Source organism: Rhea americana, unplaced genomic scaffold, assembly GCF_003343005.1.
Source record: "Rhea americana isolate MKP2758 unplaced genomic scaffold, rheAme1 scaffold_118, whole genome shotgun sequence".
In the NCBI taxonomy this organism is placed as follows: Eukaryota; Metazoa; Chordata; class Aves; order Rheiformes; family Rheidae; genus Rhea; species Rhea americana.
In genome coordinates, this window is record NW_028185239.1 from 2,567,012 (window position 1) to 2,669,736 (window position 102,725).

The 102,725-nt window shown below is 39.3% G+C and overlaps 2 protein-coding genes across 6 annotated transcripts in view; both read left to right on the forward strand.

The window, feature by feature from the left end:
- The window catches only part of SENP7 (SUMO specific peptidase 7), a 47,056-nt gene extending 30,615 nt beyond the window's left edge, over positions 1-16,441 (forward strand). For all 5 annotated transcript variants that reach the window (XM_085319326.1, XM_085319336.1, XM_085319352.1 and 2 more), the window contains 12 exons: positions 210-383; positions 1,516-1,778; positions 2,923-3,056; positions 4,282-4,398; positions 6,111-6,230; positions 8,449-8,541; positions 9,437-9,651; positions 9,977-10,020; positions 10,360-10,397; positions 10,651-10,719; positions 12,345-12,495; positions 14,107-16,441. In XM_085319326.1, coding sequence (XP_085175452.1) covers positions 210-383; positions 1,516-1,778; positions 2,923-3,056; positions 4,282-4,398; positions 6,111-6,230; positions 8,449-8,541; positions 9,437-9,651; positions 9,977-10,020; positions 10,360-10,397; positions 10,651-10,719; positions 12,345-12,495; positions 14,107-14,244 — 1,556 coding nt within the window. In that variant the 3' untranslated portion in view covers positions 14,245-16,441. The remainder of the gene's footprint in view (positions 1-209; positions 384-1,515; positions 1,779-2,922; positions 3,057-4,281; positions 4,399-6,110; positions 6,231-8,448; positions 8,542-9,436; positions 9,652-9,976; positions 10,021-10,359; positions 10,398-10,650; positions 10,720-12,344; positions 12,496-14,106) is intronic.
- Positions 16,442-19,920: 3,479 nt separating this feature from the next.
- IMPG2 (interphotoreceptor matrix proteoglycan 2) lies at positions 19,921-72,849 on the forward strand. Its single transcript, XM_085318950.1, has 21 exons — positions 19,921-19,999; positions 21,267-21,524; positions 31,018-31,184; positions 42,697-42,728; positions 42,856-42,879; positions 44,536-44,538; positions 49,161-49,210; positions 49,689-49,780; positions 52,632-52,793; positions 55,731-55,789; positions 56,874-56,891; positions 58,488-58,732; positions 59,181-59,263; positions 63,034-63,343; positions 63,906-65,629; positions 66,871-67,090; positions 68,332-68,542; positions 70,196-70,384; positions 70,569-70,767; positions 71,551-71,630; positions 72,478-72,849. The coding sequence occupies exons 1-21, from the start codon at positions 19,921-19,923 to the stop codon at positions 72,488-72,490; spliced, it is 4,218 nt and encodes a 1,405-aa protein (XP_085175076.1). The 3' UTR covers positions 72,491-72,849.
- Positions 72,850-102,725: the final 29,876 nt, after the last annotated feature.

Below are 102,725 nucleotides of genomic sequence, written 5' to 3' on the forward strand. Positions count from 1 at the left end.
TTACAATTTGGTAACTTTGTGTTATATAGTTTGGAAAGAGTGATTTAAATGCTAAATTCTAAATCTATTTGGTGTAGTGGCAGGAATAAAATCTGCAAGAATAGTTTTAATATACTTTGATCATATACACTGTAGTAATTATGTAGTATGCCTTTATAATTATCTATGGCTGTGTAAGTTGTGGTTATTTTAAATCTTGTTTTCTACAGTGGCTCTTAATAAGAATATTAAGCTGACAGTTGATACTCTGGATCTGAGGAGGTTTGGTCTGTGGAGAAGTGACGGTGACTGTTCTTCAAGGACAATCATTTTCCTTTGGTTGTCTGCAGATTATGTAGAAAATATTGAAACCCAATTAGGAAAGTCTATTTTCAGCAAGCCATGTGAGTAATCACTCTTCTAAAGCATGAATAAAAGGTGTAGTATATGGGGTTATTTTATGAGTATTTTATACTCACACTTCTGAATATTGAGGAAGACTATACCTTTTTAAAGATAAAAGTTGATCAGTTTTGCTTTTCCAAAATGCCTCTCTTTACTTGTGTTTGGAAGACAAGTGGTTCAAAACCACTGCTACTTAGTAAGAAAGACTTTTGAACTGTGTTACATTGTGATCTGTATGTGGAGGTCTTTTTAAACTAGGCTTGTATGTAAAGTTGCACTCTCTTAAAAATAAACAGGATGTTTTAAGTTTCCTTACTTTTGAGGTAGTGTTTGTGCTAGAAGAATGGCTTGGAAGATAATTGCTGATTTTTAATCTTTGACAAGACTGTACCAGACCAATGCAATATTATTAGAGAAAATTTCCCCTAGCAGCTAAATGGGATAYTTAGTCTGTAGGGTCTTGTGGACTGGATTTACTTGTTTTTCTGGAGTGAAGCTCTGTAAGAACTGAGTGTAACTTTTACTCAAGTTCAAGTATTCAAAGATTGGCACAATCCCACAATATTTTTACATTAGCAAAATGATTATAAAATGATATCTACTGCAGTTACGATATCAGAGTTGCCTTTGTGAAATTTAACAGTTCTTTTACTCTATACAGTCACCACCTCTGGGGAAAAAATACAGTTAATGTTAACTTTGCCTAAGGAGCTTGAGTTGTTTAAAGAATTGACTGAATTCAGAAAGACTGAATTACATGTTAGCAGTGAGTTACCTGTACATTTCTAGATCTGGGTTTATCAAAATTACCAGTGGCATTTGTAGACAAATCTCCCAGTGAAAAGAGTGGAAGCTGAGTCTGCAGCTGCAGCACTCTCTTTTATCTTAGGTTTATTTACCTTGATTACATTCCTGTTCTAATAGAAACCTTCAGAAGTTACTATTAAATTTCTGTGGTTGAATGTTTTATATCTTTTGAATATGCATAGTAATGTAAATCTTTTCACCTCTATGTAGAGACTTGTTGAAACAAATCAGAATGGTAGTTTTACAGTTTGATATGGAAACTGTTGACGCAGTTCTGCTTTGCCTTTTTAATGTGCTAATATTTTCCTTTCTTTCATTTTCCAGCCAAATCTAGTGAATTTATTTTTCTTGAACTGTCCCAACCACTCACAGAGTGGGAAGAAGTTAGACTGACTGAATTAATTACAAATGTGAGCAAGAAGAATAGAGCACCAGATCTCTCTGAGTTTTTGTCTTTGAGGCAAGCTGTACCTTTGTTTAAGGATCTTTCTGCTGAAGAGAGCTCTTTTATGAGTTACAGTCAGGATCTACTAAAGCAATGTATGCCGAAAGAGAATACCTCAAGTGCGCATGAGCCTGCATTTCAGGTTAGTGAGTAGTTGTTGCTTGACTTACTACCATCTGTTGGCATTCACAAATTCCAGTAAATTTTAGATCAGCCAGTTGCCAAGAATAAATTCTTTCTTTATCCACAGCTTTAAAAAAATCAATAACATTTGTGATTTATCCCTCATAATGGGGCAAGACTTACCAGTAAAGTGCTAGATTGTGCCCACAGAAAGATAGTACAGACGTCATCAGCACCGGTAATTGGCAAATAATGAAGCTTTTGGTTGACTCATAGTTGCGTATGCCTAAAGATACAGGAATTCACATTCCTCGTGGTGTCTCCAGGATGGCAAGTTGAGAGTTAATGAATGTAGGAGTGATGGCAGTGATGGGCCCATTTTTCACCTGAGCTATAAGTGAACTGGGTGCAGCAGAGTGGAGGCAGTAGTGTGTATAGGGGGAGCAGTGCACCTTACTCATTCCAAATACTTCTAGATTTTTCTAGTGAGGGCTCTGCAGCTTGAAATACCTAAATGATTTCCAAGGATGCTAAGTTGATGAGGCTGTGCATGTTAATGTGCTAGTACATGTCCATTTGAGGAATAAATGTCTGAACACAACCTCATGCTGTTGTCATTTCAAAGCATATATKTTTGTTCCAGTCAGTAGCAAGCACAGAAACAACAGATCAGTCTGGGTATGAAACTGGGAACTTAAAAGTTGAGTTGCTTTCTTCCAATTCAAATCTGTATTATWTTTAGAGAAATTCTTGAGAGCTAGATTTTCAAACCTACCATGCGCACCCACTCCTAGTAAGACAGTCTCATACCTGTCTCCATGCTTTCAGGTCCTGTTTCTCGGCCAAAAGTAATTCTGCCTCACTTGGTTGAATAATGCTTCTAAACTGTTTTAGAGAGAGGCTATGAACAAATGAAGACCTACAAGTATTTTAAAAGGACTATATATATTTCTTTTTTTTTTTTCTGAGCAGTGGCACATAAGTCTAAATGCTGTTACTTTAACGTTTACACTTCTGCTCTCCAGCAAGATTCTTCAGTGATGCAGTGTAGTCATGCGGGCTTCGGGCTTGTGGGATTTTGTTTGKTTGGTTGGTTGGTTTTGTGATTTGTTTTATATATCTGATTGTGTGGTCGTTTTTATTATTTGTTTTTTCATTGGTAGGAATCAAAACCAAAAGTGGCCAGGCCTAGTTATGCCCTTGCAAATAGGCAGAACAGTGGTTGCTATTCCATTTCTCTGTCCTCTCCACTGAACGAAGAATGGAAAGAAGTAAGAGAAACTGAAGCAGTTAAAAAGTATGTATCTTTCACTTAATGAGAAGATGAAAATAAAGCAAACTGAATAAACAAATTGCTGGAGTAAAAGTCCTGTCTTAATTACCATTTTCTAGTTGAAAGTGTTGGGTGAAAGATGCTATATAAATATAAAAGATCACTGAATATGTATGTGGTCATTCCTGTTTCAGTCCTACCAGGTGAGAGAGGATCAGTGTGTCACAGGATGACAATTTCACAGAAATTAGTGAATACCTGAACTTTGACTACAGATGCGCTCATATCATGGACACATCAATGGGAGGGCAGAGCCTCTGTGAATGTCTGCCTAAGTGCCTATCGAAGCAAAACTAGTGCTAACTTAGGCTGAGCCATTGTTTTTTCCTCTAAACAATATTTTTTTCACCATTTTGTCACATTTGATCTATTTATAACTGCAGTTACAAATACACTGTAGTTAACACCTTGATTAAGAAATATTTTAGAAAAAGAAAAAACACATGAATGCGTAATGCAGCAAGAAACTAGAGTACCGCTAGTATTGTGCCTTGATTCTGTCTGTACAAATATGTTATTCCTCATACTTTTCAGTGTGACAAACAGTAGTGAAATGCCTTGCTCTTAAGAACTATTGCAGTATGCTGTCACTGTTTTTACTGGCAGTGTTAACAGTTGTTTTTGGTTCTGCTTAAGAGATTTTCTACAACAGCAAAAGTGCTCGGTTCATGGTTCCGATTAAGTATTATGGATGGATGTTAGTCTAGACTTTTTCTAGTATGTTGTAAGTGCTAGTGTTAGGTGTAACTTGGGCATTTACAAAACACTTTGGCCCTGTGCTGCATGGTGCATAAACCCAGATTTCTTGCTTGGAAATGTGGGAGCCCTCATTGGAGTCTTAATTGATAGGACATCACTACTCATTCATTGAGAATCTGTCCTGTAGTATTTCTTTCTGTTTTATATGGCCATTTATCATTTTTTTTAATCAAAAGAAGATGAAGGTAAAAAAAATAATTTCCTTTCCGAAAGTTTTTGCAAAATTTCAGGGAGGCGGGAGGTCATATTTCTTATGTAAACACTCTTACTATTGGAAAAAGAAATGATAACAGACTTCTGAGTTACTCAACAGTTTTGAGAACTACCTCTTCAATAGGTTTTCTGGAAAATCTTTTAGTTGTGGAACAGATATACTAAGAATATATAAAATACAGTTTGCCATTGTTATAACATGATCTGTGTTTCCTAGTTTGATTGTTTATCCACCTCCACCTGCTAAAGGAGGCCTGGGAGTCACAAGAGAAGATCTAGAGTGCTTAGAGTATGGAGAATTTCTCAATGATGTCATCATAGATTTCTATCTTAAGTAAGTATTTGGAGATTTAATTGTCCTCTTCTTTCAGAGGCTTGATGTGATCTTGAGTGTAACTGTAGACGTTGGTCATTAAATGTGATACAACAGTTTTAAAAATAATGATATAATGAAGTTGTAAGTTTGAATTTTTTAAGCTTTTGATTATTTCTAGTAGTTTCASTTATTCCAATTTCATTTTCTTGTTGCCCCTCTAATAGGCTGCAATGTACTCCAGACAAAGTAGAATAATTACTGTTCCTGCCTAAGAAGTAAATGTACTTTWATTGCAACCATTACAGTCCTTGCACTAAATGTGAACTCCTTAGTGTCATACAAATAATATAGCTAGGACAGTGAGAGATTTTTTTTTTTTTGAAGGCATAAGGCAATAAGAGTCCAAATTATATGGCTTTTCAGTAGTTGTTAGATGCCTGATTCCTCTTTGAGGATCACTACAGCTGAGGGAGGAAAAAATAACTCTTGGGACCTCAGAATGGAAAGTGCAAAGCAGTTTTAAGGAGGCAGCTGAACAAAGTAGAGCTCTGTACGGAGTAGATCATTACTAGATTTGCATGAAACAGAGCATCCTCAGCTATTCTGTGCAAGAGTTCAGGAATCCTTCTAATGTACAGCTGCTACAGAGAAGAACACAGCTAATGTTTCTTGAGGAAGTTGTGTTTGCTTTACCTACTTCACACTAGCCTACTAGAGTTGCTTGTAAAGTAAGTTTTGCAAAACCAGCATTGTGGGGCTACTATTCTCTAAGGTCAAGATTTATTTTCTGTGTGCTAACTTAGGAAGAATTCTGGCACTGTGGAAAGTTGGCTACAAGAATTCCATTTCATTTGGTATCGAATTCCATTTCATTTGGTATCAAGCATGCAGTAACTGTGAGCAATAACAAGCCAGTTAAAACAGCTTATCTAGAGGAGTGGAAAATGGTATGGCTTTACAGCAAAGCCCTTTTTATTCTGCTGTAAACTAGAAATAAATTATGCAGTGCAGTTCCCACTCTAGCTATAGCTTCATCTTAACAAGAAGATTTGAATAAAGGAATTTAATGTAATCATTGCAGAACCTCTCTGCCTTTTAAATGTTAGACTGCTTCCCACATTCTCAGTGTCCATCATGTTGCAAGCTGTGTTGCGTGAGTTCCCAGGTGAAGCTGAAGGCACCTTGAGTAGGGTGATTAAAACTTTGAGAACTTTGGCAGTCTGGGATTGTTGAACAGACACATAAGCTGATGTTTATGGTAAAATGATCAAAAGTAAAATCATAAATCTCTAGAGTGTCTCTTCTAGCTTTCATATGCATTACCTAAAGAAGGGGCAATTTATACTACTGACCTGTTCCATGCTTTTTGTATACTCAATATTATAACACTGCATGAGCTTATACTTGGCCAGATTTTCAAATTTATCTTAATTGCGAGGGCTAGAAACGTATCTGTAAAAATAAATGAAAGCATTAATAGTGAAGCACAAATCTGAGATAAAGGGTAAGGTGACTGTGTTCTTAGTATTTATTTGGTATTTACATACTGTGGTGATGTCCATCCAGCAGTACATTTAAAATACTGTAGATAGAAAAGCTTGACATGGTCAGCGGCTGTGAAGGCAACTGATCGTAAACATAACCTGTGGATGATGAATCAGAAAATAATTATGTTTCTTTTGTATTAGGAATGGTAGTTTCTAGAACAGAATTTTTTTTTCCTTTGGTAGATACCTCTTGTTGGAGAAAGCTCCAAAACATCTTGCTGACCGTACACACATTTTTAGCAGTTTCTTCTATAAGTGCCTGACCAGAACAGAAAAAAACTCTGAGGGAGATCCCAAAGTTACGTAAGTTTGCTTCAGATGCCATAACGACCAGAACTAAAGAATCTGTTACTGCTATTTAGAAGTTCTGTAGATTGTATCCTAATCAGCACATAAAATAACCAATTGGTATTTTCCAAAAGGGTGGTTAAATGTTGTAACTCACAATTTAAGTATAATGGTATTTTTTTCATTAAAGCTTACGTGTAATTGATCCTGACTGTTAATAAAAGGATCATCACCTTTCTTCAGCTTTATCTGAATCTTTACTTCAAACTTTTATTTATGTATTTTGATCTCTCTCTCTTTCTCTTTCCTTTTTCCCCAAATTCAAGTGTTGTCTAAAGCATGCTTTATTTAAAGTCTTTCAAAAAGTGTTTTTAGATTTACCACATCTTTCATGTTACATATCAATAAGTTATTGTTCAGGTTTTTAGCAAGAAAATTTGCCTACGCATCAAGTTTACATATATGAGTTTTTTTATACTCTATTACACAGAAATTGAAAAGTTTCACAGACAATATTATTAGGAGCTTATGATCCTAGTATTACTTCATGCTTGCAGCCAAGACAGTATAAAAGGTAGGATTATCCCTAGCTCATACTTGGTTCCTTCTAAATACTGATGTTTGAGTGGAACTTTCTTACCACTTTAGTTACCTGCCAGCTGCTTTCAATCTATTATCATTGCTCAGCTTAGTGAAGTTTTTCCTGTTTGTCAGAAGTGATTTTTTCTTTTATTCATGAAATCTCCAGGTTTTGCATTCTTTCAGGGCCGCCTGCACATGTGCTATCTCATTTCTGTGTTACAGTTGAACATTTTTGGGCAAAAGTTAAAGAAAAATGCAACTTCTGTGATATTTTTAAAGAAGCCTCAAAAATCAAGGAGCTAAGCTTAAGAGAAAGTGTCTTCCATCAGTTTTTGTGTCTGTCTTCTGACCATGAATGTTCTGAGGTGGAGGCACCATTATCCTTAAGAATGCTGTTGTGCCTTAATCTGATTCCTCTTGCAAGGTTGGACTGTACTTAATCTCTTCATGGAAGAAGAATGTCACTCTTTATGCATCATATTTCAAGGACTGTAGCTGCTGCAGATCAGGAGATAGCTTTGGAAATTCTAGTTTTGTTTAGGGTTAGATACTTACCTGGTGAATAGAGTTTTTTGAAGTGTGGATCGTGGAAATACAGGCTTTGTATTGTCATAAATGAAATTAATCTCTACTGATGTAGGCTACTTAACTTGAAGTCCCTTTACTTGCTTTTCTCTACACAGCTAAGCTAGTGAATTAAGTTTTGTTGTGCTCATTTCATAGATGCTTTTCTAGGTTGTAACAGTGTCTTCTACTGTTATGTTTTCTGTACTTCTAGAATCACACAATAGAAGAAATTTACAGCAAGTCTCTTCACACTGCCACTGAAGAGCCCTGCAGCAGTTTGCTTTTCCATTCTCTACCCCTTTTCTCCCATTCCTCCCATATTCAAGTTACATGTCTTRGTTAGAGATCAGGTTTTAATTAGAATGGCAAAAGAGAGTGTTTCCTGATTAGAGTGAATTTTGCTGTTGGTTGACATTGGAGCAAACTTTGTAAACCATTGGTTTCCATTTAATCTTGTGCAAAATAAGAAAGCTAGGAAATCTAAATTTTTCCTCCGATTTTTTAGTCTCCTATAATCCTGTCCTCATGCTTWATGTCTATGGGACTGGAAAGGGAATGTGATCCAGCAGTTAAAACTCCCAAACTGGAGAAAATCTATCTTTTAGTTTTGACTTTGCTATAGGTGTGTTGCCTGACTATGCAAGGCATTTGGCTTTTTCTTACAAAAAAGTAAGTTTGCTTAGGCAGGCATTCAAAAGTGGTGTCTGAAAGTTGGATATTTGGAAGTTGATATAGATCCATGTTTACACTGACAGATATTTTGGTGGGTTTTTCTGCCTTTACTGTAGTCTGATATCCTGGCTAAATAATTTCAACAAATCCTTCCTGACTTTGAAATCTATGGATAATTTATCCAAAAGAGCTCAAGGTGGTTCAGATAATGCAAACATTTACRTCAGTCCACTTGGCTTGCAAGCCACTTGGGCTTAATGTGCTGCTGGCTTATTTTCTCTCTGTTGGGAAATTTCATGAATAAATGAAAAATGCATTGAGGGATTGGGAAAATACAGGATTACTAATCCATTTACCTTAGTTTAACCAAAAAGAACAAATCCAACCAGTAATTATCATTTGATTTCTACAGAGCAGCTCAGAGAAGACACAAAAGAGTAAGAACATGGACTCGTCATATAAATATCTTCAGTAAAGATTATATCTTTGTGCCTGTGAATGAGGAGTAAGTCTATGTAATTTTAGACAGATTTTCTGATATTTAATTTTTAAATATTCTGGCTGAATGTTCTGATAATTTAAAGATTTATAAATCTGTACACATGAATCAATAAATAAACATATTAGAAATAAACATATTGGATATGGAAGAAGAAGCAGTAATGAGGAGGAGAATGAGTAATTTTTAAACCTCTTCAAAAATTGCATTTTGTAAGTATAGTTGCCTCCAATAAGCTTTATATTTCTTTTCCTTAGTTGTACTGAAAATTGTTTTTATATATTTCAAAACAATTTATATGTGTCAGTATGATGGTTTTTGTGCACTTAAGTAATGTTTCTGTGAAGAAATACCAGCAATGCATAGTGTTAGTGTTTTTTTTTTTTTTTTTAAAAAAAAAAAGGCTGGAGTAGTACTTCCCCTGTCTATGCCTAATCCTAGCTGAATAACTGCCGTGCACGTGGAAGCTCCAGCAAAACTGAATAGTTATTGAGAGTTACGTATGCAAAGGAGCTGCAGACAGAGATTGGGTGTGAGACATGGTATACCCTCAGCTATACTCAAAACTGGGATCATTGTCATAGTTTGTTTTTTTTTATTTACTTTATTTTTTACTTTAATTTTTTAATTGTGGGGTAGRTGGTGAGACAGTGATAAATTGCTGTAGTGGGTTTGTTTTGTTTCTTTAAAAAACCTGATACTTACCTTTGCAATTACACCAAGTAAAATGCAAAGTACAAATGAGTGTATGAGTTGCTATGAAGGAACATGGTAATGACCACAGTGGTTACATACCACAAAACAGTTGTCCATGAGCTCTCAGTGCTATAAAACTTTTCATATGCTTTTTGGAACCGAATGTTACAGTTTTGATATTTCCCCCTCCCCCACTGCTGGGCAGGTCTCATTGGTACATTGCAGTTATCTGTTTTCCGTGGCTAGAAGAGGCTGTGTATGAGGAATGTCTCCATCAGACTTCATTATATCACCAGCTTCAAGAATCTCCACTTCAGTCAGAGAAGGACAGTCAGAGCACTAGAACCAGTTCAGTGTTGGCCTTTCCTAGTAACTGCAAGGATGAAGAAATGGATGCAAACAGGAGTTTATTCTCAAAAGGTAGATAATTTATAAGAAATTACATCAGGTCATATACAGTTCTGATAGTGCCTTAATCCTTTAAGGAGAAATGTGATGTCTTAGAAAATATCCTGAAATGAAAGATTAGCGTAACATGTTTTTGTCTTTCCATGCATAGTAAAGACTGCATTCTTGCTTTCTGCAGCTCTTTGGAAATTAATGGAAAGATATGTAAAATCAGTGGCTCAGATCCTATCACAATGTATGGACTATCTTATTTTGAGTACTAATAATCATGAACTTGAAAATAGTTAGAAAATTCTTAAATTCTTAAGACTTTCTATATTTTTTTCTTTTGTTATAGGTGGCAACCATGTTGCTGAGGTTCTGCACTCAGATATTTCTGAAGTAAGTACTTTTTCTGAACTAATGGAGGAGACCTGTATTACTCTCCTTTCTAAGGCTTCAAGACTTGAACAAATTACTTTGCATTATCTTTTCTGCAGCAGCTGTTGATGTTTGTGCAGCTTGCAGCACGTGCAAGGCAATTTCAGTTAGGCTGAAGTCTTTCTTTGTTTRCCTATGTTGCCTATGCTATGGTTTCACTTTTTTCTTTAATTTCATATCAATTTCTCCATTTCTGAAATAGGAGCATGACTTTCTTTACCTTTAAATCTGTGAAGACATTTGGATTTTTACTTGTTGTAGTTTTTTTAAAAAGGTTATTTTTAATTTCTCTCTTCCTAGAACTCTCCTAGTAACTCCAGAAAGCAAATTTGTAAAAGGTAAGTTTCAGTTTTCATACTAACATTGTATTATTAAAGTGTTTATACTAAGAAATCCTGCAGTAATTGAGCTGGTTATTTGTCATATCTGGCTTGTTATAAAGTCACAACTGTAGGGGCTTGTCCATTTTTTTTCACATATATTCAGCTATTAATGCTCTTGTGAAGCTGGATTCAAACAAAATCTTCTCTTAAGTAGTACTAACAATGAAAGATTCAAGGGCAATTCTTTGTTTTTTTTTGTTGTTTACAGGCCTTGTATACTCATCTTAGATTCCTTGAAAGCTGGCTCTGTGCAGAATACAGTTCAGGTTTTGAGAGAGTAAGTAACTGCCGTTCYCCTTTATTAGAAAGGGTTGCTGTTTGTCAGATTTTAATGTTCAAATTAATTTTCTGTATAAAGGTGTGCATTTCTATTCCTAAAAGAAAACCTACAAACAGCTACAAAAAAACCCAACAGTATGGAGGTTTGGATGACAACATTGTTTTTCTTCTGCAGCTTAAATGTAATGTAAAAATTGAAAAGTAGATGTCTTTTTAAAATTGAAAAAACGTTGAAAAGTAGATTGCGAGTTTTCTAGAGTCTTTTGTTTGTTTTTTTTATCCTCTCCAGTTCAGTAATGAAGGTGTTTTTAGGAGCATATCATAGAATCATAGAATGGTAAGGTTGGAAGGGACCTCTGGAGATCATCTAGTCCAACCCTCAGCGTAGCCTGTATGGGGATTGAACCCACAACCTTGGCATTAGCAACACCACACAATCAAATGAGTCTTTAAAAAGAATAATTTGAAATTTAAATGATTATTTTTCCAAAGTGTTGACTTCAGTATCCTGATGTAGCTGATAGAATTTCTGCATTGAATCTGTTCCTACATACGTGCAAAAGCATAGTATCTAAACAGAAGCCATCTAAAAGTTTGATGTGTCAATATAGTTATATGGAAGTGTTACGATGTGTTTAGAAAAGTGAGAATAAGAATGTATTTACAGTTTTTATGTGGTAAGTATTTAAGTATTGGGAGAATGTCTTCAAACTTTCAGTACTTGAACACACTGCTAATGACTTCTATCAAAAACTTTGTAAAAAGTTGATAGTACTAAACATTGAAGCTAAAATTAGCTATTCCTTTTGTCTCTTGTCATGTTCACTTCACTGAAAGGAACAAAAATCCAGATTGTGCAAAAGTAAATTCATTGTAATACTGTGTTATGAGTGGATGATAACTGGTGAATTTTTTGATACCATCTTTTCCCTAGACAGAGAAGTCTCCAAGCTTTTGCTTTAGAAAAGCTGACCCTTATCCCTTCAATCATATGTTCAAAATCAGTGGCCACTTTAGAAAGCTGGATCAGTGAGGTTTATTGAAGCAAGAAAACAGTAGAAAAGCCTGATACCAGATAAGTCATATGATCGAAGTCATCTCTAAGGTTGTAAGTTGTTACCTACCTTTTACACTAGTAGGCTGCAAAGGCTATGCTATRTGATCATAACTGAAATTGCTCATAAGATGAATTCTAATAGTTGCTTTACAGTTCATTCAGGGTAAAAAGCACTGCTGGCTTTCTCAAGATGAACCCGGGAAAAAAACTGTGATAGTCATGAAGGATTGCTTCAGTTCCTCCTTTAGCTCAGTTTCAGAGTGTCCTAACAGCTTGAAGAAACTCAGTGCCATGACTTTTTAATTTTTTTAATGAAAACATATATCTTTCCTGTGTACATTATATGTTAGAGGTGCATCTTGATGTAATAAAAATTTGGAATTTTGGATATTGGAAATTGTGTAATTTCCTTATATGAATTTCTTTGACAGTTTCTGTGAAGAAAGTTGGTTAAGGCTGTTACAGCATTGTGACCAGTTCCAGAACGATATTGAGTAATACCGCCAAAATGCACTGAGCTTGGGAGTTATTTCTGAAGTATTTAATCTATTTGCTTTCCTTTATAGGTACCTGGAAGCAGAATGGGAAGCTAAACGAAAAACACACCGGGAATTCAGTAAATCAACAATGATTGACTTCTGTCCCAGAGTGCCTAAACAAGATAACAGCAGTGATTGTGGTGTATATTTGCTGCAATATGTGGAAAGCTTCTTCCAGGTACAAATGGAAATTTCCCCCTCCACCTCCCACAAAAAAACCCACCCAAAACAACCCCAAACCAGACAGAAAAGCCTTTGATGCTCAGCCTCTGTAAGTATCAAAGCCATTTGAGAAAGAGCAGATAAAATCCATTCTTCGTGTAGTGGCAGGGGTCTTTGTGCCTGGAACACAGGCAGTTTCTGCTCTGCATTCCCTAGGCAGACATTTCTGGCCTTGTGGTTTAATGATGCTTTACAGTGATGTATTGAAGGCTCTTAACTGTATAGGTGTATTTGAAACCCATGTAGTTTATACATTTCTGGCCTAYAGTTGGTACAAAGGGACCTTTTCCATGCAGGCCATCTCTTCTTGTAGCTACTAAAAGTGTGCTTAGCTTGTCCATTGGCCTTTGTATGGTTTTGTCTGTGCAAGCAGCAGCCTCTGCAAGGAGAGGGAGGGGGAGATCCTTCAAAGGGAATGCACAGGGCTGAGGGAATCTGTTTCCTTCCTGTCCAGCACATCAGCACATTGCCTTAAACATCTGTAGCTSCTGGGTTTCAGACATTTAGTGTCTTCCCCAATTCTCCTTCATCCTGATTAGTGCTCTTGCACTGCCCTTGGCTTTTTGCCTGATGCTCATACATGTCCACACTCTGAGTCCTTTGCATGGAAAGGCTTGTGTGGGGCCTTGGCCAATTGACAGATTTTTCTTCTATAGTAGGGAAAAAGGATTGAGCTCTTGTGTAGGTGAAAGATGGAATTATTTACCAATGCTTCTGAAATGAACATGGTCATTTTGTTTCCTAACATGGTCATATTGTTTGCAGAAGCAAGGCCTGAATGTGGTAGATGTAGTTTGTTCTAAGCATACGCAGTGCTCATAGACTACAGATCATGGTGTGATTTCTCATTTTGCTTTTTCCACATGCCATATACTCCTTCATTTGTGGAAAGGAGAAGGTGGAATGTAAGCATTGCAAAAGAATGAAGAGARAAAGAGGGGGAAAAATGGACTTAGGCAACTGAGATGTTGTATAGTCTTATTGACAGAATTGGCAAGGTGTCTTGGCCATTTCGTCTGYTGTCCTGTATTGTCCTGAATTGCCCCCCTCTCGTTTCCTGATGAACTTTGTGGGAATGTTCTTGCTTCTTTGCTCTCTTCTTTCAGACAGACCAACTCATAACATAAAAAAAAGCAGTTCCTGAGGCCACAAAACCTCTTATGCTCAATTGCTATAAGCCCAGTCCTTCCTTATATTATCAGCATACCTTTGTGCTTCGTGTCCAAAGTGTATCTGTCCCATTATGTARCAGGATTGTGTCTAACTGTGCTTTGAACGTATCCTTATCCTGATGTGTCTCTCAGGGAAATGACAGCTTCTCTTGTGTTTACCATGAGTAGTTCATGGTAAGTGTGTATATATATCTATATATACATGTGATTACCATGAAGGAAGTGGATTTGACTTTGCAGCCTGTCACTGTTGTCTCATAGTGACTTGGTGCATCTGTGGTCTCAGCAATAATTGGGGAAGTGGGGGGGGCTGACCTTTGTGCGGGGGCTGACATTTTTTTGGAAGATTGCTTTAGGAAATGCATACTGTAAATGTTCTTTTTTTCTGTCACCAGAATCCCATAAATAACTTCGAACAGCCAATGCATCTGGAGAAGTGGTTTCCTCGTCAGGTGATCAGAAGCAAACGAGAAGAAATTCGAGATCTGATCTTGCAATTGTACTTTCAACAGCATAGTGGCAGCAGCAGCTAATAAATCTGCTCAGCCAGACCTGGCAAAGACATTGCTGTTTATAGTAACTGGAACTCTACTTAGCAGCATTTGGGCTCTTTCTGCCTTATAAAGGTTAAAAAAAAAAAAAAAAAAAAAAAAAGAAGTATTTTGTTCGTTTATTGTACTTTTTATTTAAAGATTTTTTTTCATTTGGATTTTGTAGTCCTAGAATGCAGTGATGGGGAAAAAGGAAAAGACTGTAGATAAAAGTGTAAATATGTAAGTTAAAGCTAGTTCATGTTCGTTGTCTGTTGAACTTTTACTTGGAATATGGAAGCTACATTCAGATGTGTGCCACAAAGATGTAAAAATATTTTGATCTTATGGAGCCTGTTCCTTACAATTCTGTATAAACATAACTTAGAGTTGAATGAGCATGTAGAAGTCAGGCCTGAAGAAAGGATTTTGACCCTATGCTATGACTTTTTCTACTTTACAGTTCACATAAAATGAATACTATGTATTGTTTTAATTTAAGGATATAATATTGACTCTCTTCAGAGATTTTTTTTGTTTGTTTCTGTTTATATACAGAAATAGTCTGCATTTGTCAGAATATTCTGCTGAGATTTGAGGCTGCTAGATTTTGTGGGGGTTTTTTTGTTTTTTGTTTTTTTTTTCCTCCTCCCTAGCATTTTCATCTTAATTTATTTTCCTGGGAATTGAAACCATTTGCTTCAGAGTGAATTTTGAAACCTTTTAAGCTCAAAAGTGGTCTCTTTCCTATATTTTCAATGTTTTTTTTTTCTTAAACAGATTTTAGAAAAAAACTTGCTCTCAAAGTGTGTGCCAATATAATACATATAGGCAGTAGATTTTTAATCCTAGATACATTATTTTGAGGAGCTGTACCTCTGAGCCTTATGGCATCCTTTGCATTTAAAAAGCAAGCAGGCTGTGGTTTAGCAAATTTATTTGAGATATTTTACTGAAAAGTAAGCACTTATTTTCATTCAAAAAGGTCATTGTTATATGTAATATGTCTTTATGTAATTTACATACAAGATGAACAGGTTTTTATACTTTGCTCAGGCGAATTGAGCAAAGAATCCCGTATGTGTGAGTATATGAACTTAAGACTTGATTTGACAAACTAGCACAAGTTGGCTAAATAAGCATTGATACAGTTTTTCTCAGACATTAATCACAGAAAACTTTAATAGCCTTTTCATATGTGCACATTTTTTGCTATGGTCATTCCATAATGTAGCGTGGCTGTGTTTAGAAGGAGGCTTTCTCCTGTTCCTGGAGTAAGTCATGTGTCATTAGCAGCTTTCGGAAGGACCATGTGTCAGCTAACCACCAAAAACCACGTGTATCATAAATCTGTCTACAAAAACTACAGCTCTTAAAGCTGCAAGTAGGCTAGAGAGTTAAAATGAAAATAGAGGGCAACCCAAAGATGTGATATCGATTTTCTGGCGTGTGAGGATTCTCAGGGCCCCTTCCCTCAAGGCAGCTCTGAAACTTTGCATTGCAAAATCCAGCCATTTCTTCAGGTTCTCTGCGGTCATCCAAAAAAAAAAAAAAAAAAAAAAAAAAAAAAAAAAAAAAAAAAAAAAAAAAAAAAAGCATTGTTTCTCAAACTAGGGAGAATTCTTTCTGGAGAAGAGAGACAATTTTAAAACAATTACTTGCTGGTCACGGTTACTTTTTGTATAACTGTGGGCAGCCTGGTGCAAATAATGCATGTGTTTGACTTCATTTCCATGTCAATTCTGTAGTTTGCCACTACCACCATCACCTTCCCCCCAGCTGCTGTCCCCACCATTGTCTCAGTGTTTTGTGGCTTTCACCACGTAAACCACATCATCAGCACTACTGCAGGGATAATCTGTGCATTTATTATAAAATAGATAAAAGAATGAATTCAGAAATGTGTGCTCTTTCTCTATACCTTTTCCATTGATGAATATTTTTGATGTTCCCTCAAATTTGTATTATAAATAGATTTTGAGTTTTGTTACTGTAAAAATTGGTTTCCATCATAAAGTAATACTTATTTTCTTTTAGATTGATTGGTCTGTAGATATTTAAAAGGAAAAGTCATGTGTTAACTTCCCTAAATTGGTTTTATAACRTTATTTTAAAGGATTGCCTTCATAGATTAAGGCTAGATATGTACTATGAGAATGCTAATACATTTGATATTAAAAAATCTCATGACATTGCTGAACTTGATTGTTACCATTCCTCTTCCTGCTGTCACAAATCACCGGAGAGTTTAGCATAAGATAGACTGTCTAGCTGCTTTTAGTAACATACACAAGTATGGGTCTGTTAACCAAGGTTTGTATCAAAGTGATTATTTGTTAAAAAGGCATTCAGCTAGTTTACAGCTTCTTGTGGCAAGCAGGGCTGCTCTTGGGTGTAACACAATGTTACAGTTGCTTTCTGTAGTTAGGCTAACAGTCTAACAGCCTGAATGACCAGCTTGGAAGAGTCTACCAGCTGCTCCTCGCTCCAGCCATTTGCATTTAGCATCAGTTACTGTTTAGGGACAGGTGTAAATTAGAGCTCCCCTACAATAACTGTTAGCATCTATCAGGCACCTTTTTGCATGTGTCCTGCATCTCAGTTTCCTGTATCAGTCCCCATTTAACTGAAATGGTGGAATGACATGATCCTTCAGAGTATTCTTTGTAAGCTCTTTACTCCATGTACGTGCAATTTTAGTTTCAAGATATCTTATTGGAATTATAAATGTATTGAGCCATGCTGGGCTGAATTTGCTCAGTTTCTTTCCATTTTGGAAGGCTAAATGGCCTCTGGCCTTGCTTTTTCTTGGGAGATCACCAGAGAACTGCTGCTGGGAGCACAAGCAAAAAACAATCATGGCAAAATGTTTGGCACCAGCAGCCACAAAAGCCAAACAAGTGAAAAGATTTCACCTAATCTAATCGTCTCAACTAAACTGTTCTGGAATTTTTTTGATGGATCGTGCCATATACCATGAAGTCAGTTGGTGTACTCCATTCACAGGAGACAGTTTATAATCTTGATATCAAGTCATACAAGTCTGAAAGTAAGGAGCACCTGCAGTCGTGTGACTGTTTGTTAGAAGCACTTTTATTGAGGCATGCRTTTGTGTTGCATTGCTTATCTACAGACGTGAGTAGATTTAGCTTTTTAAATAAATTGTTGAAAGGCAAAATTATTTTAAAACAGTATTTGCACTACAGCAGAATTTCAGTGGCTGTTATCTTATAGAAAACTAATTTACTTATTTACATTTGCTCTATGAAAGTGCATATGCTTTCTCTTTAGAAATATAAAATACCAGAAAATGATCTTTTTATTATGAAAGGTGCTTATATGGCCTTAGCCTGTCCCTTCACTAGGATTGTATTTGCCTTTTTCATCAGGAAAAAAAAAAAATCCTAAGCACTTTTGAACAGAAATCACACCTGTCCATGTCTTAGAAATCAAGAAGCATATATATGCTGGTGCAAAACATTATTGTAAAGGCTTTAGCTAAATCAAGGGAGAAATCAGTTTTCAAAGGTTATTTTGAAAATTACTAGACTATTACTAGACTTGTTCTGCTTATTTTAAAACACTTCAAATGATACTTGTGCTTTCTCAGTTATACATTTTGCTATYGTAAATGCTTAGAGCTGTTGCAAGTCTAAACTTCAGTGCTGAAACCACTGTTGAATTTAAAATTTATAGGTTGAACTGATATTATTAAAACTACATTTAAATATTTAGAATAATTTATCACCTGGAAACTGATAGAGCCATAGAAACCAAATTGTCAGATAAAACCCATATTTTTTTAATACTAGCCAAATTTTCTGTGCAACTGAGTACTACTTTGTTGTTGTGTGGGGTTTTTTTTGTTTGTTTTCTATTTTTTTTTAATCACCACGCTAAATTTGAGAACTGTTCAGGAAAACATTTAATTGGTATTCAAGCTCTTATTCAAGTTTGCGCATTCTGAGAATTTTCTCTAAATGGATTTGTTGTCATAGGTTCTTGAGATAAATGAGCCTTTGTCTTTATTAGTGTGGATGGTAATTCTAATCTTGCTTTAGTTGCGTTTTTGGTGGGTAATAGAAGCAAAGTCACTCATGACATTGAAAGCATCCATCTCTGCAGAGGATTTAAAAAAAAAAAAGATAAAGATACCCAAGCTAGGCTCAGATTCTGTTCCGTTGACCCAGAGGTACTCAATGGGACTAGGAAGCAATACATGGATATGAGTGCAGCATCGTTCCTGTGCCTTGCCGCATCAGGACCGTTCAACTGGCAGCTTTGCGGTGGGACACTGCAACTTGTGCTGCTGTCGGTTGTGTGACAGAGCTAGCCTAGATGCATCTGAGCTGTGCACATCAGAGAGACTGAAAATGTCTAAGAAACTTGTTTAGTTTGGGAAGCAATGGCTGAAATTATGATTCAGTAATTCTGTGGAAAAAAGGGAGGAAAATTTGTCATTGTTTTGACTAGCCAGAGTCTGTTAGATGGCAGAAGACAGAGCCTAAAAGCAAGGGTGATTTTCTTTGGTTCCTGTGACTCTCCTGTTTGTGAAACCAGCGAGCCCTGGGCAAGTCCCTCAGCACRCACTCTGCAGACCTTCATCTGGAAAGCCTTGGGAACCCATCTTGGGGCTCCAYGCAAAACCACTACACCAGAGCCAGTCACCTCGGACAAGCTGGCGGTTTGCTCCAATCCATCTGTATGTAGTCACCGGCAAGTCCTGAATAGTGCTGAGTAGCCCTGACAGGCTTGCCCTGGCAGGTTCAATGCCATCTGCCATTGCAGGAGGGCTTCCACGCACGTTTCCCCAGTGAGCCAACCTCGGGCAGGAGGAGAGCTGAGGTTGCTGCTGCTTTTCTGGACTCAGTGCAGAAAACCTACTGCAGTTCTTGTTAATCGATCCTCGGTTCAGGTATTGGGACAAATCTGTTCTTAATGCTTGTGTCAGATTTGAACAGAGATGAAAAAAAATAGATTTGCCCTTATTTATCTTTGGGGAGACAGCTGTTCTGGGATGTGAAGCACAGTGGTGTACCGACTCAAGGTTTTCTGCCTTAGCACAGGCTCAGGCAGCAGGACCTCATTAGCTGTGTTGCGAGAAGAAACAGGATACCAAAGAAGATTCCTTCAGTGCTACCTACATCAGTGCTTAAGCCAGTTGGTGCATTTTTAGATACGTATATCTGTGCAAGCAGAAGACAGCAAAGCGCAGAGACCTTTYGACAGGGGAATTGCGTGCTCCCTCTGTTCAGTGGGCAGCATTTTTTTTTTTAAGGGCAGAAATTGAAGGGCCAATGAAAAAACATGGTTAATTAAGTGTGAAAGGTGCTGTCCTTGTTTGGACTGTTAATGGTATGACAAGCTCTGGTAAAGAGCTTAGCTGGCCAGCTTAAAATTAAAAAATTGTCTCAGTCCATCTGCTAACTCCAAGAGCTTGCTTTCATCACCTTTCCTTGTTTTTATCACTGAAGCGGAATACTCTCTTGGAAGAGAAGATCGTCCTAGGATACACACCTACTGAATGTTTTTTCTTTTCTTTTTTTGAAGATAATATGTGATATCAAGACACTTTCAAAAAGGGCAATGCTCTTGGTTGGATCAAGGATATGTTAAAGCCCTCTTGCTAAAAGGGATTCTCTTTTTTTCTTTATATATTGGTGTTTGGACACAGTAAGTATGTTCAACGTCCCTTGGAAAATCTATCTCTGCATTTTGGTTTTGAGAATGATTGAAGGAGATCGACAGATTGTTGCAGGTAAAACAGAACTCTTCCTTCTTCGTATTCTTGTTTTAAAGGTTTTACCCATGACAGTGTGTAGAAATAAAAATATGCCTTGGCATTAGTTAGAACAAAGAGAAGTAGAACAATACAGAAAAATGTTGTGCCAAATCTGTGCTGTGGTATGAGTGTTAACATGGAGAGCTTGCAGTGATTTCCAGGAAACATTACTGTATGTTTGTGCCGTGTTAACGGAGTGGAATGAAGCTACAGGATGCTAGTTTTTCCAGCTTTTATGTATGGGCACTGAAGATGTGTCAGTTTTGGTAGAGACTGGCATTTTGAAGTAGTGACCTTGTTCAACGTTCCCTTCTCCCTCTGACATACCATCTGACAGTGGTCTTCTGTTCTGGAGCTGACTGGCAGCATACCRTCAAAATAACCATGTTCCTCGTGTTTCAGTCATCAAAGTCAAAGGTGCTACTGATTYGGATGATGCAGAATGAGGTTGTAACCTATAAAATGAAAAATGCTATAGATGTATTACTGTTCTTTCTGTAATGAATGAATTCATTGTGATTCTTTAGTTATGTTTTGGGGAAGGGGAGAAAAAAGTGGAATTAGCTAACTTCAAATCATATACCTGTGGAGGACAGAAAATTACACTGTCAGGCTAAACCTGAATAGACACGTTCTTTCTTCTGCTGTGAGGTTTCATTTGCAGTGATGTGGACAAAATATTGTAAGAGGAAGTTAAAAAGCTATAAGCTAAAGYTGATAAGCTTTTTCTTTTTCCCCTTCCCTCGCTCCCTTCAAGAGGGGACCCATCTGGTGGTGATAGAAGGGGTACTTGCTAGGTGTTGATTCAGGCAGCTTACTGAAAGCAAGAGATATGAAAATCAAACATTTTTGGCAGAAAGGTTGTATGGACTAAGAGGAATTGTTAGTTGATTATTTTTGTGGTCCTGCAAGCTGWCAACCACATCTGTTTATTTGCCTATGTAGTCCCATTGGTGTAAAGGAGCTAAATCGCAGCAGTTCAGCTTGAAACATTCAGCATTTACAGAGTTAGGGCTTTGGGTTATGTTAACATTTGATAGGATGCTGTGAAGAGCTTAAGGTTGTTTTAAATATTACTRTTTTCATACAGACAGGTTTTGGGGAAGAGCAAATGGATTGTTAACAGAAGAAAGCACAGYTGTGTCCTTCAGAGATCAAAACAAAGGCTTTAAGGCGCATTAAGATACATATAAATGTGTCATTATCTTATCTAAGAATTTTTTGCGTGGTTTTAATTTTACAGCAGAAGCTTATTCAACTGCAGAAGAAGCACAGGCTGAAGATGCTTTTCCAGCCCCTCAACTCGGTGGCACACAGTTAGCAAACYCTTCTCAGTCTCCTGAATTGAAAAAATCTGATGGCATCTTGGAGCCTGAAAAGGTCACCAGCCATGTGCTGCTTCGAAGGAAGCGATCCATTCTGTTTCCCGGAGTTAAGATCTGCCCTGATGAATCTGTTGAGCAGGCTATTGCCAACCATCTGAAATACTTCAGGCTCAGAGGTAAGTGAGCACGAAYGATGCAGTCAGTGTGCCTTTTGTGGGTAATTGATAAAGAATAGCTATTTAAAAAGAAATTAATACATAAAGCTTTTAAAGGCAGGAATAGCAATGGCACAATAGGAAATAGGTTGTTAGACAAGAAACTTTTCTGTGATAACCTTCCTCATGGCAAATTAATCTGAGCTAAAAAGTTGGTATTAACTGAGCTAGGCACATTCATCCTTTCTCATAGAACAWTTTGGTCAGAAAAATAGGCATTATGCACAGGTTTACTAAGCAGCAGATCTAGTTTTTATTTAGTATTCTTAAAGCTGTAGCAGAATTCACAGAGGGATCTTCCAGAAAAGAGCCAATCTCTTCATATTAGGCTGTGACACTACTGAAAGAGGTGAAGCCTTTCTTTTAAGAGGCATAAATCAGCATAGAAGAGTCTTCTCTGAAAATCTAAAAYAGTCTCAGTAGTAGCTTCTTTCTGTGATGAGATATTTTGGCAGCGTGTTGTATTTTAATACTTCTGTCTGTGAAACGGTTGGAATAGAAAGCTAAGGTTGTCCAGCAGCTTTTCTTTCTGGTATTTGTGCCTCTCCTTACTCTACCATCCAAACACTTCATGGCATCTTACTGCATTTCCACATAATCTATTAGAGAAACAAGAAAGAGCTGCTACCACCTACAGCTGCTATCAAGTAGAAGAAAACATGTTTAGAGACATGTTTAATGGGACTTTTGATTGCATACACAAGCAAGTCCCACTGGTAACTGCAGCAATACACTTAGGCCTTACCTTAAAATAATACAGTTAAGTCACTATAATTCCCTTTACAGCATGTTTGTCCAGAATAAGAATGCCTTTTTGTATTTCTATTTAAAGCTTATTAAAATGTAATCAAAAACCTTTACAATTAAAAATTTACATTTTTATTTAAAGTTTATGTGGCTTAGGAAAGTATTTTAGACTAAATTTACAAAAAGAAGCAAGAAGGCCATACTGGCTTCTGTCCACTTGGTAGTTATGCTTGTATCATTGCACTAATATAAGTGGTAAAACTGTCATGCATAAACTGAACAGCAGTCTCCTGCATCACTTTGACGAATAATTCTACCTTAAATAACTTACCTAAGGCCTTGCGAAGCTTGAGACAAGGTGGGTATTGAGCCTGTAATCCCTCAAGTCCCAGACATCCACCATGGATGCTGGATCAGCCTTTCTGTTTGCTCACTGGGTTAATACCTTTCTCTCAACAGTCACAAGATGAAGGCGTTTCTCTCACTGCTGGAGTGTGGGAGCCCCTTTTTCAGTCTCATCTTTTCCGCAATAGCTGCGGTAATGCTGCTGCCCCCTCAGCAGAAATCCCTCCTTCCTAATAAAGTTCTTGAGGACTGTATGTATCACAGAGTACCGGTGTACAGGGATGTAAAGAAATGGTTTTGAGCAAAAGGAGGCTGATTTCCACAGCTCAAATACATTTGCTCTCCAGCCRTATCAATGATGCTGTGCTCCTCTGATCGTGTAGAGGCCACTCTTAAAATTCAGCTTACAAAGTGACGGTTGGGCTAACTGGTCGCCTATCAGGGTAAGTCCATATGGAGACCTCTTTTGGAAACTATTTCTTTTTGCGCTGTACCATGACTACCTCCCTTCTATAGCCACTCTCTAGTGATTTGTTTTACCTTGGTCTAGTTAACTCTCACTCCAGCCACAATATGTGCATCTAGGAAACTTGCTACRTAAGTGTTACTTCAGGTACCCTTTCAGAAGTCTCCCTTGCTTCTCAAAGCCCCACAAGGGTATTTTAATGAGGATTCTGCTTTTTTTGGAGGGTCCATTTCCAAAGCCTGTTGGAGTTGGTGGGTTTGGCTTCACACGGATCATGTACTCTATGTTGCTGCTTTCTTCACAGCAGTGAAAAACAGGACCTGGAGTTGCTGAACGTATATGTAAAAGTAAATTTAAAGAATACATTTAGAGAAAAAAGTGTAATTATGTAGGATCAGAGCCTTATTCAAATATTAAATTGTGCCCACCTTCAGACAGGTATGTTAAAGATCACACAGACAGTTTGACAGGCTTTGCCAACTTTTTGTTTACATCCAACCAATAACATGCGACTGCTCTTTGTTCTGCTCCAAATGAATCCGTGTTATGTGCTTTTAACTGCAGTCACCCCTCTTATCTACAATAAGGGTAATGTGGGCCAATACAGCATAAGCAAAAATGTCAGYGATAATTTACAGATTTTTATTGTTTTTTATCTTGCAAAATCATATTCGTAACTAGAGGTCCGTCTACCCGAATCCATCTGCTTCCCTACTGGATTCTTCTAGTCTCTGCAGTCCACAAGGACTTCTTAAGCAGAGGTGGTATGTCCACCCTTAGCATGTTAAATTTTTTAAAAAGATTACTGGAAGAAGCAGAGATGACTTTAAATAACAGCAGGTAGAGCAAGGTCCAGTTCAAGCAGCCTACCTTCTTCATTCTGTTGGCAGCTCTGTGCTGCATCAAGAGTATTTGCTATGGTTCACTTAATTGCAGCCTGAGTAAATGCATCTGTGGTTAGCGAGAGTTGATAATGCAGTTACTTTCATTCACAGTAAAGCTCTTCCTCAAGCATTKTTGAATTGTGTACCTGCTTTTTCTTGAAACTGTTTTACTAGCTAACCAGAGCAGTGATAAAATAGTAAGATGAGCTCACTTATCTGTGCACTGTCAACAAAATATTTCTAAGAGTGTTGTCACTGTCTGGCTTTTAGAGGTCAACTAGTATCAGAGATTAGAAAAATAACTGACCCTGCAAGAGAATAAATATGGTAGTACACAAAAAATTTGGATTCATAAAATAGCTTTCATTTTTAGTATGGATTTTAAGAATCTTCTTCTGTATCTGTTAAAGGAAGGAATGACTTTGATAGCCTACACCTGGTTATCCAGGTTACATTTGTTCTATCTGTGTCTACCCTAGAAGGATCCAGACAGGACTATAATTATCTGTCTGTGGCTCCTAGCTTTATATTTACTTTTGCTAGCTTGCTAACGCCTCTGTTAGTGGTGGAGATTGACTGATACGCATTTCTAACATAGGCTTTGAGCCAAGTGCTCACATCCCAGAGTTCTACACTTTTTTTTTTTTTTTTTTTAAGGCAAAATTCTCCTGAAAACAGTCACATTCATGGCATGTACTGCTTGGCAGACCTGCAAATCCAGAGATCTGTTATTCAAATGGATAATCCTAAGAGATAGAAAAAAATTACAGTGAATCATAAACAATTTAAAAGGGCAGCAGAATACAAGGATACAGAGAAACATCAGTATTCTCTAAAGTAGCAGTAGCAACATTTGAAGTCTATTTAATGGTATGGCAGCTCATTGGTGACTGTGATTATTGTAGTAGATGGAAGTACCAGCCAAGAGTAGGGATGTTTTTGCAGTTGTTTCTCTTTTATCTGCTGTCTAGAAGACAGATTTCTTCAGTCCTGACTTATTCCTACAGTTGATCACTTTGCAGAACAGAGAGAATTTTATGTTAAGCAATAGGCATTATTTTCTGTCTCTTCTGGACCGAATCTGGGATTATGATTATCTCTAGTCTTCAGTACTCCTTGCATCTTTTGTAACTATATATGGAAATTAATTCTGTTGGCTGGTTTTGTATCTTACTACAGAGAGAGGGAACGAGCAAGAGAGGCAGCACATAAAGATGGAAATCAGTCACAGATAGTTGTAGATCGAATACTCAAAGCCTGTGGACTGGGTCTTATAGACTGTTTTAATATGTCCTTTTAAAATGGTAGCAATACTGCTGTTGTTGCTGGAGATTTCGTATGAATCTAGTGCTAGTTTGTAGCTGGACTTTTTTGATGAGCACAGAGTCGGTGTGTCTAGTGGGTAGCTGTAGGTTTCACAAAACAGAGTTTGTGAAATTTTAGTGAAAGTGTGAATTTCACATGGTGAGTGCATGGTATAAGGTAATGTTATTTTTGAATAATGTTTTGTACTACACACAGGGAGTTGATAGCCCAAGCTTCTGCTAAATAAAAATTATTTTGTGGATTGACCGGTCACCTTGGGTTGACAGGTCAATATATCTGTCCACTTCCTTTGGCATAAAATGCTGGTAGATGGCTGAAGATCGTGGAAATTGAGTTAGCCAGTAAAATGGAAACAAGGTAAGGCTTGCAAGGTAGCATGGAGAAAGGCACTGTTGTCCCTTTTCTGCTTCTGTTAACCAGGTAAACCAAAGGATGCTGGATTTTYACACTGTGAGGAAGGGACAAAGAGGACCTCTTCACTTTGGTCCTTTGAAAAGCACAGAAGGTGTTTCTCAGGAATGAGGTTTTACATGGGATAATAACTCCTAGATGTGGTAATCGCMGGCACAGGGCTGAGCTGTTCAAGCCGGAATCCAGATTTTCTCCCTATTTCTTGTGTTGGTTCACATCAGTTAAGTGAAGTGTTAGAAATAATGATGTTATTTATGTAGTATAGATGGACAAAGTTAAGAGTGAAGATTCAATTTGATGCTGAAACCCTGAATGCTACAAGTTTTTTTCGAATGCTGCTGAATAATGATGAAAGCAAACTGTCACAAATCACAGAAAGCACTTGGCTAAACAAACGTATAGTACCTAAATCAAAACRTCTGGCTGAGTGAGCCTCTTCTCCTTGTTTTCCCCTTCTCCCCTGGCACGGTTTGTCCGGTTCGTACACGGCCAACAAATTCTGAAGTTTATTGACAGAGACTCTAGCTCCGTCTTCCTCTACACCGCGACTACTAGATGTCAGCATATGCTTCCGAAAAGCTTGATTTTTCTCATTAAAAGCCCTCCTTCCTAGTCACCGAAGCACGACGAGAGGGAGCAGTTCGTGCGCTGGAGCCGAGCGGGTCGCCGTTGAAGGAGGCCTTTTCTCGCCGGCGTTAGCTAGCGCGAGTTGGGCTGCTGTGGTGGTGCTGGAAGGCCGCCGTGCCGCAGCCCACAGCCCGYGCRCAGCAGCAGCCTTGCAGCGGCGGTGGAGGCGATCCCYGATCCCCGCGGGCGCTGACCAAGTCCGTGGAGGGAGGATCCGTCCGGCGGGCGCCTCGCGCTCTCCCTGTTGCCTTTGCCAAAGCCCGGCGCGGTCGAGCCGTGCGGTGGGGGCGGGAAGGGCGGGGGGACTCGGCCCCGTGTCACCTCGGCGCGGGAGGTTCTGCCCGCCGCGGCGCTACCCGCGGGGTGAAGGAGCCCTAATGGGATTTGACGGAGGATTAAGCTGCGGCGCGGCCCGCTCGCGCACGTGGCCGGCCCGCTGCGAGGGGCGCCGGCYGTGCCCCCTCCCGCTCGCCGCCCAAGGCCCCGAGCGAGCAGGCGCTGGGCGGCGAGCAGCTGAGTGTTGCTCCTTTGAGAGACAGATGCGGTGAAGCCGGAGCCGGAGAAGCGCCGTGGACAGTCCAGCTGCACCAGAGGCAGCTGTAGGGTCACGTTTCTTGTGGATGAAACATTATCCTCCCCGCCTTTTTTCCCCCCCTCCTGTGCCCTGCTATTAAGAGCTGCAATGATCATATCCCCTCTCGCAGGGAGCTTTTTGTTTCTTTTAATATCTCTCTTTTTTTTTTTTGTTTTTTGTTTTTTGTTTTACCTCTTCAGAGGAAAGTTGCAAAGTAGCTGAGAGCTCATTTAACCCTAAAATAAGAGTTGTTATCCCAGCCGTAGGATGGAGGAAGTCGTTTTCTGGAGGAGCTTTACCTTTCCGCCCACGCGCGACTTGCAGGCTCTTAGCTCGCTGCCTTAAAAGGCTGATCTCGATTTTACGATGCTGCTAATCGGCGTTGTTTGCTGGGGATTAGAGGCCTGTACTGTGAGCAGCTTCCTCTGGTTTTGTTTAATAGTTTGGATACGTCAACACACCGTAGCGTATCGAATGGGCAGCTTCAGTCCTAATTCTGAATTGCTGGGCTCCCGTCAGTTTATTCTAAGCTCTGATAGTGTTTCCTCCCCCCCCCCCATTAAAATTTTCTTTTATTTTCTGTTCTGAAGGGGTTGCCATTTTAAATATTAGTTGAAAATTGCTCCAGTCAGAGAATATAGTAGTGTATGTGGCAGAGATACTGTGGAGCTGGGTTGGTCAGAAAGGAAGGATGGAGAATTATTTGTATACTATAAAATACAGCTATTTACTGAAGCTTCCCTTCAAGTCATGTTAAACTCTATTTACAATTTTATGGTTCCAAGTTTTGCCTACATGGGCTTAGCACGCCTGGAACCTATTTATGAAAAATACCTTTTTCTTCTGCGGGAGTTTTGAAGAATTTGTTGGCAAGAGCGCTTTGAAAACCCTCCCTAACCAGTAGGTGCTGCGACCYCCCGACAGCGATAGGCTCCACCTTGAAGTCAAGAGAAGGTTGCTCGCGTTTTTTACGAAACGGAGCGCAAGGCGAAGATGGTGCCCGCGCGTTGCCCTGCGCGGCCGCATGACCCGTGCCCTGCTCAGAACGGGGCTCCCTTTCGGACGTGCCCGAAGGAAGGGGGGAGCCCGAAGCGTGTTTCTTTCCGTGTGTCAGTTGTGCTTTGAGCCACGGTGGAAACCGTGCTGGTTTTGTGCTTGGAGTGGCGGCTCTTGTGTAAGTATAAAGTGCTGAGGTGGTGTATGGGGGAGACTGCGACAAAGTTATTCCTTTTCTTAGCCAGCCTGTGGGTTTGCGCCTAGAAACCATGTGATTGARCACATCTGGGGACAGCTGTTGGGTCGAGTCCCTGCAGTCTGGATTTGTGGTCCTGCAAAGCAATCTCCTGCTTTACCCGCTGGCCAGTTGGCCCAACCAGGACACCGGCAGGGCAAGCTGGGTATGAAGGTTGCAGGATGACTGCGTCCCCCAAGCAGCGGCTGGGGATGCAGTTTCCTGGGCCAGGCTAACAGCAGCGTTTACATGGCAGTCGTGGCATGTGTTTGGCCATGACCGTTCAGGAAGCAGAAATACTGGTCAACTTTTTGGGCCAATCTTTTGTTTCTGAATATGGAAGTGATTTGCATCATGTTTGCTAACTTGTGTAGAAACGGCCAGGTGTAACAGAGAGTAGGAAGGACCGAACGTGACTCCTTGTGCGCATCCCTTTTTCTTCTTCCACAGAAGATATGACCCTGTCCTGACAGCTTAGGTTTGATTAATGGGATCGGAGCCCACAGATGGTACAAAACCTTTGGGACTGTAGTTCAGTGGGGTGTCTAATCCCAAATGAATGGGTGCCCAGCAAATCCCTAATCTGTCGGCAGGTGACTGGGGCAACTGTTCATGCAGCAGCAGCTTGTATTCAGGCAAGACGCTGTCCCATCACATTCATTTTAAAAAGGAGATTAAACTTAATTAAGAGCATTAAGGAAAACTGCCTTGATTATTACTGCCAAATACTACTTGCAGCTGGAAAGCCAATCCTTTGTCTGTTGCCATTTGAAAACTATAGAGCTGCTGCTATCAATTTGCAAGCCCTTGCTGTAGCTTAGACTCTCACTTGTAGCCCCTGAGGACTCATCCCAGCCACAGACAGATTTCCAGATAGCTGCTGTACAATGTTGCACCTGGACTGAAGGGTCCATTAGTCATAACGCAGGATACAAATACTATCCAAAGAAATCAGAGAAAGTTATATTCTCTATTTTAGACTTCTAGACTTGAAATTAGACTTCAGTCCTTCCTCAGACACCTAGCTCTTACCAGTGGGATGGTAAAGGAGATGCTCATAGCAGCAAACTGGAAGACGTGGTCCCTGCCTCAGAGCCTGCTTCCTCAGTTGCTGAGGAAGGAATTACAGGTGGTCATGGGGGGAAGGTGAGAGAGTGCATGGATACTTGTAGATTTGCTGTATATTTCTAGTTGCTTTTAATAACTTATATTATTTTTAATTCTGGTGAAGGTGGATAAGCAAAACTGATCAGGAGCATCTCCAATACTCCTTACCAAGTTATTGTACTTTACAGATAAGTTTAGCCACCTGGAAGCTGAAGGAAATATATATAGTTAATTATGCAGATTTTGAGCACTGTATTCAACTTCAGGCACACACATCAAATGAGGCACAAGGCTAATTTCCTTGCAGAAAAGCTGTCAGGAGCGTGGTGTGAAAATAACAAATATCTATAGAGAACTCTACAGTGGAGAAATGGTTTCAGCTGCTCTGATAGACTGAAATGTGGGGTGGAGGAGAGAGCTCTTTCTTCGTGCTGCCAATCAGTATACCAGAATCAGAAGAGTGTTAAACGTGTACTTGAAATAGTTTCTTAAGGTTGTTACTTATAAAGTGTTTGCATTTAAGGAAAATGTCCATCTCCTGGTAGAAGGAAGAGACAATTTCATGCATCATCTATGTATTAAATTTCACACAAGTATATGAGATTTTGGAATTCAGAATACACGGCACAAAGAGAAATAGCACCAATAAGGTTGGTTTTGGCAATCTTGAGTATATTTTTAAGAAAACAGCTTTCTTAGAGATTCAAAGTCAGTCCCTTGTAGGTTTTGCTTACAATGTTAAGACTTTCTCTGAAAGCAAAGCCTTTCTCTGCCAAGCTGTCTATAGCTAGTGAAATCAGATTTGGCTGAAAAGGAGGTTTGTCTGCAACTACTCTAGGCTGGCACCTGCTGCCAGTGATTTTTAAAGTTGTTCTCATTTTAAAGTTGGTCTCTTCCAGGAGACAAGGAAAATCCCATAAATCTTCCTTTCTTTCAGTTATCCTGGGTCACAGAGGGGTTGTTGCATGGGCATTATGTGACCAACTGCTCTGATTGGCAAAGAGCATACGCAGGAGAAGGAGATTAGAGCAGCCGAAGTACAAGATAATTTAACCCTCAATTCACAGACCTTCTGTCCAGTCACAGATGTCTGGTCCTTTAACAGTCCAACTACACAATAGGGTTAGACATTGATTTATTTCTTAGCATGTTATGTTGTTGTGTCATTATCTTGCCTTGTTTTTTTTWAAAAATGATTAATAAAATTATAATTTCTGAAACATATTTAAATTCCATGTGAAGCTGAATCCCAAGAAATTGCATTACTGATTGAGGTTGTAAAAGTTTGTTCAGTGCAGCTATCGTTCTTACAAATTGAATGCTGGCTCTCCTTTCCCCAAAGACGTTTGTCCTACCATTTTGGTTTTCTGAATTTTCTAAAAATTGGACCCACTGATCAAGGACAGGTTCACTCAGTTAAAGTACTGCTGTTCTTTGTTATGAGGAAGCAAGTGCTCCTCTCTTGCTCTCTTTTTTTTTTTTTTTTTTTCTTTAATGAGGAAATTACTTACATCAATAAAAATTTCAGGGAAGTAGTATGAGTGGAGAAGATCCACCAGATTTTCTTTCTTAGTCCATTTAATGTCCTACACATTTGCATTTAGATACATATAGTCATTGTATTCTGTACATTAATGCATTGAAAAGCAAACAGTGTTTCGACTACACTATCCTGATTAACTCTGCCACAGCAGCACTGTTGCTGTACTAACACCAGGCCTCTCTTGTTCCTGCAGTGTGTCAGGAAACGGTCTGGGAAGTCTTCAAGACATTCTGGGATAGACTACCGGAGCGTGAAGAATATCAGACCTGGATGAGCCTGTGCGAGGAAGGAACAGTGAGTCCTCTTGAAATAGGCACCAACTTCAGTCAATCAGAAGAGCACCGGAGTCTGATCGTGAAGGTAGGTGCAGCACCCGGACAGTGTTTTCTCATGAACAAGGGCCCAACCTCCTKCAGCAATATTTAGTTTGTTGTGTGCAGGCAGTGATGTGTGAGAAWTTTTAAGTGTGCACATGGGATGAATTCCAGCTCATTTTGAGASCAGAGGCTCTCAAAGCAAAGTTGTAAGTAATCTTATGGAAGGAAACACAGTTATGATGAAGAGAGTGTTGTCTTTAATAGGTATGTTGGTCGCAAATAAAGGCAGCCTGACATGAGGCAGGCTGCGATGTGTTGCCCTCTGCCGTGTGTGACAGACTCCCTGTGGCAACCTGTGCATGGAGGGTTCTTCAGCTCAAATGACTCTTCGGAGCAGGAGCTTCTGTGCTGTGTTTCTGCCTCTGCCAAGGATGTATGGCAGAAGTACCTACTCGATGCTTTACACTGCCATATAGGTTTGCCGTGTCTGCACACTGTAGCCTTACTGAAATGAATGGAGCTTTAAATGTAAAAGACTCTGTCTTATCAAGACGATTGGTGACTTTCTCAGCACAAGGAGTTGTAGAGCTTAGAACTAGAGTGTGAATCTGAGGGGGAAAATGAAYTGCTGAAGACCTGGATATGATCTCTTATTTCAGTTGAAAAAATCTTGTTTTAACTTAATTTGGCACATTTAAAGTATARTAGATCTTTCTTCAGTGCAAAACAATTTTCTCTGGTAAAAGACTTTTAACATGTCTGGTGGCATATGCATCTTACTTAAAATTAGTTTCTGTATTTTTGCAAGCTGTGGCTGCAGTTTCATGAAACTTGTGAGAAATCTTAAATATATAATCCCATAGAACCAGTAAAGTTCTGCTAATATAGGACCTTATATCAATGTCTACAAGTACGTGAAGGGAGGGTGCCAAGGGGACAGGGCCAAACTCTTCTCAGTTGTCCCGTGTGACAGGACAAGAGGCAATGGGCAGAAATTGAAGTACAGGAAGTTCCGCCTGAACATGAGGACGAATTTCTTCCCTGTGAGAGTGATGGAGCACTGGCAGAGGTTGCCCAGAGAGGTTGTGGAGTCTCCTTCTGTGGAGATATTTAAGGCCTGCCTAGATGCAACCCTGTCTAACACGCTCTAGGTGACCCTGCTTGAACRGGGAGGTTGGACTAGATGATCTCCAGAGGTCCCTTCCAACCTTACTGATTCTGTGATTCTATAGTATGGATGTGCTGRTATTTTTCCTCTCTGCCTTTTTATGGATTCCTATGCTAGCAGTGTGCACTGAGGATGCTAGTATGAACTGTTGCAGATAATGGAGAGAGTTTTTTTTTTTTTTCTGAGCTGCATGTTAGTCTTCACAGGTGAATGCTAGCCAGAGTCTGCTTCTATGAYCTCATGGTACTGTTGCCAAAAGCCAGAGACAAACAAAATCCACAYGGACTTTTTATGTACACAGTGAATGTATCATTGACTTAGGTAAAATTTTGGTGGTGAGGTGGTATATAGTAGGAGTTCATTGTTTTGCAATTTATTAAACAAAATCTGGATGATTCTGAGATGTAGAATGGTACATGTAAGTTCCCACTCCTGCTTCACATTTTGAGTATATTCCTTTAACATTACAGTGGAATCAGATAAAGTGCTCTATATTTGATGATTTATTCAGATGAACTATATATAATTTAGGTTTCCTTTCTTTTCTTTTCTTTTTTTTTTTTCTCTGTAGCTAGATATTTTCTCTTCAGCTCTGTAATATTCCAGGAGAAGACTGTTAATCCTGTTTACTTTCAGCACAACTGGTAAAAGATGACAACTGTATCAGCTCATTTGATGGCAGACCAGTCTGCTTTTAGAGTGCTTTTGACTGATATCACCAATGTGTGAATGTCAGATGTCTGTCAAATGCCTTTTATAAACTTGGATTTGATTTAAATTTGAACCAAAAAATGATGGTGAGAACACCCTATCCCTTCTGTGGTCAGCCAGCTTCAAAAGGTCTAGTGGTGTATTTTTTAATACGTAGCATGGATTCAATTGCTCTTTCTCACGTGTTCACATGTACAAGATGGTCTTCAAATTGCGGAACCTCTTTAAAGCAGCTCTGCGAGTTAAGTCCGACCAGATGCAGGTATCATGATTCTGCTTTTAGGCACATTGTGAGTTGCTTGCTAATGTCTAATTTGATGGTGTGCGTTGAGGCCCAGCTAGGTCTGCGGGACTGAGCATGTTTTCTAAAGCAGCATGTACTAATCTATTGCTCTTGCTGCTTTCACCAGCTACATTGACCAAGTTGCATGGCTCAGCATTTGTTTTACTTGTGTTTTTTTTTTTTTTTCCTCTCTTATTACAACATGTCCATTCATTTCCTCAGGGTCAGCCGCTATCATTTATTTTTCAGTTCCTTAGGCTTGATTCCACAAAGTGCCTAGCATTTCTCACCTAACAGTGAAGACGGCCATCATTTCACAGCATGCGCAGTACCTTGAAGGAGGACACATGCAAATAATCCACATTCTCAGTTGTTTGAAAGAATCACTTCCATTTTGCACTGTAGAAAAGCAGCATGCATGGTTGGTAGTTGTTCAGCCTGTAAATTCCTGGTCTGGCCGTTTTATGCCTCATTAAATAACACTTGTTTCTAGTCTTGCTCTGCTGTCCAGACTCTGTGAATCATCTGTGGTTACTTCTGACAGCTTGGTTTAGAGCCTGCAACTGATGAAAGTATTTCTGCTTCTTTCTGTTATATGCTGGCTAGTAATGCTGTAGCACTGATTTGCCACCTCTTCTCTGTTGTGCATGTTGGCCATTTCTGGCAGCCTTAATTTAGAGTCTCTCTCTGTAATACTTTTCAGTGGGTGACAACATGGAATTCTATCTTCAGAAGTGCTGTATGGCATGGGTTTTTCCTCTCCCTCAAAATGAGTTCAGTGTATATGAAAAGTAGGTAAGATTATTCAGTGGAGTTTGCTCTCAATAAATAACAGTTCAGCAAAATGATTGCTGTTCATGCTGATTTTGTTGAAGTGCAGAGTTTTGAGCAGTGTAACTAAATGACAYGTTATTAGCCTGCCTTCCTGGTTTTATTTCTTGCCCTTTTCCCTAATCCCTGGTAATCACTGTTGGATGTTGCGATGCCTCCTCCAACATGGGTTAGTTTATATAAAGAACAATGCTATTTCTCTTGCTGCTGATGAACTTCCATACTGAATGTCAGCTGGAGCTCTGGTCCTTTAGTAATCAACTGTAATGTTTTTCTTCAGGAAAAATATTTCTTGAGCTCTATGAGTCTATCAGAGAGACCTGACTAATTTGGTGAAGGCATGCATAGATTGGCTCTTTACCCATCAGATGGTTCCTACTTGGAAGGGAAGGTAGGCCTCAGAAGGCAGTGTTTTGCTATTCTTTAGTTAAGTGTGGTACATGCCATGTTCTGTGTGATGAYGCTAAATAAAAATACTTTACATGCGATGAATACTAGCCTAATTTTATTTTCACTGGTGATTAAGTAGATTTATCAAGTATGGGATTCTGTTATCCCTCCACCTTTTCAAATCTTGGCAGAAATGCAAAGGGAGAAGATACTTCTAGTGCATAGGGAATTTTTGCTTGCAGTATATTTCTTCTTCTTAACTTTGTTTCATATAAATTAACTCAGCTTGTCTGCCTTGCTATGTAGTTGTATTTCATCTGGAATATAAGTCTATATAATAGAGCATTTTTGCTGTTCACACAGTCATTTTACGTTTTTGGATTCATGTCTAGAACTCTAATATTGCCAAAATTTGCCCCTGCTCTGCCGTGTGACTATGGCTGTGTTTAACATTCTTGATAGATAATCTTTGAAAGATGCAAAAGGGGAGAAACACAAAAGTAACTAAAGTTTTCCACAGGAGCATTGGACATCCTGTTACAGGATTGAAACACTGCTGCCAAACCAGCACAATCTGTCGGCTGTTCAAACAAACGTGCACAGCTGGCAGATGACAGGGTTTTTTATAAGGTACTGATATAGCTGCTAGAGATACTTCTTGGCTTTATAAATTGCTGAAATAATGCAATGTTTCTGGAATATGGAGTAGCTAGTTGGATTGTTTTGATTCCTTTGTTTTTCTCCTTTATTCTCCTCTAGAGAAGATTTTTTTTTTTTCCTTTTCTTCTGTGTGTTCTGGAATTCTTCAAAAAATGGGCTTTTTAGTTACCAAAAAAAAAAAAACAAACTCTCTTGCTTGTTTTTTCTTACAAATTTTCTTTAATTCTGTGCAACTTGTTAATCACAATGAAAAGAAACCGGAGGTTTGAGTAGCCGTTGGCGGTCTATTCCTGCAGTAAGAAGACTAAAGGAGAGTTAATTGCCAGTGCTTCCCTTGTTTCTTCTTTTGACTGCTAGGATCTGCTTGCTTGAGATGTGTGACGTTCAGAAGGTTGGTGGCGACAGGGGCTTTGTGGTATTCTCAGCAGAAATGTACGCACCTTGAGGCTCGCCTACCTCTGGTATATACAAAACAATTAATATAGGAAATTGATGGCAGCATTTTGTACTAATTGTATCAGAAAACGCTGTGCAGAATGTTTCAGGATGAAGGTACAAAATTAAAAGAACTGAAGGTGAAAGCCCTGGAGGGATGGCAGGAAGAAAGATATTTTTGAGAGGTTAAAAAAACCAGACGTGAAGTAAGCATAGTTTGCAGTTTTTATAAAGCAAGCACAATGTGCAGAATACACTGTAAACATGCAGCATCTGTTGAAAGATGTTGGTGAGTACCTATTACTTTATAGCAAATACTTTGCAGCTACCATGATTACTTAATTTTTTGATGGAACCGCAGATGATTTCACATTAGGAAAGTGATGAGTGACTTGTAGCATATGTAATCATAGATTAAGGCACAAGGTCAGGTCTTGCTATAAATATAATTGGTATATGTGCTGTGATTAGAAGTGGAGGGAAAAATAAGAAACAGCCTTTATCAAGTAATGTTTATAAACTTATTTGGTTTCATTAGCTTCATTAGCTTCATTAGCTTGACATTGTATCACAACAAGCAGGGGAACAGAACACATGTGCATGTCCAGTATAAGACTTTTTACTGTTGTTATAATAGAAGTCACATTGTAACATCCAGCTGACACTGATGTTTTGAAGGTTGCCTTTGGCTATGTTTAAAAAAATGTTGAAGATTTTGTTGTGTGATTACTTCAGGCATTTTTACGGCCTCTTACTTACTATCCCTTTGATTCCCAGTGTGATCTGAACCCAACCCACACTGATATGTCTATCAAATAAAATATATTTTATCCAGCAAAACAATAGACTGCTGCATATACGGGCCCAGGGGCAGGGTTGGAAAAAAAGTGAAGATCAAGATGCAGAATACATGGGAGACTGATTCTGTGTTAGTGACAGTATTGCTGTATAGCTGCCAAGCTGCTGCTGGCAGGCGAAGAAGCAAAGTCAAAGGAAAGAAATGCCTATCTCATTAGGACGTAGAGGATCTCCTAACCCCGTGACTTTGGCCTTTGGGCATTTAGTGTTTGTGGTGGTGTCAGTGTCCTTATTCTCAAAAGGCAGAGAAAGCAGTTAAGCCGATGCGGAAGAAGCACGTAACTGTGAAGAGAGCTTTCCTGCTGGAGCAAGAGACGTCTTACCTCTATGAAGCACGAAGGGCCGTGCCTGATGCTTAACCTTGCTTTGGTCTGCATAAACCTTTTTCCCGCATGGGTGACGACAGTTACAGGAAGTAACTGTGTGACTTACTAGTACAATGGACAGCTTGAAACATGGCTAAAAATATTTCTTGGRGGGTGGATAGGAGGTCAGATGCTGACAGTCGTAGACCATCTGTTCAACTCCCACACATCCAGGTCAGTCATGATGGGTTAAGGTAACTGTTGGGACCTTTCTGTTCAGCAAGGCACTCCAAGCAAGCAAAGAGGCTCACCGACTTGCGTGATTTTTGTAATTGTTTTGTTTCACYTATTAATTTTGTGACATTTTAAAAATTGATTGTAATTCTGAAACTTAGTATTTTACAAATCCTGGAAAGTTTAGGAAATTTAGGTTTTACCGAGAGACTCTAATGGAAATTTGGGGTGGATGCTTGTCTTTCCAAGAGAAGTAGAATCTCCTTCCTGAGTCCACAGTAAAATGCAGCCAATGCGTGGTGCTGCAATGGTCCCATCTTAATCTCCTGTCTGAATCCCATATTTTCAGCATGGTCATGTATAGGATGATGAGGCCTTTATGGTAGATGCATGCCTCAAACTCAATTTCTCCAAATTTCAATCACATTTCAGAAAGTAATGTTTTAATGTTCCCTGTAGATTTGATCTACAACAAGGCACGTGCAGAAAGGGTATCATGAGAAATGAAGAATCAAGGGAGCTCATGAAACTTAAAAGAGCAAATATTCAGCTATGCCTGCTGAGGACTCATATATAGCCTCATATTTAGCAAGGCATATCTGAATGGGGCTGGATGTGAGATATGTGATAACACAGGTTAGGTAATGAATCCCTTCCAAAGGGAGCAGAGCTATGTGATCTTTGGATGCTGCTAAGAGGGAGATCTGTGAGCTGTGCACACCTTTTAGTGGGGTGTGTGCTAAGTTAGTCATTGAAAGGTGTTTGTAATACAGCTTTATCTCAGAAATAAAATGCAGGCAAGAAATCAAGGAATCACCAGGACAGGAGCTACTTACTTACCAAAGGACAACCTTAAAAGCAGCGGGACCAAGGAACAAGAATTGCATTAACTCAGCAGTACGTTTGTTTAGTATTGGCTTTTCAATCCGTCAGAAGCTCTGCTTGTTTCAGTGGGTTCAGAGCACAGGCTAGCTGCTCAGTGAGGGAGACTAAGATAAAAGGAGTAGTAGGCAGCTCTGCCTTAGACTGCCTTAATGGATAACGTATCAAAGTACCACCTTCACCTGCCGAAGCAGGCACTTGGCAATGTAAAATAAGATGATTTTGCCTGAATTCTGAGCTGTGTTCAAAGGGAGGGTCTAGCTCCCCAGTGAAGGGAATTGTTTGTAACTGCTAGCTCCCAAATGAAGTAGTTTCTGACTGCCTCGTGCTGTAGCTGATCTTGTCTTTGTAAGGTTCCTTTGAGGCAGAAGGCAGCTGTCTTTCCTTCTCCTGTTCTGTGATCTTCCTTGCTAAGCATGTGTCTTCTCTGGTTTAATCAAATATCCTATTCACAGTCTCCAGTACCTTTTTGATTACTCTGACTTTAATTATTTTTTTCTTTGCACAGGACATCTCCAGCTTCTACTAAATCTGAAGAAATGTCTTCTCCTCTGCTCTCTTTCAAATCTCTCTCTCTCTCTTTCTCTTTCCCTGCCTGCTTACAGGAACAAAAAATTTYCCTCAGCTGTTCTCTTTTGAGCCATTCTTTCACATTTCCCTCACCTGTTTCTTATCTTTGCACTTACTGTTGTCCTATCGACTCTTGACTCTTTCTTTTTGTATTGGAAGTGTGTCTTAGTCTCTACACCACACAAATGCAAATGAATGAACCAAACTCTGTTGTTTCTCCAAATCTTGCCTTATCTCCCTTTCGTCTGTTAAGTTCTTTCTGTGTTAATTCTCCATCCGCTCACTCTCCTCCAGTTCCAGCCTAAATCTTCCTTTTCAGTCTCTCTTTGGCTCTTGGCACACCATGGAAACTTTTGTAGTGAGCTCAGAACCAATGCTTCATCCTCATCATCCTTGTCCGATCAGCTCCTTTTCTTTGCGGATCTTGTTCTTTGCTTTCCCTGTGGTGAACCTCACTTCTACATAGCATTGCCTATGRACACAGACTGAGGAATCATTTCTGTGCTGCTGTGGAGCTGATTCCTTTTGGACAGACTGGACCCTTAGCTYGTCTCTAATGCTTTTCCGTGGATCTCTAGCCTTCAGTTCAAAGTGAATGYGGCTAAAACAATCTCTTTTCCTCAAGCCTGTAGACCATACTGTCACCTTACTTGCCAGTCTGCCCCTCAGAGCACCATTCTCTACTCTAGCCTTTCCCTCCAGTTTTGGGTCCAGATATTGTCCTCTGCCTCTCAAATCCCCCCACCCCGGGCCTTGGCCCTGCCTCTCTAAGAACTGTGCTGCTGTATCATGCTAACATGGGGGATCAGGGCAGGCAAAGAGGGAATTATTTCTTGCTATGACTTTCCTTTGGAAATGATGTGTACAGCTGTGTTAAATGAAACATACTTGATACAGTTCTACACACGCGAGATTAAACTAATATGAGATTATTTACAATCTCCTTGACATTTTCTCCACCTTCTTCCTCCGTCTGGAATTATCTCCAGGAAAGATATTTTGTCTTCTATGCATAAAGATAATCTCRTAGGATCAGACGAGTATCCTACATGGTTGCTTTTCTGCAGGTTTGCAGAAGCTCGTGCATCCAGTCAGTACTATTTGTGGTTCGATGATTGTCATAGTCTCTTTTTAATGCTGTAGAGTTTTATAAATTTTCAGTAAGTTTGCATTATATAAAACAAAGAGCAGTCTGTTGAAAAGGGGAAAGACTAGTGCCAAGTGCCAGCTTTTGAAAAGTTGGTATAATAGTATTAGGAAAGTCTCACTTCAATGGATTAAACTAATTTTATACAAACCATCTGCAGAGGCAGCTTCACTAAGTGAAAGCCATCCCCTCTGGCTTTGGCGAGGTTACTATGCACAGCTATTTATAGATCCCTTCACATAGTCAAAGGGTAGAGATGTTAATTAATCCTTGCAGATCCTTGTGCGGTAGGTAGGAAAATGTTTATAACTCCATCTTGCAAATGAAGGCACTGAGTCAGAGGGGTGAGATGATTTGGCAAAGTACTGCGTACTAAATGAGGAACAGAGCCGAAATCAGAGTTCTAGAGCCCTTGGCTTTTAATTAGCACAAAAAGGTGCATGTTTGCTGTGAAATTCAGTATGCCAGTACTTGTCCTCACCCCAGACTAGAATTCAAAGAAGATGTTTAAGAGAAAGGAGAGCAGTCACACTACAAAACATTGCAGACTCTATCAGTTTAGCAATGGGAAGATGCTTCATTTTCACATCCTCAGCTGAAAGAAATGTTCAGCATTGTAAAACAAACCTTATTTCTCAAACAAAACTGCTATTGAATCTAGTGGGATATTATTTGTCTGAGAAAGAATGGTGAAATCAGGTCACTTAAACAGTCATTTAAAGCATGTATTCCTTTAAAATTACTTTAATTTGCAAAGAAAGTCTTGATTTTTGAGAAGAAAATATTCTGTCTTGAATTAGGTAAATGAAGGAATAATCCAGCTATCCCTTGGAGAGGTTGTCATTCAAAGCCTGTCGTGCAGTATTAGGCTTTGCTAGTTCACTACAAAATTGGATGAAAGCTGAGTAATTTGTTTGGCTTTTTCGAATGTAGACATGAAGACAGTGTGTGCCACGTCTGTATTTCTATGCGTTGGCCATTGAAATAATAATACGGCATCYCGGGTTTGGTCAGTCCTTAATCCTTACAGTTTGTGGAAGTACAAGATTTGGCCGTATTAAGACGTAGTGGGCAAGCCCTGGGCCTTGGGCTCAGAAAGCTGGGTGCYGTCAGCTCCCCAGCGCTGCCCCCACGACGCCACCTTGGCCGGAGCACCTCCGTCGCCTCGCTCTGTAAAGCAGGTGTAAATACGCTGGCCGCTGCTGCCAGTGAGTAAAGGTGCTGGGTACTGACTAGCAGCGGTGTTAAAAGGATATATGGAGCTGCTGATAAGCAGGTTTGTTTTTAACAGTACCTGGAAAGAGAGGCCTTCTTTGGTATTTAGGCATTGCAGTTCTCATAAGCCAGTACCAATTACCAAAAGGGTTATTTATTGAATATGAATTTCTGAACGGAGAGGGGGAGTCAGTCTCTGAATTAGTGCAGATCACAGTGCTTTAAAGCTGAGTACAGGCACTGTAAAGAGTAAGGTAACAACCCCTTATTGAATATCTGAATTTTCCAATACAGTTTTATGGACTCTGAGTTAGACATGCCAGTTAGACTACCTGATCCTGCTAGTTTCTTCGTTTGTCACTTAAAACTGGCCTCACTGTGCCTGGGTTCTTCACATTAAAGCATCTCCAACTGCTTCATCTGATGGACTCGTACATTTAAGATTGGCTGAAGAACACAGAAAAGTGAACTGACCAAAATCAGCATTTCACCAGCCTGGTGTCCAGGCTGCTGTTCTGGCCCTTCTTCTCCAGCTGCGGTCACACTTACTGCCCACTGATGTCCTAGGAAGAAGAGAAAGTTAAAGACATTGCTATGATTCCTAATCAGTAGAAGACTACCCATGCACCTCCTTAGGAAAACAGGCTAAAAGAATAAGAAGGCTAGCCTGCTTGGGAAGTCTTTTTTACCTTTTTCACTCCTGTTTTACAAAAAGAAAATTAGCGGGGGAGCTTGGAATGTCAGTCCTTAGGTCATTAAACACATGTGGATATTTTGCAGAGGAGTTTTCACAGTGGAAATACTGTGTGTTAAGTTTATTGTACTTTTGACTTCAGAGTAGGCGTTTAAGTTGACCCAGTTCGGGTTGTATTTTTACGGAAAAATATATCCACATTGACTGTGCAGAGAAAGTCAACCCAGTAAATGAACCCCCAAACTCTTTTCCAAAAAGAAAAAACCCAGAGGGAGAAAAACAGACTTTGTTTCTAGACAGTACTCTTCCATAAATTCTGCCTACATTGGTGTAGCACCAGGATATAGCACTATTCCTCAACAGCTATCTGTGTGCTACAAACTGTTCAGGATTTCCTCCACTTCAGAAACTCTTGCAGCTCCTCTCTACACTCAATTTCATTAATATTATGAAGATTTTCATTAAGAATCTGGACAATACTGATGTGGTTAGCCCTGTCTTAGCCTTGATACACCAATAAATGAAAAAATATCTTTCCTGGCACTTTTATAATCCAAACAAAGTCATCTAATTAATTCTACTAAGTGATTTAAGCTATAATTGTATTTTTWAAAAATGACTTAAATCTGCAGACATGTAGCCAGAAGAAGCGCTGCATTTCTTAAGACCTCTTACTGAAAAGGATTTTATTGCTAGCTTGCACTCAGATAAGAAAGTTTGAATCTGGTCACCATATTCTGGCTCTGTTTTTGACCTATCTGGTGTATTTCCTTTAGATCTGTACAAGAAAATTAAAAAGCTCTAAGCCTAAATTTTCAAAAACAGTATAGACTGGTATATAGTAATGTTGGGTATATAGTGATGCTGAGCACTCAACAGAGCATTTGCTGCCGATGCAGAAATGTAGAGTATCTTCTGACAAACCTACYGTTCCTTACAGTGTCTCTGACTGAGTTTCTAAAATCTCAAGTTGTATCTGGGAAATGCAAGGTCCGTTCTGTTTTCACTAGGGGCTTTGCTAATAGATTTTGAASTTAGCAAATATATGAACAAAGAAAAAAGAACTATTTTGGCAAATGGGAGGGAAGAAAGCGTTATAAAGTGCATTTCAGTTCCTTCCACCTTATGTTTCTCAAATATGTTTAGGATTTATTSATTTGTTTATTTTCCAGAAACTGTCCTATACAAAGGAGGCGATGGGTGGGTGAGTATCTGTATTTGCCTTGCATTTTATTCTGTCTGATGATAACAGCAAGGCTGAATTGTGACATTTTGTAATATTTCTCTCTCATTCTCTCTCTTTTTTTCTCCCTCTCCCCTCCTCTTGTCAGCTCCTGCACCGATTGGTCATGTGGGTAAGTCATTTTGCCTTTTTAAAGCCTCTTGATCAGTCCTTTCTCCAGCTCTTGCTGCTGCTAGAGCTGATTTTTGCACTGAAGATGTTGTTTTAATAACAGAAGTAAGAAACTTGGTGCAAAGGAGCCTCTAGAAAGGGATTTAGTGTGGTGAAGAAACCTTGTGTGTGATATGTGTGAACCTCTGGCCGGTTGTCCCAGCACCCTTGGCACGCTGGAAGTATCTCGGTGGATTGGTAAAGGGCTGCCTCTTTTACTCAAATCCATTATTTCCTTGTTTTCAGTCAAGCCTAGGTGTGGGCGATTTACCTGAAGAGGTTTAGTGGGGGGAAGCTGTTTGGGGAAAGAGATGTGTCTGCAGTGACTTGTRTGAGTATTCTGGCTGTTCTGTGAACCTTTCCCCAAGGTTTTCGGGTAGTCTTGGTCATCATCACCAAAAGCAGAAAAGTGGAATGTTTATAAAAATGCTTTTTTCAACAGACTTGAGAGATGTGCTCTGAAAACACTCTTAACAAGGGGGTCCTCACATTTTTGACAAGGGAATCAAACTGAAAACTAGTCTGAACTGTGATTCCTTTTACCAAAGCAGACCTGAAGTTGAATCAGTATTTTGATGTCTTTGCTAAACTAGAAGCAAAACCAGTTAACATCGTATTACTCCATTCCTAAGCAGAAATTAATCTAAACTGCTGTTTTAGAGCAAAACCCAAACAACTTAGTTTTGAACTCATCTGAGAAATTGCCTAATTCAATTCCCTGCTTTACAGACCATATAAAGCCATGATAAATATGAGTAATTCACTTAATGGGAAGAGGAGTCACTTAATAGACTTTTTTTTTTTAAGAATTTTAAGAAAAAGAAAAAAAAAAAGAAAAACCCTCAATCCACGAATTAATAATTCAGATATAACACAATATTATATGTTAAAATAAATAGCACGTGAAAGTAATGGCAGACCAGAGATTGGCAATTGGTTTACATTTCTAGTGCTTTTGTGACAGGTATTAAAGGGGCTCTAGTAGATAATTCATTGCATGACTATATTGTATCTATCTTAAAATACGCTTTTATCGCAGTATATGTTACTTGAAGTTGTTAATAGCTTTAAAATGGGATCTTTGTTATCACAGTCAGTTTAAACTTTAGCTTTATTACATCTTTTCTTTTACCTTATGTGTTGCTGTTTGATTTGTGGTTGGAAATGATTGTGTTTTACAGCATAGAGAGAGAGATACAGGACTAAAGCCATGAGATAGATAGATTTGCTGTGGATAATGGAGCATCAGAAGAAATACACATAATTTACTCCAGCAATATTAAGAAAACCTCTACTCTAAGGGCAGTTCTGCACCTCTGTGCACTACCAGGGGGACATGGTTTAAGATGTGAAGTTAGTAAGTCAAGCTTATATACAAATAAAGCTAAGATTGGCTGCCATGGGTGGAAACCACGTATTCTGGCTTGCTTTCTAGTTGCATAGATTCTGACTTCAATCTGCAGTTTTGTATGAGGAGAGAGACAAATATGCTGCGTGGCGTGAAGAGTATTTCCAGAGCTAGATGGAATGTGTTTTTGCTGCAGTAATATACTAGACCTGCCAACAGACACCAGAATAAAACGAAGACCTCTTTAAAGTTTTCTGTAATAAATCAGAGTAGGTACCTGACCCAGGATTGCCCTGTGCTTAAGGCACACCGCTGGGAAATCCAGCTGCCGGCCCCTCCAGTACAGGAGCAACGTGGCTCTGCTGTTGCAGCGCTCTGGTCGCCGGCCCGCTGGCTTTCCTGCAGCAGCTCTCGCTGGGGCAGGCGCTGACCCAGGTGTGCTGAGAGAGGGAGACCCGTCCTCCAGAAGGGCCCGTCAGGCAGCGCAGCGATGTGAACCAGGCCGTCTGCCGCTGAGCTCGGTGACGCTGAAGCTCGGCCCCAGCTTCGGCTGTCTAGAKGAGATGCCCTGCAGAAGAGCTCCTGCGCGGCTGGGGAGGGACAGGCTTCTCCGGAGGTGCCTCAGAGCAGGGGCCCAACAGGGATGCTCTGATGCCCTCTGGCGAACACCAGTTTCTCTGACTCCTGTACAGAAGCAGTTACTTCAGTTCTGAGGCCAGCACTAGCTATCTTTCCCAGTCCGTTTTCTCACTGCTAAGAGCATAGGAATTTTTGCAATTGGTTCCTCTTCTCTTCTAGAGCATAGCCCAGGTACAAGAAACTGAGAGTGTTTTCTTTTTATGAGCTTTGACTATTCTTTTTTTTCTCTGCTATGAAGCAATTGAGGTATCATCAGTTTTGTAATTCAGGGCTGATTTGGAAGTGAAGACAGACCTTTGATGTCTGTTGGTCGTTTTAACAACGGTATCTTTCTAGGAGAAAACAGTTCTGTGCTGAAAGCTATAAACAGCTGCAGAATTGAAACTGTGACCTARATCATTTAAGACACCTCTGATAATCCTACCTTGATGTCAGTACTGTGTCTCCACCTAGCTGGAAAAAGCTGGTTTCAACTAGTTAAACACTGGGACGGTTTTAGCGTAGCCTGCAAAGCGGTGGCTTGCACTTGTGTAATGTCCGTCCCAGAATAACTCGCAATCCGGCATTACTGACAATTACGTAACAGCAGGATGAAAGTTGTTCCAGTAAGACCAGTGCTTGCRTTCACGTAGGTGAAATGCTCAGCCTGCCTTTTATGGACTTGAGRGATTAAACAAGTAGCACTTAGGAGAGGAGCTCACCAAGAGGAAAAGTAATATATGGGATGTAATTCAGATGTCTATGCAGCAGCTTCGCAGAAGTTGTGTTTTGCCTGGGTCAGAAGTGTGTGAGCGTTATATCAGCTAAAGGCTTTTAGTCATTTCTTTATTCAGTAGGCCCTTTTTCATAATGAGGTTTGCTCTATTAACATTGGAGTATGTCCCATGGCAGTGGGGCAGTGTCCTTTCTAATTTCTGGCAGGGTCAAAGACCAGATCTTGAGAATCAGCTGAAGGAAAAGGAGCAGCGCAAAAACGCTGCAGGGGAAAACTGTAGCTTTTATGTCATAACCTTGCTTGAATGCTGTATGCGTGATAACATACTGAAGAAAACATAGGTGTGAGATTGTTGTGAAGGATGAGTATAATAACGCATTGCTTTTGCATTTCTTCTGAAGTTGCTCTCGGTGTCAAATACGATAAAGTAAGAAACAAAAGCAGTTGTCCTTTCTGAGTGATAGTTTCTGATTCTGGACTCACTGAAATTAGTTGCAGTAAACCATGTCTGGAGCTCCTCTGCTCTGCCTGTCTCTGTCCTCTGCTCTCAGATGTGCCGGCAAATTTAGGATCTGTATTTCATCAGTGGTGGCAGCAATGCTTGATGGTGTATCATCTCAAATTGCGTGCGCTTATCTAAATGCAGACAAGAGTCTGCATCCTCCACGGTGGGACCATCTCAACCCTTCAGTCACTTCTGCCTAGAGTGGAGTAGAAACATATCTGAGCTCCTTCATTATCTACGGTTGGACTTGGCAACAGCACTGCTCTGGCGTCAGATGTTTTTGAGCATCTGCACAGCTTTACCCCAAATGAAGAATTTAACACYGTTTCTTTTTAGCTGTGTGTTTACTTCTGTGTTGCCTTTTGTCAGGTTTGTCCTGCTCTGCTTTAATTAAAAATGAAACAAGTGAACATTCAAGAAGTGACTACATGAAAATTAAAATAAATGTAAGGACAATTTAAAAGGAAAAGCATTTGAATGCAAGGTTCAGTCCTGCATTTCTGTGCTTGGAGAAAAATGCTATTGAAATTGCATATTCACTTARTTCAAAAACCCATGATCAAAATGTTTAAAAAGAGCTATCAAAACTGGTAACAATAATGCATCTTTAGAGCTAAGTCAATTTAACTGGAAAATATGATGTCTGACCAATTAATAATTAAGAAAAAGCTTTGATTTCTATTTTAAGATGAGGACACCTAGGGAAAAGAAATCTCTACAAAATATAATCAGCATTCTCAACAAAAGATAAATCCTTGTACAGATGTTTTTAGCAGAAATAAATGGATAGTTTTGAATAAGTTATTTGTGACTCTTCTCTGCCATTGCCATCACAGGTATGTCTTGTCTGAATTATACTTGCTTGCTAGTAACTTGCTTTCCAGTTCTTGGAAATCTGGCCAACACTTACTGAGATTGTAAAAGATGGAGCAGAAAGACTAAAAATTTTTGACATTATGTTCTCTAAAATSCTTGGATTATGACAGATGAATTCGGGCCTCTGTCCACGTTAGGAACAGGAGCATTTGCTGTTTACTGTAATCGTTACTTTTGTTGCTTGCCAGCTGCTCCTAGTGACTCCTTTCCTTAAGGTCCAGGAGATGTCTGTAGTTTGTGTTTCCTCCTAACTCTTCCTCTCTGGAGATGAATTAAAATGACCAGCTTAACAGATGGCTGTCCTGACTGCCATCGTCCCTGGTGGATTTGGATTTCAGTGAATTTCATCTAATTTTCGGAGGACTGTTTTTGCTGATGCCTTAAAGCTGTGTGGCACCCCTCAACCCCAATGATAATCTCTTTAAACAGTTCATGATATTTCAGTAGTCATTAATTATCATGATAATATTTGCTGTGCTTATAGTAAGTGACAGTGGTTACCTTGCCCTGTGCTAGTTGAAAACAGGTAACAGTGTACACGAGATGGAAGCAGATACAARTAACTGTATGATTCAAGACTTGCACAGAGCTCAGAGTGCAAGTCTTTGAGAGACTGCACTCTTTAAACTGTTGAATCAGTATTTTCTGCTTTGTTCATATGTTATATATTTTATTTTTTATTAAAATTTTATAATACTTACATAGCTTTCCCTGTGACAATTTAACATTTCCTAAACTTAGTCCAATTTGGCTTAGTTAAACATTATGCACAGCACTAGCCTATGCCTCCTGGGGAAGATGGGTGAAGTGATTCTCACATTAAATGGAAAATTCAGCAGACTCATCCTCAAGTCCGTGTTTATTGACAAGTGCAAGCCTGTGAGAGGCACGGGTAGAAAGAGAGTTTGAGACACGTTAACTCACTGAAATTATCGTATGTCTTCTCTTAACCTTGCACCCACGTATCTTAGTATATACCTTTGGAAGTGCTTGTGTGCCTGGCATTGGAGCCTTTTGCTTTAGGAGTGACACAGAGTCTGATTATGCTTCCTGACGGAGTATCCGTTGCTTTGGTGGGAGCTTTGCTTGAGGGCAGCCTGCAGGGCCAGTAATTGAGTATGCCAAGCCAAACCTGGCAAGGCTAGGAAAGCATGGGCTAGGTGGTATGAGCTCTTGTTAATATTGTGGTGCAGGCTCCTTCCTGCTGTGTTTATTTTATGGTACGAGTATGACAACCAATAAAAAAGGAGTTTCTTTAGGAATGAGAGAAATATCTTAATGCAATGAACTTTAATGATTTTCTGAGGGTCAAATTTAGTGTTCTTATTCTCTGCAGCTCTTAAGTTTCCAGTTTTCCAGATTGGGTTGTGTGTATTAAAAATATGGTAAACCTGAAAAGTCAATTATTCTCAGAAAGGAGTTGGTTCTCTCAGAGCATGTCTCCCGCTCTTGGTAACTTAAAGTTGCTCAGGACTCACAGAATCGGTCCCAAGGATCTTGGGTTTACTGCTAAAACCTTGTCAAAGCCGTTGATTTCTCTTCAGATCGACAGTTTTCATCTAATTTTGTCTGCAATGTTTTTCTTCTTCACATTTGGCCTAGAGGTGTTTTGTGTGTGTGTGTGTATCTATGCGTGTGAATGCAATAACAGCGTTTTGAAATGGATGCTTTTTAAAGATCTCCAGATAAGCAGGGTAAAAGTTGTGGTAAAAAGGACTCACCTTGTATTGGTGATTTCGGTACACTTATGATTTTTAGTGCTCTGTAGAGTATTTTAAAATCTGAGCATTTTATAGAATATTACAGGAATCTTTGTGTTATATCTGTGGTCTTCATGCTTGCTTCATTTGCAGAACTGCTAGCAGGCCAAATGGAGTTACGGTTGTGACTCCATGCCCATTGGAATATGAGGAAATTAGCATCCCTGGAGAGGCACAGGATGTGCAGTGGCGATGCTGATGCCTAAACTGGATAACTGAAATACTGTGAAGCCTAGTTTTTATAAAGTTATCAGCAAAGTAGTACCATGACAAATTTATTCTGCAAATGCGCTTTTTGGTGTGGCAGTAGAACCGCATGTAAACCAAAAAGTGAAACATCTACATCACCACGTCCAACTTGAATTTCTGATTTATTTATTTATTTATTTTTATTTAACAGTACTGGGACTCCAACTCCAGCTTCAACTACTGATGTTACCACATTGAGAGGTCAGTTCCTATCCAACTACTGTGCAGGCTGATTCTGAATTAATAGCTAATTGAGCTAATTGAGAAATATGATAGCTTGTGGTTTTGCGATCTTTTTCTACCTCCAAGTAATCTTGATAGTGATTTGGAGGTCAGGTTTTGGGCTGACATTAGTAGATTATCAAGTGAATCACAAACATCCTACTAGAGAACTTAGCTCTACAAACTTTTTACTGATCTCTCTTTATATTCCCCAAAATACAACACCTGCTTAGACAGATCGCTAGCATTTGGTTCCGACTAGTGTATCTGATACTTTTCCTCAGACTCTTCAGGTGTTGTTTCTGTTTCAGTAGCTCTTCCTTTATTGTTTCTCTCTCGATGGTGGGACCAGGAATCAAGTGTCACTGTTAGTTAGCTTACGCCTGCCGAGCTACTCAYGTATCTAAATATGTGTGTACAGATTAAAAAAAAAAATACTGCTCTCTTTCAAACTCAGACGCCGCTGCTAATGTTCCTCCTGCTCATGGAGTCTCCATTGAGAGTCCTTCAGGCAGTACCATCCGTGATACCCAAGATGCAGACATTGCTGTGAGTAGCTTTTTCCTTTGGTTCAGCATTCTGTTGCCTTTCCTAAGTAATATCATTTATGGATGATTATATTTTCTTGTATTTAAGGGTGTTGCTAGCATAGTGTATTAATGCAGATTATTATTTTTTAAAATAACCTGGGCATGATGTTTAGAAAGTTTAAAATAATTTCCTGGGTAGATATTCTTTCATTTGCAATGGCTTTGCAGTACAGTCATCCCCACAGAAAGACAGACAGAGAGAGAGAGAATGGATCGGTTGAGCTACCAAGTGAAGATTTTGCTAGTGATTCARGACAAGACAGTGAATATCTAGGGCTTTTTGAAAGCTCGATGAAGAATGTGGAGCATTATTCCTGTGGAAACRCAGTATATACTTCAAATTGCTGCAGTAATGATGCAATGGTCCACATGGTACAATTGCTGAGGATGGCAGAAAGGTGGCYTGGATAGCTCTGGAAGTTCCTTCCAGTTCTCTGCTCCTTTTCCCCTGCCAACACATACGGATTTTTATTAATGGTCTCACAATCACCCATACCATGGTATCTAAAGCAAAACTCTTCGCACAGGGAGGCCTATAGCAAGTACTTAAGTGCTGCTGTAAAAGTGAGCTGGCTTTCAGAAGTGCTGACCACCACACAGGTCCCAGAGAAATATCTGGTTTCAGGAGACAGCTCCTTTGGATTAAAAATTAAGCCYAAACTCCAGTATATGTTGGCCTATGTGACCATTGAAGACGATTTTGCAAACCAGTGGTATGAAGCGACTGGCTTTTGTTTTCTTATAAACACAAACCTCTCACTGGATTTACGAGTGCTGTATGTGAGTAGAAGCTRATTTATGGTTCTGGGTTTAATTGTGCAGAGTTCTGTAACCTGGTAGGGCCATGAAACAAACCTGGGCCAARCTCTGTACTTTCTTCTAGAGCTTTCAGGGCTGACTGTGGAACTCTGGTGTTGTGCTTCCAGGAATAAACACTCAATATGAAACAGGCAGACAACTTCTGACTCAAGTCYAGGAGTTTGTCATGGCTCTGATTTTATATTATGGACCAAGAACACTTGTGGTTTGGTCCCATGTACACCATTATTCTTTTTCAAAGCAGAACTGCCTGGAGTATTTCTGTCTGAGCAGAGACCACTCAGTAAATCAGAAAAAAAACTAGAATTATATTGCCACTGCTGCTGCAACAGTATTTTCACCCTTTATACAGTTACATCACACCTCATCATGGCTCTGTACAGCCAAAATGAGTTGTGAATTACAGGACCAAGAGCCAGCAAAGTTCATCTTATGCACTCATGAGTTGACTATAACTTTATTTYGGGGGGACTGATACGTGATTCAAACGACACTGCGCTGCAAAGAGCTGTATAACAACTGCATATATTTTCCTGATAAGTATATAGCTCTCAAATGCCAACTAGCTTTAGGTGGTGTACCACTTATTCTGGACCTCAACAAAGTAATCTCATCAAAAAGGGGTGGGGGATGAGGAGAATTTAACTAAAAATACATAGAGGGGCCCTATACAGTATGTAAGTCACTCGCTGATGGCAGCTAAGCTATTTGGAGGAAGGTTTTTCTGCTTCCCACACCATACAAAATACAGGTTGTTGGGTTTTTTTCCCTATTAAAAAGAAGAAAAAAGAGCCAAAACCCCAGACCTTTCTGGCAAAACTGCGATCACATATAAATAGCAAAAGACTTGTTATTTAACTTAAGCCAACTGTCCTTCCTCAAATATCTCAAAATTTTATTCAAGAACAAAACCATGAAACTAGATCTTTTTTTCTTGTGCTTTTCAGTATACCAGAAGAAATAGTGAATTGATTGTAAATTAGTAAGGAGCTAAGCAGAAGGTGCTCTTCATGTCCTGCTCACTCAATTTAGATTAAAATTGGACTGGAATTCACTGCTGCCCAAGGCAGCCGTGGTTACAAACTCCTATGCAGGGTTCCTCGAGCAACTGCAGACCTGTTGATTGCAGTCCAGCAGCTTAGCTTTGCAGAGGTCTCCTGAGGACCCCAGTGCATCCCCAGGGATCCGTACTTACTCAAGCAGAACTGCACAGTGTGGTGTTGTGAATGCATTCCAAGTAGAATAATGAATAGGAGCCTTGTGGTAAATGTGTGCCTACACTGATGATGGGCTCATGTGAGCTGTTGGTGGTGCACTTCAAGCTTACCTTTTGAACACCCCACACAGCTGAATTTCTGTTTGTAGCTGAGGTCAGCTAGATGTGCCTTGCACTAGATGGAAGATTTGCAAATGGAAAATAGGTTCCAGTAACAATCAATAGACAGAAGTTTGCTGTCTTATTAAACTGCTTCATTAGTTGCTGCCTTTGGYCCTGAGGCTGTGTGAGCCCACCGTTACAGTGCAGGGCAAACAGGTATGCTGATGGCTCAGGGTCACGTACCGTGCTTTGAGCTGTAGTTTTCACGTCATCAGATATATCCATGACCATCTTTGTGGCCCACCAGTAGTGCCCTGATGTGTTCCTATCCATGCGGCATTTACTGAGAGGGCTTAGGCTTTCTGTCACATTGTGGGTGAGACAAACCTTCAGGTCTCCAGGGGCTGGAGAAGTTTCTAGCCCATGTAAGAATGTGTTTGGACCCATGCTGAAGAATGTAGCATGCTGACAGATCGCTGGTCATATGTACATGTAGACACCTGGGATGCTTTTTACATGCCTTTCACATGGAATAAACGTGGGATATGTAGGATTATGGTCTGTAAAGAGTAACAAATTATTTCCTGGAAAAAAAAGAAACAGTCAAAGGGCAAAACAAACTTAAAAGGAACTAAATCACCTCTTGTTTTCTCCCTTTCCACTTCCCATCCAGATCAACAATGAGATAAAGAAGGAGGATGAGCAGCTACTGAAACCTATAACAGAGCAGATTGTTGAGTTCAGCATTGTGATCGTTGGAGAGAAGTACAGTGAGGAGCTGAGCGACCCAGCCACCATGAAACATCAGCTGCTCTCAGAACAATTCGTTGCACAGGTGATTTGCCTTCCCTGTCTTCCTCTTTTTTTGCTGGCTCCACACAGCCTCTGTGTTAGTACTGATTTTTTTTTCTCAGGGGCTTTGCAGAACCAACTTAGGGTTTTTGTTGCCTAAGGCAGACTGGAAAATATTTATCTGCTATGAGAATATCCTGTTTTGTCTGACATGCTGCCTTTTTGAAGTAGTAGTGCTGTGTGCCTTTCATTGTGTGTAGTATACCAGTTGCCAAACAAGAGTTACTCTAGTTTCCTCCTTTTGTTTATTATGAAATAGTGTGCTATCCTTTTTGCAGGCAAAAGAGGTAGAAGCATGCTTTTGGAGAGAGAAAATTATGCCGAACCCCTGCATGGGGACCTACTTAGAATGGGGGACTTTGTTTCCTGTTCTGCTTTCATTCTTTTACTTTGCTGCATATTAGCAAAAGTATTAATAACATTTGGCTTAGTTAAATGAAAGACAACTACATTTCTTTTAGTCCTTTTAAATATTTATTTTTACGAGGGCTAACTTTGGCCTTACTATCCTTTCTGAATTTTTCAGTAGCTCTCCTTGACAGCATTACAGAGGCAAGGCTTAAAGATGTCACAGAGAAGTAAGTGACAGGAATCTTGGTTTCCTCTTGATGGAACTTCATAATCTCTTATATCAAAATCTCAAGTTTTGCATCTTAGAAATCTTATATATAAAGGTATATTTAACATCTCTCTAGTGGCCAGCCTGCCTAAAGATTTTTCAGAGCTTACTAACCTTGTTGGCGAGATTTGAATTCTTGCATATTGTAGTAGGTTTGAACCTGGGGAGTGAAAAAGATAATTTGAAGGTCTTATCTCTCAAATGACAGGATATGAGTCAGCTGTGCTTCAGCCACCAACCTGTGCTGGGGCAGTGGTGAGAGGCTGCTGTAGTAGCTGAGGTACAGTGCAGCACAGCACTAATGCGGAGCACAGGGACAAGGTGTACAGGTCCACCTAGGTCTGCCCATGTGGGCATGCTCTGGATCTCCTGCCAAAGCTGAGCACTGAAATGAAGTTTGAGAAGTCTTAATGAATACAAGAAGTGTCCTGATTTTGGATTGCACTAGAGACAATTGTAGTAGAGACTCTACAGAGAGTAGGTGATCAGTGGGGAAGTGAAAAGAAGTCATGAACAACAGAATTTGTTCATTACTTCTCTTCAGGAGTGGCATTTCTTTGAATGAATCACTGCCCACTCGAGTGAGATAGTCTTTGAAACCAAGGCTGCCAAGACAATACTTGCTCCTCATTTATGCCTGGAATCAGCAGTGCATATGAGCATGTATTAAAACACTCCAACCTCAGAGAAGTTCTTAAACGTATGGCTAAATCCCACTGGAGCCAGTGGGAATGAAGCACAGTTAGCTTGTTAGGCATCAACTTAAAAAAAAAATTAAAAAATCCCAAACACATGTGCATACCTAAATATGTATAAATATACATATATATAAAATACACGATTTATTAGAATTTATTGTAAAGTTAACTTTAATCAAAGTTTAATATTTTTTCATTTATATGCTACAAATAAAWTTATTGTCCCACTGGTATATAAATGCCTACTTAAAATACAAATTGCTGCCTCCCAAATTTTCTCTCCCTGTTGTTTCCCTGTGTTTTATTACCATAATCTTATTGGGGCAGAGAGCTTGTCATCTTCTTGGGAGAGGCATCTGTTACATCTCTGGGGGGCCATACAACAGCACATCTTTTCTTTAGCTTTCTTCCTTTCTTTGTCCCACTTACTTGGGGTTCTCCTTGGCAAACTCTGAATTCCTTTCACTGGGGCTAACCCTGTGCCAGATTCAGGACCAGATGGGAAATAGATGTACTCTTCACTGTAGCCAAAAAGCATCACTACAACTGTCACAAGTTGCTAGCATAGGCTAGACATCTTAATTTTCCTAGCTGTGTGGCCAAGTAGCAATGCCATAGTGTGTGTGTGTGGAAGAAATGTCAAATGGGACAGAGTCCACCTGGAACATGGACGTTCCACTCCTTTGATCCCTTGCCTGGTTCTCTCTGTGCTTGGATAAAGAAGCGCTTGGAGGAGAGAAAAAAAGAAAAGAAAAAAGAAAAAGAAAGAAACACTCAGATTGTTTAAGTCTCACCGGAGGCAGTTTAAAAATAGAGAGACTGTGRAGGGAAAGGAGAATTTGAGGAGTAAAAAGCAATCTTCAACTAGCAAGAATCTTTTGGGAGGAAAAAATACCAAAAAGCAGTGTGAGCCTGCAGTATTTATTTCTTATATGTCGTGTAACACAGTTGATTATTGAATTAGGCCTGGATGTGCTACCATGTTGCTGCCCCTAGATTTCCTCCTTGAGCAGCACTGCCAACCACTCCTGAGCCCTGTCTATGTTGCTGTGCAGGGAGCCCGGGTGAGCCGTGTTCTGCATGGTGCAACGCCGTAGCGCCTCTCTGGAGCCCTGGAGGCCGCTGCTCCTGAGTCAGCCRTCGCTGCTTCCTCTCGTTTAGGTTGTAAATTCCAAATAATTTCTCCAGAATTCGCTTTAATCCAAAGAGGTTTGGGGGAATAATGGAAACCTTTTGGGCAGAGAAGGGTTTGCACTGCGAGAAAGGTGCCTAGTGTGGGCAGTGCAGATCTCTGCAGAGTCCGTTTGAATTTCCCCCTCACTGAAGGTTTCTATAGAGTTCTTGGGGGATGTTGTACTTCATACTTTCTCTTTTACCTTTATAGTACTGAAAAGATGCCACCAAAGCTCTTCCTCCACAAAGAGACTATCCAAGCGTTTTTCCCTGTTAGAAATGACAGCTCAGATGCTTTTTTTAAATGTTGAAATGTTGAAAATACTTCCTGTTGTTTCACTACAGGGAATAAAGGAGGAAGCATCTAGACATCTATGTTAATTTTTCTTTTCTTTTTTTTTTTTTTTTTTCCTTTTTTAAATCAAAATAGATCCAAAAGGCTTTTGAAGGATTACCTGGTTACAAAAGTGTCCATGTGCTGGAATACAGGTAAAAAGAGATAATAAAAGATCCATTAATGCATCCATCCTTGCAATAATGCTCTCTGAATGGATGAATATGCAGTGATGGAAAATTATTTGTGATAGTGCTTTAGGGAGCACAAAGGTGTTTTAGGGAGAAAGGTAGGTTTTATAGTTGTAGCTCTAGATTAGGTTCAATTTCTAGCCATGAAATACTTGATTATTGCAGGCAAACTGTTTGTCGTCTTCATGCTTCAGTTCCTTGCAGGTGACAAGGATGAAATGTTCTACCTGGAGGGGTAAGACTGTGCAAATGATATTGTCAGAAGTACCAGAAAAGAATGCTATAGGAATGAAACTATTCAAAAGAACATGGCAGAAATGTTCCTGGTGCTGTTTGCCCAAATGTAGTGACAAACTCCATTTTGGGACTGCTAGTACAATATTATTATCTGATCTGGTAGTTTGGTTCACAGATGCATAATAGTTATAACAGCCTCAGCAAGGGAAACTTCAGTCCTTGCAGAAGCACAGAGGCAGGTTTGCCTTTTCAATTCCCACTTTCACTTGTGGCTGAAACCACAGCAAACTGGTGCAGTGACATGGAAAAGCCTGATGAAGCTCTGCCTGGGAGGTAGCAAACCCTTCCATCTCAATATTTGCAAGCTCTCAGCTTTGCTTCAACAGAAAAAATAAAAGGTTGATATTTCTGGCAAATACTGGAGCTCCTTGCTGTGCTCTGTTCTGTCTGGTGGAAGATGTGTTTATGAACTAATCTTTAGGTAGAATTAGTGAGCTTTGATTCTCTTGGCACTGACAGTAATTTAACTGCATTATTTGCAATAAGATGAGGTAGCTGTAGAAATCTGCTGATTTCTAGTGATCACTACTAAATATTTCACCTAGATCAGTGAAACTAGAACATAGTTTGTTATTAACAGAGTAACTATGCAATTTGTAAGCATTTTTCTCTATGCATCTTCAAATTTGTGTGTTCTGTAGAATACCACGGCCATTTTGCTAAGTTACAAGACTTAATAGAGAAGCTAAAATTGTTTTAATAAGTTCTGTTGTTGTTTTTTGTTTGTTTGTTTTTTTGTTTCTATATTTAGCTCTCCTGAGGAAGACAGGTAAAGAAAACTTCTTTCTACATGTTGCTGCAATACAGATAGAAAAATACAGATTAGCTGTAGGATACTGACTGTCTTGAGGACTTGTGGTGTTGGCTTCGATGTGAGATAGTTATCCAGCATAAATATGCTAAGTGGAGGTTCTACTAAAAACTGCAAATAGATGATCTCTTTTGATTACAGATAACCTGATTTGCTTATTTAAATGCTAATCATAAAGAACTGTTTGGAGAAAATCTTTCTAAACACAAGCCAGCTACTGAACTAGGTATTGTATAGGAGTCTCTTTGGTGAAGAAATCATGGCAGGATGCATCCAACTGTTCAAAGAGGTTCTGTTCCAGATGTTTTAGCCCCTTCCAGACAGATAATGGTGTCGTAGTTACGGGTTAGCAATTATTAACTGCAACTGACAGCACAGTTTTATTAAATCTAAATGCTATTTTTGACTAGCCCATCGAATTCCACGTTAGCTATGCCTTTTCACTATTGTTCTCCTCTTTTATTTCCGCTACTGACACTCAGTGCTCACGATGAACCTGTGGTGGGTTCACTTCCATGACAGAGTCAGCAGCAAAAGTCCAGCAGGCTCATGGTTTTAGTGCAGTTGTGTTTGCTGATTATGTCTCTGTTGTATTTGGTGCTGGGGCTTTGGAGGCTTCTCCGAACTGAGCTATTACTTTAGCAATGCAGTCCAGCTCTGTGGAATGAGGAAAACCTATCTTTGGAGCAGGTTTTCCTAACACTTCATAGATTACTTCATTTTTTTTTTGCTGTGCTTTGTGTACAGCCAAAGTATGTTATATTTTCTAAAGCCCCCTTGCGCTTATGCCCAGTGTATGGTAAATCTGATTGCTCCACTGTCATGTGGGAAAGGACATTCAGAAATACTAGGAGAGGAAAATAAAGAAAATAGAGGAGAGTTAATACTAAAAAAGATCAACTGTACACAGGTACAAAACAAACATGTTTTGCTAAAGAGTAAATGACCAAATGATACAGTAATTGCGAATATTTTTCCAGACTACAAGCTATATTAAGTATCATTTTAGTGCTATCAAAAGCATTATTTCAAGCAGATTGACACTGCACACTTAGAGTGATCAAGGTTCCCACTTGCTATTATATATTTATATCTGTTTTCCATGTTGTTTTCTTACCTCACAGCTATCCCCATCATTGCCATGATCCTAAAATCATTATTCACACTATTGTATCTTGGTAGCCCCATTAATAATACTGGCAGAAAGCCCACATTTTGCTCTCCTTGTGGTATTTCTACTACTCACAAGTAGAAATATAATATTATGACCAGACCAGATGCCATGTTCTGCTAGCCTTTTCTTGGAGAACTTTGTTACAAGGATCTTCGCAGTGGTGGAAAGCACAGGCAGAAAGCACAAGTGAAAAAAGAATTAAGTTGTTTTTGTCTTTGTTTTGAATTCATTTTTTTTTGTGTTTGAACATTTCAAAGTATTGTATTTTTATTTTAAGAAAGGATGCTGATGTAGGTTCTTAAATAAATAAGCTAGCTTTTGCTATACCTTGAGGACCTTGCATTCTAATCTGTGTTCTCTTTCCCTTYGTAAAACCAAAGTGGAGTGGAAGTCCACTATGCTGTTACATTTGATGGAAAAGCCATCAGCAATGTGACCTGGGACCTGATTAACCTTCATTTCAACAAGGTGGAGGACAACTCCTTTATGGGCATAGAGGATAATCCAACAGTTGTTTATACCATCAGTGATTTTCAAGATTATATTGCTGAAGTCCTCCAGAAAAATGCCTTGCTTGAAAATGCTTCCTTGACTTTGGATCCTAACTCTCTCCAACTTATTAATAGTGAGTATTATTTAAGACATATCAGTGGGCTATACAGCTGAGGCCTTGTAAGATAATTCTCAGGAACAGGTGAATTATTCAGCTGCCTTCTGAATAATTAAAAACAAAGGAAAACTAATGGGTTGTAGTTTGTTTTGCTTTGATGTAAACCAGGTCAAGTCATTAGCAGTAAGATTCCACYACTAATCCATTAAATTTAGCCTCTCTATTCAAGAGATCCTTGCACAGTTGGTGGAGGAGTGCTGTTTCCAGCTTGTTTCCAGCTTTCCTTTGCACTTCCTGTGAGTGATCTGGGGGAACTTCCAGAAACAAAATCTCTCTGGCAAACCTTCTGAGAAGATCCTACTAGCAAATCTGAGACAAGAAAGGATTTTTTTTTCAGTCAGTCTTCAACTTCCTCACACTGCTAGTGCAATCTTCAGATTTCTTGTATTTTTTATTTTTGCAGTGAAGGAAATTGCACAGCCTGCAGCAGAAGACCCATCCTGGATTACTGAGCATCCTATTGTGCTGGAGCGCCCGGAGTTTGATGTGAGTGTGCTTTGGAGCAGTMGTCTTTTAATTTGCTATGTGTCCTTCAAACGTATTAATGCAGCTTAATTCAGCAAGATGAATTACCCAGAGGTTCTCTATCATAGAGAATGAGTAGTCATGAAGACACATTATATAGTGGAGTAAAAGGTTGCTGGTGAAATCTTTTGATAATTTATGTATCTGATGCACAGCAGTTTTCTATGGTCATTTTATATTACATGGCAGTACGATGTTTCTCGTAATGTTTATGTCATAAATTGCTCTAAGGAGGCATGATTCTCCCCATAAGACCACCTTTCTTTGGAAACAGAGAAATAGATGTAAGGAGTAAAGCTGGCTGTTAGAAGAGATGACACAAAAGGGTAAGATTCCTGTGCTTCTTTTGTTACTGTATTGCTTTCACTAGAAGTTCTTAGTTCACTTCTTAAATGATATCCATCCCCTTAGTGTCAACAAAGGAAACACAGAAAAATATTAGCTAGTGGTTTCTTTTTTCTTTTCTTTTAAAATACATAGATTATCTCATCTGATTCCTTTGTGTCCTGAATCATTCCAAAGGTGAAGTTCCCCACTGGTCAGGAGACTTAGCACCTCTGAACATGCCTGTGCAATGTAGTGGAGCTGTCAGCAGAGATACCAATGCAGGGGCTACTGAGCCAGCGATGCTGAGACTGARTTAATTAGTTCTGCTGACAGCCAGAGTTTCTGTACAGTAGATCACTGTCTGGGCTTAAGGATTCATCCAGTAGATTTCTGCACTGCCTTCTGTTGTGTAACACAAGTGTGTGCCCTCCAAGAAGAAATGAGATCAGTTCATGCCACAAAACCCAGATGCACCTGGACATACGTTGTAATCACAGACACTAAATTTCAGACCAATTCCTAAAATCCTTATAGAAGCAAAGATTCTTGTTGTAACAGTCCCTTTATGCTCATGCCAGTGTCCCATGAGTTTTTAAAACTAACTAATAGAGTCTAAAATGCAAATTCACATGGTTTTGTCATAAATGGGTACACATTTTATGGATAAGCATGAACTTGAATTAGTTTTCAGGTAGGGCTTTCTATTTACTAGAGCTATATAACTAGATTCTAATGTTGCATAAAGTCATTTTAGTAAGACAAAGGATTCTGCCATCTTTACATTCTTTATGTGAATGCTTTAACAGATAGGCACGCAAAGAGATTTCATAAGTGAGGCAGTTTTGCCATGGTAGTTGATCTTAAACAAGTTTTAGGGGCTAGTTTGTAGAAGAAATATTACTGGAATTTACTTTTTTTCTAATCATGAACTATGAATAATATCATGTCATTTACATCTTCAATCAAAATATCTGGTTATATAAAAATTAAAGATACTAAATATATCCAAAAAGCAGCTATGTACAATCTACAATACACAGATAATTGGGGGGAATAATTTTGGATACATTTAAGAAAATCTTTGGTTAGAGACAAACAATACACAAGACTGAAATGATTAATCGTGATTGTTTGCATAGATGCACGGTCTATCCTTTATGATTCAAGTAGATACTATTAAGTAGAACTGTTGCCTATGAAAAGAGTTTTGTTGTTGTTTTTCTTAGCCTGATTCTATTCTAGAGGTTGGATTTGTATTATCTTACAGGGTCATGGCATAACATGGTACTCTTGTGACTTCACGATTTAATCACTAGGAGATGGCATCAACTAACCGTTAATTCTTCTCTTTGAGTTTTACAATTCTCTTAAAAAAAAGAGAGAAATAAAAGAAAAAGAAAGAAAAAAAATCAAGTATAATATTTGAAATCTGTACCTTTTTTCCTGTTGAGTTTTAGCAGGTAGAATGCATTGGATTATTGAATACAATGTCTTTCTGGCAGCAGAAACTGGAAAATCAGGGAGTTTGTGGGGTTTTGTGTTGCAGATGCAGTCATCTGTCATATTTGTAAGCCTTTCAAAAGACATTAGCAAGAACCAAACTTGCCAATACAATATTAAACTTGTTAATATAATATATTGAACTGTAACAAGAATCTTTGAATAACGTTAGTTGTCATAGGAACATCTATCCACATTAAAATAAATGATGAAGTGTAATTCCTGGCAACTAAATGCTCACGTAAAAAACTGTATTGAGAAGCTATTGCTGCTAGTCCTTATTCATTCTTTACAGAATTTATATGTGCCATTTCTTTCTAATCTTGCACAATAACTTTTTTCACAGGTTTATTTATAGTGGTCGATTTTGCCAAAAAGATAATTGCTGGAGCACATGTGTATATATGGTGTATGTACTTTTCAATTAATCATTACCACATAAATGCTATAATGTGAGAAGACTGTGATGGAATAATGACTGGCTATAAAAACATGAGCAATACAGGTGGACAGATAATTGAAGAAAAATACCTTAATTGACTTATTTCAAAGTAGTTCAAATGCAGCTTGAATGGAGTTGAAAATTTAACTCACTYGTATGTTTCAGGCAGAAGCAAAATTTAAATCTGAAAAATATTTAAACTTGTTCTGATTATTCATGCTAGTAAAGTCAAAGATAGTTTAGACAGGAACAGTGAGCCACAGGAGTGGTTAAATCAGTATTGATTTTTGAGCTGGAATAAGTATTTTTGGAACCTCAGCCAACTTAACTTTATGGTCACCATCAACAGTTGGTTAGTTTTTAGTAAAATGCTTCTCTAGGTTATATGGCAGGTTATATGGCAGTTTTTCATACCTCAAGGGCTTTTTGTCCACATCAGGTTACTGCAGAGCATAGGCATCTGGGCAGGTGTCTGTGCAAAGCGCTGGAACTCCTGAGTTTTAAGCAGTTAGCTTCCTTTTGCAGTCTTAGTCAAAGAACTTAATCTCTTCATTGATTTTTACCAATATACATACCTCTTCAGACACTGTGAATAGATTAATGTTAAGACATATACAATGTGCTAGTATTCTAATTGTACACCAAATAATGATTGGTGTATATGGTAGAAAGTAAATGGTATGCAAACTGGAGAGGGATTTAAAAACAAATTCATTTTTCACAGTTCAAGCAATTCACAGATTCATTATGTACGCTCTTTGTTATTCATCAATACTGATAGTTTTCTTTCTACACGTCTCTTAGAATTGAGATTGAAGTCATTCTATGTTCTAAGCTTCTTTATGTTATGGTTTTTGTTTYCTTCTTGATTTCTTATTCCCACGTACTGGAAGATAGAAATAAATCACAAGAGGGTACGCATACATTCATGTTCAGTTTCTAAGCGGTTTTACTTATCCTAGAAATTATAATAATATCATAATTATTGTATTAATTATGTAGCTGATAAATAATGGCAGGTAAGACCCCTTCAGGCCGTAGGAAGGTACTACTGTGTGCATAAAATATTTATTTAATTAGAAATTGAKAGATTCATTTTTCAGTAAAGAAAAGGAAAGGTGATGTGGTATACATGGTAAACCTCTCAAGACTGCAACTGAAGCTGCACTCCAAAGCATCTCTATAGCTGTTTTCCCTTTTTAATGGACATGGCTGGACTTGAAATGCGGGTCACCAGTGACATACATTTTACATGTACRTTTTACGTGATTGTACATTATTAGCACAGAGTATCTTTGCTAAAACTCCCRGTTTGGCATGTCTTGCCACTACGCATCACGTCCTCACAAAGGCAGCAGAACTCGATTTTGCTGCGGGCTGATGATTTACAGCCTTATATGTTCACCCCCATGCAGATGGCCAATGCTTCCCCTGTAATAGAAGTTACGATTTTATGTTTCAGGATAACGCCTTTGTGGCTGAATGGCCTTCAGCAGATGAATCAACTGCCACCAATACCTTGCCGTTCGACTTCACCAAACCAGATCTCACTTTAGGTAGTGAACAGTCCAATGATAATGAAATCCGACCAAAGCCTGAAGATCTGGACTCTGAGGTCAGTTTGACACCTGAAGCTCCACTCTCCCCAGAGGCTGATGTCACTTCTTTGCCCGATGGGCTGAATTTAGAGGAAGGGAATCAGACTCCATCAGTATTAGAGCATGATTCTGTGGACTCTCTGGAATGGCTTTCAGTCCCGGACTCTTTAGATGGTAAGTTAATGCCATTGACTAAAGCTTAATTCTGGATGCCAGTATTTCCTGATACTCACCAAAGGTATAATTCACTAAAATGATGACTTAGGTCTAAAAATGGGATACCTTTCTATAGGATTTTTTTTTTTTTTTTTTTTTTTTTTTTTTACCTTTCCTGTGTGCCATGTACCCAAGAACAAGATGTTACAATAAAATGTTTGTAACAGGTAATAATACCTGCTTATCCCCTGTTTAATTGCACAGAAATATTTTCACATAGTGATTTTCATATAGGCATGTCTGAGTGATGCTGTGTAGAGGTAACTGATCTCTGAAGTAGACTAATTAGCCTAAGGATGTACAACACAGCTAATGCTGTATTGCTTATTCTGCAGTCTTGACTTAGCCTGCAGAATATTAGAATCAAAAATAGAGAGATCAGCAGGGGTTCTTCTGACTGTGATATAAAATGGCCAGTATGTATCATGGGAAATATGCTGAAAATAGATCTGTGGACAATAAAATGAAATGATTTTGGCATTTTTTTTTGCATAAAAACTAACTGAAAACTGATTTTTAGGATTTGAAGATACTGGACTATCTGAAGATTCTTTTCTGCCTTCAAGTGTCCCTTCTCACCTTGTGCCAAAGAAACCTTCATCCACAGATGATCATGTAGTTCCTCTGCTTTCTGCACCAACAATGGCCTCTTCATCAGTCACAGAGACTAATACTGAAGGAACAGTATCTGCTGAGAAGGAAGAAGTAGCTAAGGGTGGTGCTACAGGCAATAATAATGCAGACTCTGAGTCTGTGAAAGAAGTTCCTTTTCCCTTAGAAGCAGAACCTATAGAAAGTAAAACGGATGTGTACCTTGGAGATAGAATTATAAATGATGATGGGTCTGGTTCAGCTTTTGATGGTTCAGGAAAAGAAATGGAATCAAATACTTTGCCCTGGGGAGTAGCAACACTGGAACCAGTTTTCTACCCTGGTCCTGACAGCTGGCTTGATGATGACAATGAGTCTCTGTTAATCAGAACTGAAGATATTCCTGAAGGCCTGATTTTAGATTATATTCTTAACTCCGGGAAGAAATTAGATGATGATCCTTCAGCAAATGAGAATGAAGGTATGACCAATACCAATATAGGGGAAGACTTCTTGGATGAGTCTGAAATGTTTGTCTTTCCAGAGACTACAACTCAGCCTGTACCTCTGTTACAGACAGGAGAGCCATCATCTATGGAATATTCTACACAAATGGGAAGAGAGGCCAAGTATGATTCTTCTTTTGTTAAACTGTCCTTTGATTTAGAGCCTTCAGTGAATTATTCCTCTGTAGACATGCCAGCAGGAGAGGCCTCTGTCTCACCACAGGGTACAGATATGTCTGTAGAAGAAAATCTTGTGTCTACAGGGACCCACAGTGTGGAACAGCCTGAAGAATTCATTGTGGGTCATAAGATTATTTCTGAAGCAACTGAACATCAAAATGAGGACAGGCCAGTGTTGGAAGAATTATCCACAGCAGGGCAGCTGGATGTAGCTGAGGCTGTTACAATACTCCAGTTGGACACAAGCTCTTCAGAAACTATTTTGACTGTAGATTCTTTCGCAGTAAATACTGATACTTCTACAAAAGAGCAACAAACCCTAGATTCACCCTTGACAGATCAAGAAGCTACTGGATCAGTGATAAAGAAACCAGCTGACATTTGGCCTACTGACAGAGCACTGGAGAAGACAGTAGATCACAAAGTGGAATCAGTAATACCAACTGTAGTTCCTTCTATTGATCAGACCACTATTTTAGAGGACTTCACTGGACAGGGTGATATGGACCATGGCACATATGTTTCCGGTAGCATTAGCACTGCTATGAACTTGTATGCAACAGTGAGAGTAACAACAGATAATGTTGAGCTTCCATCCCATTTCCCTCCTACAAGATCAGTGGTGTCACCATCTATGGCTACCTCAACAAATCTGGAAGATGAAAAAGCAACAATCTTGGATATTTCAGTGGAGCTGAATCATGTGAGCAGTGTCCACTCTTCTCCTGAGCTGAATGAGGGAAGGAGCATGACTGAGAGTCACGTAGAGCTCACAACAAATGTCCAATCCACAGAGATGGCCAGTGTGGCTTGGCCCACTCATGAAAATCACAATAGTACTCCAGTCCCGTCACGAGCTCTAGTGGTGTTCTTCAGTCTTCGGGTTACCAACATGATGTTTTCAGAGGACCTGTTTAATAAAAATTCTCCTGAATATAAAGCATTAGAGCAGCGATTCTTGGAACTGGTAAGAATTACTTCTATGCTAAATATCCATTACCAGACCATAACTTGTCTACTCTATTCTGAAGAGTGTAACTCAGATTGGTGTTACACTTATTGTTATTGTTGTTATGTTCCTCCATGGTAAAATTCTGTCAGAAAATAGTTTTACTTCAGTCAGTAGTCTCTCAATCTGAAGAAATGATTATCTTAACTTTTCAGCAATAGGGGCCAGATGCTCAGTGGGTGTCAACACATGTAGTGTAGCTGGAGTCACTGGGAAATTCCCTTCATTTGCTTCTTAAGTGCTCTTTATTTATTCTATGCAGAAAGAGAAGTGAGTGGACTGGAACTGTGGGGAGCCACCTCTCTGCACACATTCAGCCTTTTCTAAGAAAGAGGCAGTTTAGGGAATTAAACTGTCCCTAAACTAGGTGATCTCTTGAATAGCCAATGGCTTGCAAGGTCTCTTAAAAGTAATAAAGCACCAGTTTTGACCTAGAAATCCCAATTTCCTGGTTGCAATGAGTATTTTACTTTGGAAGAGACAGAGAGGGAAAGGCAACATGCTTGAAGGTAAATGCCCTGTGAGATGATGAGTATGCCTGGTGCTTAGATCACCATATATATCCTGTAAATTATACTTCCATATCATAGCTCAGCAGACTGGCTGCAAATTGATCTACTCCTAAGAGTTGTGTGGAGTACTCTGGCTTGTGGCATGATGCCGCTATGGGCCTCAGTTGCAGAATCGCAGAATGGGTAGGGTTGGAAGGGACCTCTGGAGATCATCTAGTCCAACCCCCTGCTCAAGCAGGGTCACCTATAGCATGTTAGACAGAGTTGCATCCAGGTGGGCTTTGAATATCTCCTGAGAAGGAGACTCCACAACCTCTCTGGGCAGCCTGTGCCAGTGCTCTGTCATTCTCTCCATGAAGAAATTCCTCCTCACGTTCAGGTGGAACTTCTTGTGGTTCAGTTTTTGCCTGTTGCCTCTAGTCCTTTCTGATGGGACAACTGAAAAGAGTTTGTCCCCATCCCCTTGGCACCCTCCCTTCAGATACTTACAGACATTGATAAGATCCCCCCTCAGTCTTCTCTTCCCCAGGCTAAACAGGCCCAGCTCTCATAGCCGATACAGGTTTGATATTCTTGCTGTGGGATTTAGATAAAATAATTCAGACTCCCTTGATTTTTGATGCAATAGCAGACTTGAGTAGAAGATTCAAAGATTCACCCTTTTTGTCATTGTTTCCTGTGTTGCAGCTGGTCCCCTACCTTCAGTCAAATCTAACAGGCTTCCAGAATCTGGAAATCCTGAATTTCAGAAATGGCAGCATTGTGGTGAACAGCCGAATGAAATTTGCCAAACCTGTGCCTCGGAACGTCACCAACGCCGTGTACATGATCCTGGAAGACTTCTGCAACACTGCATATCATACCATGAATCTGGCCATTGATAAGTACTCCCTGGACGTGGAATCGGGTACGGAGGCATAGAAGTGCAGTTGCTAGAGCAAGGGTTTTAGGACCAACTTTGTTTTAAGAACTTAGGATCTCAGCACCTCAGAGATTGCCCACTACACTTCAGAATGTAGGGTTTAGAAAGACAGTCTTTCAGAATTAAACAAAAACAAAAAAACTGTTTATGGAGTAAACAGATAATCCAGACTGAGCAGACTACATGGGGCCCCTAGAGAAACACAGGCACACAACTGGCTCATGTAATACTCTGTGTAATGCTATTGCACTTTCACTGAGAATGAAGGGAAAGGTTGGTCAGCAAGTAGAGTGGTGCCCATTTTTCTTTTGCATCTAAATACTTACAAAACCTACATAATAGTCATGCATGTTTTCAGCTTTTTCCATGTACTTATTCCCACCGGAGGCAGCCAACGTAGCTGCAAGGTAACAAGGTATCATCTGCACAGTTAACAGCTGTAGCCCCATTCTTGAGTTCAGGACTTGATAGCAGTAAAAAGTTTTATACCCTCTTAATTCACTCCTCAGATACAGGGGAAAGCTTTTGCCCCTAGATTAGTCAGCAGTTCACCATACAGGCAACCCAAAAATATCTCTTGTTACAGACAAGGGTAACAGTGCTGACTCATTGACAAACGGGAACTGTTCTTCTCAGAGACAGCTTGGTTATAAAGATGGTCTAAATAGTGTAGAAAAATCTTTTGATAGTAATCACTTAATTGTATGCTAGCACTCATAAGCCTGATACAAGAAAGAAGCGTCAAACGCTATAAGCGTCTCCTGATTTTTTGCAAAGACAAATCACTTCATAGTAGGCGTTGGCTGCCTGAAGTTACCTTGCCCTTCCTTATGTTGACGCCTAGTTTTTCAGTCAGGAGGAATGCTGTGTTTTACTCATTTGCAAAATAACATCTCAGGTGACAGAAGYGGCACTGCATGTTCCAGAAAGGAAAAGAATGTTTTTCACTTGTGTGTGTGTTTTTTCTTTTTTCTTTTTCTTTTTTTTTTTTTTTGTCTTGCTGGGTGGTCTTGGCCATACCACTTACACCCATCTTAAAGCCCCACAGATGAGCATGTCTTCAAATTCCTTTGCAACACATGAATGACACATGCTGGATTTTTTGCTGAATATTGTAACTAAGAGATCATTAGAGATGCCGCTTCCCAGGGTGAGAGCGTGACAGTGCTTTGCCTCTATTAAGGTTATTATACCTGATTAGTGTTTCCTACCTTGTCTGTTCTCAGGCGATCAAGCAGATCCTTGCAAATTCCAAGCCTGCAATGAGTTCTCCGAATGCTTAGTAAACCGCTGGAGTGGGGAAGCGGAGTGCGTCTGCTATCCTGGCTACCTAAGCATTGATGGGCTGCCGTGCAACAGCRTTTGTGATCTGCAACCCAACTTCTGCCTGAATGATGGGAAGTGTGACATAAGCCCTGGACAAGGGGCTATATGTAGGTAGGTCACCCTTGTGTTTGAAGTATGTGCTTCTTGAATTAAAAACCCCTTATTGTCTCCTTTACTGTATCCCCTAGGAAGTTCTATAGGATAATGTGTAATAGGAGAGATGTTAATGACCAATATYCACCTAATGCTGCTGACTGGAGGTCCCAGGGGTATTGCTACCACTTTTCCTGTTAGAATGGAAATGTTGGGAAGGAAAACTATTAAAGAAAGAAACTTGCTACTATCTCATTTCTGAGCTTTACATAAGAGAATGTGGTTCAGATCATTTCATTGATCTTTGGGGACAGAATTTATCTCCAGAAATTTTCTCAAGTAATAAAATGTTAGGTAATGTCATAAAACATCGATGAGTTTATTCCATCACAAAAATTCAGATTTGAAAAGCATAACAACACAGCATGAAATATTAAAAATTATGCTCTTGGTCAAGAAAAACTAGTAAAATAAATCCTTGGCCACTTGAGAAAAATCATGTATGGTTTACAAATATCAAGATGTAGACACTCTGAATCAATCTTTTGCTTTTAAAAAACTACAGATGTATTTGAACAAGATGTCTATGTTTTACAGATATTTGAAAAGGCATACTAAAAGTACAGCTAAATATACACTATTTCTAGCACTACACAATTCTTTTTTTTTTCTTTGTTTCTTAATGTAACAGTCTGTTGATAGGTATCCTTTGTTTTTAAACATAAAGTCAGGGAGAATTACTGCAAAAAAGTATGACACCACTAATTATTATTATGTTACTTCAGGTGATTTTTGTTAAAAGGCTTGCCTACATTTTTTTTTTCAAGGCAGTATTAAGTAAGTGTTCCAACAGCTAACAAAAAACAAGAAAATATTTTTAAAGCTATGAAATATCAGTACTATCACAGGTGTAATACAGATTTTATCATATTTGTATGAACAGGTAAGCATGTTCCAGGCACAGGTTCATTCCTGTGAATGGTACTAATACATTAGAGTTACTCAAGTTTTTATAGTAAAAAGCCTCAAACACACAAACAAAATGCAGATTAATTATTTTTATTGCTAAATCCGAAGTGAGCTTTAACATTACAAATTCTCATGCTCAAAACCACATCAAGGTAAAAATAATGAATGCTGTTTTGGGGAACAGTTGCAGTGATAGTCTTGGACACTCACTTTATTTCTAGTCATCTGTTCTATATATTTATTTAACTAACCATTACAGAGCTTGCTACACTCTAAAAACATTCTGCTCCTTTAACACACCTTCATTTGCATTTATATCACAATACCATTAAAGGTGGAATGCAGTTTTGTTAGTGTTTGATCCATCTTGTGCAAGGCAGAATCAAGGCATAACACCTTTTACTTAGTCTAAACACCTTCTGTTACAAGATTTATTACTGTAGCCACAAGCCTTTACCATCATAGATGTATTATTCATGTACTCCTCTACCAATATTCACTCAACTCAAGAATATTGATGAGGCTGTTCATAATAAAGAAACAAGAAAGAAGTTGGTTCTTGAAAATGCAGAGGTATTTATTGAGGTAACTTAACTGAGGGCATGTCATAACAGGAAGTCAAATAAGCTTACATTAACAAAAGGGACAGGTTTTGCTCATGTTTTATTTCCCAGTGTGKTTTTTTTTTTATTGTTGTTGCAGATGTCGTGTAGGAGAGAACTGGTGGTACAGAGGGGAGCACTGTGAAGAGTATGTGTCTGAACCACTCGTTGTGGGTATTGCAATTGCTTCGGTGGCAGGATTCCTTCTTGTGGCATCTGCTGTAATCTTCTTTCTAGCCAGGACCCTTCGAGACCAGTACTCGAAGAGTGACACTGAGGACTCACTGGGGTAAGAGATGCATCTAGTATTTTAAAGTACATTTGCTACAACAAGCACAATTCTGTCCTAAGTCTTACCCCACGCAGCGGACAAGCAAAAGGATGTACGCACTTCTAAATGGCAGGCTTCCTTAATACATTTGCTGCTGTTCCAGGCTGCAGAGAAACTCACTGTTTGTTTATTGCTCCCCCAGGCAGGGTGACAGCCTCTCATCCATTGAGAATGCAGTTAAATACAACCCCATGTATGAAAGCGATACCACTGGCTACAGCCACTATTATCGGAGATACCCCCAGCTGACATCCTACAGTTCAACCAGTGCAGAGACATCTGCTGAGTACAGCAGTGAAGAGATAAGGCATATTTATGAAAACAGCGAGCTTACTAAGGAGGTAAGTGACTTTTGGTTCTATAGTGGCATGCAAAATATTAAACAACAATCAGCTTATTCAGGAATTATCATCCTAGAGGCAGGCTAAATYGTTCCCTGAGCCTATGAAAAGTTGCAACCCTGGCTACAGCTATTTAAGAGGAGAGAGAAAGGATTTCCTTCTCTGCTTGCTACTGGGCAAATATAAAGGACTCTCATAAAGGAGTCGACYGCTTAAGTAACTTCCATCCCTGTATTGCTAGACCTAGCCTTTGTTTTTTAAGGCCAAAGGGCAGCTGCAAGCATAGTTATAGAGCCTCCAGGCTTTTATACAGGTTTTTGAAAGTTCAAATCTTATTACAACCTGCAAGTTAATCAYATTGTTCTCCTTCTCTGTTGCAAATAGTATCCAGGGTTTACTTTAAAAGGCTGAAGAGACAGAATTTATATCCAGAAACTAATGATAAAACCTTGAACAATTGCTAGAGTTGTTAATCCAGCCTGTAACTGGGGTTGTGAGCAAAGTATCTAAYAGAGATAAATGGTTCTGTTAGGTCCTGTTGAAATGCCACACTCTGGATCCAAACTCTGGTTTTGGTTTAGCAGTGAAGTATTACTAGACTCCAAAACTGAAGGGCTTCACTTGAAAAATGAGTGCAAATGCATATTTTTTTTTAATATTGGAGTGCCCAATTTCAAAGTCTTCCCTTTGAAATAGCAAAGAGAAAAGTTTCCTTTTCCAGTTGTTATCATAGTATAATTTCTGTTCTTTTATGTGCCTACAATTATGTTTCTTGCATTTTAGGAAATTCAAGACAGAATTCGAATTATAGAGCTGTATGCTAAAGACCGTCAGTTTGCAGAGTTTGTCAGGCAGCATCAAATGTGAGTAAARTATCTTGTCTGGATAATTCTTCTGATGTTTTCTCATGTGACCTTTGCTATATTACATACTCTTCATTTGTCTGGAAATGCTAGGACACCAAGAGGTTAAGATTTCATCATTATTTCTGAAGAGATTCAAGCCTTCTGAAGTAGTTAAAATAACTAGCGTTAAACTAGATGCCCACAAAAGATGATATGTTAAAAGCAGTGAAGAGGAATCCTAAACTCACTGGGTGTTAGAAAAGCACTGAAACCAATTTAGGTTCTTATAGCATAAATGGAACCTGCTGTTTGTTGTATTTAGAGTAGAAATTTTAAAAGCATGTTAGTCTATTTTAAGTCCTCAAGGCCTTCCAGCAAACTGAAAAYGAGCAGATCACTAGCACAATATTGTCTGGTATTGCGGGTGGCACATATCATAATTGAAAGCTTACACTTCCAAATAACTCACCAAGCTGAGCTGTGAGCTTTGATGAAAGCTAACCATGAAAAGGCTATAGAAGAATTAAATACATGCATTACACATCAGTGTAGCAATCACAAAGTTAGAGATAGCTATGTTGGCTTGAAAGATACTACAGTACARTTCCTTGGGAGCAGATTAAAAATAGCTACAGTAGCAAAAACCTCATAGTCCAAGATCATCAACTATACTTTTTAAAAAATTGAAAACAACTGCAGCTTGCATTTTTCAGTGTCAGTTGTTCATTTTCTTTATCCTGAAAAGGATCAGCTTCTAAATTTTCCACAGCTGGAAAGCAGTAAGGGCTGCCTAGTATAAGCCTCGAATCCAAAGTTTGAAAGAGACTAACTTAATTAATCATTGCTTTTCTGTTTTTCATTTCAGGAAGCTGCTTTAAGAAAAAAAAAAAGAAGTCAGTAGAAAGCATGTGGGAGATAAAGACTACCTTGTTGCCATAGCAATGGGCTCAGATGTAACTGCAAAGTTACTTATAGTCTTAACATTGCATGGATGGATACAGATGTTTTCTAAATGAATGGCTAAAATGTATGAATGTCTGTTTATCTCGATTACCTCTGGCTTTTCTGCATAAAGAGACATTCCTAAGAGGTGATCTGAAGTGACAGAGGTTATGAAAGTTAATTTTTCTTTAAATCTGAAATGGACAGTGAAAGTCTGTATACCAAGACAAAAAATCTCCTCAGGAAWGGAGAAGATATCTGCACAAACTAAAAATAAAATACACATTTAAAATTGCTGTCTGGCATTTTTCCCCTCAGTGGAGGTGACTGCAATGGTTTTGGAAGTATAAAGTTCTAGCTGAAAGAAATAAATGGTTGGCACATGAATGATTTGTAGGCTATAACTGTTCTGCTATAATGTTTTAGTATTTTAAAGCATTCCTATTATAAACAAGAACATAAACTCAATGAAAAAATGATCTTGCACAGCTGCCTGCTTTAACTTTTGTTTAACTTTTGTCAACTGACATTAGCAAAAYTTAGCTGTCCTAAATGCTGTCCCCCAACAATAAGCAGGACTGCTGACTTCTAGTGACCTCCTTTGTCACCTCAGCAAGGTGGAGTAGTACCTCTACAATACAGTGTTTTTAAAACCAAGATAGTTGGTTCTCCAGCTACTCCTGACACACACACAACCTAGGGCACAAAGGGCTTCTTCTAGCAATGTTCTGGAAAAATTAAATGACTAACATTGACTTTTTTTGTAGATAGATAATATGTTGAATTTTAATAAGTTGAGTTTATTTTTTGTCCACTTCCCTGTTTTTCATAATGGATTTAATTATTGAAATAGAAAGTTGCATAATTTAATGATGAGATACTACAGTAGCATTTGCACCCATCTTTTTAAAAACACATATATTTTTTATTCAATATTCAATTCAGGCAATTAATATCTGAATTTTCTTTATTGATCTGGGCCATAGCCTGCCATCAGCTCTGTTTCAAAAGTAGGCTCTGGTATTTAAGTGCAGCATATTTGGTAGATGGCAGCAGTTTTTAACAGGGAAGGGAAAGGTTCCTCTTGACTTAATGGAAGCCAGTGTAGAATTCTTCAAACAGGAGAAGCCAGCCTGAAGCATTTTAAAATAGCTGAACTGATACAGAGACCACCTGAGGTTCAAAACCTGAATTTTGTTTTGAAGTTATGCAGAGAGTAGAGGTTACATGTTAAGGTATGTGGGAGCTTTGGCTAGTCACCCAATCTTTCCTTTAAGGCATTAACACTGCTGCTACAGTTAGCGCGCTAACAGTTACACACTATCTCTACTAGCAAACAAGGCTTATTTATTTATTTTTACAAATATAATAGTCAACAGTTCTTGGCCTGCATGTGCCAACAGCCACCTGATACTTTTTAAAGTTAAGTGATAGTAAGAACTACTTACTGTCCACAGACTGCTGATCTAAACAGGTTAAGACTTCACTGAGTTCTTCTACAGGTTCTGGAGGACCTCAGAGGATCACCTGCATAGCATCCTCTCACTATGCAAGATCCCTCTTGCAGGAAATGGGGATCAGAGCCATCTGTCAAACAAATGCTTATATGAACCATATACCACAAGACTGCAGAAAGTAATCATAATTAATATCTGAATCATAATTATCTGCTTAATATTACCCTGACCAGATGTTGTGAGACAGTGTGTGCTATGTAATGCAAGGATTCCTACAGCAGTGCAAGCCCTCAGAGCACTCCASTCCCTCCCTGCTCCTGCAATAATAAGAAGGAGCTGTCCTGTTACACCAAGGCCTTGTGATCATAACTGTACAGTTTAGAAACGTATCTGAGACTTGTTTATGTGCAGCTTCGCTAGCTAGCTTCTGCTAAGAAATGGTGTATTTCTAATGTAGTGTGTGCGGAGGAAGGTTATCCCTTTCCACCCATATCTTCCCATTTGCTCCATTTACAACATGAAAAAAAGCTTGGTTAAAATTGGAAATTTCCAGGCTTGTATGTTATTAAGGTTTAGGTTTGGTGGAGAATTTGGAACTGTATCAGCCCTTTGTATGATGTAAATCAAAACAGTGTATTTTAGCTGAGATCTTGTGTATCTTAAATGTAATCGAGTATTTGCTGTGCACAAGCCTAGGAGAGTCTTGGTCACACTGCGTATGATGTACTTCAGTGTGTGTGTGTGTGTGTATAGTGAACTTTGTGTGTGGGTGTGTGAGGTATACACATAGGACTATAATGGTATCTTATTTTTACTGCAATAAAAAAATTCCAAAGTACCTTTTTTTGATAAAATTGATGTAGAGACTATGAGTTTGAAATGGAGAGAGAGAGAGGATATCAGCCATGAAGACTTCTGCATGTAGAATCAGAAAGTTCTATTAAACAGAACTGATTAAGCTGTTATAATGAAATAAATAGAAGTGCCAAGTGTAACAAATGAGTTTCAGTTACAAGGTTATATTCTGCAAATCCATGCTGGAAAGCACATAATTGTTTCAGTGCTGATCAAAGACCCAAAACATGTTATTACTTAAGTGAACTTGAATTCTTAAAAGCACAAGCAAACAAAAAAMCCCTTCAAACTTCTCATCTAAACTATTCAATGATGCATTTTACAATATGTCAGAAGGACTTACTGAGTTTGCTAGCTTTATTTGATACTTTCCCATTCAAAGSCAGAAGGAAAGAACTTTAAGAATCCTATAAATAAATAAAGTATCAGCTCTATATACAAATCTACCAGTGCTTGGTTATTAGTTARCATAGAAAAGGTTTTTCACTTGTTAAAAGTTAAAAAGCCCAGGTCTGAATGACTTGGGTTAATTTAAGAACAGGCACAAAAGCAGTTTGTTTACTTAACATTGACAGTTTCATCAAATTCTGCTGCTCCTTCTTAAGGGCTTGAAGCAATGAAAATCAAGCTCTGAACAGGAATACCTGCTGCAATTTTAACAGAGGATCTCAGACATCTGCCAACATATTCTGGACCAGAGGGCCACATACTGCAAAAACTACAAGGTAGAGGTTTGGCCAATTTACAAAAATGTCTATTTTAGGGGCTCTGGAGAGCCTCCCTTCTACATATCAGGGCACCTAGTCACATTGTAAAGACAGCCAGTGTTTCACAACTATGTGCTTGCCCTTCATTTGACAGCCATTCAGAAAGTGACTGAAGTCTTGCCTAGCAAAAAGATACTCTATTACTCCATCTCTTTTAAATATCCTCTTGAAAGTCTAAGCTATGGGAGGCTTCAGGAACCACTGCATGACAGTTTGGTCCTAGTCTTAATATCAGCAGATTTCTCCTGGTCCTCACAAGAAACTGCTATTCCTTCCCATCCTCTCCAAAACTAGGAAGCATAGATAAAAGTTTAGATTCGAAGAACTTATACATCAGTKGCTAAAATGGCAAAACAAACAAACAAAAACAACCCTCACAAACCTGTAACAATACATGGAAGCTCAAAAATTCTGCTCGCTYTTCTGGTCCAACCTGCTGCAATTGGTGCTTGTTATGAGAGGCAGTAAAAGGAGCATGAGATGACTCCAAGTATTTTTCCACACCGAATTCGGGGGCAGCAGGCAGGTCGAGGTGCTAAAGCTCCAGAGCAGGGACAGACACAGTCATATCCTATTAACAATCAAAGCAAAAATGGTCACCAATACCACCTTATCTTAGYTGTAAGTACACTCTAGGACAGATACAGACTGACTTTACATAGCATATGAAATCTGATGGGGCATGATTACCATTTAAGTATTAGTGGTGAGCATGCAGCAACTTTGTGGCACTTCCTATTTACTTGAAGTGCACTAAGACAGCAGCAGCATTTCTCTTATCTTTCCATTACTTGATCCAGTTTAGAAGCCTTATGTTCTACATAATATGAGTAACGCTGTAGGTCAAGACCCACTCATACATTTGCTGTGGCTTCTCAATTAAAAACAAACAAACAAACTCCCAAAGCTACTTTGGGCCAGGAAAGGAAACTATTTCAGCTGTCAGTTCAAGCTGGGAAATTTTGTTATGGTCACATTCAGTGCTGGTTGGCTCCCTTGTTCCAGGCTATTAATGACCCCAGAAATGGTAATTCTGTCCTTGTGGATGAGCTCTCCAGTGCTGCGTGTCACCCYCCTTGCTGGTTCACACACTGCACTTCACAGTGGGAAACATATATACACACACACATACCAGGCAGTGCTACCTAGAGGGGGACAGTAGGTTGCAGGATGCAAGTAACAGCTTGCCTGAGGTATCACAGCTGTTCAGAAAGACCCAGGTGAAGGCCAAATCAAAACCTGTGCTTTCTGTTTTCCCATGTTTTCAATTCAGTTAGAAAATGAATTTCAACTCTGAATCAGGATGAAAAATACCCCCAGTGCTGTAATTCTGTGGGACATATGCCCATATGTTTGTTTATATTGTCAACTCTACCATCAGCACATCTAAGGACTCCATTTACCATAACAAATATATAAGTTGGAATCAACTGCACTAAAGCTTGACCTCACTAGCCCTCTTTTAATACAACTAAAGAAATCACCCCAAAACCTACAACATCTCTTGAATCAYAGGCAGCTGAAACTTTTGGATAAAGTTTCATATTAAACACAAATCAAAGTTAGTGTTAACTGGAGTTGCTATTGCATCTACACAGCTGATTACCAGATGGGGAAAGTATGTCTTTTTGGAAAGGTTGACATAGTTTGAACAGAAATGAAAGCAGTTAACAATAATGGATACAGCCATATATCAAATCTTTTATGAAGTAATGTGGGCATGTGGCTGAATAAAAGGGGGAAGGGAAGAGGCATATTCTCAGCAGTGGGCACACAAGCAATCCCAAGAGTGAAAGACCTCCATCCACTCAGAGGAGACAACTGCAAGAAAACTCACTCAAGCTCTGCTCAAAGAGGATTACACAGAGATTAAATGACCTCTCATCCCAGAGAGGGAGGGGGGTGCAGAGCACTTTTAGYAGCAGCTCAGGGCTTGAGTTTGCTAGCATGACCTACAGGTCATACGCTGGCTGTGGTGCACTGTTTGCATCTCCAATTATCTGCTCCGTAAGGGAGTAACTGTTGTTCTCTTCCATATCTGCAGACGGGAAGAGTGGAGATTTCTAACAGATATGCTTTATAGAGTTCTATAAACCAGAGACTGCTGTGCAGCACCTTTCCCTCTCTTTCATTACTTTTTGTCTAAAGTTCTGGACAAAAGCTTCCTGCAAATATAATTTTAAGGTTTGCTTTCYATTTGCTCCCCTTAGATATGGATCCAAATCCCCAGAGAGCCTTGGATGCAGGAATGCAGCATGACCCTACAGAGCCCCTGCAGAATGAGTTCTCACTTTGCCCTTTTCCCACCACACTAGCATTTATAGTATCAACTCATACTTACCTGCTCTAAAAACACCAAGTCAAACAACTCACTCACCTCACGCTGAAGTGTCCTCTCAGAGCCTGCAGTGGCTGCGAACCTCATATAGGTAATGACTGACCCTTCAAAAGGGTTGGGTCTTTTGCACTATGCATACAGCTCCTGATGGGACATGACATGTCTAGTGTGATACTTGGCACTGTACGCCAAGCTAATAGAAAGTAGAATCAGTGGACAGACAGCTTAGAGTACGCTGACATTAAGTGTTTTGAGACCAGTCTTTCAGAATACCACATGACTCCACTGACTTTTTAAAATGCCAAACCRTGGAAAATCTTTGCACCTACCTGCCAAGAAAAAGAAGGAAAACGAAGCTGATAAGGTCAGAGTAGAGAACCAGTCCACAGTTTTCAGGCAGCATAATCCACCTCAAAAAAAGGGATTCTTTACCTTGAAAGGAACGGAAAAAGTGGGGTTAGGAGCTATGCAGTAAATTGACAATTCATTCCTTTTACTTTTTTCTGTGTAAGAGGAGAAGCATCCCAGAATTGCTCTGGTTTGACATACATTAAAATCAACAAATTGGTCCTGGCTAAGCATCCTGAATATCAATTTAAGGGTAAGAGAAGAAAATAGTAACTACTTTTCCCAGTCAGGCCCTCTGCAACCTACAACTGCTACATCCATCCATCGAAGGAAGGACAAACTACAGAATATATATCTAGAAAAAGGAGTGTAATTGAAGAATATGTATCTAGAAAAAGGAGTGTAATTGAATGAGGCCAAAATTTTTTTATGGAAATACTAGTGAGTGATGAGTACGTCTGAGTCCAGGAGAGGTTCAGCAGCTTCTCTGCTCAGCACCTACTTGAGAACTGTCTTCTAGCAAGCACCCTCGACAGTCCATGAACAAACTTGTCAACCCTTAGCCATTTCCCTCCAGATGCARCATTGCAAACAGTATTCCACATAAAGACATAAACCCTGACTAGCTGTGCTGATCGCTGTTTCATAAACACATAACAAAACTTCCCACTTGTTGAATTACTTGTGTGCAAAAAGCAGATAATTTTATAACATGAAAAACTTGAGCTGGCAGATCACTGGAGAAGGTTATACTGCAGTATGTGAAATCAAAACGATGTGAATTCTTCCACCTTACTTCCCCTTCACTTGAATTGCTTATGAACATTTTTTTTTAAAAAAAACAACAGCTCCAGCTAACTAAGCCTCTGGCAATACATTGTTAAAATGGTTGTGCACCCTTCCCTGTTCTGCTGTGGGAAAAGGGAAAGTTCAAATCTAGCCAAGATCAGTGAGCAAATACAGGGCACATTCAGGAACTAGATGGGAAAGCCAAAAGTATTTATCCAATTTTAAATGTCAGATCTTGCAAARACCCAGGTGCAATTCGTGCTGAAAAGCAGACTTGGTATAGCAAAATACAARTTATCTGCTCTGACAGGATTTTCTAAGATCACCAGCTGTCTCACACAGTTGGAGTCACTTGAGGGCTTCTGCTGATCTACATGGTGCTTGTCTCAAAACCTTGCCACTCTGTGCTTTCTTCCATCTAATTAGAGGGAACGGGATCAGAGGGCTTCAACTTTGAAGGGCCTAATTTAGAACTCAATTCAAATCAAAGAAGTGTTCAATCCACTGCCAACAGCAGTACTAATTGCTTAGCATCTATATCAGTCTGATTCCGTCTCACTTCAGTATGATTTTGAGGGGTGGGAGGAAGGGGCAAAAGAAGCAGAGTAAAACTGATGAACAACTAAGCTTGGCTGGAGTCTGGATCAGCAACAATAAGAAAAAAGTCTGTATGAATCTACAGTCTTAGGCACACCACAACAGAAAGCAAGCAGACCTGTTCACTCCCCATCCTAAACGACCACTTCTGGCTTTAAAGATCATTGCTTTGGGTAGGACACACAGAAGAGGTACTTGCATGTCAGGAGTGATGGGATCAGAATTCCTTGAGCTGTGGAGGAAGTCTGAAGGGACATTTCCACTGGAAGACGTGAGCTGCTCTAAGAAATACTCACTTCAATCTTGTGTCCATTTGATACATGCACTGAGATGTCTGCTCTGTTTTCACATACACTGAGCATGGTAAAATAGAGGTTAAAAATCTAACTTCTRAAATGAACTACAGCCAAGCCAAATACTTTTGAATTGGGGAAAAAAAACATTGAGGGGGAGAGCACTCTGGTTTAGTGTCTTATTGGTGCCAAAACTTACAATTTGAAATCTACCTTTGCATAATTTTCCACCAGTATCTAAAGAAAAAAAGAAAACAGTTTCAATTTCCCCCAGATTATATGCTGTATTTCTGTAACAAACAATTACATTTGTGTTATACATTATCCATAATTACTGCTGCAACATTCTGCACACTCAGAATCTGCCCCCTGAACTGCAGCCCTGTACGCCACCATGGCAAAGCCTTTATCAGGAGCAGCTTCCAGATACTGCTCTAACTCTAAACTTCCTTTATTCAGAGGCTRAGAGCAGAACATACTCCTATCAATCTAGTCATATATTCATTTTCTATTTTTCTGCAATGAAGTACTATAACAGCTTTTTCTAAAGCATTTTTTTAAATCAAAATACACTGATGGATCTAAAGTACAGGATTGTTTTCTTGACATTTTAAATAGCAACATAAGATGCTTCACGTGTAAAGCACTTCCCATATCCATTCCAACCCAAAGGCAAGGCTGACAGTCTGCACCTCTATACCAGTTGACATGGGGCAGAAATACGACACTTTCCCCACTTTTTATGGCTTTGAAGAGTGATCAGATAGCCACATCTGGAGTCTCATTCTCTATCCCAAGAAGTAAAAAGAGATATTTCACCTCACTCTACTTACAAGGTTTTTAGTTCACTCCAGCTGACTAGATCTCATTTTCAGCTGCCTTCAAAATACTCTATGGTCATACGTGGTTCTCCCAAGCATCAGCAAGCAAGCCAAAAGCAATCACAGCCTGCCAAGCAATTGTCAGTCCAATAGAATTACTGTATTACACATTTACCACAAACAGTCAACATAATAACAGGGAACACTATCAGCTTAGTTTGGATTCAGGTGAAYGGGCTGCAGGTAAAGGTTCTGTGCAGGGTAACACAGATTGAAGTTCAGCATAGGCTAATTTGTCTTCCTGGTTAAGTTATTCTACACGGACTACGAGGCCAGATCCAGGTTGTTTTCTGTATTGAGTTAGCTTGGTTTCAACCTAGCTTAGATATTCTTCCACTACTTAGCAGCCGGTGGGGTGGACAGGTCCGTAATTAAACAAAATATGGAGYTCTCATGTACATAGCAAAGCTAGCATTAGATCTATAGCAGGGAAGCACATAATGGGATGGCGCAGCTCAGTTTGGCTGAGGAGTCCTGAGCTTGCTCTGGCAGTGGTACCCACGGGGGGCACTTGCTCCTGGCATGCCAGCGCTGGGCAGATTCTGCAAGCTGTGAAGGCTATGAGGGTGATGGGCACTGCTCACTGCCAGTTCTGGCAGTAGTGAAACGTAGTTATAAAACTGACTTCTTCCAGTGTCACTTGAGCAGACAGAGCCATAAACACAAACTTAGCACGAAAGATGGGCAAGTACCCTCTTAAGTTGCCCTCTTATTTCAGGAGTCTGAAGATAGCTCTCCTCATACACGTACCATAGAAACCATAAAAACGTACCATAGTGCATGATCACTCTGCATAAGACATTTACTACTGGTACAGTCTTYGCTTCTAAAAGGAAGATTGAATAAATGCAGTGTCCTATTCAAAGTGTCAGCTAAAGGTGCTTAAATATTTCTCATCTTTATTTTGTTTAAATCACGCCAGAACATTCACATTTAAATCTATCATTTTTAATAGTGAAGCTGTCAATTCCCATACTGATTTATTTCCAAAACACCTGCTGCAACGTGTTTCCAAAGATAAAAAGCTGCTTTTTTTTTTCTTTCCCAAATAGACTGCATTTACTGATAGGTTCTTAAAACAGAAAACATTCTGTAGAAAACGAATCTGTTCAACCAACCAAACTAAATTCAAACGTTAGTATTTGCATCTATCAGTGCAATTATCTATACTGAAAGCAGAAACTGTTTCAGTGATCATACTAGGTATGCTTTCTTACTACGATTATACTAAACACACTTTATTCCTCTTCTAGAGGCACAGTGTTGCAGTCAGGGTGTTTCTTTCACAGACTGGCTGAATGCCCCCTTTGCACACTTACCAGCCTGAAGAAAATCTAGTCAGTGAACCCCTACTTATATCCTACAGCTCTAAAGTTGACCACAGGCCAGAAACAGCCTTAAGACATTGCAAGGTCTAGGCAAATTCTTGCAATGCTGACCACCTGCCTAGCATCTCCCTCCATAAACTGCCACCCCTCCCAGTAGTCACCAGGGGCCAGTCTTTAATCTCCTCTCTGTACTATAAACAAATCCTGCTTCCATAACCTCAGAGCAGTCTAATCCCAGTCTGGTAGATACATGACGACCAACATTCACAAAAAAAGCAGTTTTTTGTAGTAATAAAAAATAGTATTCAAAAAATAGAATTCAAAACGCATTATCACTCCCCAAATCATCACATTTATCCACAGTTTGCATCTTTGCTGACAGTGCCAATGGCAGTTCATATCCACTGGAGACTGCAATGAGATCACCAACTCATTTCACACAAACCTTCAACCTACTATCCAAAGGCAATTAATTTTTTAGCTGGCATTAAATCTCAGGTACATTCACATAAAAAAACCAAATGCTTAAAATTACATTTCATCTGAATGTTGTCCACATAAATAAGCAAAGAAATTAATGAGTAAGAGTTGTCAGCACTAAAAGGTGTTGACAATTATTTTAGGAATGATGAATGCCTCAGGGATTACCAGTACCATATGGTACCTTTCACCTCCAAGTTACCGGTACAAATCCAGCTAGAGTAGCATGGATAAAAACCTTTACCATCTGGCGTCTTACCGGTTTGTGGAAAATAAACAGGTGTTTGTGTCACACAAGAAAATCCACCATCATAACTGGAAATCTTCTTGGCTCTCTCTCAACAGAGAGATCAGGGACTGGCAGGGCTGGGATACTCTTCTCTCCTCCAGTAGAAATGATCCACCTGCATCAGAAGTGAGGACAGCTGAGCGCAGTATACTACTACCACCCACTATCAAAAGCTAAAACAAGCTACCATGTTTCCAGCAAYGGTCTTCCTTTGGGAACAGGAGGATTTATGGTTTAGAATGTGAAAGCTTGTTTGCATTTCTCCTCTGCCACTGAAGCAAAAGGCATAATAACGTTATTCTCTCCCTACAAGCTCCATCTTCCTTGTATTCTTAGACCACCACTACTGTAACAGTATTCCTGTAAAACATTTCAAACTCAGCAGCCTTTATACTAGCCTTGACAAGGAAGCCTGAACTAATTGTCATCCATATGTCAGCAAGTTTGTTTGAACATGAACCTTGCTTTTTATTCAAGGGTACTGTTGTGAGATGGAGTTACCTGGTTTGCTTATGAACTTGCTCTCCTATGCTCCTGTTCCTCCCTATTACTTAAAAATGATATTTTTTTGTTTCATTACATGAAATCTGCAAGCAGCTATTGCTGCTTTTAAACTTGGTAGCAACAGACATATAAATATCCCCTGAGTTTCCTCTTTTCAATTTATAATTTATATTGAATTCACTTTTTGTAAAATAGAATTTACTGGCTGTTTAATGCACCTTATCACCTCTCTTTGTTGTTGGCATATGGGAGCTTTTCTGAATGTCTTGAAACGGTAATAACCAGAAGGTAATTTGTTTACTTTCTTTAGAACTGTATTTTTCATCCTGGAACAAGTAGTGCTTTTTGGTCAAGGCTGAACACAGCCATTCTTGCACTGCATGACTGGGAGCACATATTCACAGCAGAGAAAGTTTCACAGTAAATCTGCACCTGTTCTTCTGTAGCCCTCTTAATTGGAAAAACAAAGCCAAACAAAATCCAGTAACCCCTACTCATGCTTTGAACACCACAGATCAAAGGCATGRCATACACATCAAAAGATTTTCTATTATATCATTTCTATTATTGTTTTTATCAGTGTAATTAACACGGGTCAAATGAGACAAACCTAGAAATAACCACGAGCGATGTTTTTTTTAAACCAAAGATCTGCCAGAAGTATCACTCTATAGATCACGTTTCTTCTTGTTGTTCCCCAGGGAAGTTTTTCACATATTTTTACATACTAGATTTTTTCCAGTTAACTTTGAGCTCTTACCCTACTCTTCCAAATACTTAAATGCTAAAATAAAGCATCTGTACCTACTAAGTCACTAAATATTCAGGGCCAGTTTTGGCCCTGTAAAACAGAGAGCAGTTCACACTATTTCAAAACAGTACAAACTCCAGGCCCTAAATTAAACTTAATACACAACAACTCCTCAGTTCACTTCAGCTGCTGTATGCTATTGAGTATTCAACCTCTGAATTGCAGTGGAAGCCCTGGGTGAATCAATGGGCAGTGTTTCAAGGGGGGCTCTTTCCAAAATTAAAGAAAATGCATGAACAGTATTACTCAACTATTTTAAAAKGGACAAAAAGCATGCAGGCCCAGATACCATCATATCAGTCATTGTCTGGAAGAAGGGCTTAGCTCATTTTAGGATTTGCTTGGCATTTATCCAGCTAAGATTTTAATCCCCAGCCTTTGTCCTTCAGAGTCTTCTAGGTATTTGGAGTGCAGACAGAAGGCAAGACTGCTTAATTTGAGCTTGCTTTCAGGCATCATTGCCATTCCTGACAAGCTTCTTGTCTCTTGTCAAAATGAACGGCTCTTCTCCGTCAACTGGCAGCACTGCTCTAATTTTCATTCCCAGGAGAAAAGAAAAAGAAACCATCTGCCATTTGATGGATGTTAAAAGCATAGTCACAAGCTAGCTGAAACTAGACTGACTCCCGAAAAGAGATAAAGGGACACTCAAAGTAGTGGTCTCTACTTTGAAAGAGACCACTAAGTATCACCGTAAGTCTGCAGTGCTCCACCAGAAAGTAAGTCAGGACTGTAGAGCTCCAGGAGCATMAAAGACACTATGCCATCCCCAAACTAAGAGCTCAAATTAGAGTTCAGTGGCATTTTAAACACAGACTAGGTGGTTTACCTGAAGCTATATACCAGAGAAGGTTCCCCGTAGTAACGGTAACCTGTCCACCGGTAACCTCTCCATTTCACAGAAAGGACGCAGCCTAAGCTGTGCCTGACTGCTGACAGTTCTCCAGTGCCTGTACACAGTTCCTAACTCTGGGACCACGTGTCCCAAAAAAATCAGAGAAAAGTGAGCCCTAACAAAAAAACAACAGCAAGCATTTTAGCTATACCATATTAATTGGCTGACCACATGGCTTCACTGGTGTCAGTGCTGGCAAGGGGGYAGGGGCCGGCAGAGAATGTTTTCCTGAGGACAATGGATGGTGGGACATCCCATTTGGACACCAGTTTAAGGTGCAGTTTCATAACCAGCTTAAGTTGCATAGTGTGTTCGGTACCCGACCGGCAGACTTGCACTCGAAGTCACCTTTCTGTGTGAACGCTACTACTATTTACAGATCTGCTTCTTCAGTATTTTACGATATTCGTTTAGAGCACCTTTGGTTGGGATTCCCAATACCTCCAACTATAAGAATATCTGTGGAAATCAGTTTCTCAAATCCATCCTCATCTTTTCTGCTGAAAAAAGTGGGAAGGGGGGGAAAAAAATTCCCCACACATGTTTTCACACAGTTTGTGCTGCAACATCCCCTTCCTTAGCTATAGGAGATTAAGTCTGAAASACTGCAAAATTCTTTTATTCATTAACAATTCAAGAATGCTGATACAAGTGTGCCTGGATTTTACCTGTACAGTTAGCTCATTTAAATCAGACTTTAAATCAGTATGGAAAAAGAAAAAAAGTACAAAACTTGAATGCAGATTTTTGTTCACGAGCTCAGTGAACCGCCAGCCAGACAACTAAAGTCTTCAGCACTAGCAGACATACCAGAAAACTCTCACGGGGTGCACCAATTACTTACACTAAAAAATCTAGAAGATAAAAAAACCTGTAGCACTACACTCCAAATGACACTTACTGTGAGAAAACGTCTTCCAGGGCAATAGATAAATAACACTCCCTTCCTCCAATACAGGTACTAACCTGCATGGCACAAAGCCTTTCATGCTATGGGATACAGGCTGGCTTTGCACTCCTGCAGTCACTTTGTTCCCCTCTCCTCTCCTCAAAGGAAGACATCACTCAGTGACCCAGATAACTCTCAGATCACATATTAAGCCACTCCAAGGCAGAACTGTCACAAAGAAAGGATAAGAAATGAGCAACTGGAGCTGGGTTTTTTGTAATTTGTTTCTTCCCTCCTTTCCCCCCCCCCCCGCTCCTTTTATTAAAACTAGCTTACAACCCATACACCGCCTGTGTGTTATTACTCTGCATATCCAGGCACGAATATTCAAAAGCACCTGGGAACTACTTTAGCCAGATGCATTTTTTGGAGCCTCTRGATATTAGTGCTTTGTCCTGGAATGGTCCAACTCAAAGCAAAATATTTCCAGTAGTCCTTGACAATCGCAGTTCATTTCTCTCTTGTTACTAATTACCTTGTAATTCCAACTTGTGATTAAATCAGCTATTGGCATAAATCAATACGGTAATCAACACTAACAAGCATCTTGATCCTACTCAAGAGATGTAGGAATTACACTCAAAAGTTGATTTCTAAGCAAGAAAGCAGATGCTTATAAAGAGTTAAGGATTCTTTTTTTAACTTCTAACATTCTTTGTCTAGAAGGCTGTTAAGCAAATCAAGGAATCTCTAATAACTGTATTTAAATAACAGTCTGCTCAGCAGTAAAATTCAAGAGTTCATAGCCTTTCAAGAGTTCATAGCCATCTATTTTTCCCAAAATATCAAAAGCAGCTTCAATTTCAGCAACATTTAAGACATTCCATTTTCTGAGAGACAAGCTTTGCTTAACTGGCTGAAAACTCTGCTTCAAAGACAGCTTGATGGCTTTTAAGGTAAAACGTACAGCACTAGAAACTGAATGATGGCATGAATAGTAACAAAGTATGCAATTCCTCAGACATTCACCAATGAATCCACTTGCCACTAGATTATTGGACGAACTTCATGTTCTTCAATATAAAAGATGTCGTACCCTGTTACAATGATGCTACAACCTTCCCAGCATTTTTCTCATTGATGCCCCAATTAATTGCAATTAATCACCTACAAAATCTAGTACTCCAACTTCACTTCCTACTTAACTAATCTTTGTATTTAATTACCTTACTTAGTTATCTGATCATGCTATCCTTGTCCTAATTCTAATTGTACAAAATTGAATCCTTTATTAAAAACTGATTACTAGCACAATTAACATTTTAGTATCCATGTAACAACTCTCAGCTTCAGTACACTTTACCTATTAACTGTTAAACTGTACTGCTACTACTAGACACAGATGCACTACAAGTTCCTGCTGCTACAATCCCTTCTCCTTTCCTGCCTCTCTCCTCTGCTGCTCCCACTGCACATAATCCTGCCTTTCTGCCTTTCCCACAACTCCCAGCCCTCCCCCCTACTTCCCTACATCATCTTTTTGTAGTATTTCTGTCTCATCTCCTTTGCCCACCTTCAATTATTTCCCTATGCCATTTTCAACTCTTTGTATATTCTTTCTTTCCATACATTCCTCTCCTGCAAGCATTTCAGGACCTCCCTTCCCTTTACTCCCAGAAAGGGCCTTCTAGATTTAAGTGCTCCCACCTCCCAAGCCCCCTCCACTTAATTTCAGTGAACACAGTCATCTCGTTTCTGCCATTTTTTCTATTTTAATCTCATATCTCACATTCAGGCCAAAGACAGAATTCCTAACTTGGTTTTAAATGAAATATAGCAGAGCTGTTAAGGCTTTTCTTCATCAATCTATTTCTAATTTGTTTGTCTCCACCCCTTCCCACTCTATGCAAATGCCTTAGCCATCAACTTCCCACACAGCAGCACTTGCTGCCTTTTGATCTTTCAATCTGTTGATGAAGAGCTGTTCACCTCTTTCTTGGTGACTGATTTCCTAAGCACACAATGACTTTATCTCATTTGAAACCCTCAGATTCCACCTCTCAGAGCCAATATGATGACAACTCATTCAACTTTGTAACTACTGAACTTCCTTATAAACAATTATGGAGCTCAGTCTACCTCATCAGTCATCTTCTGGCTGTGATGAGAAAAAGTCATTAAAGACCACCAATTCATTAATATTCAATATTTTCTCCCAGTTGTCTCATCCAAGAGATGTGCACTACATCTCTTTGGCCCAGCCAAATGGCAATTTTCCTCATCTTACACCTTCTAAAACCTTCATCCTATTGCACAGCAAGGCTATCTTCGCTGAGCCTAAGTGAAATTTCATTTTCAATATCTGCTTCCTGTTTGTGCCCTCACACTGCTGAGGGCTTCAGAAGAAAATCCATGAGGATGAAGGCAGCCCTCACTACAAGTTTTATTACTCCTCTTGATTTTTCCATTTTCAAAGACAAGCTGAAGTATTTCTACATTCAAATCAGATTCCATGATCTTTCTGTTACTTGTTTTTGCAACTTCCTAACCTCTCCTCTGACTAGACTGCAGTGACTTTTTTCAGGGAAACAAGAAAATGAAAAAAAACCAAAAACCAAAAAAGGGAATTAAGGATATATAGCAGTATATTCTCTATTTCTTGGATTTCATTTTCCTTGCTCCAGTTTTCCTTTTAGCTTCTGAACCTTTGCTTTTTCCTTCAATTTTCTCAACTTCTTCTGCCCTTTAACTGCATTTCTTACAGTATGAGCATAATCTTTCATTTTCCACTTCATAAGATGGGATCTGGATAAGTCTTGCACACTTCATGGAACTTGACATAATTTTTCATGTCTTGCCTCAGCTGTCCCATCTTTAAACATTATGTAGTGTTTGCTTACATGTAATGATCTTTTCTTGACCACATCATTACAGCCTGAGCTACTTATCGAAGAGGCTGAAAGATGGCCTGCTCGCTATATATAGGTATACAAACACTGAGTTGTTGTCTAAAATTGGAGTCGTCTTCATATTGCGTACAAAAGCATTTAACAAGATCCAGTGACTGGATGGTGAAGTGAGAAAAACTGAACAACAGATGAGAAACAATTTCCCTGTGTTTAATTGATCAGTCATTCCAGAGGGGTTGCTCAGATCCTGAACTCACTCTCATTTTACATCCTTAAACCCAGATACTCCACCCTAAAAAAGAAACACTTGATTTCAATTTCCAGGAAAAACATGATGGCTGCTCATGAAGACAGCTGATAGCAATGACTTTTGGCATGAGCATGTGCACTTCATTCTTGTCCTTTTAGCTAGTCTGCCTTACATTCTTCGTACAACTACCATAATATAAATGAACCTCAGGGTACAGAAGTGCTCATGAACTGGGTTTACCACGCGTGTAATCAGCACATCTGTGCATAATGTGTACAAAAGCATAGTTTCATACACACATAGATCTATCCTGGCAGGTTTCCATCATCTTCTCCAAAATAGAGAAGAAAATGAAGACCATCAAAGGGGACAAACTTACTGAAGGTTAGTAGATGTACATGTGTGTGTGTACACACACTTTATGTTGGAAGTGTTCTCAGCAGCTTAGGTTCTTACTTCCATAAGGTCCAAAGGGTCCTTCTTCCCTCATAACCTGTATCTATTCACACAGTACAAATACAAGTTAATTGAAATGTTCAAAAAGGAATTGATCTGGTTTTGTTTCATCTTTTATCCAGTCTTAACCTCATCTGATTTTAGCATCTTTTCCTGGAAATTCTGTAACAGTTTTAAATATGACATGGCCAAACTAAGCTCAGATTCTCCTTGTCTACTGCGATACCAGTACCTTGACAGTAGTTTCCATAGCATCTCTCTCTCTCCTCTCCAGACCATACTCAACATTTCTTTCTCTAGGCCATTTTCCAGAACCTGATCTCTCTGATCAGCCTGGTCATTTTTTCTTCCAGCCCCATAACACTCCCCTTGACTGTGACAGCCTCCTTACCACTGGCCTTTCTTTACTCACCTCACCTCTTCAGTGCTATTCAAATAGCACTATCAAGATAATTATTCAAGCTAGTGGATTCAGYTATGCTTCTTTTACCACCCTGTCACCCTCATAAGCTTCTCAGTGTCCATCCTCTGCTTCCAGTAACATACTTACCTGCTCTCCCATTTTACTACCTCAATGTACCTCCACCCCATCCCATGTTATGACAGCATCCTTTCCTGTCCCACTGTCTGGGCTACCCTCAACAGAAAACTCATGCCCAAGACTGTCCCTAGAGATACCCCTGTCCTCTTTCTCATCAGTTCTTTGAAGCACTTTTAATCGCAACTCCTACCCAAAAATAGACATTTCCCCTATAGAAAGTCTTTCAAATAGAATTTCTCTAAAAGAAAAAAAAATGACAAAACCCAAAGAATCTGGACAACAATAAAACATCCCAAATCCTCACTGTGGAGAACAGATAAAGGTACACAAAAGGACCTGTCAGCAACTGGACATGTATTACCTCTCCTTTATGTTACATCTACAAAATTCTCTAAGTTTACATTGTTCACCTACCCACTTGTATCTTATTAACCATGATGCCAGTAACTAGCTTTCTGGCAAGTGTGTGATCTCTGCCTTAAAACTGCATGCTGAACCACCTATAAGACAGTGCCAGGAAAAGAGCACATCTAGAAGAATAAAGGAGAAAATCTGCCAAACTTCACTTCAGGTTTTGTTTATCCTGTAAGAGCAGTTAAGAAAGCAGATGGCATATCATTTCTGTAGAGCTTCTAAGTAAAGAGAGCTGATCCATTCATTTAAGAGTCTTATCTCCTGTCAGCCCTGTGTTTGGAAGTGGCATATTGTGAGGCTCCCCCTTATTACACGAACACTTCTCCTAGGGGTCTGGAAAAGTTTAAGCTTTCCTGGCAGTCAGATGAGCCCCTTTATCCCATCTGGCGACAAACCTTGGATAAATATAGACTGCCACCTGACTAAGCAACTGTGAGACAGAAAGATTTGTATGTAAGAAAGCATCTGAACATTAGTTAATGAGCTGGTGCCTTCCCAGTAACACATTATGGCTGGTAGGAAAGCATGTGAGACTATTTTCAACAGTGTACTTCAAGGAAAAAAAAACAAAAAAAAAAAAAAAAAAAAAAACCAAGCATCTGCCTTACTCTTCTTTTTTGGAGTGGAAATACTACAGCTTCCCTATTTTAAAGAAGGCATGTTAACTTCAACCTTCTCCATGTACCAGGAAAACTGGAAAGTCGCACACTAATTATCTTCCACCATCTCCGCTTCTCTCCCCTTTTCACTTCCTGGGGCAGAAAAGACAAAGTAAGCTTAGCTCAGTCTATTTCTACACAAAAGTCTAAAAGATTTCAGCATAAAGACTGTTTAATGTAAGATATACCAGTCTGCCAGCCTGGCATATGAAAGAACAAATGCTGGTTATCAGGAGGGTAATAAGATAAATACAGATCTTATTTATCTGTATTTAGCTGTGTGGCAGCTAAATATTTTATGTTGCCCTAACAGCATTGCGACTATTTTGAGCTTTTTTGACAGGAACTTCTTCTGTCCAAAATAAATTAAGAAAAATAAGTCTAATACATGTTAAAAACAGTCAATAAAGTAACTGAAGTGAAAAGACTCCTCCTTTCTGGTCAACCTGTATTTCATCAATTTTGTCTTTTGAATTGCCTAACCCTGAGAAGAGCAGTTAAGGGAGAGCAACTCCACTGACACTAAGTTTCAATTTACTCCTGTCACTTCAGGCCAAATCAAAATTTGAGATAGTTCAGAATAACCTGACCCTGGAACTAACAAGTTTCAGCAATTTTAGAGCAGTCTTCGGTACAGTTTTGATGCATGTATATGCAGATACATCTCATACCAACACTCATTAAGATTATGCTTGATTATCTGAATGCCACATTTTGGGCCACTGACCTGCCTTATCAGCACTGCTTCTACTCCTTCACTGTCAAATATATTTAAGCAAATAATCTATAGCATACATTTATCTCTGCTAGAATTTATGGGCTGGGTGCTTAACTGAGAAATCAGTTTTCTTTTGCTCATGATTCTCCAAGTAATTTACTTTTATACTTCTAAAAGTGATAGTAATAATAAAAAAAMCAATGTTTTTCAGTGTTATCACAGTACGCTAGAAGTGCATTAGACAGGGTGCCTGCACTTTGAAGGATCAGTGTATTATTTCAGWCAGGAATAGTACAAATTTTGATTCATCAGGCAATGTACAAAAATTCAAGAAAGCAGTGGATATTTGCTGCCAGACCACAATCGGTCTAGACAGCTATCTCTAAAGTAGTGGGAAAGTCTCCGCTTTAACGATAACTTTCAAGAACTTAAATAAATGCCCTAAGAGGAAAAGCAAGTCTGGCAGATAAATTTTGAGAYACAATGCCATTTAATCATTTATATCACTCAGTGACCCACACTGAAGAAGAAAGAGGAAAACTCCCAACTTCTACCACCACCCAGCCAGTTATTGCTATATTGTCTTGATGACTTACCATGGTCCTCAACAAGAATATATGAGCAATTAATTCAACATATCTGCATAAGAGCACTATCTATTTATAGTAAGCTCAAAGCAAAGTGAATTATAAATTGGAAAATGTCTCTCTCAGTCTGCTTACTGAAGCGTAGAGAGACCCCTCCAAGAAATAACAAGTTAGTCTGGAGAAAGTTGCCATTTTTTACTCAGATTCCAAGACAGAAAATCTCCTAATGGAAACAGTGCATCAGAGCAATACTTTCACTGTTAGCTGAGCACAAACAAAACTGTCACCCATTTTGCAAAGGAAAAGCATTACTTTGCATTACCCATTTTCTACTATRTAGGAAGTTTTGTTTGCTTGAGAGCTTTTTGTTTGTTTGTTTTAAACTAACAAGAACATCCTTCCCTTTATAAGCAAGAAAAGGCTAGGTTCCTCTAATGGTAGTGGCTTGTTTGATGTGAAACATAAACTTTAAAGTTCTCCCTACTCTGCCTACTCGTCACCCCATTTTATGTGATGGTAACCATTTCAAATCTTGCAGAGGACAAGTCCTTAGATCTCAGCAAGCAAAGTTGGTACATACTTCCTTTTAAATACGACAGTTAGTTCTTGGTCCAGACACATGCATTTGGTTACCTGAGATACTAAAAGGGGCACCTTTTTGTCATTGTCTCTCAAAAATCATATATTGTTACTCAAAAGAGGAAAACTTGTATGGGCAAATATAGTTATTAAAAAGAAGAAGGGATGCTGATATAGACCAAAGCAAAAATGGAAGCTTCCTATTTCTCCAGGAGATACTATAATCTGTTAAAAGATAGGAGATTTTAGGATTACTGTAATATATACTTTCCATTATCTTGGGGCCTGCTGCTGTCCCATATGCTGCTGATTCTTTTTTTAAGTCCAGCAAGGGCCACTCATCCTATTTGTGGGGCTGTATGCACACTGTATCTGTGCTGATAGGATCAAGTGAATGTGTAGGGCCAAAAAAACTGTAGCARCTGAGCTATTTTAAGTGATGGGGAGCAGAGAGCTAGCATGCTGGACTTGTTCAAGTAATGTTCAGTAAACCACTGCAAGTACAAATCAAAAGGGTTTATAGCAACTCAAATGCAGGCATAAGAACTTAAGTTATAACTTTCTTGTAGCCAGAGAAGATTGGATATTCAAGCTACTGATTGCATAGTATTCTCAGCCTTCAGCAGCATAGCTAAAGGAACAAGTCCTATTACAGCTTTTATTCAGCTTTCAGAGCCACATTCATTAATATGCTTTGAGAGCCAGCATGCAAAAGGAGTGATGGGACAGTGAATGTCTGATGGCCATACAAGGAATTACAATTCAGAGAGTTTTATTTTATTCAAGCAAAGCTGGACTTCAATCCAGACTGGCCAAACTTTTTCCTCTTATGTTTGAGTTGCCAGTAACTAGCAGCTGGAATAAAAGTTCTATTACAAGGAACACCTTCCAAAGTAAAGCTGTGTAGTTTTGTGATATGCTACAGATTTCAAGGAAGAAACTAGAGTTCAGTAACTTCTACTATAGTATTGACTAGGAGATCTAAACAGCTTCAAGACAATGTACAAACTCAGGATTAAATGATACACAGCTTTAAAATATATTCATAGATAAACTTGACATTATTTCATAAGGATGTGTCTGAAATAAGCAGTACATCTAGAAATGAGGAACAAGCTCAGATAAAACAAAAATGGGGAAATGGCTTAGCTTGAATGAGACTCTCTCCTGTGGAGAGATTTTAAAAAGCATCCAACACATCACTGGAAAGCGGACAGCTTTTTGTCTCAAGGTACTCAATACACAGGTAAATATAAAGCTAAAAGATCTGATAACTGGTCACATATATTTCACGGATCACCTTCCTTAGTTTTCAATAAGTATGTCAAGCTACACGTAGAGGGAAAAATTTGCTTGCTTACTTCAACATAAAAAGCAGATCAGGTACCATAACTTGCTTGTGAAATTACTTATGCTTCTAGTTTTAAAAGCCCCATGAAGATAATGCCTTACCGATCCACAGATCTCCAGCTTCCCATGATACTCAGAAGGACATTTGCTTACTTCACCCACCAAGAAGCTCTAAATGTTTACTAATACTGCAGGGTCAATGCCACAACAGAAATGGCAGCCTTGCTTACCTGAGCACCCTGCAAACAGAATGCCTCAGCACCAGAAACCTCTGGCCAAACTCTCCCAGTTATCTAACATACCCCCAGCTAAAAGTCTGATGTTACAAAGCACTGGAAAGCCTCATGCTTCTGGTCTTAAATCAACCTCCAGCATTAGGTTTAAAAGCACAGATCTTTTTTTCAGGGCAAGGACTAACGATTAGCATCTGTTTAGACGAGTTAAAATTTCAGGAGAATCAGTGAGAAATCAGTGCTGGTTCTTGCCAGCTAAAGCTGCTAGCATACTGGCAAACTTCTTCAAAGACAGTATCTACCTGTACACTGAGACTAAGACTTCAGAAATGCCCATGCTATACCTTTGCTTTAAATTCTATCCCTGGCTTTGCTGACCCAGCTTCTGCCTTGCCCCATGTCCTGGACCAGTTATCACAAAGCTCTAACATCTCCCACAAGAAGTCCAAGAGCCTTTCCTTCATCCTCATTGACCTCATTCTTCCCACAGTAGGGTTTATAAATAGTGCTTAGCACACACTTCAGCTAGCAGCATCTTGTTCTTCCTATAGCTTTTTAAAGTGCACTAACCCCAACCAGATGTAGCATTTTTGACAGCCTATAAAACATTTTATCATGAACACACATAAACATGCTTTCCTCATAAAAAATGCACCAGCCTCACCCATCTTCTGTTTTTGTCCCTTAAAATTAATGGAATTACCTTCCACACTCTCACTTTGCCTGTATTAAGGAATATGCTGTCTATGTGTTCATACAGAGATTGAAAATATCAAGTTTTATTGCTTCTGCTGTTAAAAAAAAAAAAAAAAAAAGCCAAGAAGAATCAAACACAGCTCCAGGGAATTCCTGGTCTGATAATTTTTTCAGTGAACAATATTCACCTTATGTGAAAGTTAGTTAAGGACAATATTGTGTTTGCCAACTTATAAGCACAGAGTCAAGAAACACTCTTCACATTTCTGTATGAAAGTCAGCTGTGCATCCTGGGCATTTCACAAGAAATACTCAGCCAACATGTATACAGTGCAGGAATATAAGCCACTGTAGCTTGCATATGAGTCATAGAGAGGACAGAATCACTTCATCATAGTATTTTGTCAGACAGATATACCGCCACTGCTAGATGCATAGTGGTTCTGACCTACAAAGTCCTAAAAAAAACTGTGATACTCAGAAGATTGTCTCACCCAGCAGTGACACTACTATGAGGGACATCACTAGAAAACACGGGCAGGGAACTCCTGCTTTACAGAGGTGACTCTTTCTAGCTTGACAGCTTGATACAAGGATTTTTAAACTTCGGTTTCATTTTCTAATTTAAAATTAAAAATATGAAAGGCTAGAGTTGCAAGCGCTTTGAGATTTTGATATTAATATGTGTACTGTTGCTCAGTTTCTGTATGATTTGTTACTAGTTATTTTGCAGCTGGCACAATTTCTATTTGAATTACTGCTTGCTTTCACATCATGTTCTCTGCGGAGTGAAATGCCACACATGCACAAGACTATCAGCAAAAACTTGTTAGAACAAACACATACCTGGCAATTGTGAAAAAAAAAAANAAAAAAAAAAAAAAAAAAAAAAAACTCCAAAGAAATCCCTTCCTTCTGTTTTGCTTGGACCTTGCTATATATCCATTTGCACCATATGTCTACATCTTACACACTGGCCACCTCCACCACTGGAACCTTCTCTAAGTTACCTCTGCTACAACTGAGATCTTCCGTTTTCCAATTCTGCTGTGAGAAAAAGAACTAGGACTGGATACACAGCACTGGAGACATTTACAGTACATTCCTCCTTCCTGTTGCCTCAGGCGCCTCTAAAACAGAAAACCCCTTTAAAACCAGGCACAGCCGCGGCGACTGTGCGGCTTCGCGCCCGGCGGCCCCTGCCCCGAGCAGCGCGACGGCGCCCCGCTGCGGCCGCCTGGGGGCGCCCAAGGGCCGCGGCGCGGCGGCCGCCCCGGGCGGCGCCGGGGGACGCTGCCGCCGGGCTGCGGCTCCGCCGTCTCCCGCGCTCGCCCGCCTCTTCCCAGCCCCTCACTCACTAGCTCGGCATCCATGCGCTCTGTACGACGAGCAGGGCAAGCTGGGGAGTTCAGAAAACCTTCCTTCAGCCACAGGGTCGAACCATTGTTTTCTATAAAATTGGAAATATTCTATATACTACATTATAACACCACCAATAATCGGACATTAACCTCTATACGTGAATTTACAAATAATTATGTAATAGCTTTTGTACTTTCATATTTAATAATTTTCTATGAAATCATACTTTCATAAGAGTCAGTGCCTCAGTCCACCAAACCGTCTCACCTATCAAAAGGCAATACCATCTGCTCTGCAGCAAAATTTTTCTATAGGAACATTGCTAGCATCCAGTATTTGACAGCATTGAACCGCAAATGTTATTTAAASTTGGTAAAAACCAATCATGTGAGGTCTGCTGCTTGTTTTAATTTAAAAACATGCAACTGCTTGCATCAGGACATGCAAACACATTACCTGCCTCCTTTCACCAGTCACTGTTTTCATATACTTCTGCATGTTGCCTAACTSTGCAAAGTTAGTATTGTCCTTATTTTGCATTATTTTCATTCCCTCAAGCCTCAGTGCATTTGTATCACCTATTTAATCATCTTTGTTTCTGCCAAGACAGAATTCTGTAGAAAAAGTTACAGACAGAATTGAAGAGTTGGGGGAGGTTGTTTTTGKTTTTTTGGCAAGGAAATGAAGACACAAAAACTAACGTATACTGGAAAAAAATAAAGGATGTGTACAGTGATGACTTAAAAACACATGCACTGCAAAAGAACATCAGGCACGTCTCATCCCCCCAAGAAAGAGAGTCTTGCCATTCGACTTGAAGAAACAGCTTCATTAGGATGGTTGGACCCAACTCAATGGAGCTGGATTTTCTAATATTTCTTTGCACTACATCTCTTCTGGAAACCTAGTCACTTACAGGGTATGTCTTCTAAGGGTGATGTTCATTTTGTATGTTAAACCTTGGATCTAAAAATCAACGTCACTTAACTGAAACAGAAYGTATCACAGGGAAGGGCAGGGGAGGATGCTTTAAAATTAACATTGCAAGGGCAGCTGAAGTACTGAAATTGAATGAGGCAAAGCAGAAATTTGCCTTACATGCTAGCCTTTTCCCAACCCTAGAAAAAAAGAGTGGTTTAAATTCAGGCCTTGGATGTTATGTAGATGACACTATGCATTTGCAAGCCCATGCTGTAAGCCAGTATCTTACTACATGCCTATATGGCCCAAGAGACTATAACCTACTTCTCTGAAGAGTTCACTAGTGAAGGTTCATCTCTGCGTTGCGTGGCTTCCGCTCCGAGCTGGCCAGCATCCATCTGGCTCAAGACACAGGCAGAGCAAGCTTGAGTCTGCCTGCTAAATACCATGCAAATGACCCCTTACTTTACAATTCTGGTATGAAAGGGACTATACTGTCCAAGAACACATGATGAACAGAGTATCGTTATTCAGTACCAAAAAAAAAAAATAAAAATAAATAAAATAAAACATATAGGCACAGGTTTCAAGACAGCCAGGCAATATATATCAGCTGAATTGCATTCCTCCTGGTAGACTGAAGGGAATACGGATTAGAGTATATCTTATCCTAGTGACAGGTTTCCCCACATTAAGTCAGATTCCTGYTGAATTTTTACAAAATGACTATTAGAATGTGACCTAACCTCTATACAAACTATAACTAATTGCTTGAGGCAGCTGCGGTTGACCAGACATCTTTACAAGCCTGGATACTTAAATAGTGAGCAATGATGTTTGAAAGCTAACTGAAGCAATGCATTTGTGTAGCAAGCTGGCAGATTGCTAGAATTTGGCTGACATTCTGTACTCCATGGAAAATATCAACCCCACTAACATGCATACAGCTCAGCTTCAGATGTAAACACACTTACATTTCATTAGCTGCACGCCAGCCAAGAGTAAGGAGAAAGACAAATTGCTGCGGATTGCATTTAACATATTGCATTTCATTAATCTGTATTACTAAACCGTCGTATTTCCCACAGGCATGCAGATTTTTAACTCAAAGAGCAACTGCATACCGTTAATTTATAACCATTAGCTGAACAGATTTCACAAGACTAGTTCTTTTATAGTGGGCATTTGCAGACTGGTCAGGGATAGAGCAGAAAGCCGAGTGAGCGATAAGGAGTTGAGAACAAAGGTACTGATTAATTTTTTCCCCCTTTTTAATGATATTTGACTGGTATTTCATTGAGATACACACTTTTCTTCTTCCCTTACAATACAATTATCAACACAGTCTCAGACACCCAAATATCCTCATAGAAAAGTAATCTAAATGATGGTTTGAATTATTAGTCAGAGACTCCTTCATGTGTTTGGCCAACGAAGACAGTTTACTAAGTAACGTGTCACTCCTTTCCACAACAGTTATTCCCTTGCCCAATTCCAGCTGCAGTCTTTAGAGTCCCATTGCTTAGTCCCTCTTCAGAGTCTGTGCTGCCCCTTTAGAAACACACCAGGTGCCACTCAAGGTTGCTGTCCTCATTGGAAGAATAACTAGTATTACTGCACAGACTGTTCCCCTTTCCAGACTGAAGATACCAATCATCATCTTAGAACAAGAGCCTTATTATGCAGTTTGTTTCCCCTCTTCTTTAAGGATAAGCATATATTATTGCTGTATAACTACACCAATGCAGGGGTGAGAGTGGTCTACCCCATTTAAAATCATAATACAAAAGCAGAGAAGACTTGTGTCTAAGTCAGTTAGATAGAAACAACTCATTTAATACAGAGAACTACTACCTTTTCTGCAAATATATCCATTATTATCCCCCCCAATTACTCACTTTTGTGTAAGTTGCTATTAAGTGGCCAGAGGGTTATTGTGCACACCCTAACATGGCCCTACTTGTCTCAGAGTTCCTGACATTGTTGCCCATATCGGAAAGCTGGAGGGTTGAACAATAGGGCTATTTGAATAATACTGCATTTTCCTTAGTCTCATGTCTAGCTGTTGTCTGTTGGCTATGACAGCAGTTTTGCATTACTAAATTTATCAGCTTTCAGAGTACTGTAAGATTTATGGWCAAAAAATATTCTCTCCATTCCAGAACTGGAAAAACAAGAATAGCAATGCAACTCAGACAGGGTCAAACAACTATTTCTCGCTAATCTCAAGACACTAGCTTGTTAAAATGGCACAGCTAAGTTTGTTCAACTTGTGCTTGAGTTGACTCCACCAATATCAATCCAAGCCCATCTGTTGTGGATAAAGTGTTCCTTTATTAACCATTATAAACCTTTTCCAGTGCAACATATTTAGCCTGGCAAGATGGAAAGGGTACCAATATAGTACGGATTGGAATATCCACCCACTCTATAGTGACAGCCAGGCTCCTCCTCTGAATTTAATTTTGTCTATGTCAATAGCTTAGGAGGAATGGGCCTTACTAAACATAAAACTACCCCCTTTCATTAAAAATGGATAAAGCCAACAACTTTAAGTCTCTGTAGTCAGTCCGCTCTTTTGTTCTTCTTAYGCAAAACAGCATTTCAACAACTTCGGAAAGGGTAAGTCAGGACAGAGTCTATTTTGACTTAAGCTGTGAAAAGATATGTTATTTATAATGCATCTCTAACAGTGGTATCTGAATGCTAAGAAGTTTAGCAGACAGGCTTTAAAGGCAAATAAGCAGAAAGGATGGTTTACATTCCTTTCTTAGGCAAGCCATTTGGATGTACTTCTCTCCTCTTTCTTCTCTCCTACAAATGCTAAGAAAGCAACTGAAAAGAAATTTCCTTCTTCTCAGTCAGTTATTACAATATKATAGAATAATAAGCTTTCTGCAAAACTTACTCTGTTCAAATRCAGTTCTCACTGATCAGTGCTTGACGTGCAATGAACTCCAGGTGATCTGCCCTACAACAGGAAGCAGGGCAAGACAGCTATTTCTGATCTCCGTATTTAAATCTTCATCTTCTTTGTAAACAGGAAGTGAAACTATATAATTTGTGTTCAGCTCACATGAATGTTCTTGAGGTGGTGGCTTTGAGAGAGAACTGCTATGGCTTAATGACTGATGAGGCCAATCAAAACAAAAAACTATATTTAAAGCTTGGTGGATATTTTAAAAAAACATTAAAATCTTTTTTAATCTCTTAACTTTTTTAACTCTCTTAGCAGGATCAATTTCTTTTCTGGACTAGAATAGTATTCCCGAAGCCAAACTTCTTTCTGATCCACATACCACGTTGAGTGTGGTCATATAAGTGCAGAAATAGGCTATTTAGTCTGGAATCTTGGCTGACAATGGCCATCACCAGAAAACTAGTTGAAGACAAAAAGAAATAAAAAACGAAAATCTAACACTTCACGGATCAAATCTGGGGAATAGTTCAACAGAAATTGGGCCTAGCTGTAAAAAAACAACAAAAAGAAGAAAAAAAGGAGAAAAACAGATCACTGGTTACTCTGACCTAATACACCATTACTAGGTCAGAAATAAAAATAATAATTAAAAAAACCCTACCTTCAGAATGTGCATTCACAGCTGTGCAAGTGTAAGACAGCTGCTATGCAGAATAAGAATATACTTTATTTATTCCTGATAAATAGGAATGACTAATATGAAGAATTTTCTATTATGTCAGTCCRTAAGTCTGCAAAACAAACACGATTATTGCCCCAAAGCAATCTACTGCTATAATAGCTTCCCATCATTTTCTATATACTTTGAGAAATATACATATATTTGGAAATATATATACTTACATACTTGGAGAAAACCCTCTTCTCCTCTAAAGAACTATGTTACACTCAAGTTTAAGATGGTTAATATCTTAGCATGACTAGTTTTGTTTTTATTATTTGAAAGTGTCAATGAGTGTGGCTGTCTTTGTAAATTGGACAATTGGACAAGGGATAACATCTGTTAGTACTACTGTTCCAACAAGAGTTATAGCCAAAGCAGTTCAGACATACATTTAAAAAAATAAATAATAATAATAAAAAGTTATCTGTGACCAAATTCATGCTTTGCATTAAAGCTTAGTGGAATCCTCAAACCAATTCTCAATATTGTGAAAATGAAAGTGCAGCTACRAAATTCTTCTGTTGGAAATGTATCAATCACCTATGCAACAACTACTAAACAAATAGTTGCATAACAATGTTATCCATAACCTTAACCAAGTTCCTACTTAAACTCTATATGATGAAGCCAAAACACCAAGCTTACAAATAGCAGTAACAAAGGAATTCACTACCTCAAGTCAGAGGACTAATACGCTGAGATTATTGCCTATCATGCTGACCAGTGCTGTCTAATTGCCTCCTTATGTTCTCCTCCACCTGCCTAAATCCATATTATGTCCTAAGTCTGGTCTACTTTCACAAAGTTTTATTAGCCCAGCTGTTAGGTACACTTGCAAAATCTCTTAATGGGCTTTCCACAAAAGCAACAGAATCATATTCATATCACTATATTTTTATTCTAGTTCACCTTCCATAGGAGAGAAAGAACATTTCGAAAAGGAGATGAAACACAACAAGCATCAGCTGGAAGGGGGCTGTGACAATGAAGACAAGCGACTTGGATATGACTCAAGAAAGGGAGCAAGTAGGGAGCCCTAACAAAAGGGTTCAAAACAACGGGCTCAGGGGTTCTTTTTCAAGTTGCATTTTGCATGAACATAAGCATAAAAAGACTCTGTTTCTAATAACTAAGACAAAATAAGGAGAGTCTAGAGAAGAGCACACCTGCAGTTGAATTAGAAAGGCTGTATCATAACAGAAAGAACTGACAATATTTAAATGTCAAACAATGGTTAGACTCTGGCTTTCAATCTGATCTAGTGCTGCAGCAGTCACAACCAGTGCGGCTGGGTATACAAAAAGGCAGATGACAGATTACTGCACACCTGC